The sequence below is a fragment of the Augochlora pura genome, chromosome 3 (genome assembly GCF_028453695.1).
Source record: "Augochlora pura isolate Apur16 chromosome 3, APUR_v2.2.1, whole genome shotgun sequence".
Taxonomy (NCBI): Eukaryota; Metazoa; Arthropoda; class Insecta; order Hymenoptera; family Halictidae; genus Augochlora; species Augochlora pura.
In genome coordinates, this window is record NC_135774.1 from 21,404,784 (window position 1) to 21,548,962 (window position 144,179).

General features: G+C 34.7%; 3 protein-coding genes and 1 long non-coding RNA gene across 19 annotated transcripts in view; 2 read left to right on the forward strand and 2 right to left on the reverse strand.

The window, feature by feature from the left end:
* Dtd (D-aminoacyl-tRNA deacylase) overlaps positions 1 to 5,760 on the forward strand; it is a 5,948-nt gene extending 188 nt beyond the window's left edge. The window contains exons 1-11 of one of the 7 annotated variants that reach the window (XM_078197199.1): positions 1 to 163; positions 1,914 to 1,989; positions 2,215 to 2,304; positions 2,385 to 2,458; positions 2,535 to 2,699; positions 2,762 to 2,907; positions 3,018 to 3,252; positions 3,328 to 3,640; positions 3,716 to 4,014; positions 4,100 to 4,560; positions 4,664 to 5,760. The exon at positions 1 to 163 is cut by the window's left edge and continues 165 nt beyond it. In XM_078197199.1, coding sequence (XP_078053325.1) covers positions 2,247 to 2,304; positions 2,385 to 2,458; positions 2,535 to 2,699; positions 2,762 to 2,907; positions 3,018 to 3,252; positions 3,328 to 3,640; positions 3,716 to 4,014; positions 4,100 to 4,560; positions 4,664 to 4,832 — 1,920 coding nt within the window. In that variant the 5' untranslated portion in view covers positions 1 to 163; positions 1,914 to 1,989; positions 2,215 to 2,246 and the 3' untranslated portion in view covers positions 4,833 to 5,760. Of the gene's footprint in view, positions 164 to 409; positions 501 to 592; positions 826 to 959; positions 1,200 to 1,913; positions 1,990 to 2,214; positions 2,305 to 2,384; positions 2,459 to 2,534; positions 2,700 to 2,761; positions 2,932 to 3,017; positions 3,253 to 3,327; positions 3,641 to 3,715; positions 4,015 to 4,099; positions 4,561 to 4,663 lie in introns of those variants that run through there. The other 6 variants (XM_078197198.1, XM_078197200.1, XM_078197204.1 and 3 more) reach the window with 6 other exon arrangements.
* An 8,992-nt stretch (positions 5,761 to 14,752) lies between these two features.
* On the reverse strand, positions 14,753 to 80,847 carry Cic (Putative transcription factor capicua). 8 transcript variants are annotated; one of them, XM_078197183.1, is made up of 23 exons: positions 79,792 to 80,847; positions 79,004 to 79,162; positions 30,970 to 31,259; positions 27,778 to 28,169; positions 26,504 to 27,068; positions 26,166 to 26,414; positions 25,917 to 26,028; positions 25,621 to 25,827; positions 25,425 to 25,540; positions 24,474 to 25,342; positions 24,171 to 24,387; positions 23,570 to 23,650; positions 22,478 to 22,761; positions 21,949 to 22,359; positions 21,551 to 21,860; positions 21,158 to 21,471; positions 20,395 to 20,584; positions 20,098 to 20,301; positions 19,729 to 19,995; positions 19,406 to 19,604; positions 19,108 to 19,325; positions 18,545 to 19,024; positions 14,753 to 18,470 (listed from the first exon to the last, which is right to left on the reverse strand). In XM_078197183.1, exons 4-23 carry the CDS (start codon positions 28,147 to 28,149, stop codon positions 18,400 to 18,402), a joined length of 5,736 nt encoding a protein of 1,911 aa, XP_078053309.1. In that variant the 5' UTR covers positions 28,150 to 28,169; positions 30,970 to 31,259; positions 79,004 to 79,162; positions 79,792 to 80,847; the 3' UTR covers positions 14,753 to 18,399. The 8 variants fall into 8 exon arrangements, with proteins under 8 accessions (XP_078053309.1, XP_078053314.1, XP_078053310.1 ...); XM_078197188.1 differs by having other exon boundaries at positions 19,729 to 19,809; positions 19,873 to 19,995; positions 79,004 to 80,847; XM_078197184.1 differs by lacking the exon at positions 79,004 to 79,162 and having other exon boundaries at positions 80,184 to 80,847.
* LOC144478864 (uncharacterized) lies at positions 80,005 to 86,020 on the forward strand. The gene is made up of 3 exons (XR_013495412.1): positions 80,005 to 80,112; positions 85,263 to 85,547; positions 85,638 to 86,020. It is a non-coding gene; the product is annotated as an uncharacterized LOC144478864 (long non-coding RNA).
* Positions 86,021 to 105,667: 19,647 nt separating this feature from the next.
* Trx (histone lysine N-methyltransferase trithorax) lies at positions 105,668 to 128,000 on the reverse strand. Of its 3 annotated transcripts, none has more exons than XM_078177386.1 (11): positions 127,744 to 128,000; positions 125,785 to 127,207; positions 125,133 to 125,699; positions 124,617 to 125,050; positions 124,375 to 124,536; positions 123,919 to 124,314; positions 116,953 to 123,719; positions 116,707 to 116,869; positions 116,472 to 116,618; positions 115,780 to 115,972; positions 105,668 to 105,741 (listed from the first exon to the last, which is right to left on the reverse strand). In XM_078177386.1, exons 1-10 carry the CDS (start codon positions 127,906 to 127,908, stop codon positions 115,799 to 115,801), a joined length of 10,398 nt encoding a protein of 3,465 aa, XP_078033512.1. In that variant the 5' UTR covers positions 127,909 to 128,000; the 3' UTR covers positions 105,668 to 105,741; positions 115,780 to 115,798. The 3 variants fall into 3 exon arrangements, with proteins under 3 accessions (XP_078033512.1, XP_078033511.1, XP_078033510.1); XM_078177385.1 differs by lacking the exon at positions 105,668 to 105,741 and adding an exon at positions 110,053 to 115,671; XM_078177384.1 differs by lacking the exon at positions 105,668 to 105,741 and having other exon boundaries at positions 110,053 to 115,972.
* Positions 128,001 to 144,179: the final 16,179 nt, after the last annotated feature.

Here is a 144,179-nt window from a genome sequence, read left to right on the forward strand (position 1 = left end):
AGTGTGTCAGGTAATGATTAGGTTATGCATGTTTTATTGTATTAACTAAAATTATCATCCATTAAAAAGTAAATAAAGATCCGAAGAAAGTTAAACGTTACTGTCTTCGGGAAATAGGAGAATATTTTACAATATGTAGTATTTCATATAAAATATCGTGACAGTAAGTACTTTCGCTTTTCTAATTTTTAAAGTATTTTAAACAATACTGTAGTAGGAAACACACAAACTTACGTGAAATATTTTACGACTTTATTTTTGTAGTCTGATTGTTTATGCGGTGCGAGTAAATTCAGAGTATATTTAATTGAAAACATCTGCTTACATTCATAATTTGAAAAATACCTGTTCCTACAACAACAATAACTACCTTATATAGTGTTAATATAGTTGCAGCATAATTTTTCAGTCAATGGCGAAATTGTTAATAGCATTGGAAATGGTCTCTGTGTCTTAATTGGTATAAAAAGAGATGACACTTTGGAGGACATAAAATATATGTAATATATGACATTATCCTATATCGTAGCGATCAAATGTTATAAGACTTAATTATATCTAATGGAATAAAAGAAATTCTTATTTGTCATAGAGTAAAAAAACTATTGAATATTAAAATCTTTGATGGCAATGATAAAAAATGGGGTGCCAATGTTATGGATAAACAATACGAAATATTATGCATTAGTCAATTCACGCTGTACCATAATCTAAAGGGAAACAGATTAGATTTCCACAGAGCTATGTCTGCACAAGAGTCAGAACCGTTTTACAACAATTTTCTTGCCGAACTTGGTAAAAATTATAAACCAGAATTAGTCAAAGGTAATAATCATTGAATAGAAACGACAATATTGCATCATAATGTTATATCATTATATTGCAGTATAACTGAAAAGTGTTGTTAACTAATTTGTCTTTGAATATAATATGTTTGTTCATTTAACTACTTTCTGCAGATGGTAAATTTGGAGCAATGATGGAAGTTAATATACAAAACAGCGGACCTGTAACTATAGAAATAGAATCTCCGATAAAGTCTAATGAATCAAATCAATTAAATGACGCCTAATGATTTTTAATAAAATTTGAAATACAAGAAAACTAACAAATTGTGTAATTGAGTATTATGTTATGAATCTTTAACATTTTGTCATTTATACTTAAATTTTTTAAATAAACATGTTTATATAATAGTATTGTATGAAATATTTTATTGCATGACAAACTTTTACGTTTAATTTATTATTTTGCTACATTATATATATTTTATATAAGTAAAAATCATAACTTACTAATATGCTTTCAATTATGATGTTACTTTGTTTTAACGTTTAATCAGCTGAAGGAACATAAATTTTTTGTTCAAATTAAAATTGTGCTATGAAATAAATATGGAGATTGTAAGTAACTTTTTATAACAATGTTGATGTATAATATATCCATAACAAAATATGTTTACATTATAATAAGTGTAATAAATGAATTCTCACTAAACAAGGGCTTGCATAAGAAATCTATATGAGTGATTCAACAATGTTAATATCAGTGAAAATTATTCAAATATATTTCTGCAGTTATAAAAGAAAAGTTAAATTCAGTTAAGAGAAAATTCAAAATAATATTAAGGCTATAGTTTATTTATACAATAAGTGTAATTGTCAAATTGTTATCTGGGATCTTGATGTTTCAGGCTTTGAAATAGAAGTTATTAATCACTTGCCATATACTAATAAGTTAGACTTGTGATGCAAGTTTCCAATTAAAATCTACCAAACATATATGCTATTCACTCCTTTTAAATCAAAATGAAATTTTATTTTCTTACTTATGAATATTTAATCATTAAAGTAAAAGAAGGTATACAATAGATCAGAAGGTATACAATAAATTCATTTTTTTTTGTCTTTTAGGAAATTATTAACAACAAAGGAGTTCTAATTATTGAAGTTGTGAACAAACACAATTTAAGATACTAACTATTAAAAGGTAACATTCTAATAGGTTTTACAATATCAACAAATTTTAATTTTTAAATTTATGGATTATAATTTGTCAAAACTTAAATTATTGCTTACTACAAAATTTTTAGTATGAAATTGTTTAAAAATGTTTCATTTAAAACCCGATCCTCATTTCTTATGATTTCTTTACATGATTTATCAAAACGAGTTTTAAATGTATAATTAAAGAATAAAATTACTTTTTTTGTAGAACATTTTTAATTTATAATTTATTGGGACATAATGGAAGATACTAATAAAGAGAAAGTAATTGGAGTAACATCTGTAATAAATGTAGAAGGTATGTTATCTATCAATCAGTAAAAGTCTCTAATTATTCACTTTAAAATGTAAATATGTTAAATGTCTTTCCTAAAAAAGAAAATGCTGAAAATGGAGAGCCACAGAAGTCCATAGTTCCACATATAACAGATGATAAATCATCTAATTTACAAGTAATGATATGCAATATTTTATCATTTCAATAATTTGTTTGATGTTAACATGTCTGATATTAAGAAAATGTTTCAGTCACGAGAAATTCAGACGGATACTGTAGAGACAGAAACAGTAGAGGAATTAAAAAATCAATTGGAAACTTTAATGAATTCTTTAGCTACTCTTTCATCAGAGAAATCTAAAATGGAAGCAAATTTCCAAATGGATAGAAAACAATTGAGAAGCGAGAAAGATGAAGTAAGTTTACAATGTCCTTTATTATCTACTGAACATCTGTAATGAGTAAAGCACCTTTGCAGTGTGAGAAAGTAATCAAAGATTTGAAAGAGAAATTAAGAAAAGCACAAACTTCAAATTATTCGGAAGTTGAACATATAAAATGTAAATTAATCATGGAACGTCATGAAAAGGAAAAAGAACAAGCCGATCACGCTAAAATGTTAAAGTATGTGATACATATGTAGAAAAAGTAAATATACAAAAAGAAACAACTACAAAAGATATCTTTCTTCAGAAAGAGATTTTTGCACTAGTACTACTTCCTTTTCTATTTAGGGAACTTCAAAAGTTATTGTATGACGAGCGTCGATACAAAGAACAGTTAGAAGCACAATTGAAAAGTCAGTTTGCAAATAAAACCCAATGTAAAATACTAGAGGCTGAATTGGAAATTATGAGAAATAAGCTGAAACAGGCTGAAGAAGCAGCTAAGGAAACACCACCAATTTTATTGTCACTTCAATCTGAAATGGCTCTTATGAAGAAACAGCATCTAAATGCGATACATGAAGTAATTTATAAAGATCTTAAATTTTGCGCATATTTCTTTTGTAGAAATGAATTAAGTTATTAGTTCATTGTTTAGGAGCAAAAACGAGCTACCGCTGCAGAACAACGAGCCAGAGTATTAGCAATAACTCATGAAACCAGAGTAACAGGCTTAGAAGCAAGATTGGCTGAACTTTCTGAAATCGTTGGAGGATATGATAAACTCAGGCAGCAAGATCAACAAGCTATTCAAAAGTTAAAGGACCGATTAATTAGTTTACAAGATTGTGAACGCAATGATTGTCTTTCTGTTAACAATCAGCCTGAAGACATCATATCTAAAATAAAAAGCTTATATACCAAGTTGCTAGATTTGGATAACAAAAAGAGTGAATCAGCACATGTTAAATGTGAGTTAAGCTTACAATAGAAATCTAAAAATAACATTTATTAAATTAAAAGGTCTAATATACATCTATTTTTAGCATTATTAAATAGTTTAGGTTTATATGACAAACAACAAATTCACGATTATAAAGAAAAATATGAAATTCTGCTACAAGAATTTGACGATTATAAACAGGATATATCTAAATATAATACTTCAAATATGTCTCACAATCTTCAAACACAAAATATGATAACGCACGACAAAAATAATAGAACGCAATTACATATTTGGGAAGCACACAGCAGCAATTTGGAAGAAAGAGTACGTAAATTAACGAACGAGCTTATTCAGAAAGAAACAGCATTCAAACTTAAGTTAGATCAACAACAAAAGGTAAATGTTCATTATGTTTCTGATGGTTGCGTTAAATTATTGCTTTTACGTGTATAAAATAACATTAAGAAAGTTGTTATTGTAGTATATTCAAGAAGAACGAGCAAAATTAGAACACATGTATTTGCAAAAAGACAACGAATATCGGAATAAAATATCTTCGTTGGAACAACAATTGTTACGTCAACGAGAACGTTCAATGGCATTAATAGTAGAAAAAGATAAAGAAATTTTAACTTTGAAAACATCGTTTCATGCGATCCTACCAAAAAAAGAAAATCCTTTTACAGAAAGTAAGGTAGATACGCCAAAATATGAGGTTCAAGGAGAAACTGCATCTGATTTAGTAACAGGATTATTAACAAATGATAGTCCCCCAATATTACATTATAGTCAGGAATTAGCAAGGAAAGAAGTTCAAGTCTCGGCTTCTAGAAAAAAAGTTCTAGAATTAGAAGCCAGTCTTCGAGAAAAGCAGAGGGAGATGGTTCATGCGAAAGAGAAACAAAAGGCGGAGATGAAAGCTATGCAAGCTCAGATTGCCAGGTAAATTTTAAATTATTTTGCAAAATTAATCGCATTCATTACAATGTTTTGAAAGTTACATCAAATAGTACATATAAATAATTTCTCCACTGTTTGTTTTTAGACTTGAAGCTTGTAAATCCAGAGAAGGCGCTAATCTTGAATATTTGAAGAATGTTTTCATAAATTATCTGACTACCAATGATATTTCTAGTAAACGGCATATGCTGAATGCTATTTCTACAGTATTACGCTTTACTGCAGAAGAACTAAGTAAAGTTAAACCCTCATAACATGCCAGAAAACATTTTGATTGGTGAAATCATTTGAAATTGATTAAAGATCAATTGTATTCTTGATACTATTTTAAATAGTTGGTAATGTTTGTAATTAATAACACTCTGCGAATTGAAACTATTCTTAATAATTTTTAACGAAAAGTAATATTTTAGTGGTTATAATTAATTTAAAAACGTACTATTATTTAGTTTAAAGAGAATAGTGCAATTGCAAAATATATATTTTCTATATCGTGTATGTAAATTTATTATATGCTTTGTTACATCATGTAACAAAATAATCTAAAAATTTCAACTAAGCCTTAGAATTCGATGATTTTTATTAATACACGTAAATATGTATTATATCTTATATTTTTATGTACCGTGAAAATAATGGTAATGATAGAATTCATAGGTATGAAGTATTATGTAAAAGAAATGTTTGATCTGTAACTGCAGTTAAATGTAAATTTCGTGGCCAATTTATGTAATCTACAATTTTAAGAATATACAAATTTGAAAATGTGGAACAACATAAGATGAAAGATGTTCTTTGTGATATATAGACATACAGATAATTTGCTACATTACACCCTCTTTCTCTTGTACATAAAGGAGACAGAATGAAATAAGTTGTTTCTATGTATAATATGCGATATTCATGTTAATATATTGAGTTTAGTAATAAAGATATTATATTTTAGCCCAATTTTGTATAGATAAACTTAAATGCTTCCGGTCTTTGTTGTAAATGATACTTGAATAAAACTATTAGCATTGCGTTTACTGTTGTTTGTTTATTTTTATAATAGTTGCAATTGCACATACTCTAAATTGCAATTACTGAATTTTTTTGTAATATAGTTTGTAGTAATTATGTGGATCGATCTATGTAAATGAAATCAAATCTTTTAATGGGAAAATTGGGGACACGAAATAACTTGCAGTACTGATATAATTCAATACAATTATTGAACATATTACTGAATTCATCTGAGGAGTGCAAATATTTTTTAAAAACGCAATCAGAACAGCGGGTGGGCGTATTATAAGCTTCTCTTAGTTAGATAAAAATTCTTATAATAATTCTCTATTTAAGTATTATTTCATAAAAATTCAATCTATAACTTTGCTACATGAAACTATACTGGTTCAAGCAGTATTAAAATATTCATACCAATATTAGTTTCGGAGACCCAGCATTCCCTCTTTTTGATTCAAACCAAAGTAGCCCGAAATATAGAGAAGAATCTATACACATTTTTCATGTATTTTGTTGTATTTATTTATATTTCAGATAGTATTACGTGCATTATGTATAAAAAAAGAATGCCTGAACATTTAACAAAATTTAAATATTTTGCGACAAAAAACCAAAGAACTCATTGATAACGTCCCTGACAAACGTGAGAATCGATTGTACACATTTATAATGTTTATAATAAACGTGTACGTTCTGTTTGTCTGTCTCTTTCCAACGAATGTTCGTTTTCTTATTCTCCGATGCAATTAATCGAACTACTTACAGATTCAGATTCCACACTTCCTGAAACAACATTATATTCTCAGCACCGTGATAATAAAATATAAATAATACAATCAAACAATCAAGTAGCTTGTTTCAGTTTTACAATGTATCTCGTTAAATACCATTTTCGACATTCTTCGAAGAAGCAGTCGCCCCCCTGCGTTATGCTTACAATCTGGAAGATTATAACAATAGTTAATCGTTGCCTGTCCTTCTATATTACTATTACAAATATCCACGAACTGTGTTGTTACATCAGTTCGATGGTTGTTATCTTTTTTATTTTCAGAATTCAGAACGTCGGCGATTGTCAACACAGATTACAACATTTTATTTGATAACTCTTGTTCATTATTTTATAATTAGACATCAGTATATAATATATATGCCATTCTTTAATTATACTTCATGAAGAATATTTCTTATGAATAATATTTTATATTTATCTGCTTTCTGGAAATTCGTAATTGATAATCAGCTAAGATTTTTTTCTTATCCGTTTTTTTCTTGTGCAACCTTACATACAATAGTGGTTAATGGTAATATTATTAATGTACAGAGGCCCTTAAGTAACGTTTTCCCCGAGAACAATGCATTTCCGTGTGTATGTTGGAATAACATGTCTTTGTGCACTACGCTGAAAAATAGTCAGCGTCTTCGATATTACAATTAAATTCACTTTGGAAGAGAGGACGAGAACTCTCAGAACTGTACGAATAACCGAAATTGTCATCAACTGTCACGTGTCATTCTAAAATCGCCCACTTTCGGATACATTTTTTAATTATTACAAATAATTAGATACAGTAACGTTCCCAGTGAAATTTACCAACTGGTTCTTGCTGTTTTTGCGTGTAGCATGTATAAAAAGTTATGCTCCTAATTGTTCTATTGTGAAAATCAATGTACAGTATAATAACAGAAATGGTAGCGAAGTGGTCTTTGATCGAAACAGTTAATACACTACAGCGACTATAGGGACTCTCTTGTTTTGCATTTGATATTAGCATAATCTTATATATTTATTTATTTGTTTTTATATTTAGAATTAATATCAACAATCATAAATTAGGAAGAGTTTTAATTCGTAGTGAAAGTATAAGACATCGCAGTCACCAGTATCTAGTTATAGTTCATCGAAGAATGTAATAATTCGTCAGCGGCTGTGAATGTTTTAATTACGATTACTTACTTGTTAGACCGCATCCTTATTTGAAACTCATCTCTTACGCGCACTTAAAGCGATGTTTTTGAACTAATTAATCGACGTGGCAGAGAGGATATAGGAAGAAGATCTTAATAGAAAGTCGAGTAAACCATAGAAGAATTTAATTATTATTTCCGTTAAACTTACCTCTGGTCCATTTCGTCTCAAATAGAGCCGAATCGAATTCAATTTTAATCAATGTAAATTCATAACTCTCATTCAATACTCTTAAACAATGCAAATAGTTTTTAGAGCTTCGGGGTTTTCACGAGAGTGATCATCGAGTTAACTTGAACTCGTTGTTAAGAGTACTCAGACCTTCGATTCGGAAAAGTTAATCGGAAATTTGGTGTACAAACATGCGTCACGCAAGTTAATATAGAGTGCGTAGTTTTAAACTAATTCATGTTCCGAACAATGTTTAATTAAATATGCGACTATTGCCTGCAAAATGTTTGGAAAAATCCATGTTGTTAATTCAAATGTTAATCATAATTTATCTTTCGCAATTGACATTTGCATTATTTAATCATGATGGAAACAAATAATAATTGAGATTCGCGCGAATCTGTTCCCCGTTCATCGAAAATTATTTTCACTATCTTGGAATAAATGTCAGGATATACAAGAAATCGCTAATAAAATTTCTTTAAACAACTAACTTGAATAGAAATTTCATATCGATTTGTATATACTTGTTGGTTTCGTTAGAAAACTGTTCACATTTTTTTTCGCAATTTTACGCAACTACATAAAATGAAACTGAACAATTCATAAATTCCGAGTACCGTATAATTGTTCATCCCTTAAATCGGAACTTCGTATGCTGAACTGCTTGTTTTTGACCAGTGAATGAATCTTACGCGGCAAGATATTTTCCGAATCCCAATGATCGCAACGGATGCCGTTTGACGTGTGAAATTTTCGGTTATTCTGACATTTCTGTTCGTCGAAGCACTCCCTTCCTATCGAGAAGCTTCTTGTCAACTGTGACGACGGACTACTTCTCGATTGATCAGCAAATGTTTTTTTTTTTTATTATAATCTTAATACAAACGCTAACACAATACTTTATTTATAACAGTAATATTATACCTATTATAATATTTATAATTCTATAAATATTATACCATTGGTATACATTATCATACAACTTGTATTAAAATTATAATAAATCTGAATTTGACACTGAGTTCATCACAATGAAACGGCGTCTCGTGTTAAATAGCCCTATATCTGATGGATATTCTGTGTGTCTTATCGCTTAGATTTAATTCTCTCGTGTATGCGTATACAAAGCCCCTAAAAAGCGAATAGAATCGTCTGTCAATCCACATCGTCTGTCAGACCCGAAGTTACAAAGAAATGAACGATCGTTGAAGCACGACGTCTTTACTGGACTACGATGGCGTTCAGGAGAGAACGTCGACGTTCTCCGTTTCTTTCTGAAAGAGACAAATACAACGAACAGCCATGGACTTTTGTTAGAAATATTATACGTACAATAATAACTCCTTGCGATTCTATTCGGCTATACTGTCGCACGAAATTATACAGTGAAACGTTACAAAATTATTTACTATAGAGAATATACAGTGTATGAGTAACGTGACACGTTACGTTGATTTCAACGTTATTCTTTTTTATTATAGTAGCTGCCTCTGTAGAGCACTCTAATGTGATTCTCGCTTTCTTCTATCCGACTTTACGACGCGGGAGGCAAGGGTAACGCCTCCGTCGAATTTTACAATTTACTGCAAAGGGTTGCAAGTTTATGGTTCACAACATTGGGAAACAAGATCCACCTTTTATCGCTTTATGCGATCGAAGGAAATCCGGATCATTGAAAAGCTCCAATGGACGAATGATTAACACGTCTGTCGGAAACATTAGAGTGGACGCTGTGTGACATTATACATAACCTGACATAACCTGACACACTTATACGATTCCAATGAACAAATATAGTTGTAATAAAAGAAAAGAGAATTTGCATCTTTCAGTTCGAACTTTCTGGGACAAGATGAAATCGTAAATTCGAGTTTGTAGGTTGAATCGTAATCGCAATTACTGAACGAAGATCCATGGTATTTGTTAGAATATCAAGAAATTATGAAAAAGCTATAACAATTTGGACGTTCTTTTGAGTTACAGATTAGATATGGTTATTCTAACATTTTATTCGCTTTTTTCTTTTCTATTTATTGTAAAAGATGCATGTGATTTCATAAGTAATTACGAATCGATTTAAACATTAGTTTTTCAATGAATCTCTCATTAGAGATAATATTGTAACACGCTGCATATCTAATCTGCATGCGATATCACTTTGACTGAAAGTATACCAACTTATATTAATATTCATAAACGAAGAACGGAGAAACGTAGATCACATTAACATAAAAATACTGCTAACGAAGTGTCATTTATAAAAATAAGTCTCACCTTTACTCTTTGCAGGTAAAGCTTAATAAATACGAATAACAATGCAAGGTTCGCTAAATCAACAAATAAATACGAGAAATCAGTTAAAAATTAGTAAAATTCTAAATCGCTTAGACTTTTCTTTCTTGTGTCATTAGATTTTATATGCATGCACATACCTCCTCGGAGCAGATATGTATTTTCATAGCATCGACAAAATTTTGTTTCGTTTTCGTCCATGTCGCGAAGCAAGCGTGTGCCCCCGGCGCACGTGGCCACGGTGCTATCGAGGCAACACGGCGGTTCTAACTATTTTTATTTAATGCCTTCACGTGGAACATTAAAAATGTAACGAATTTGTAAGTCAAAATGGCCGCAACGGCAATTTGGTCCAACAACTGGTTCTCGTGTAAGGGCATCGGAGTTAAAATCTGCCAATCACGACCAACCGTCTGCACACCACCGCATATTTACAATTCACGTATCGATACACGCAATATATCATGTACAAAAATCAGTGCATTCAATGGACAGATCCTTTGGAGAACCAACAAAAATCGAACAGCTTTATCTAAAACGGACAGATCGGTGTTTTGTATGAAAGAAAAACTTTAAAATTTTTTAATTTAAGATTTACTTCTAACCTACAGACCCATCTGAAAATGATTTTTATGTAACATGTAGCATCCTTATTAGTTTCCTTTGAGTCGAACTTCGAATGAAACGCTTGCCACCGTAAATGAAATCTAATTTAATGTTCACCGTCACAAGTCACGTTCTCCGTGTGTATTATTCGTTCCAGATCGCGAACGTCTCGTTATTAATGTCATTTTGTAGTCAACACACAATTTAACACTTCGAGTTTCGTGGGCGCGTATGTGGATCCATCGAAAGATCGACACACAGCAAAACTCGGCTCAACTTCGATGACGTTCACATCATTTTATTCCACAAATGGTCAGAGAGCACTTACTCGATTATCTTCTACAGCGAGTAAACAAATTTTTACATTCTAAATATATTCGGTTCTGTAATAGTTTTTGTACTCGACGGGTTAACGGATTTATTCCCAGGGGCTCAAGCGAAACTGTGCGGCGTATTAGACACTGGTGATCGATTGTAAAACTTACCATATGTATTATATGTTTAGCTCGTATCGTTTGGTTGGAGTACCTAGCTTAGAAACGTATGCGAGATTATCGGATGATCTACCCGCGGAACCGAACATCGTAAACCGTTGTTATTCTTTGTTAGTATTTGGGATCGTTTCGAGTAAAACGTCGTAGAAGACAGTGTGTGTGTGAGAAAGAAAGAGTACTTTAACGCACAAGCAACTGATTATTCGTGGAAATTTCATTTCTTGTAATGTTTAAAATTTCGGAAATGTAATGTCCATATTACGCAGAACAATATTTACATAATATGTATACATATATGTAGTATATATATAGATATATACATATATATATGTATGTATATATGTATATATATACCGCTGATAATCACATTCTATTCGGTCTCGCGTAATTGTTTTATTTACACAAGAGAGAGAGAGATCGCGCTATCAATATAGATTCCGTTCAACGATAAAGCAGAAGAACATAATGCGAATGTACTTGATCGAAGGATAATCGACTTAAAGAATAGATCTCAAATGTTCGATGCAACCTTCAGCAGACAGCGCTGCCTGGATTGGTACAGATTTTAATTACCTCAGCCTTATTTAGTTTTCCCTACAATACGTGGCATATTAATACATACATATACATATACATACATACATACGTATATATATATATTAATATATACAGGTTGTTTAATTTAATATTACGCACTTAATTATCTTCTAAACTATAGTTTGTTTAAAAGAATGTGACGAATGGAACTTACCTTGTTTAGAGAGAGACGTCTTATAATGATGTTTGGTAGGTGGACGCTAGGGCGACCTTAACTCTTTTTAACGGAACTGTACATCTCTTTCGTGTAAACGCATTCGTGTACTTCATATCAAGGTGAATTTATTGGCCTATGATACTTTGATCCCCGAAAATTGTTCAAGGTCATTTAATGCTGTTTAAGTCTTTATTAAACCTCTCAAAAGTTTATCTTCCTTCAGTATTTGGTCTTGGGCGACATGGTGAATAAATTTATCTTGAAATGCACAAAGCACTTATATAAAAAAAGGCATTTCCATTAAAAAAAAAGAATTAAGGTCAATCACCCTGAAATCTCGGAAGCGCGTAAGTTTCAGTTGACACACTTTTTAAAACGAACTATAGTTTAGGAGATAATTGAGTGCGTAACATCAATCGGAACATCCTATATAATGTGTACACGCATATATAACATACTTAATACATATCAGTATATATATATATACATGCATACAAACGTATGCGTTCTTTCTTTATACATATGCATGTGTATGCTAAAGTTGTCAAACGCACGACCGTGTTCGTAATTCATTTCTCGTTACAATTACACTTGATTACCTATACGCGTATTTTCTAGCACAGTGCAACCATGCTGTACAATAACAAAGATGCACTGTATCGTTTTTTATACACAAAAAGAGAGAGTCATTTTTACCACCTCTAAATAGTAGTTTTTCCTACGCTCGGTAAATATTTTCTTTTGTCGTTTAACATCGTTCGGTGACTGATGGTACAAATAATAATAATATTAATGATAATAAAAATAATAATAATAATAATAATGATAATGATAATAATAGCAATAATAATTATTATTATTCATAACAATTTTAAAAATATTTCAGCATTAAACAGGAAATAATAAAATGACTATAATAGACGATAGCTACTTGAGACATACTAAAAATACATTACTGTAAATAATAAAAATAATAATTAAAAAAAAAAGAAATAATGTTGAAATCTTTTGGGATATAGAAATGACGTGCATAAGGGAAATAAGGGTTGGATGATAGGGATCGGTAAATTTTATACTTATCTATATACGAAGAATGGGTTAAATGACGAGGGCCAGGAAGAGAATTACACGCGCGGTGAAGAATATGCCAGTAGTGTAGCCGCCACATTACTTTACTTCTGTTTTCCTAGATCACAGTCACATGTATGGCTGCTAAATCACGAAACATATTTCATCACCGCTTTGTTGATTTTTTTTCCTGCGACAAATAGAAGGACAAGAAAATGCGCGGAGGAAACAGAAGAAGAAGAAGAAGAAGAGAACGGTCGAGGTAGGGAGGAGCGGGAGCGGAAGAAAACATTAAAGAATCCATCGAAATCTTATGAATACTGGAAAATAGTTCACTAGTTTACAGAAGTACAAAATTTAATATACTCGGTTAAATTCTTTGAGGAGAGGCAAGTGCGAGAGACGCTCGATCCCTGGCTAGATCTTTTCCTGTACATCGGTAAACTATCAACAATATGATTAAAACGTCGGAAACTCGGCGGTGAAATTTCCAATTGTATTTATACAATTCTAATACGACGAATGCTATGACAGCTATAAAACTATATATTATGTATAAAATACTCTCCATAATAAAATGATATACTTACAAAAAAGAGGGGAGGGGGACGTGTTGAATTATATCGTTTGAATAAAATAGCTTGCATCTTGATGCAGAGCCTACCATTTGAGATCAAAATCCGATCACTGTAAAAAACCGTTCCGAATCGTGGAGTGAATATGTACGCGCGAAATTCGATCGAATAATGCCGTTCGCGATAGAACTAGAGAAAAGAAAAAGAGAGGGACCCGAATCAGCGGATAACGTTTGAAAGGTATCTGTCTAATAAGCTTGTTCGATGAGCGAGCAAATGCAACTATTAAATTATATTTTCTTGTTCTTTTCTTCTTCTCTTTTCTTTACATGATAAGTACATATTTTTTTCGGAAAGGAAAACAATGCTCTCGTAGGGAGATGAATTCGTTCCTGGAAGTGTCGCGTTTACAGGAGCAGATCTATACAAATTTCAAGCGCCTCTTTTCCTAAAGTTAGACGTTCGCTTGCCACCAATGCGTTTAACGCGTTTTCGTAAAAAAAAAAACAAAACGAAACAATAAATCGGGAAATGGTGAGAGAGAGTAATGTAATCGTATATTATATACAAATAATAATTAGCCTAACACTGCGGGAAAGGGTTAACTTTGGAGGGAGGTGGTGGGACCGTCCCGGTGCGCACAAGAGTTCATGACAATTATACACGAAGGCCTTGCAGAAGCAGACCTCTATGCGACGATCGCTTTTGCATCGGTAAAATCCTGCCTCGTTCCTCTCACTTATTCATAATTTACTCTACAGATTACAATACGCTACGCTCTAACCACTTCAGATGTACCCTATTTTACTTTTATTGTATGTACTCAGTTAGTGTGTATTCGTATATATATTTCTTGTTTCCTTCTATTTACAAAATATGTAGAATAGACATTGTTCCTATCCTAACTACAATAATGCGTGCCGTGGCGCGAGACTTTTAAACCCTTCAAGGTGCGCTTTTTATATATTTTTTTTTTCATATATGTATATACATACACACACATATATCTATGTATACGCATGAGTACAAACGTATATACATGTATATGCACCGTATATAAATGCACACACATGCATATGCATGATATATAAATATATATGTATATATACATATACACACATCCATACACAAACATATATGGACGTGTCACTAATTACATTGTCTATTTTACAGCCAAATTCAACAATCCCCGCTGAAGTTCAACGCGTTTAGCCGATTAACCGTTCGACATTTTTCTCATTTTCTCTGTAACATAAAATTGCGATCATTTTGTCGACAAAATGAGTTAAAATGAACGGAGCGGAATGGAGGATTATTTCTTTACAGCGTTGGCTAACGAACGATGCAAAGACCGCGTAAAACATCTCCGACATCACCGAGCGTGAGTGGGTGCAGACTGATAGGAAAATAATTGATAGAGAGCACGTTATTCGGGATGATTGTATTCGACAGAGAGCTGTAACGAGCAAAGTTCATAGAAACGTTAGTTGACAGAATACAGAATGTTCGAAGAGAATACGGACTATGGTTGTACATGATCTGAACGACTGTGGATGTTTATACGAGTTTACAGCATCGGTGATTGATGTACAAGAATGGAAATCAGTTTGAAATTTGTTTTCTACATTAGCAATTTTTTTATTTCATTAAAAATAACATATAAATAATATTAAACTTGATTCAAGTCTTTGATTTATTTTAGCTTTGCAGAATAGTAGATATCAGAAATATATAAACATCTGCAGTCTTCTCGTGGTACCTACTAAACGAAATTTAAAAAACAACCTTCGAGTAAGGAATTATGCTTATGCTGAATCTTTTCAGAGTAAGCAGCAGTTTACGATGGTATAATAAAAACAAAGTACGACGATAGGAATATGTACTGATATGGAAAGACCAAGCAAAAGATGGCGCCTCCAAGAGCTAAAAATAATAAAATTACAAAATAATTTATATACACGCGAATTGATAAGTTACATTACTGATATAAAAATAGTTGTTTAGGGTGAAAGAACTGTAATGGTTAAGTATTTTGTTTCCTTTGTTCCATAAGTACCACAAATCTTCACATTTGTTTAGACGTCGTTTTTTTTTAATAGTCTGCATTGTCTGAACTGTTGTCGTCCATCAATACGGAACACCTACCAGAGGAACAATAAAGAACCTCCAAGAATACTTTGTACCTTCCACATTGTTATTTATAGAAAATACGAATACATCGAATCAATAAACTGATTAGAATAAATAAAATTTAATAAGATCGAAAAATTAATGACTTTTAATGTCATCTGATAAAGAATAAATTGATTAAGATATGTAATTCTAAAAATAATTAATTTATTGATTGTTTAACAAATACGTTAGAATATTTCTTTAGAAAATATAGTTGATTTAAAATAATTAATTGTAAGAAACTTGATATAATATTTATAAAACTCTGTACTCTAGTATAGAGTATGTGAATGACGTTCACAATAACTCTTATGGTAAGCATCTAATTCATTAAGAGTTTGGTTCACGTTAGCATTTTCTTAAGTTTATATCAACTAGTATTTACAGTGATAAAATGAGTTTCCAAAAATGTTGTTCGAACTAGTTACTCAGATAAGGAAATAACATGAATGAACAGAATACAATTTGAACAACGTTACAACATTCAACAAAGTAATCTTGGGTATTCTCGACGTGTATGTTTCAGAATGAACATATGCTCTGACAATCTCAGGATGATTATAAAATGTTAGGTCACCTATAAGGAAGAAATTATCGCTAAGATATTTCATAAAACACAGAATCTTAGAGATCTGGGGATTATAGCGACCACATTAATTTTTAAATAACTTAAATACGTGAATCTAGTTAAAGTACTGTTTAGATACTGACATGAATGGATGTTGTACAATGATCACAACTGTAATTATAGACTTGATTTACCAAGATTGGGTTTATACTAGTGATCATTAACGTTCATAATTCCTTTACAATTAGACCTACTTCAGTCACTCTCCAACAGTACACGACAGTTATAAGCAATGATGGTGATAATGAGTCTAATATAAACAACAAGTTCAATTAAAAGCGTAATAACAAAATACGAATCGCAACAATGTGTTCGACAAATTTAACATTGAATTTTCCCGTTGTTCTTACCTCGAAGCTCGGTGTTCTGATGAATTGTTTAATTTGAAAACATATTTTATCTAAGTTAAATCGCATGCATCAGACGACGAAGCAACAGATAAAAACAAATAAATTTGTCACGGCCAAAAAAAATAAATAAAAAAAAAAATACGGCCTGTTTAAAACCGCTTACATCTAACTTGGCCACGAAAAAAAATAAAGAGGCATGCAGATGAATTTTAAAATATTATATAAAATGTAAACAAACGCGTTGAACTTGAGCGGGATTCTAAAAACAGTAGATAAGTACTTTCGAGAATATTGGAAACATATTAGATATTATCTATATCAAGTGGTTGTCTAACAAGTAATTCATTACTATTCAAGGGACTTGTTTACGCATGCATTGCCTTCCGTTTGTCGCCGCACAATGGCACGATTTCTTTATCTCCACTGTTTTCTTTCTTTATAATCTATAAATCACCAAAAGAATGCTTCCGCCCTTAAAATTTTTCAGACATAGCATCATAGATACTTTAAACTCTCCAGGTATTTTGCATTCCAAGCCATACCTTATATATATATGTATATACATACAAGTACATATACTACATACAAGAATGTATATATGTATATATAATTGTATCTGTCCACTGCATTACATAAATTTTGTGCAATATTTATCGCAGTTCTCATTCTATAATTTTCATCTTCTTTTTATCTATGTCATATATATATTTACATATATATATACACGTATGTATACATATATGTATATATATATTTTTTATATATGTATAAAGTATAACTAAAGTATATAAACTCTGATTTCATTTTATAATGATTCATTAATTCTAATACTCTCTAATTACGATTTTCTCGTCCTCTTTCTCTCGGTACATACTCATGCACATCCTACACACGCGCGCGTAAGTTCATTGTTTTATATCACACACACACACTTTTTCTCTCTTTCTCTCTCTTCTTTGTCTACCTGGATTTCAATAACATTTTTAACAATGTTCAACAACGGCTTAGGCCTTCCATAATCCTGCCAAGGTGTTTCGATGTACAAATATCTGTCACGTATTCCTTTTTTCCGAAATTGTACAAGTAAATATGAATTGTGACTTCATAATGTAGTAAAATAATTTCCACATTTCTATTAATTACCCTTTTATAAATCATCTTTGGATTTAGAATGCAGAACAGTATTGTCTTTTCTTCGAAGAGAAGAAAGCTCTTGTTTATCTCGAAACCGTTACATGATTATACTCATTCGTTTCGTTTTTCTTTTCACTCTGTTATCAAACAATATAATACGATTAAGCCTGCACATTTCAGTTTCTAATTCACTAATGAGCGCAATCGTTGCTAAAATACATTTAAATTCTTTACCACACAAACATTTCACAATTTATACACATCATTGACCTGATAGAACACAGATACCCGAATACACGACATGATATCAGCCGTGCTAAGATACACTCGATTATTTCTCCGATTCTTTTTCGTTTTCTATATACAATATGAAAATTCTACTGATATGTGTACATCAACTCACCTTGATATGCCTGTCTAAGTTACCTGCACCAGGTTACATCAAAGTTCGAATTGCACTAAAGCCTTGCAGCACTTTACAACTCGCGAAAACTTTTACATCAACGATTTTCCCAATAAAAACTTTCCTTTTTAATGGATAATGATGTACTCGTGCTGTGGAGTAAGGGGATGTATAGTATCACAGTTGGCACGTGGGTGCTAGCTACCACTACTGCTTACAGGCAGTGAATGTGGAGCTCCCATCGATGTAGGAGGAGCAGTCAATGGTCCTAAAGAAATGGTTTTCCTTAAATACTTATATCAGATTTAAGTATTTGTAATCGCAAAATTATTCAATAGTTACCAGCCACATTAGGTGAAGGCTCAGAAACAGGTAATGGACTAACCAAACTGTTAGCACTCATTGGTGTTGAATTCGCTTTCAATTTCTGCCTTACTTCTCTGATCTTTAATTGCAAGCTCGTTTTATTAGGGAATATATCAGAATGTTTCGCTTGAAAAGCTGTAGTAGCTTGCGTTGAAGGAAAATAACCATTTTCTTGAAACAGTTGCATAACGAGAAGTCGACGTTGCTCCAATACTTTTCTATGACCACGTTCGTTCTCGCTTCTACCCATTCCGACCGAATTGCCAGCACCTCCTCCAGGTGTCTTTGGTGTTCTAGGAGAATTGGTGTCAACATCTCCTACAAGATCGTTGTTAGCTCTGTACGCATCAACGTTGAAATCTGGACCAAAGAATGTGTTCCCGGTCAACTTAACACTGGAAGTTGATTTTGGAGTAGCGGAGATGGATGTGTCTGACTCAATGTCGTCCTCATTCACTATTTCAAAAGACAATTATATTGTTAAGAAATATTTCTATATATTGTTGGAAGCGTTCATTTAAAATCAATGAAATAATTACTTGTAGGCCTATGAGGTCCTTGTACAGATTTTTTTCGGTAACTTTGCATTTGCATAGACGATTGTAGATTTGACGAATGTAAGCCAGGCGTTACCACGGAACCATGAACAGACGAACTTGCTGTGCTTATACTGATTGCACTTGGACTTTGTATATCTTCTGGTTTGAATTCCGGTAGAGATGAAAATTTTTCTTGGAAATTAACTTGTTCAAGTACTCTGGAATTATACGTTTAATATAGACATTTCTAAAATGCTAATTGTTACAAGAAATAATTATCTGAAACAATTTATAATACCTGTCCATTCCATCTTCGACATTCTTTTTGAAAAAGGACCCTTTCTTATTAGATGGAGACGGCGAAGCATGAGATTCTGAGAAATTTTGTTGTTGTTGCATTTGTTCTGTGGTCTGGGATGTGCTTATTTGTGGACGATTGTCACAATGCTGAGACGTCAGAGGCCCATGGTCTCCTGCATTTGATGTGGGAGGCATTGCTACACAAATGTAATGATCCTTTCAGTATATCTCCCATCATTTAATGACAGATATATTTTTCTAAAGATTTTTTTATTATTCATGCTTATTCTTTTCATGAAGGCAACTATTGAAAAATCATACCCATTGATTGTCTCCTTTGCAACGGTGCTCGACCAAGTTGTGCCGGAGTTGGAGCAAGCATGAAAGGCCCCTTACTTGGACCTATATCATTATTTTGAATTTCATCCATAGAATACGATTTATTGGTTGAGATTTCTGTACTACCATGATTGTTAAGCGGTGTATGAGGAGTATGCGGGGTAGATGGCGGTTTGTGTTTGTCATTTGTAGTCGGCAAAAGAATGTTCACCGTATCTTTTCTCTCTTGATCAGGTTTGGTATTGGTTACTAAAACAAAATAAACCGATTTTTAGTTTGTGTTATCGTAATTGCATTACGAAAGAAAATGTTAAATGTTAAAGTTGCAATTTAATCATTATTACGACTCACCATAAAACTGAGCGTGATTGCTTCCTACTTGGTTTTCATTTTTTTCAGGTTCTGCAAGACGTGTTATTGGATGACCAATGCCTCGGTAAGACGACGTAGTGGAAGTTGTCGAAACCGAGTAAGGTTTACTCACAATAACACTTTGAGTCTCCATCTTATTACCAGAAACTAAACCTTGTGAAGATATGTTACGATTGCCGGCATCTATAATCAGTAAATACGATGAACTGCAAGGTCGAACTTAAAATTCAACGATAAATACGTATAGTAAAATTATTTTTTATAATCTCGACTTACCAGAAATTGGGATTTGAAAGCCACAGAACATCCTGGGGTGTTGCGGTGTTGGTCCAAGGTACTGCGATCCCTGCTGCGGTTTGGAAACAGCCACCATATCGTTATCGAGCAATGTTACAGTGAACGATTGTTGATAAGGGACAGCTGAAGTAAGGGGGCGAAGAATAGTGCCTAAGGATTGCAGCGGCTGCTGTTGTTTAAACAGAGCCATCATGGATTTTCAACCAAACTGTCACTTACGTTATATTTTTAACTTAATGTCTGAGTTTATTCGCATGTGTTTACATAAAACCCTTTAATAAAACTGCAATGCTCATTGCTCCCTCAATTCAGGTTTTAAAATGAAAAACAAAATTTGACCAATGCTGCAGTTAAATAAGTAGGCACGTGCGAATAGCACTCTTATTACACTATTCAATTCTATAGTAACTACTCATACCTTACTCTTAGATAATTATTAATTTTTAAAATAAGTTTGCATATTACTTAACGACAAAGTTTAAGAGAAGTATGACGACAATACAATAAAACGTTACAAATACGTTTTTTATTAATCACATGAAATATACTAATCTAGTAATCATCACACGATGAATGCAAAATTTGTCCATATATTCACACATGCCTGAAGAAAAAGGAGCCGTCGAAGAAGGATTTCAGGAAAACTAGACATTACTGTGCACACGATTCTATCTTATCTGGATTATTTAGGTATGTATGTTACTTTTAAACATCTTTGGTTATTTATACTTATAATACTTACAGAATGTAATACCGGAGCAGCCGTAAATTTAGGCATATTCCTTCCGTTTTCATGAATGCTTGCCACCAGATTGCTCATACTATATTGAGTACTGTATTGCTGTTCGCTTTTTACCGGCTCCGGTTTAATAACTTTGGGAGATATTGGCATCGTTATGAATGCCCCACCAGTAGGTTGAAAACCGGATACCCCAGTTGGATTGACAGGACTGTGATAAGGATACGTGCTCGACAAAACAGATACTGTTCCTCCTTTATCCATAGAAGTGTGGTGATACTTCGTTGTAGTCTCTATACCTGTTGAAGGTATTCGTGCTAAACAAACGGAGACATTTACTTTACTATAACACACCTATTACTAAACAATAATTTTCCATCAAACGATAAAACAAACCTTTTATTGGTTTAGGCCTGCATGTAATTTCTTGCTTCACCGTCATCGTCTCCCTCTTTTGACCACTCACAGGCGAAAATCGTGATTGCGTGTAACATTTCTTTTCACCATCTTCGTCTTGTATATCATTATCGCTGTCTGTTAATTTATCTTTGCATTTCAAATCTATTTCAGGTTGTGGATCCTCGCAAATTACCATTTGGTCTTCATCCGATACATTTCCGTCTTCATCCTGCTTTAAATCTGGTTCAGTGTTTTCGATCTGTACAGGCATTTCCATTATCCGATGCGCGTGCGACTGATTAATAACCTGGGTAAATAATGCTTGTAATGTAACCAAGTGTATTAAAACTTTTACAGGATTAATCAAAGAAATTAATATAAAAAATGCATTGTACCTCAATCGGAGGAGCTTCAGTATAGACTGTAGAAACGGGAACAGTAATTTCGTCATTGGCTCTTGGTGTTAATGGTACATCGTCCGTTGGTGGTCCCATATCTGTATCTTCTCCGGTACTGTTCAATTTTCCCCGAGAATCACTGCCTTTGAAACTCGTTGTAGAAGATTTTCGCCTATCTTTACTGCACCATTTCCAATCTGGATGTGCTTTAAAATGCGCTTCTTTCACTTCTGACGCAAGATCATGATACTTTTGCTTTTCTTCTGGACCCAATGCGTACCACCACTCTCCTAATATTTTGGATACAGTACGATTATCCTGATTCGGATGTCTCTGGTGCACTAGTGCACGGTGACGCTTTGAGAAAATCATAAATGCGTTCATTGGCCGCCGTATTCGATCCTTAGTCTAAAAACAAGAATGCATTGTAAGTGTTTAATTATTTGTTTCAATTAATTTTGAACCGTCATTTTTATCTTGTAACCAGAGCGTTCAATTTTAAATTATTGTAATAATTTGGGCTCACTTTAAGTGGACTTTGAGGCTCCTTGGAATGCAATGCACTAAGTGACTGACTGCGTCTCTTATTGGCATTAGCTTCCACTTCTGCAGGTGTTGTCGGCTCTGCTTCAAAAACGTCATCATCTTCCTCTTCAGCAGGCGTAATAGGATCTGGTCCAGGACCAGGTCCATCTTCACCAGGCGTACTCATACTTATTGGAATTGGAGGTGCACTCAAAGGTGGGCTTAGGGTGGATGGTGGAGGACTCACTTCTGATTGATCTAGTACTGTCGTCTGCCAGGGAAAAGCTGCAATGAAATTTGTGCGTGAGTTGCAATGATTATAGTTAGTAATGATGTAGAAATATTAGCTAAGAAAGTAATAATGATGTTGTTACATATTAATATATATTTATTGTTAAATATACATATATGCAATTGTGTTAATATTATGTCGTTATAATTGTTTTATGAATCAAATTACAGAAGCACTTTAATATGGTTATAAAATATTTTTTCATGACACTTTTCAAACAATTAAACACTATTCTTTTAAATAACTTAGAAAATAATACTCCAATATTCGCAATACAAAGGGAACATCACTCTACCCCAACATTAAAGTAACATTAAATATGATTTTCGTATTCAAGTTAGAGTAGAAAATATATGATATACATTTGAAATACGAGTAAAAACTGATTAGCTACTTTTGTTGTAAAATAGATAATGGTATATAGAGAGTTTATTTGAATTTCAGTAAAAAGGAAGAACATTATAGGCTAATGATTATAAAAAGGAAGATATTTACCATAAACAATAAAATAGAAAAATATTATTTCTAATGTACCTATTAGTACATTTTTTGTACACAAATCTTTAAATGTGAAGAAACTAATTTTATAAAAGATATATGCTAATGATAGTAAACATGTGTTGTACTTAAAATATAATGATAATGTTGTACTTCATATATTATTTGAAAAGTACTAATTAAAGACTCTTTTTATCATATAACTAGTATACGTAAATATATGTCTATATTTATCACTGTCAATGTATTTTACAACAATTATGAATGTAGTTATACAATTTATTTGGCAGTGAGAACTCAAACCTTTTTTCCAGTTGCGCACTGCATTGTTCAGTAATGATGGGGGATGGGACTGGTATGCAGGAGGAACTTCGTGGCTGCCATCTGTGAAAGCCTTATTGTTTAGTCAAGTACTCTAAGAATACGATAATATGAAATGATGAAAATGTAGTTAAATGATATATGTATTCAATCAAAATATACTTTATACACTATAAGCTGAACCTTATTAAGCAATATAATTTTTTTAAATTTTGTTATATACTTGAAAAAATTCCTTTGTGAAATCTAAAAAATTCTCGTTATATACTTGTTACCAAAATCTCATCGTCAATTTTGAAAATATTAAATGTTTTTTAAAAAGCAGATATTTTCAAAATACATTCATCCCCTGCTAAACGTGTAAGTAAAATTCGATTTGTGACCCGCACAAAATGTGCTAAGTTAGGTAATAAGGATTTCTTTACTAATATACCTGATATCAAATCGTGTGATAAGTATGTGTATATTAATGTATTAAATAAAACATAAATTCGACTTATACAAAAACAAAGAAAATATACAGTGATAAAATTGAGGCAATTATATATTTTGAACTCAAAAATCATCGATGCTCTAAACTTACATAGAACACCATTGTTTTTTGAGTTTTCTTCTCTAGATGGTTGACTTTTTGGAATCTGTATTATATTTCCTGGTTGAACTATTACATGCTGGAAGACACTCGTAGGAGTAGGTGGATTCGAAGCTTCTGTGGTAGTTGTCATTACTACACTTGTAGGTGGTGGTTGCGTTCTCTGCATATCCATATGTGTGGACGCGTGTGTCGGTACTTTACTTGCCTAATAAAAGTAATATGTAATTATTATTTAAATCATTTTTTTATGTCGGTCAAACCAAGAACGTACGTCGTTGTAGAATTACTTACTTGTAAAACCGACAATTTATCGATGTGGACAGACGAGACAGCAGGTGATTGCGGAGGTTGAGACTGCGTTTGATGTAACGATGGTGGAAGCTGACTTAACTGATTCATTAACCCAGGTCTATACTTATCTTCCTGATTAGTTATATGGCCTGCTGTAGATACGTCCACGCTATTTTTTATTACAAGATACTTTTTTTCATGTTGATGTTGCATCACATAAATTGGCTGGCTCTGGGGTTGCGGTTGTGCATAATCGACGGGTTGTTCCAAAGGTTTATGCAGAAGAGTTAGGTTCTGTGGTGTTGGCGCTGACAGTGGCATATGAGGCGAATGAGATTGTTTTAGTATTTGTGCATTTTGTTCTGGAACTTCCGAATGACTGGGAAAACCATTGTTCGTTGTGAGTGCATGCTGAAGAATTATGCCTTGTTGTTGTTGCGCTATAGTCGTCACAACCGATGGATGTCGCGGCGGTGGGCTTTGTTCCGACCATGAGAAGGTTAAGTTGGTAGGTCCAGGTATACCACGGCTTACAGGAGAGATTCTTATTACGCTTGTCCCTATACTAGCTGGGACAGGTGCTGTTGGAGCTGGTCGGTTTGACCTAACTACTCGATTGGGTTCAGGTTTTATCACCTGTTGTTGATACTGAGTAATAAACGTGGATTGAGTAGGTGAATGTTTCCACTTCGCACCAGGTGAAACTAATGGAGGCGCGTGATGAGCAGGACTTGAAATAGGCATAAACACGTTGTTTTGATTGAGTCCCAACGGTGGTACTGGAGACTGATTGATACAAGGAGATATCGACGACTGTCCAGTTGGCGATGAAAACGCCGGCGTTGCTGATCTGGAACTTCCTAAGGACACTACAATAAAACCATATAATACAATTGTTACAGAATTATTGAAAAATACATCGTGCAAAGAACTAACAATATAAATTCTTACCTAGCATGTTAGCAGCTTCGGTCTCATCTTGATCGAATCTACCAGCAATTCTTCGATCTCCATAGTTTGGAGAAGTGTCGGAATCTCTTGATGTCTCCTCGCCATCCATCTTACCACTGTTATAAAATATTATATTAATAAAGAATATGAAACTTTCACTTTGCTAATTATGAAGCTGATTTAGAAATATCATTACCCAGGAAATGTATTTGTTGGACCTCTAAGGCCAGATCCTTTCAAACTAAGATGACGAGAACAGTAACCCCTACGTTGGCTTTCTTTGGAACATCCTTCTTTGCTGCAGAGTCGACGCCACTGTTTACCATTGAACTTTTTTCTAACTCCACTTGGCGTAGCCACTACATCACCTTTTTTATATCTATGTGGCGTTGCCGCCTGAGATCTATTTAATGTTTGATAAAAAAAAATCGATGAAACTTTTGCTTTTGAAGTAGGTTTTTATGATGTTCTATAATTTTTTGACAATATTACCTGGGCGTGGCTGCTTGAGAACGAGGAGTTATACTGCGTTGTTCAACTAGACTACTGGTACTTCCCCGACTTTGCATGCTACTCCTTTTACTGCTTCCTGATAATTTTGCGTCTGCGAGTTGAATATACATTTCGATTATTACGATAGCTAACAACGGCAGTTTGTGGAGATAATTAATAAATCTCTATTATCGGATAGGCGAGGTTCTACTGTATACGTTTTAACTACCCATATTATTATTAACTAACCTGCATCTGAAGGGAATGTGATATCTTCCCTATCTAAGTCATCTTCACTTTCTAAATCATCGTATGGTCGACTTCCGTTACTTAGTGCTGTGCTAGCAGAATGTGCAGAAGTCATGAGAGGACTAGTACCAGTCGTTCTGTAATATGTGTCAGTATTATGGGCTGATATATGAGATGTATGGTTAGAAGAGTGATGAAGCATAATTGGCACTGCTGTTGGAGCTTCCGAAGAATTTCGATAGCCATGTTCTGAAAGTATATGTATTATATAAATTGGCAAAATCTGGATGTAAAAGATAAAATTATATTAATTATTGTATATTATAGTTAAGACATACCAATTCCTTCAACTCTTGAAGAATCACAGTCTTCCAATCCTTCCTCTAATTCGTCCCACCATGGAGGTTGCACTAATCGTAGGTCCGCACGTTTCACAACATAACTGGCACTCTGATCATCTTCTCTTGGTATTCTAACAACAAAACGCTTAGGCTTCGTTAAAATCTTGCACACTGTCCCCTTTACAAACACTTTAGCCGCGTCAATATGATTGTTTGACGGTGGGCATCTGATACAAACTTTTGCATCTAAAGCCACTTGCCCTACGGACGGGCTCGCATCACCTATCACATCATACCTCCCCGCACCCAAAACGTCAGTATAACGCACTAGTTTCCTCTCTCCATCGAATTCTATGTAAATCTCTCCTTGAACAACGTTACGAATAACACCTGGATAATAATATGAATCCCTTAAAGCTAACACTCTGTGGTCGCGCCACTCACTGAGATCAATAGTAACAGTAGCAGGCCGAGGACGAGAACGTAAAGGTTCTTCTCGAAGAGAATAATCCACTGCAGTACTTTGAGGTGGTAGAATTACCACCGAATGTCCCGGGGATACCTGGAAAACATTTACCGCAATTAATTAAATGAATACTTAGTAGCTAAAATAACTACAGGATAGGCCAAAGTCTAGAGTCAGATAGATCTTTTTCGCTTCTTTCATCGCAATATCTAAAACGTTTGTTTTTATGAGATAAATGTTCATTAAAAATCTCTTTAGCTGAAACACAATGAAGATTTACAATTTCATTTTTTTAAGAATCGATAAATAGTGTTAATAAATTTCTTAGCTTTAGTTTTTAAGAGGTCTTAACTAACGTCTTACTTTTCAAAGTTTAAATATGGAAAATCTTCAATAATGACAAAATATTTTCTTTAAAGGTAATATTGTTGCGTTATTACTGAGTACTGTTTACCACCGATTTAAGACGAGGTAATTTAATAAAATCAATCAATTACTCATTAGCTTATCTATGACAATTCTTGCCTGATTTATACTTCAAGGGAACACACTTTCTATTCTTCAATCCATGTAGAAGTATTATTTTATTTCCATTTTTAGAAACCTACTACGTATAAATCAGCGCACTTCTACATATCTCTGAATAGAGGAATAGATTTTTAAATTATAATAATAATAATTACTTAATAAAATGCAATTATCAAAAATAAAGGAAAGAAACTTCTACTGTTTTCAAATGTACGTAACTACCTTTTAGATGTAAAGTGTTTGGTAATCCATCATTTAAATAAATTACGTGACGTACTTGATAACAATCGGATTCTTGTTGTTGCGGAGATTGCCGGGCTAAAGTTGATTGTTGAACTAAACTTGGTTGGCCGAGTAGCATGTTCGGTGTCCGTATGTTCACCATGTTATTTATATTGCTTGTTACATTGCTGGTTTTGTCCATCTCCTCGAGCTCCGATGGGTCGAACTTTCGTTTCTTTGGAAGTTTCTTAGCGCTGATTGTTGGATCGGATGGATCCCGCTGAGGAGGCGCCAGCGGCGGGGGTGGTTGTTCCAGAATAGATTTTTCTTCAATCGAATTGCCGCCACCACCCCCGCCCACTCCATACTGTCCGCCTCCAAGGGGATCCCCCCGTTTTTCGTGCATCTCAGAATGCGCAGTCAGCATTTTTGCCACCTCACGCTGCTCTGTGAATTAAAAGGCCAATATTAGAACTTCCCCTCTTTATTACTAATAAAATTCACTCTACTCATTAATTAATGGATAGGACGTAGTTTATATAAACTTCTAAAAACGACATTTTATTTTGAAACAATTTTAAATTAAACCATGTAATCTGAGTTTAAAAATATGCTCTCGTAGAATGATTTGTAAATATTTTGTTCAATTATACCCCGCATGCAATATTTTAGATACATTTTTAAATATTTCATTTATTTTTCTATTTTTTTCTTGTCTCACAATATTCTAAAATCTTTTTACGAATGTGTTTTATTTTTTACAACAATTTTGATTCAATCAATAAATAATAGTTACTTACTTTTATTTTTGTGTAAATTAGCATTATTATACGTCATACTAAATGAACTCAAATCTGAAAATATTTAGTATAAATTGAATTATCCTTATTTTAATGTCTTTCATATCCTTTTTTTAATGTCTTCCGATCATTTTTATGGCGTGCTTGAGATGGATACATCTTATGCATACTAACGAAAATAATAACACTATCAGCTACATTACCGATTTTATATTCAACGCATCAGCTCACATATGCTACTATGTTATGAACGAACAGTTATATTTCACCCCTAAAATTAGGTTCATTATTTTGAATTATATGAAACATGAACCCCTAATTCTTGCAAGAACATATCACATGAAAGTAATGATATTTAATGTGCTTTTTATGGAAGCATATTATAGTCCAACCATTATTTCAATACTGTATTATTTAGTAATTTATTGGTAAGGTAATGCAAACGATTAAAATAATTTTCTAAATATAAGGTAGAGGCATTTTCTCAAGCTTAATAGAATATCTTACTTTTCACTAAGTAAATCTGTAATACATGTAATCTATCCACATACATCTTATTGTATGATATATGATTCATGCACAAGGCATTTAATAAGATAATTGTGTATCAAATAAGTTACATACGTTCATGAGATTTAAATATTGCAATTTACTATCATTCATCGATTATTATCCGATGACGATCATAATAATTATAAACTAACGCGTTTGCAGCCAATAAAATATAACATTCCAATATTCCAATGATTGTAATAAGGCGCAAACATTTATCAGAATTATCAAAGTAAACTTTAAACAATTCCAAAAATAGAATTACACTTTTCATCGATAAGAATGTGTAACCTGAATGAGTGAATACATTAAGGTTATTCAAACAATACAGTGAGTCACTGTTCACAAAACCAACAAATACGGTAGAGAGGGTAATCGTTAACTCTTTCTTTCGAATGTTCGCTTTGAAGAAATAAATCAATTCACAGGAGTTACGTTTTAATTAGCCCCTAGCTCCTATGTGCTAATTAAAAGGACAAGGGATCGAGTAAGTAATGCTGTTGGTACTCGGTCCGTTTAAGCTGATTTAAAATAACGCTCTTTTTATTGAATCAAAGAGAGCACTTACATTTTTCAGACTACTAGAATATTGTACATACATCGAACACACTAGATAGTATCTCCATAGACAATTTTGTGCATCAATGTATAAACTGTTAAATAAATGATATACGTTGATTATTTTATAAACATTCGAATACTTGAACGTGACTTGAACATTTTAATACCGAATAAACTTGTAATAGCTTGGAAAATTAACTTTTTAATAATAAATTAAATGTAGATATTATTCGTTTGTTTTTAAGTCTAAATAAAATTCAATTTTTCGCTTTTTGGAGATATCAATTTCTTTTTTTTCGTAGTAGTTTATTGACAACAGACAAGTAGTAACCAATATAACAATAAATCTCATAATAAAAGAAATCGTAGTGTCCTCAGGTATCTTTAATAGATTAAAGCACTTACTAATACGATATGAATACTATAGACCTGTTTTAGGAAGAAGATACCCGATATACGCTGACAACGATAATAGCTGTCCACCCCACTCCTATTACTTCAGGCCTGCAATATAGGACTGGATTGGACAGCTATTATGATTCTTAGCAAATCTCAGATCTCTCTTTTCGAGGAACACGACGATATAGTTTGGTCTTAAAACTTTTTCAAAATAATTTAATCATTTCTTTTGTAACCTGCTATGGCAGTTGTAATTTCACTCACATGATTTCACGTTTTTAGATCAATATCCAATAGAAGAAATTAAAATAGCCATTGTCTCGTCCACAGAGTTCGACACGTGTGTGATGTTTGCCTTCTTTACAACTGACATTTTCTTTCAACACCTTATAACGTCTATTGCGTTTAAAAAATTACAAAATGTAGATGTGTACAAAAATAAAGTTTCTGCAACAAAATTTGATCGATACGTATTTATTTTGCGCTTGTTTGTATTTGTTCGCACTTGTATGAATTTATTTGTAACAAACTTGAATGGATAGAAATATAATTTGTTGTAACGGCTTCATACTTAATGAACCTAGTATCTGTTGACAGAACTACACTTTGAGAGGCTACACTGAACCCCCGATCCTACCATTAATTAACCAAAAACGGAGTAGGCGTCGGACTACCTATCTTCGACTGCCCTTAAAAATAAACTCTCATTCAAAGTTTGCATTTGTTATATTTGTTTGAATTTATTTGTATTCGTTTCAAATTGTTTTTATTCGTATATACTTGTTTCAAATTGTCCGTAATTCTTCCTACTTTTCCTTCTTGTTTTAAATTGCGTTGCACTTGTTTGTATCTTTTTTGCGGTTGCCCGTGTTTGTCCGCGTGGTAGTATAGAGGATCGGAGCGTTAACATATCAAGATGTACAGTGTATACTCACAGTCCGTACAGTCGAGAGGAGGCTGTGTGCTGAAATGTGGCGAGTTGAAGCTCGGAGGGTGGTGACACCGGCTGGGTGCATACCTCAGCACCCGGCTGTCGGGGACAGGATGCGTTGAGTCTGGGCTCTCTCGTCTTTGTCTATCTTGCGACGGGGTTGCTGTTCCCTCTCCCAACTCCAATTCTTCTTCCCAGCCCCAACTGCCGAGCATCCTCCTCCGAAAATTCTCCTCTTAGGCGGACACTTTTCTCTTCTTCTTTCTTAATTGCCTTGTACCTCTAGTCAATGTTCTGTAACAACAGAAACGTGTTTCAAAAAACGGTCACCGGGCCTCTGCGTGAATTCGATTCTCACGAGCAACATGTTTCTCGTTTATTTCGCAGCGAGCTTTTAACGGGATATTCCTCTGTCCCTTTGCATTCGGCGAGTTTACTTCTATGTAACGCCGATTAAGGGTATCGATGGCAGGTCTTTCATCAGCGCAACCTTAATCCCTTCGATACGCCGACGAATGTATACCTGTGCCCCGGAGATGTTAACACGAAAGAAAAAGATCTCGGCGCAGGTCCTTTTCTTTCGGTCGCGCTCTTCGCAAGGCGGGCATACCTGATTCGGCTGGACCGCAAAATTTTGCACTTGTATCATTACTTAGAACTTTAATGTGGATATAATGAAAATTAGTTAAAATCACAGTGAGATTAAAAGAATTTTAAAATATTCATGTAATATTTCAGATTTATCAACATCGACAAAGAAACAATAATTCGTTTACGATGATACTGCTACCATTTAAAAATACTAAATACTAATATAAAAATATAGTGCAATAAAATTCTCACCAGTCAGAATAAAAGAGAATGATATAAAATATAATTGTCATATTTAAATATATGCTCCATTTTGGTTAGAGGAATATCCGTTAAGAACTTACACTTACGCAATTCAACTTCAAATATATATATATCCATTAAACATAGGATTTAATATCATATATACATATATTTATTACATTAAAATAAATGTTTCTTTAATGTGTCTTTCCCAGAATATGAAACATTTTGTAGGTATCAATTAATTGATTGAATTAAACAGACCCGTAAAAAAACGACATTGTTTACGTCTCCCCTTATTATCAATATAAATAAATTGAAAATATAAACATACAACTACAGCTTACTTTGGTATATTAAAATTCATAAAAATTCTTATTTCAATAATAATTAATAAGAAATTTTATAAACTTTAAATATACTTCTTATGGTTGTATAATAGATTTCACGATTTTAAGTAATTTATATATCCAAGTAAAAAGAGTTTGAGAAGTCGCTATTCTTAACATGTGTTAATTAAAAATTCAAAGTTAATTGCTGTTCGTAAGATATAAAAATTATAGAGATAATAAGAACACTCCGCTTTTACGTGTACTAAATAATGGTATACACATAAAGAGAGCAGCGTTGAAATGGTTTAAACGGATTAAAAATGTAGCGCCCCTCCCCCAAAAAACTGAACGCATCGATCATCGCGTATATCGTGGAGTTGTAACTCGTGTAACCTATCTACCGTATGATAAATTATGTACACGTATCTGTATGCGTATGCGTCAAAAAAGTAATGAATTATTTTGAATACAACTGGTCCACTCGTAGCACGTTGCACCAAAACGGGAATAAATTTCGATATTCGAGTTCTTGATCGCGCACGCTCAACACTTCGATCAAGGACGCGTGTCAGAAAGCGTTCAATTTGTATAATCACATTTTACGCATTCTCTTACAAAACGGATGCGAAGTTTATGAAACAACCGTAGCAGTGCATTCTTCGGAAGTGGTTCGTTTACAACTTTTCCTGCACGCATAAATATTGCGGTTAAAATTTTAAAATTGCGTTCAGCAACTTCATCGTTGAGAAAAGAAAATCGAAATCCGGAATGTCCGTGTAATACGAACGAAGTCGTTTTACACGTAATTTTATGCTTGCACGTTGGTTCCAATAAAAACTGTTGCTTAACACCGCGACGGTGTAACAGATTTAAAAGATTCAAATACATTTTTATCGAAAGCATTTGTCACAGAATCACTTTCTTATCTAATGAAATTTATCAATGAAAATCGATTATCGACGCCGGTGGAATTCAATACGATTTTTCGAATGGAAATCGATCGATTTAAACTGTTCAGCGTATCGGTGTACTTACTCTCTGCGCGACGATGATACAATAAAACAACATAGAACCAATTTGTATTATGTAACGTAAGTTGTGTTTTCTTTGTGCACGGTATTATTGTTTACACCATGAGTAGTTATTTATGTAAACAAGTTTTAATAATAAAACTAATAAAAAGAATCTATTTTAAGCCGCGACAGGTCTATAAGGCATGTAAAGCTATTTTGTAAGGACCGAATGTAAATTATTTATTTTTATTGTACACTAACGGCATATAACTACTTTTATTTTGTATAACATCTAGTATGTGTTAACATTATATGTTTAAGTTCCGGATATTAAAATTTCTTCTCTTTAGGTTATGTAGTTTCGAGTATACTGCATTAGCTAACTTTCCTGAACAGATTTTTCATAATGTTTTAATCTGGGTCTATTTTCTTATATAAAACTGCGTTACTATGTTGGAAAAGAGACTTTGGCTTGGCCATACCACGTGCACATTTTCATAATTGTTTATCAAAGATGTTTACGTTTATTCTACTATTCAATCTTTTTATGAATAAACTTCGTAATAACCGCTTATTTATCCAACTTGAACTGTAATCATTTACATCATTAAATGTGGTCTATATGCTGGCTGATTATTGGTGTTTTTTAAAATAATTTTTAAATCTTCAAATGGCTTGAATTCATAAATAATAAATTTAATTAATCGTGTCTGTTTCACTCGAATTTCATTATCTTCCTTGTAGTATTATTATAACCATTTCAATCAAAATTCTTCTACCCTAATCTTGTTATTTCTTACTACTTATACTATAGTTTTCTCATCGTTAGTAGAAACCGTTATCAGCTACTCCCATCTAGCTGCTTAATTCTAAAATATATTTATTACACCACGATATCCAAAAAAAGTCTCAAATAAATTCTAACGAAGGAAAAAATTCTCTCGAAACACGTAAGTTTGCATGGTTTCACATAGTGTCTCATAGTATCGTTGCGGAGCGTAAACCGTGAAGAACCTTTTCCGTAGTCCAACTTCCTAGAGGATTCGATTAAAGACTCCATTAACGAACGGACACGCGGAAGAATATATGTATAGTAAACTTGCATCCACAACGCGTAAGAACAAAGAAGCCAACGAACCTCGCGCGTTAACGGTTTAGGAAACTGGTGGATAATTGCGCAAACACAATCGATATATGTAGAGTCGATCGCCAGCAAATAAGCACAGTACATACTCGGATTTTTTTTGAAGGCGCGCGCGTGCGTATACACACACATACACATACAACACACACACACACGCGCAGTCACACGCGTACACTCGTGGCTACGAGTAAGAGACAAGACTAACTCCGTTCACGGAGTGGAATCACAAAGAACCGCGATGGCGAAAATCTCGCGTGTCGAATATCACCTCGACCTTCGGGCTGACAGGAGTCGTCTTTTAAAAAGAAAAAAACCGAAAGACACGGCGAGTGTACACACACTGTCCTTCTCTCTCTCTAAGAGACCGTGTCCCGATTCACGTGTGTGCTATCGCGGCGTAACGCGAAGCGGAGATCGGCACGCGCGACATAACCTATTCAAGAAATCGCTGCCGCATTTCTTTCTTTAAAGCGGAGGAGAGAAAAACGATTGCGCTCGGAGCCGGCTCTTACTTCCATGGCAGTACCGACGAAGATTCCAGGAGCGACTAACGAGTAGTCAACAGGCACTTAGTTCCCGCCGTTGCCGTTGCCGCCGCCGACTCCGCCACCGCCACCGCCACCGCCGCCGCCGACACCAACACCGCGACACACCGGAGCACACAACGAGAATTACAGTACGGAGAAATACGGGCGCGCGCACTATCATACAGAGCCCAGCATAGGAAGTTCAAGCTGGCTGGAGACGCACTCACGAAAAGAAACAAACGGACGTGAGGCGAGAGCTCGATAGGATAGTTTCGTGGCGAAGTGAGGCGAGGTGAGGCAAGGTCGATCCTCCTCAAGCATCGATTGGAAATCACGCACCGCAGCGGCCAAGCAACGGCAGAGTATCAGAGCCAGCAGCACCGGCACCAACAGCAGCAGCAGCAGCAGCACTATGAGCACCAGTTGTGTAGTAGAGTGTGTGCTTTCTCTCTCTACGCTACCCCGATCGCGTTTTGCAGCTCTGCATATTGAAAAACGACTAGAGAACGGAACTGAAGAAAAGATGAAGAGAGCGCTAGGCGTTAAATTCGAAGCGCGAGAAGGATGGGAATGCATGTGCATCACGTTCTTATCTGGCTTGTTCGAGTGAGCGAGACGGTAAACAAAGGGGAAGAACGGAGGGAAAAAGAGACAACGTAATGGGAGAAGAGGAGCGGAGACATGGAGAAGGAAGAGAAAGAAAGAACGAGACCGTGTGCGCGCGCGCGCGAAAGAGAGAGAGAGAGACGTTACCACGCTACTCCGGCGTCCTACCACCTTCAACGAGATCGCTGCACTGACACTGAGCCTCCTCGGAGAGTCCGAGTTCGCCCCGTGGCCCGGGTTTCTCGGAGGAAAACAACGCTCTCGTGATCGCCGTAGTGTGGGTAAAGGACTAAGGGGGAATGCACTAACCTCGCTACTCCCTACCACAAGGCTGACTCACGTTGCTTGGCCTGCCATTGTATCGTGTCGTGTTGGTCGGCTGGCTGGCTGGCTAGCTGGCCGGTCGGTTCGTTGGTTGGTCGTCGGTCGGTCGGTCGACACTCTCTCGATACTCTTTCTCTGACTAATCCACTCTCTTTCTAGAGCACGCCGTGGACGCGCGTTTACAGGTACTCGAGGGTGGCCGAATGTCTACATGTGTATCGGGACGAAATTCAAAACCTGTTACGTGACGCCCGGAGAAGATAGTGCCCGGTGTCTGTATCGAACTTGTCCGTTTTTCCTCCGAAGTTCTCATTTATCTCCGCATAGATCCGTTTCAAGCAACATTATATTCATAGGATCATCTCGATGTTCTGCTTTTTCTTAAACCTTTGCTGTAGCATCATTTTTGTTAGGATCGTCAGCATTCACACTTAACACGAAAACTACCGTACTGTCGTCCTTACTTAAAATGTCTTGTTTACTAATTCACCACTTTTCACGTAGCTTTTTATCTTATAAGCAAAGCTAGAATATTCTATATACTTTATAGAGTTTTCGAAGAAGAACGGCATAGTGGTCGTAGTAATCGGATTTCTATTTTGAAATTGATGAGATCATATTTTTCTATAGGAAATAAATAAACAAATTCATTAGTCTATTATTATATTACTTATTTTAGACATTCGTTAGGTTTAGCTTTAAGCTCTCATAGTGTCAATTATTCTCGGTGAAGCAAAACAGTATAATATTACCATGTCTAAGTTATTCTCAATAAATAAAGATAATTTAAATGTTTCAATATTTAAATAGAACTAAATTAGTATAGAAGTCAACATAAAAATGGCTTTAGCTTAGCAACTATCAGTAAATATTGAAAATATTGCGTATAAAATTCCCGTTTCTTTCCTTATTTTCTTGCGTCCACACCTTTTTCCTGTTCAGACACCCTAAAAATTCAATGAGCCGCAATAATAGCGTGGCCCGCGGCTGAAGGGTTAAATGACGATCAAAATGTTAATACAGGACCACGGAATCTGTGTTCTTCTTCCCTTCATCTTGTGAAACCGGTAATCGAGATAACAAAGTGCTAACACATCTCGCTAATGAGAAGGCTGGACTGTAGATCACTGTCTCAAGCGAAACGCAGCTTTTTCTTTTCACCGACACGCACTGGCATGTAAAATCGTGAAAAGTATTTCCATCGTTATCCATTACGCGCACAATAGAGTCTAATAATTGCGCGTACGCAGACAGGGAGCTCGTTAGCTACGTGTAATCGAAAGTATTATTAATACCAATACTAAACTAAGTATTATTAATGGAGTACTGAATATTTGCGGGTTAAATTTTTGTCTCGATTTATACTCATTGCGTATGCGAACGTCAAAACAATTTCAAGGGCATTAACGTTTTATTTTACTAAATGGAGTTGTATGTGTTTTTCAATACGCATGAATGTGTTCTATATTCTGACAAATTCAATGGCCACCAACCACTCAAGATTAATCAAGGTCGAAGGAAAAATAAAAACAGCCACAGATTTTTAGTAGCCAACGAAATTCGATGTTTTGACCTCGAAATTGCAAACATTCGGCAATTCTTCTTCTGTACGTTTTTATCTTTTTGCTTTCGCCTCAAGAACGATTTTATTCCAACACCGGTGTTTTACCACTAAATTTGCTGAAGAGTATAAAATTAGTATCTACAGATAATGCGATAAGAAAGTGGTCTTTAAAGTATAGAATATTTGAAATCTCTACAGAGATAAGAAGTACTTTCTATACGTATCAATATTAATTTGATGTGGACGAGTGTTTTTAACTTATATTATCGTATTCCTTTTTAATTGATAGAGATTCCAAAGCATTTGAGCTTCGTGTCATATATCTGAATAAGAGGGTATGCTATCATATAAAAATATGGGCTTATCATTTAACGGAATCATCAGTATTTTATCTTAACTGTAGTCAATCGCATCTCGTGCTACATTGTGAATGAAAGTACTCAGCTAGAATTAACTGTTTATCGCGAAAAGTTCGTAGAAAATTACCTGTCGAGGAAAATTGCATTAAACCACTAATCTTTAACAATGAAACATGTTAAATCACATAAAACATGTGAAAATTGAAATTAATTGTCAAAATCTAGATAGTGGAATAACAATATTTATTCTTTGGACCCGAATGAACACGAGCCACAACGTTCGATTGTTAAAAACACATTTGTAAAGTTTCCTGCGAACTTAATGTTCAAGATAGACCTGTGAATATTTGTAAAAATTTCATTGAAAACTTATTTGCACTATGTCTGAAATTGCAGGAACTCTAGTCACATGAAAAATTCGAAGGAAATGATTGGTATATATTAAAATTATTTTAATCCGCTTGGCAGTGCAGTTGTACGTAAACCACTCGATTCCTGGTATGGATACACCGTGCATCGTCAAGATTAACTTGCTACCATCAAGGTAGTAATGAGTCATCGCGCGTGAGTAATATGATAAAACTAGGTTTTTAATTGTTGTATACTCGTGCTACTGTAATACGGTTGCGCGCGTGTACTATGAGACGATTACTGCAAACGAACTGACAGGAAACAATAATCAGACATAATATGTGACACAACTGAATGATAAACGTAACAAATTCGCACATAGGACACTTGTCGTAAGCAATATATGAATAAAATTATTTCGCAGAATTATCGACTACACGAAGTTAGCGATCTGCGTGCTGTTGTACAAAATATATGTAAATAATATTTACATAAATAGAATGCTGTAATGATTAACAATCTGCGATATAACGTTGAACTTTGTATTTTGAGTCGCTCACCGTCGATTGTTTTATATAGATTACATATTTTCACGAGCTATTAAATAATAATAATAACGTTTATAATCATAAATGATATTATATGATAATATTCTACATCCACACGATTTTAATTCATTGTAATAGATTTATCAGCGATAACCCAGAGCACAATCGTGAAATAAGAATCTTGAGAGAGTCATCATTGCAATCAAATATTATTTAACCAGGTGTAACATTTTAATATGCTATAAACAAAACTCGAAGAAATTCAACCCTGTTAGGAATTATAGACACCACTTTCGAGGTATCGTCGCTTTAGCTTGAAATACAATTAGTACATTGCATTATTTTATTGAGCCTATAGAATTTGTTCTCACGAACAGCAAATAAATTAAAAAAGAAGTTGAAACAAAAATGTCATCGTTTTACTATGTCTACAATATCGTGTAAAAAAAATTCTTCCAGAACCCATGATTTTTTGAATATTCCACCTATTCTTTTTTTAAAGAAAAATGGTTAATGTATGCGAACGTCAATTATGAGAAGAGTGGAGGTTTTGCGCTAGAAATTTATCTTCTTGTAGATTATATTCGCTTTGCTCTGAAAGAAATTTGTCTATTTGTAAATCGAATTTATTCGTTCACAGATCGAATTAACGCTTTTGTGAATCAAGCTCTTCTATTCTGTTTTGTAGTTGCAATAAAGTGATTAATATCAACCGCGAGAAAAATGTTTCCTTTCCATAGATTTTTATTTCTGAAAAAACTTTAATTGGGTCATCATTGAAGGTGCTAAAAATAGTAGAGTAGCCTAGTCTAATCAATAAGATCACGCAATTCTTCGATCTTGCGGAGGCTTGCATAGTTCAACGCTAACTATTCTTCTTCTGATTATCTTTATTTTGTTTTCACAGTAATTCCGAAGCAATTTGCAACAAACATTTCATGACATATTTACATTACTTCGCTCTCCATGGATTAATAAAATGAACATAATTCGCAAAATGGTGCATTTGATTTGTTAGAAAGTAATATCTGTAAATGTTATATGCAAATGTTATGTGCAAAAAATATGAGTTCTCTTATCTTTCACCGTTTCAATGCATTTTAATTTTTTCTATACTTTTTTGACGATCGTTCAACAGACTAAACTTTGTAACATTTCAAAACGACTCAAATTATTCGGTTTAAGGTTTTGAAATTGTTTTCCGTACTACAATGTGCCCAAATATTTTCGCGATCGACTGTATATTGATAGAATTGATCTGGAAGTTTTCTGGTTACTGCACTTGTCTACGATACCAGTCTGTGTCGTCTTACCGGTTACTCGATACTGTCGAAAACCGGAGACTTCTTTAAGAAAGCCAAGTAAGGGTCGAATTCGTCGCCCCCCGACGATCAGAAACACCAGCCGAAAGCGACGGTTCGATTCTAATTGAATTATACCAGGAGCAAGGTTATCCGGTACGCGCGAACGAAAACATTTTCGAAGTGTTACATTTCTCGACGTAATTAAGTCGCCCCGATGGGACGGTAACCAGACCTGGGCACATTTTATTCGCGTAATTAATTTTAATCGAAAGACTCGTTCGGACTGTTCGAATAAAATTTTATTCGAATAACGCCGAACTCCGGCGAGAACACGTTAGTTTCTCCTGGTATCTTGCGCAAACACGAGCTGCGCAGGTATTAACGAGTTTCGGGGGCAACGATATAATTCATTAATACGTACACAGAGAAGAAGGAAAATAAAAAAAAAAACGCAAAGAAACCGAAGCGACGCGCGCACGACGAAAATAATTATTGTACGGCACAATGGATGGTTTTGGAAATTTCAGCCAGATATTCAGCGAGATTGTGAAAAATCGAAAAGCACGCGTCTTGTGCATGCGCTCTCGCGAGGTTACCACATAACGTACTATAACACGTGGAAATCCGAATGCAGTTGTACACGAATGCCCACGCGATACCGTATTATGCAAAAAGTTGTTTGCGCAACGTCTTTATTAGCGGTTCGCTTTCCCACTGTGCAACGCTCGTAGTCGAGTGAAGAGAGAAAGATAGAGCGATAGAGAGGCGAAGAGCGAGAAGGAGAGAGCAAGAGAGGGAGGGAGAGAGAGAGAAAGAGAAAAAAAAATCGCTTCCACTTTAATTTATCGCGATCATAACATTATACCATCCAGCGGGAATTAATCAATTTCTACTACGCGCGCTCGCTCCGTCAGCTTTCTACCGGAGTGTTTCGTGTTTCTAGTCTCTTCAATGCGTTTCCTAACGATTACCGCAACGCAAACACTGGAAAACGTGGATTCGGAAGCGGCGTAACCGCCTTAGTCATTGCGATTTTCGCTAGAATATTTTCGTTCATTCTGTCTAATAAATCCCACGAGATTATGGTGTATTTATCTTCTGGATAACGCTGTTTACCGAGATAATTTTTTTTTTCGGCGGCCTGTCTGTCGGGAAGCGTGCAATGAATCATTACTGCGTACCATTCGAATCGATAAAATGACATTGTACTGACCACGGTCACGTTATAATTACTCCGCGCTAAATGATTTGATCCGTCCAAAATCCGTTTGAAACGTTCCCGTACGAATAATAATTGTATATTTGTTTCCTTCGGGTTTAATAGCGCGTCGACTGCAAGGTCATCGGCGACAGGTACTGTGCAATTATGCGTTAAATAATTCTGTTATACATACTTTCTGTTACAATCGACTAGAGTCGAGCGAAAAGCAATCCGATCGATTGTAATCACAAATAATTTGTAACGATTTACAACTTATAATTCCTAATTATTAATCAGATTATCTCCAGGCCAATTATTATAAATTAATTACCGTAACTATAGAGTTGTAATCGTTGATCATTAATCATAAACTACTCTGCCTTCGTAGTTTAAGGTGTTTATGACATGGTCTTCAGAGGTCAGAAATGTTTCTGGGCCGATTTATGACAAAAATTCGTCAGTAAAGTACGAGATAGTGAAAACATTGAAAGAATCGACGGACACTGTTACGCTACTCTCAACTTATTAATTTTTTTTAATTATTAACATACTTATATTAAATAATAATTGTATTAACACGTATATTAAATTATAATTGTATTAACACGTATATTAAATAATAATTGTATTAATACTTATATTAAATTATAATTGTGTTAATACTCATCTTAAATTATAATTGCTAATCATTAATTGCATTATATTTTGTATAATTTTGATAATCGGTAGGTTTAACTTTTGGAAAACTCCAAATTGAAAATAATAATGACCAAAATCATTAATCTTTTATTTTTGTAGAATCCCCGAAATATTCGATTCTCCGAAAAGGTTTTTGTTTTGCCGAACAATCAGAAATCGGAGGGCTTGGACAGGGGATTACGAGGCGCGTCCTTGCGGACGGCACCTTCCGCGATCGGTAAGTAAGTAAGCGCCCGGCAATAGAAACGTCAAACGAATAAGCCAATAAACCGAGAACCCCAGAACTGCAGTTATTTGAGAAATTGTTGTGAAGCAAATCAGAAATAAGAATTTGTTCATTATTTAAGTCCAATCTACTCGTGAAATATAATCGAAGTTGTTTAAAAGACAATAAAACGACTAAAAGTTTTTCATTTTTAATTCAAATGAAAATGAAATTCGTCCTTTAACACTAATACCACTATACCAGTAAAAATGACCGGATTATGAATTTTCTCTTTTATTGTTAGTGCTGAAGTTATGCTATCATTCCTGCACGAATTTTTTTAACAAGCTTCTATATACCGAAGTGTCTATTGCAATAGAAATCATACGAGATTTGAGTGTTAATAATTCTAATAATTATAATTCAATAATAATTCTAATAAATTACAATAAATAATGTGACAACAGTCGAATGTCTTCACAGTTTTTTATTCGGATCGTTAATTCTTCTCATAAACGCTTAAAGATTTGTCAGCAGTCTATCCGTGGCGAGAAACATATTAATTCGTTGCTTTTCTATGCGATCAAATTGTGCAAACAGTCCTTTGACTTTACTTCTGACTTCACACTAAACGATAAATAAATAAATAAATAAATAGAGAGGAAGAATGAGAAAATAATAGCGACGCAACGTCTTTTGTCATATCGATTTTCAGTTATGGTCACAGCAATAAACCAATTCCTCGCAAACGACGAAGACGTTCGCTGGGATGTCGCCGCCGGTGCGTCCGAGAGGGCCGCGCCGCGTCAACCTTGTCCGGTCCGGTATCTGCAATAAGCATTATGACTGCAGGCATGACGTCACCGCGGTAGAGGAGCTATGATACGGCCGGGTGAAAATGTTGGATGCCTGCAACCGATACTTTCCCGCCTCTATCTGACCGGAAATGGCATCGGTGTACAGGTGCCATTCAAGTTCAAGTACGGTAGATGGGCGCCTCAAGGGCGTATTATAGCCCCGGTGGGTATTAGTTTCTCCTGACTTTAGAGCCGGGAGTCGACGAGGGATGGCTCTTTGAAAAGCCGGCCGAGAATCGGCTACACGAATTACGCGTGAAAAAGAAAACAGTGGATGATACCTCTCGGACCATCACCGGCGGAGTATACCACCCGCGGATTCGCCGTTCACTGGCAAGGCCCCCGAGGAGCTTTTCTTTTAACGGGCCTTAACAACTTGTAACCGATACCTGTGGCCCCTGCTCCCTCTCTCTCGCTCTTCGTTACTCTATCTTTCTCCCTTCGTCACTCCCTCTCTCTCCCTCTTTCTCTTTCTTGCCTTCTCCTCGTCCTTTTTCTTTCTTCTCTCCTTTTCTTCGACGCGCTATGGTGAATGGCCTGAATGAAAGGAGCCAAATCGTCGCACGAATATTGTATACGTGGCCTGTCGGTCGTTCCACGAGGCACCTTCGCCACAATGGATCGCGAGACTAGAGGGGTTGGGAATGCATCCTCAGCTAGTTCGAGCATAAATCAGATATACGATGCTGGTACTACTACGCTGTGGCAGGTAGAAAGCTGGGTACATCCTACTCCGTGACAATTGTTCGGTCTATTCGTTTCCTACGCTATTGTTGCACATCCCTATCTCTGTCTTCTGGAAACACCTGCTGTTTCAGCTGATATCGGGACCTGACGCTCTCTCCCTCTTTTTCGCTTCTCCTTTCTCCCTATTTCTCTCTCTCTCTTTCTTTCTCTATTTTTTCGACCTCTTCCACTTTATTTGTTCTCTATCAGTCTACCATACTTCTCCGCTGTCTCCTCTTCATTTTTCTCTGTTCGTCACCCCTTCTCTTTATGTGTCTCCGTCCCTCACCCTTTTTCTTCTCTTTTTCTTTCTCTTCATTTCTCTTTGTCCGCCTCTCTCTTCTCTTTATTTGTCTCTGCACTCTCTTCTTTATTTTCCCCTGTCTCTATTACTTCATTTTTCTCTGCCACTTTCTCCTTTTTATCTCTCTTTCCCTCTCTCTCTCTCTCTATTTCTTTCTCCTTCCTATCCTTTTATCTCTCCACCCCTCTCTTTCTTTCTCTTGCTCTCTGCATTCTTGTTCGCCCGTCTCTCCCTCTCCCCCTCCTCTTTCTTTCTCTCTTCGGACCCCCCCCTCTCCCCCCCCCCCCCCGCCCCCACTTTCCTCTGTTGCGCGTTCGTTAGATCGGCACCCACGGTTTTCACGCGTCTCTTTCGCTCGAAATCCGCGCCTCTTGTGCACGTGCTCGAGATACGGATAGATAATGCCGCCTATTTAAGGTTCGCCCCTGGGGGCGACCTTGAGTACCTGATAAAGACGACGGGATTCGTGACGCGCGTACGCGCGCGTATCAATGGAACGATAGCGATAGATGATTCGAAAGCTTGCGCGGAGCACATGCTCGCCAAAAGAAAACGAGGTACGAGATGCCGCGGGATGCAAGAACTCCCGAAAACGTTCATCCTGTTATTCCGATCGTCTGTATGTCCATGGGATACCAAAAGTTGGGTGAAATAGTATTTTGTGCTGCAAATACTAAACAGATATTTTGTTTTCGATCGCGCATATAATCTTGGGGATCAAATATTTTATTTGTTCGGAACAATGTACTTCGTGCAATAAAATATTTTGGATATGGCAGTTAAAAACCTATCTTTAATGGAGATTTTATTGATTTGAATTCAAAATTGATTCCTTCAAATTGTACGATTATTGTTGTACAATTTTTTTTTAATTGTACCAAACAATTGATTGTATCCATTATCAGATTAAACGGCTCAGGGTTTCTTATCCTTGTGTTTTACATTGTTGCTATATACTATAAAAAAATATACTATATAAAAATTTGTTTGTTACTCAAACACTAATGAAAACAAGACATAGTTGTTCGAATTGCAACGAAAACGAGGAAAACATCATTTCTAATATTAATTCCGTACTCCGGTTGCAATTGGTCGACAGTTCACTGATTGTTGGCTTTGTTGCGGGTTCGCTGCCTAATTTAAAATGTTCTCGGAGTCTGGTTCATAATCTGCGAATAAAACTTTTGTACATTTACATGTGATTTTCCGCACGAGTTGCGCGCGCGTTCACGTTCTCCGTTCGGAAATGGAAAGATTCTATAAATAAAGGCCCGTAAACGCGTAGCTAGGTAGTTACGATAACAAAAAACTTGGATGTGAAAAATAATTGATAGAATTTATAGCTTCCGTGAACAGATTAGATAAATCCCGTGGATTCACTTTTACCATATTCTCCGACGCTCGTATATCCGATTCGAACACGTTTCATCCGATGTCTCGCATTATTGTTACAACCGTGCAACGGATTTTCCACGTCCGCGGTGCATACAGTATCGTAGAATCGAGTATAATAAATAGTTTAATAACCTTTCACGGGGCTTTGACTTTATTTGAAATCTGATAATGCTATTAATCGTGTAAACAAAGTCTTGTTTGAATTCCGTTAAGAGCACGTGGGGTGGATTTATATACATAATGTTAGGTTCTTGGTTCTATCGAGAACCATGTAGCGACGTTGTATACGAAATCTTCAGCAATGACCTTCGATCAAAATATTATTATTACTGTATCAATTATCGTTTTTTGTTTTTCTCTTTTATCACCACTTAATTTATCCTCATTATGATTATTATTTTTTCCTTTCTACCATATTTCTTCTTTGTCTTCCTTTCCATTGTTTGTGAATCTTTTTAAACATTTTGTAACAAATGGGTTCTTCTAGCTCATGCACATCAGTAAATACGTGCAATTTATTTAACAATAAGTTATCGTTATAATCGAAGATTATTACACATAGAAGCCTGTTCGCATAAATGATCCACTTATTGATCGATACAAATACTGTACCTAGAAAATCACATCATCTTACAAGTGACATCAATTGCTAAGTTTAACTCTCCATTAAAAGGCTGATATAATAGAACGATTATAAAAATTTCATGACACCTCGCTAGCTGTGACATCGAAACTGCGCCGATCACGCGTTGAATTGTCAGTCACAAATCACTTGGTATCGATTTACAGAATATCGAGCGAATGGTACATGGATATGATTCTAAGACGAGATCTTAATCGCATGCAATTATAGTCTCTGTTCTATTTTTAGCTTCAATGCAGTTTTAGTGATCCATGAAATGCAAATCAAACGTTTTAAAACTTCTTAATTGACTACCAAGCTCTTTTGCAACTAATCGAAATTTAGGTCTATAAAAAAACCACGTGCGAAAGGTGTACCTTAAAATATACGTTGACAGAAATCGATAAAGAAAATTATAAATGTTGCCTAGATTGTGTCAGCGAGATCTATCGTTCGAGTGTTAAAACGATAAACAATTAGTATCTATACGAATTCGCGGGTAAAGGAAAAATATATGATCGAAAATAATAAATGATTAGTAAACTCGGATACAAATTCCGATTTTCGTCAATCGGCTCTCAACAAAAAAAAATCAAGATCAGTTTTATTAGAAGAATAAACACGTTTAGAAATGCTTCGCAAAATTAATTGAACTTTCCTCATTTTTTCCTTTTTCCTTCAACGTTTTATAAAAGTTCAGATTGTTTACCATTTTAAATAATTCTAATTCGCTGCTCTTAGATCGAATCGCACGCCTACACGAAGTCGCAGTTAACGAGATCTCTAAACTAGTTAACAGAAGAATATCAACAATACTTTGTTGTTGATACCCTGAAAGTCGACGTTGCTTAACTACGCGAAAGTATGTTCGCTTGTTTAAGATTAAGAAGATTATGTTTCTGTATAAATTTGAAGAATATCCTTTAAATTATTAATATTTAAAATATATGTGGTACATACTATAAAATTAAATTGTATTTCATATCTAATTAAATATTTGTAGTAATTTTACTACGTAAAAAATTATATTTCAAATAGTTCCTTTAGTCCCGAGATTAATACAATTCTATCTTTAATTTAACAAACCCTGACACAAGATATAAAAGAGTGATTTTATTTTCATATCTATGTGCTATTAATAAAGTACTAGCGAATAATGCGTGAACACGTTTCCAGAATTCCGTATTTGTTTAGGATTAAATTCAGGGCGTGTTATCCGAACAATATCTGACGCGTGTCTTCATCGTTCGACTCTGTATTCGCTGAATGGAAGATTGGAAAGCTGCTATGAACTTAGACCGATTCCATAAAAATCGTGTCGAGGATTACTTTATCGGTACCCCCGATAATATTCAAGTTGCAAAATTCGATCGCTTTGCTTTTGCTCGGAATTCGTGTATATCTCGCGGGTGCATAAAATTCGCGGTCTATTAATAGGTTATTCAATTATCATGAAACGGAGTCCATTTCTTACTGAGATTAATATTATTAAAAAATACACTATCGCCGGTTCATAGTTCAAGGCCGATACCGCGAAGAAATGAAACGAAACTAGAAAAACTCGCCTGTTAATCAACGAATTGCATAAAGCGGCCGCATAGTTTTATTGTCGTTCGCGTATGTTAGATTAAATGGAGGAGCTAATCTTTCCAACGAAGGCATCGGTCATTTGTCGAAGAAAGAAAATCGCCACGGATCTCTCGCCATCGGAAATAACTTATGTTACGTAAACGGCTAAACAACGAACCCCTTGCTAATGATTTCTTCTCCCGTTACTAATACCGTTTCCAATTGCAACATTGATCTGAATTTATTAACGTCTTGATTAGTGTATCTCGAATCACTTCTATCTATACTCCTACGTTGCTTCATATTAAGCTTTCGCACACACCGAATGTTTGGAAAATTTATTTTTTAAAGAATATTTTCGTCAGAGAACAAGATTATGCATACAAGATGTACGTAATTAGGACATATAAAATATTTACTGTATAATTGTATAATATCAATATAATGTAATTAGAGTTGGATAATATACATGATAATTATAATATAATATCATATAGTTATATAATATAGTATTTTATGTTTATTAAAGTAGAAACCTACTTCAGGATTTCTGTACCACATTCAACCGTAAGATTACAGTTTTAGCAATAATTTGTGACAAGCTTATAAAAGAAGTTAGTTGTAGTAAATTATTTAACGGTTCAATAGGTTAAACAGTATCGTGTTATACTTCGTCGTTGACGCCGATTTTTACGATTTCGTCTCAATATACTGTGAACTGGTGCCTCTTGCAAATATTAGGATCATTGTTCCTATGTTCGAAAAATATGTGGGTAATTTTTTCAATGAAAAATGTACGTTCGAAACGGCTATACGTTGGATCGTTGCAAAAGTTCTTTTTCGTAATGTGCATGCTTTGTATTGTTAGGCAACAAGAATACACGTATACGAATATCACGATCATCAATTTGCCAATTTTCTTAAGCTTTCACTTACTTAATCGTGCCACTTAATAGTTCGGTATTATTCGAATGAAATAAAAATGTTTCTTTGGAAACCTTCCCGTAAACATTTATTTATTCGAACATATGTTATAAATTGATTCTGGATTTTTTGCATTCACCGTAGAAATTAGTAACTAAAATATAAAATTATTAAAACATAAGAAGAAATTAATAATGCTGATATAGTATGTCGAATTTATTAAAATTATTGAAAGAAACAGCTTATTACTTAATTTGTGATTCCCGGGTAATATGAGTATATTAATATGAACCGTAAATTAATAAATATTGACTAAGATTTAAAAATAATAGATTGCCGAGGGTTTTGAAGTATTTGTATAGAAAAGTTTGCTGAAGTTTGTCGTTCTTCTCTGATCCTAAGCTTAATCGTGAATGAACAAGAAAAGAGTCTGTCAGCATTGTCTTTATCTCTTTAAATAATGTAATTGTTCCATTTCACGCTTTCTTCTACTATCGAATTTAACAGAGATATTTGGGTGGCCTGCCCCTCGTGAATCGCCCTATATACCCATGGAAAAAGACCTATACCTACGCAAGTACGACGCGACTTCCGGCATGCTTCGGAGATAGCATTATCGCTGGAATGCACGGCTAGTGGAAAAAATGCAGCCACCATTCTCCCAGCTGACGAAGAGGGGTCACGAAATGTCCGGCTCTGATTTCAATGAAATTCTATGGGCTCGTGCCACAGTTAAAAATCATAAACCTTTTTTGTTAACACCGGGGTTCCCGAGGGCAACGTTCAAATCACAGGTTCCTAATTTTTCAATCTTCGATTTTTTTGACGATACGTAAAGATATGCCTTATCCAACACGTTTGCTTTCTTCTGTCTATATATTTTTTTTGTTCATACACACACTGTAGATTTCCATGGAAAATAATTTTTAGTAGTAAACGAAAATTAACGTTTTCTTCGAATAATTTTAATAAATCGGAAAAAGTGCAACCAAATTTTTAAATTCTTCCAATATCTTCACAGTTTTTAAGTTAAATAAAAATGTATTTCTTTTTTAAACGATTCCCAAGTAGTAAAAATGTATAAAATCCATAGTCTATTGATAAGGATCGCAACAAATCTAGATCAATGTATTATTATTATCTTTCTAGAGTAATATGTAAAATTATTATTTTCAGAGGTTTGTACATGTGTTATAAATGTATTAAGCGAACATTTGCCATTCTTTTTTTAGAAGAATATCAGAGTTACAGAACAATATTTTTCACTTGAAAATTAATGGTTAACACGAAAGTGGTACTGCGACAATGTAAGTGCCGTTTGCAAATTATAAGCACCAAGTATATAATTACTCCGCGCATGTAGTTTCGATAATGCTAGTATGTACATACTCGTCAAGGAACATTTATGAAACAGTTTAACCCCGTAACTGGTGTACTACCGGGGCGATGACTGACACCAACATCGTACTTCTATTTAATTTTTGTAGCGATAGTTCAAATGTCCACATATTAATTATTTTATACACTAGCTAAAAGTAAAATATCAATGGAGTATTTATCTGCAATCAATTTAGCACAATTTTTTCCTATTTGTCACTTGTCGTGAATCAGTCATGTTGTAAATATCATCGAAGCATATTAGCAAATAAAAAAAATATGTATACATACGCAAAATAAATAAAATATATACATACTATACCCACACATTCATGTGCTCGACTCGTAGTCATGAATGACACATTGACAAAACTAACGAATGCCTTTATATATTCAACAAATTGTTTTTAAGTATTTAGTATTTTTTTCATACGGTTTTTAGGAAAACATTGTGACAATGTAAATTTAAATTCTTGCGATTGACTTAGTTTTATATTAAACATATTCGTGTCATACGAACAAATGTTGTAAATACTCAAATGAACAATATATTCTTCGAATGGTTCTTCGTCGTAATTGTTACGTTTTTGAGTATGCGATTATCACAAGTAACGTTAAATAAAAATAATGGTGTTAGCGCGGGGTTATTTAGATTAAGATGGTATAACTGAATGATGGAATGATGCGAGAGAAGCGACAGTTGATATATTGAATGATCGAATGATGAATGGGAAGCGAGAGGCGATTGAAATAATTATGTGTGAAAGTATCGTGCGTGAGACTGTTATAAATTTTTCTATTGCTGTTTTGACTTTTATTCAATGAATTGACAAAATATTAGCATTTAGCGTTATTAAAGCATACGTAGTTGCAAATTGCTTTTGCAAATTTTACAAGCTTTTTTTACAAATTCTGTAAATTCTGTAAGAAGAGTAAAACTATTCGATTGTATTATTACTGTATGTTAGTAAAAAAAAATGGAATTTTCCAGCTGACGTAACAAAATGTGGACCTTCAAATTTTAATAAAACCATCCGAGAGAATAAGAATTTGTGTAAACAGAATTTGCAGCTTAGATGCAACGGGTATCGATCGATTCATTTTGTTGTTACACAAGTCTAAAAATAAAACCGATGTAAAAATATTATGGCGAAAAAAGTAGGAAATAACAAGTACTGCGTTGTTAAGTGACATTTATAACCTTTTTAACAGGGTAGTCAATAAATTTCCGGGCTCATGACAGCATAATATTACCCTTCAATGTTTCATGGATGTGCGAGCGGCTATTTTGAAACGTAAGCACTGTTGTGTGTGTGTGTGTGTGTGTGTGTGTGTGTGTGTGTGCGCGCGTGTGCGTGCGCGCGCGCGCGTGTGTGTGTGTCTACCTCTCCCAGGTACAAGCCCACAATCGTGTACTATACATAGTACTTGAAACAAAATTAAACTTGTCGAGAAATTAGCAAGCTATAAACGATTCTCTGAATTCTTGTTTTCGTAAGTTACATTACAGATAAACGATTTTATCAATGAACAAACTATTTCATCAACTAACGGAGTTTATCAATACGAAGATAATCGTAGAGGTTTTATTAATCTCGACAAGTTTCTTTTGTTCGCTGAATCCGTGTCTTGTATAGCTTATGCGACAAACGTGCAATCTATGATCAATCGATAAACAAACATTCAGTGTAAATATGGCTTCCATGGATTACAAGATAATAAGGGCTTTGCACTCCAAAATAATCCTTTTCTTGATAATATTCACCTTTTTGCAGTTTATACTCATTTTTTTGCAAAAAGGGATTTACCTTTTGGCAAATGAAATTAACCCTTTCATAGATCATCGTCTTTCATTGAATCTTTATATTTAATATGAATTTGTATACTTGTTTATAAAATAATACACACTGCTTTACAAATGATAATCATAGTAATATAATCGTCAAAATGATAATCACAGTTAAAAAAATGTCTTTCATCTTTTAACAATTGCAATAAGTTTCAAGGTAATGTAACAATATTCCTAAATTCCCCAATCAAACTATTCGTACGGTCTTTGTGCAAAGTCTCAGCGCATTGAATGTCAGATTTTTGACAAATTGTTAATATTTAAGCTGGCTGTATTTATCACAAATTCATCATAAAAACTGCAGTCAATTGGCGGCGCGCAACGCGCGACTGTTTCATATACTATAGTAATCCGAATTGCATAAAATGAAAATTAGTCCGAGATATAATTGCAACGATACGTGGAACTTGAGAATTCAGGGTCGTCGTTTTTTTTCTCTCTTTTTTCAATTAGATCGCTTAAGCGGTATAATCGTTCCATGCGGTACACGGAAATTCATACAACGTTTATTTCTTTCGATAACGTAATACACCGCGGTATACATAACGTTCGCGTAATGCGCGGAACACGTTCACAATCGATCATCAGGTCGTTAAGTCAGTAACTTCGTACATCGCGCTTCAAAATCGATGGACAAAGGAAATACGTGGCATTCGATCGTGGAAATAAATAATCTCGGCGTGCTGGTGAAATTACATTGCTTGGTGTAGACGAAACGTTACGGTCGCGATAAAAACAACGTATTTTTCAGACGGCTCCTTCGCGACTCCTCCTATTTTTACTGCCGGAAATCAATGAAATCAAAGTTCACGGAAACTAAGTTTAAACTTCTCGAGTTATTAAAGTCGTTGAACTGCCTGCCGAAGATGGGAAAGCAACAAAAATAAATAGTTTGAAGAGTTTGGTCGAGGAACAGCGGAGATACCTGGATTGACAAAGATTTTTCCGTCATTAGAATATTCGCAATAATGGATCAAATCGCTTGAATTTTTCTGGAACTGTTAAAGGGACTAGTTCACTTCATAATCACCGAAATACGCGTTTTTAAGTTTTACTATTACTTAGAATTAAAACAATTTTTTTAAAAATGTTGCTTTTTCACTTTTTTATCTGAGCCTATAATGAAAATTTAAAGAAAAGCTCACTCTAAATTAAGAACATTCGATCCACATTCGTATCTTATGTACACTAGATATAGAATTGTCACGTTATTTGTAAATAATAAATAGATAATATTTAAAATAATAAGTAAATCAAATTTAAAATAATAAATGATGTGAAGCGGTACAGAGAATTTCCATTTAAATATGACCTAATGCATTTTCTCAAAACTTTTAAATAGAAACGAATTTTCTAATATAAACATTGTTTTGGGATCTAGTATAACAATTTTTACTGTATCACTTGAGTGCAAGATACTAAAATAATAATTAATATTAAAATAATAATCCGAAATTAAATAAGTGCATATTGAATTAAATTAAGGAAGTAATCGATAAATTTATGAAAAACTATCGCGAAATAAGCGATACGCTATCAACTAATAATCCAAGTTATCACGGAGCAAACATAATATTTTGCGAAAATTGAACTCTCTCATTTTATTAAACAAACTTTTCACTAAACTTATTAAAGTTCAATGAACCTAATATTTACTTGCGCAAGTATCAGACAGAACGTTCACTTTGCTCGCTCCTGTCTATTAAACAATTAACATTTAGCAATAAATATATTGAAATCACCATAAAGTTAATTATGCCGAGTCCAGAATTTGAGAAATTAATAGTCGTCGCTTTTATGTAGAGAGTATAAACGAGTTAACCAATTATCATACTTCTGTTTTGTATCAGCAATTTATCAAAGCCACACAGATGTATACTGCGCGCATTTATTCTTTTATGGTATCGTTGTGTTTTAGTGTCTACTGTAAGTCTCGCGAAGGTGGCGCCATAAATTGTATTTTCGTTTCTCGCTCGAATTCGGAGTTGCGAAGTAATCGAGTATATTGAAGCTACTTTTGTAATTGGTTACAACACGTAGTCATGGTAGTCTCAATAATTCGTTATTTAATCGTTGCTAGAATAAATCCGTAATCATGATTACATTTAGTAATCTTTAATCATTAATCTATGATCGTAGAAGAATAATTAATTAAAAAAAGGACCATTCATTTGTCGTTTCTCATCACTTGTCATAATATTATTAACATATAAGAATCTATTCAGAATTATTATTAACAACCATAATATACAATTTGTTAGTTAATCATAATCGAGAAAAGTAATCCTTGCATGATTAATGATTACTATTTTAACCGTGGCCAACGATTACATTTGCTTTGGTTAGAATCACGATTACTTGATTAGTTAGTAATCGTAATAATTAACTACGAACATGATTTGACAATAGTCATAATCGTTAATTATTGAACAGATTACGTTTTGCCCATCGTTGGATTCCGTGCATCTTGAAAACGTTGTTGAAACAAATATATCTAATTAGAATAAAATCAGAAAAAAATAAAAAAATTTTTAAACATGCCCTTCTTAGTTTAATCAGCAAATTTTAATATGAACAATAATAAAACAATAATTGAAATTAAACAATAATAAATCAATAATTTTCAATACTAATCGTTATTGTATATGCTTAATTATTATTCAACTTGGTTTGCCGCACGCAATGCGAACATAATGCTACGACTTAAAGAGAATATGTAATTATAGTTAATGGAAACATGACAACATATTAATTTGTGCTGCTCGATAAATATCATTAAAGGATTTTAAGAATCAGCGGGAACGTTGAGTTTTTTCTACCGCTTAAGAATCGAGTCAATTCAGAGACTGTCTGCTAATGCACCTATTCGCACACGTGCACCGTGTTATATTAGAAGCTTGAGTAAACACCCTCTTATATCTCGTCTTGGTTCGACTACGTATACCCAGCGGTAAAGAAAAGAAAACGTTCTGCATCTGCGTGTCCCACCATTAGTTAACAGCGATCTTCAACGAAAATTAAACGGGTGATTTCATCCGAACAGAAAATGAATTATTTCACCTCTTATTGTAGAACAAGAGATTAGTATAGAGAGAAACGACGAACACGAGACGATAACTCGGAGGCTTACTTTCGTTTATTCGTATCGTATTAAATTTTAGCGATTAATAAAAGTATTTCGCTTAAAAAAGAATGATCGCGTAGTATTCTTAATAAATAAACAGCGGATTTTATGGTTGTTTGACAAAAATTATTGGATTCAAATGATATATTGTCACGTTTTAAGTACACTCAATATTTATAATAATCAATGGATTAAGAATTCTGTTCTCATTTCAAAGTTTGCATAATATATCGGGGTTTATTTAATTTGATAAAAGTCAAAATGAACGCGAGCAGAAATTTGCTAATGTTTAATTCAGAAAAGTTTTAATTATGCGATTCCAGTATCTTGAAATTACGAACGACGACGTGGTTAATTATAGTTGATTATCGTTCTTCTATTATTCTAATTTCTTCAAATAGCGATTTGTACTTGTCAAATAACGTTTGAATTTTTTAATTTAATGCTAAGAAGAATTTCACACGCCTTGAATGAAACTGTTATTCTCTATTTAAGTACAGACAGACTTGTACACACAGTCCGATTGTTATGAGACAACGGATCTTTATGCAAAACACATATTGTTCGCACTAATTACAAAATACAGAAACTATATACTAAACTATACTATACTAACAAAAACTATAAAATACTATACTATACTATACTATATGCTAACAAAAAGTTCGCAAGAATGCAACAATAGTATAAAATCCTTTAAACGTTTTTATTGTTTTTATTCCATCAACTAGTTTTTGTTAGAAGTGCATAAAATCTGCTGTCCATTTATCAGTATTAAATTATTCATCTTGGCAATGCGAGTAATCGATGGCGTATAAGAGCGTTACCGATAAGTTGGGCACTACTTATCCTTCGCAGCAATTAATGAGTTACATATCAATTTTTGTTGATGTTGAAAATACAAAGGCATTTGCCTAAACTACACTATAACTACATAAACTATAATTCAACCGTATGAATTTCGGTGTTGTTACTGTAGATTATATACGTATAATCATATATATGTACATACATGAACGTACATGTTCATGTCTTGCGTGTGGTAAATACGCGGATCATTATGCAAAATGAAAATTGTCTGGATCAATTGGAAGAAGCAACAGCCACTTAGAATAATTGCGAATACTTGAGAATAATATGTTGATACACTTAAATTCCTTTAATACTTTTGCTATGCTTTTGTTGTTCGTATCTAGTGATACGTCATGTAATAAAATGTATATTATTATTATTACGGAACTTTAATAAAGAAAAACTAATAATTAAGCTGCAGTTAATCAAGCGTATAACAAGCTAACACGTTTCGAGATATATAGAACTGTTTAGGCCGCATCTGTCGAATCTCCAATTCATATCGCAATGTAATTCACTCGAAATGATGGCCTCTGTCTATAATTAAACGTTCCTAGACAATAGCCATACATGGTTAATATTCCTAATATAACCGACCTCATCAGTTTTCATGCATTACGTAAACGTATGCATGCGCGTACATTTATATCCACTCTCCGGTTGTTATCATTACGCTATATCACCGTTTTACGGGAGTCCCATATTTACTAAACTGTGAACATCAAGTTTTACACCACCGTGGTATAGTCTAAGACGCGCAATGCTATTACTTTCGACAAAATCTTCGCGCTCGCGTTATTCGACTTTCACGAATTTAAAGCAAAACATTTTACCGTCCGCTTATCTTTAAATAGCGTATCTTGATTGTAAGCGCGACATCGTTCATTGATTGTTCATTAAGCGCTGACGATTCTTTAACGAACGTCTTTGTTTTTTTTTCTTTTTTTTTTTCAAATAAAAACGAAACGTTTCCATCTTCCAGAAAGATAGACCTCTTGTTTTTTCCGGTCTCACGCGGAAGAAATTATGTTATAGTTTTATTGTTTTTTCCGGTTTTGTACCTCGTTGCTATCGCTACGACGATAGCGCAAATCGAATTTCCTTCGATTTTTCGTATTTCTGAAACAGCGTTTCGCCGACACTATACGTCCGATTATGAGGAAATGCTAAAGCAGGTTAGCAAAATGAAGTTGCGGGTCCCTTAGATATTATCATGTTGTGTATTACGAGTGGGTTGCAGATTTTATGCATTTATAAGTAGATCTAATGAAAAAAGAAAAAAAATTAAAACAACTGAAAAATTCTATTGCTATTATTATTATATATATTGCTATTGCTATTATATTATATATAATATATATATATATATATATATATATATATATATACATTAGGATAATTATAAATATAATAAATATAAAGGACGAAGAACTGTGAATTAATACAGTTGTGGAAATAATCGTGGTGGAAAGAAAAAACTATAATTCTTCCACGATTTTGCTACGTTCAGTTTGTCTCGTCTTTCCATACGTGTCTACAGTAAATGCACAAAATTTCCGCGATCTAATAATAAAGCAACCGATCGTTCCATCGGGAAGTCTTGGCGAAACAACATTCCGAACTTCCATTAATTATAATACCGAACTCCGGAGCCCGCGGTGCATTTAAATGAACCTGTCAATCGGACGGTTTAATTCTCTGCTTGAACCACGGTGCCTCGAAAATGCAGCTACCATTTTAACCGAAATCAATACCCATCTTATCGAGATAAAAATACGGTAAGCGGATAACGATTATTTCGCGTTCCTCGCGCTCGCCCGCCGACATCGATCTAATTACACACGTCCAGTTATCGTTGTGCGACGATCGGCCGCGCGGTCCGCGGGGGCTGTCGTGCACGAAAATCAAGTTGGTTGACAGGATACTACGGGTTTTTTAGAGCGATTCAGTTTTCGGACCGATTCGGACATTTCACTGAATTGGTAAATACCGGAGGAGGCCGTCCACAAGATTCCGTGATCTTTTACGAAAATTTCATTTTCACCTGTGTGTACACCTCCTTCCAAACGTAGTAGAACACTTTCAGAAAATTGGATAAATATGAAGATCCGACATGGAATTGTCATAACTCGATGAATTTATTTCGAAGTTAATTACATCAAACTGTAACAAGTATATAAATATACTTTACGTTTTAATCAAAATAATGTCAATAATATTCGTATCGTTCCGTAAAGATGATCGAGATGTCTTACTTAACCCCTTGCCATACTTTGACGAGTTTATCGCGTGATGAAAATTTATAGTAATATATAGACACCCGGTAAATATAAAGTGCCCTCATCTTAGGTAAAAATTATTAGAATCGAAAAACTTCGAATCATGGTAACTCTGAAGAAAATGGGTACTGATTAATACTTGTTTTGTCCGATAGCGTATAATATAACAGTTGATTTTAGGACATTCGACCAGCTGGAATCGCGATCGGTACCACTGTGCGACAACGAAAGGGAGACGCCATCGGTCTTGGTCGTCGTTGCTCGACCGAGCGAGCGCGTTTAATTAAAATGTTGGTGCGGATCAAACAACGCGGGTCCATTGATCGGTCAACTCGTCTCCGATATAGATAGGGTATGCACGCCGCCGTCCGGAATTATACACGCCAGGCGCCGAATGTCTAAGACGGTGCGCGCTTCTCCATTCCGCTGAGCGAGAACGACACCGGTCGGCCCGAGAGCCGAGCCGAGTCGAGCGGAGCGGAGCGGGCTGTCTGGGTTCGCCAACGAGGCCGCAATCGAGTTACGCGCGAGGGATCCTCTTCCATAAACAGATTCGCCGACGCTACGGACCCGTGCAAACGCAAACTACTCCCCGGCCCGCGACGTCACTGTTCTGCGGGACGAGTGCACGCGGAACAACCGTGTTCAGACGTTCGCGCTCCGACGCGCAGCGCTACGTTGTAACGCGGCAACTATACAGAGCAGCGCTACGATTTTTCAGATTTTTTTCAACGCTGGAAGAAGAATCCCGGGAAGCTAGGCGCGCGCGATGCTAGAGAGCAATGTAAATAACGTACTTCGCGTATAATGTCACGAACTTCAAATTCCGTCATGTTAGAACTTCCGCGATTCTTCGTTCGACGTTTCATTTCTCTCCGAAAAATATTCTATCGTATTTAACCCTCGTCCGTTCTTCGTTTCTACGGCATAATTCGTCCTTTGTCGTCATATTGACACAGCGATAAAAAGATGAAATGATAAGTAATTAATAAATTACTTAACCGTTCTTGAATACTTTTAAAAATTTTTAAATAAAGTTAGTAAACATAGATGAAACTCACTGACATTATGGCGTTCTTACGGGATAAATTTAATAAATTTAACTTTTAAATTTCGAACGTTTAAACTAGAATTAAATAGGTCGCTTAGATTTTCTGTTATCTTATCTTAATTAAAAGGTTCCCAATCGTGGCAGTTTTCACCTACAATGATTATTAAAATTTACAATAATTTCTTGGGAGAAACAGAAAAGTAGTATTTAATGTACGTCTACGTTTACACGAATATTCTTAAAAGAACATTCGCGTTTAAGGGTCGTTACTTGTCAAAGCGTGGCGAAGGGGTCAACAGACGAAAATTGATGATTGCTCCCAGACTTTGAAAACGCCATAAAACTAGAGAACGCCGGGCTAGAGTGTGCTCGTGAAAACGTGAATAGAAACTACGATTATGCAATCTTATTTTAAGCACCGGTAAAATCGTGAGAGTGTCTTTTGCATTATTATTATTTCATTACAAGACATTCAATCTTGATGATTTAGATAGGTTTCATTCATATTATATAGATTTCATTCGTGTTATATAGAATTCATTTAGTTGTACTTTATTCGAAAATCAGTATTCTACAGTTTCGAAAAGAAGATTCTTTTATAATTCGTTGAAAAACAGTGGCCGCAAAAAGATCTCTATGAAAAAATTTCCCATGCACATAGAGCAATAAAATTTCAGATTATTCACTTAAGGACAGACACGTGATACTTCATTGTTTTAATAACATCGACACTAGTGATGTTATCAAGTCGTTTGCACTTAAATTATGCTTCATTGACGGATTTGCCAATTAGAAAATTCCAACTATGTTACACCGCGTGTTATAATTTAATAAATCTATCATATATTAAATGTATTCATCAAGTTCATACATTTAGAATTTTTGTAAACAATTAACCGACTTTTTGGACGATCTTAAGTAACCTTTGTAATTTAACGAAATGTCTATATCATTATCATGACGTCCAACGAAATACTATTGTCCCTTTAAATATTTTTAACAATGTTACACATCTTATAATCTTTATAAAAACTATATTTTCCAAATTATGTTTTCAACGTTCCCTCTAATGATTCGTTTAATCAGTGTTTAATTTAATGATTTAAAAAATTTCAAAGTAATAATTCTGTTGTATATCATGATGAACGTTTTCTGTCATGAAATTTCCTTTAATGATTTTTTAATCAATGTTTAATTTAATGATTTAAAAAAAATTTCAAAGCAACAATTTTGTTGTATATCATGATGAACGTTTTCTCTCGTGAAATATAATTGAATGAAATAGCAAAATTTTGAAATTGACAAAACTGCAGAGCGTAAATGCAAAAATAAATTTCAACAGTGAGAATACCGTAGCTTGTAATCTTTCCGATGGCAAGTAATTGCTGAACGTTATCGATATTATTTCCTTTATCGCGCCGTCAATCGTATATCCTGCGGCATCAACAGGATTCATTCGTCATGATCGCATAATAGTACTGTCGCTAACACTATAAATCGAAGAGGAAACGACTTTTCGCGCAACGTCAAGATTAAATTACGAAAACTAATTTTTCTCTGCAAGACACTCGTCGACAAAAAATTGAAAGTAACAATATCAAGGAATTCTTTTCTATTTAGCGTGCTTTGGCTTACTGTGCGCGAACGTTGATGCAGTATCAACCGCCCGCATAGTCAACGAGAAACAAATTTCCTCGGAGAGTCGTCGTCGGATCTTCTTAACCTTTTCGATCCCAACACCAACACAATAGGGCATTCTAATGTGCCATACGTTTGTCGTACCTGCTTCTTTCGAATTTTGTGCAAAAAGAAATTGTGCAATTTATAATGTTAGCTTTCGAACGTAATGACATAACAGAATTATTTCTTTTCATATTAACAAATCGGAGATAAGTATACTGGTGTATTAATTTCAATTTATTTTAGCTGTTAAAGTGAGAAATTAAATTATGCTTTGCTTCTATATATCTTGGAATCGATGCGAACTATTTTCGCATGGAGATTCGCAATTTAATTGAGTTATTAACTAATTGTCATTAACAGCTAAGAAAATTTTAAGTTTATAAAATTTATTATAAAGCTGGTACAGTACGTGCTAGAGTTAGTTAAACAAATAGTAAAGATTGTGAAATAAATTGTGAATATTGTCAAATAAATTGCAAAGTTTCTAAAATGGGTTCTGTAAAGATAATAAGATACAACGTAAAATTTGTAAAGTATATTCTAAAGATTCTAAAATATATGGTGAATATTGTAAAATAAATTGCAGAGAATATCAAATACATTGTACAAATAATAAAATGAACTGCAAAGATTATGAAATAAATAGTAAGAAAATAGCATTTGAGATACGAAAACAATTGTATTCGTGTCTAGCCATTCATCTCCAAAAATATTCGATTCTGACGATCCGGTATTGTTGAGAATATTTAAGACGTTAACCGTAATTAGAGTAAGCAATGGAGGACCGAGGTCACGGGGATCGTTTGCGACAGGCAACCATTGTCAAAATTGTCAGATGTTCCACTACTTACAATGGTGTAACCAAAGTTACTCACGGTGTGATAAATACGCGATGTTAGATTTTCAACGGTAAATATATGCTCGATGATAATTGCTCCGCGATACAATGGCATACATATTCATTTCTAGAAAATGGACAATTGGTTTTGTAACTTCCTTGAAGATTAGAAAACATCCTTAATTCGTCATTTGCAAAGCATTCTAATTGACGTGCTGTTACTGATCGTAGTTGTTAACCTTGCGTGGAAAATCGTTTAGACCGGTATTGCGTTTTTTGTTTTGTTTCTTCGTGGCTTTTTAGGTTTTTGTAGACTCGTCAACCTGTTTACCGGGAAATTAACTTTCATTCAACTCGTTTCACAATGAGTACTTTTTCCTTTACAGCGAGAAGTTACATTATCACACTTAAAGTGATTGAAAAAATCGTTCTACACTTCTTGATTAATAATCGAGATTATTTCGATGAAATATTTTATTTACTATTTTTCGACGAAAATGTCCACTTTTTATAATGAAATAATATTTGTCGTACACGCATAATTCCATTTCTAATTCTACCATTTTGTTTACTAAGCGACTTATCGTGTTTGCACTGCTTGGTTGCGTAACATTAATTAACATCCTACATAGCATCAGCTACCAGGATTACTCTATAATCACCGTTGTCACGTTTTCCCGTAGGAAAGTGTTAAACTTTCGTACGAAACTGCGACACCCATACCTGGTAAGTACATACATTTAATTGCTAAATGTTCAGGCTGTCTTGATTTCATTTGTGGTTAATTCGCCATCTCGAGGACAAAGTAAAAATGTGATGTTATATACCGGTATATGTAGAATACCTAATGTATATCCAAGATTATCTCGTGGAAAACTTTAGATATCGAAGCCTCCGCGCGGCCACGGTTGCAACGACAATTATATCTTTTGAACCGTTACTGCATTAGTAACCCTGACTCGCCAAAATTTTTGAATTATAGTGCAGCTGGAGTAAATCCAGTTTGAATCGTAAAGGATGCAGGTGGATAAAGCTGCAGTTCCATTGCTGAGCTACAGTGACGGACGTATATTTAAGACCACTTGAAAAACGGTATAACTTTTTTTTTAAAACTGGACCAAACGAGTCGAATGTTTCTTAAATGATAGGGGGTCTAGTCTACTAGAAAATGACTCTAGTAACTTATAATATTCATTCGATAGAGCTGTTTCTGCTCTATAAAACTGTCTTTTCCAATCGTCTTTTTGAGTCATTTAATTTTGTTATTACTTTTGTGGCTGTAGCGACACAACACGGTCGGCGACCGTAATAACCATTCGAGCTGCCCGCTTGCAGATTCCAAGTGTTTAGCGAGAAAAATCACATTCCTTGACGTTCGCAAGGACGGAAATTACATTATTCCTTTATTTATTTATTAATTTCATGTAATAAAAAGAATAATAAATAAGAAATAGTAACTGATGGATTAATTTATTGTTATAACTATTAACACAGTTTTGTAGAGCAGAAACAGCTCTATTAAATGAATCGACACTTTGTCAAACAGCAACAAATCGTTGTAAAATAAAAGAAAATATAAAAACGCTACGAACTTATTCCCCGACCCAATACATACGCGGTAGCTACACGAAAGACGTTCAGAAGGTACAGACGAGATTTCTACGGTGTTGCAACTCACGATGTTTTAGGAAGCCATTGTATTCCGGTGAGAACACGTTGAATCCGACGCATGAAACGCAACGACGTGTGTTTATAATACGTGAGCGAATAAAGCACGCGCGTGCGTGCGCGCACGGGGTCGCCGTCATTATTGGATGATGTACACCTAAAGTACGCGTGTGCGTCAAAGGCCAACGTTTCGCACATTCTTTCCGCAATGTTTAACGTGTATAGAACGGTTTGCTTACGGTTTACAATGTAAATTTGCAGAAAGTTCAGCCACACTGGCCAGACCACCGTTCAAACTTTACGATTCATTTAAAATAGAATAACTTTTTTGAAAATTGAACTCGGTGAGGTCAGCTGTTTACGGGTATTAAACTGGTCAGTTTATTGGACAACAATTGTATCTCAATTTGTAAAATCAAATTACATTTTAATTAAATCGAATGGGATACCTGTATTGCGGGTAACATTCTAATTGCATTGATTGATAGAGCCCGACTTCGAATTAGAAAATAATTTGAATACAATGTAATTGAATGACTTTGTAATTGTAATTCAGAAAATACTAATTTAATTGTAATTTTGCACGACTCTGTTCTAGAACGAAAATTCGAGCATCACAAAAACAACTCGAGTTATTTGATTCAATTTTCAAGATGCTGTTCCATTATAAAAGGTGTCTGAATATTGTCGTCAATATTTATATATAATATATATTATTACATATATATTTATACATAACAGGTTCGATATATTTTAACATACCCTTTCATACAATATAGAAAAATACACAGCGATCCATTGAAAAAATTGACGTTCACGTTCGTTTCCAAAAAATCTACGAACACCATTATATTAACTGAAAGAAACGGTACTCTTACACTTCGCAACGCCAGCTAGTATGCTACCGTAAACATCCTGTTTAATGGATAACAGGAATAAAATATTAAATTGAAAGATTGAATGAAATTGTATGAACAGCTGCTACGGTGAATTAGATTTGCACAAAGATGAATAAAGCCCGCAAGAGGGTTAATTTATAGTACAAAAGGTAGAGCATGTTCTACAAAAAGATCAATTCTGTATGCAAAACCGGTATCCAATGGCCGAACGAGGTAATTCAAGAAACGACTGACACAATATAATGTTTGTATTTTCTTCGGTGAAGTTCTACAGAAGAACGTCGGTAGACCTATCCCGGCCGTATAATATCCGACCGTAAGTACAGGTCAGGTTTTCTCGGATACACGAGTTCCACATTACCAAGATGTCGGTAGAGGTCGTCGAGAGTTTATAGCTGGGCGAAGGCAACAGGGTCAGGCATCGAGACCGAGACCACGACGATACGACCGAGCGGCAGAGACGAGAGAGCAGAGCAGCTCTGGCCGCCGATAAAAGGAATGTGACATAAGTTGGGGTTGCTTATCGATATTGCTTGGAAATATGCAACGACGATCGACGCGAAGAAAAGTCATTAACACGACGGTCCGTCGCAAAGAAACGCGACGTTAACGTTGTATCACGGGGGTTTCATCGACGAGCGAACGCGGCGCGTCGACTGAGAGAAATCCAATATGTAGTAGTAGTCGGTCACTGCATCGAATTAAAACTAACATAGACTGAACAAAGTCGGAGGAAATAATAAATGCTATGTAACACGCAATGGAACGCTATTAATACAATATGTTAAGAGCTCTTTATGCTGTCGCGTTCATTGTTGGTGTATCGTGGCACGTATGCCCGAGATATTTTAATATAACCGCGATACGAGTTCTTGAAACCGTACTATTGGTAGCGAACGCCAATTGTCCCTTCCTTCTCGAGGCGCAAAGGGGCCTCGAAACCCGTTCTACGTGACCAAAATATAATTTTTCTAGTTCAAGCCTTAGGTATTATAGTCGACCTGCGAAACCACTGCTAAATATTTATTCCTAATTGTAAGAGAAATTGTAAAAATAGTTTTCAACGCAATTGCTCAAATTTGATCAAAGTTGGATCTCTCCCCTATCAATATGCAAGGTAAGAATAATTGATTTTTATAATAATATAATTTGAGCACCAAAACTTAATTATTCTTTAAAATCATATTCACTTTTATACATTCCGAATTAATCCTTCTGTAGGCAACATAATTATAGTTTTGTAAATCAGGTTCATTCTTTTTATTCAATTTTTAAACTGAATAGAAATTTATATACTTATAATTATAAGTAAAAGTATAATTGTAAGCTATAGTTATAAGAAAAAATAATTCTTAAGGGGAGACGATAGAATAATGTCACCCACGTGGCAGTGAACGTGTTAATAACATTCGAAATAAATCGAAATATACTGCAAGACAATGTTTAATCGTTGAAAAAATTTAACACAGATATTATAAAAACGAAATTGAAATTTTAATATAATAAAAATGAAATTGTAACTAAAATTCCATTTACGACATTTACTATACTATAAATATAGTACAAACGGTAGAACCGGTACAGATACGATACAAGATAAAAGTCTCCGTAGTATGATAACATTAAGACGATAAAATGCGCCATTCTGTTATTTGTGATATTAGGTCTTTCGACGAGCAATTAAGTGACCCGCCACTTTTCATTTAAATTTTCATTTCCGCCATTTCATGTAATCGATAGCTCCGTGCTATTTCCTGACCATCCACGTTTATTCTTTAACACCGCACGCTATTTTATATCAAGATGGAAAAGTTGCAGCGAGCTACGGTGAAACCGGGGAACCAATGGCTTGCGTTGTGACCTATGATAATCATAATTATTTATAGTAATTACTAAAATGTGCAAATATCTATGCATTTTATAGAGAAGATTGCAGTCGAAAATAACATTACACAGTCGATTGCAGCTATAATCGTAAAATTTTGATATATTAAACAATACCCAGTTATTATTATTATTATTATTACTAATCATTTAATGTAATACAGGAAAGTTCCCTATTATCTATACAGGGTGTTCAGTTTATCTTTAGCAGTGAGTCGTAAATTAGCGAGATGCAAAGCAGTCAGATCGACGCGAACCGTGAGCTGTCTGTCTACCAAGCTGAACCCTGCGTGACTATGCAATCTACTTCTGCCGGACCGACTCAATGTTTCACTTCACCGCTCGGAATGATAACAAATAAAATTCCGTCGGAATTTGTCTGAGATTATAAGTAAAATTAATTGAAACCATGTAATCCATCGTATCGAATCGAGCAACTTTTCTGGGACCATTTTTTCGCCGACTTTTTTAATTTACAAGCAAGCACAATTTCAATTAACTATCGGAGAAATAATTGATTATTTAGTAGAATGAATTTAACGGTATTCTGTTTATTTTTGTCTTTCTTCTTTAAAAAGCTTAACATCTTAAAACCAAGGCTAGAATTATTACGCTACATTTTTACACCAGACTTGCTCCATTTTAATGAAGCAAGAATCTTTTTCGAAATATTAAACGATCTCTGTTTACAACAATTCTAAAAGGTTCACTGTACACATGTGGTCAAATCTGTCTGCATAAAAAACCGAACAGTCTCAGCATGCAGTTCCGATGCGGCGACAATATCCGACAGAGCTGCCGCGTTACAAGACCGAACCGGCGAGTACAGGCTGCAACGATCTTTGATCTTATTAATAATTAATCTGGTCCGTTATGTAAATCCGGCGATAATTATTCCGTTTAATTGAATAATTGATTACAGATATTTAGGATTTACTGTCCGGAAGGAATAACATATATGATGTGTTTCGTGCGTTTATACGAAACGACTGATAAGTTCTCCCGCCGGCTGATAAGGATTTTCGTATACCGTGAACTTCGTCGTGAACTCTGATGTATGATATTCCGTTTTGTGCGCGATGGAAACAATGTTTAAAAATGTCTGACCTCGCCGGCATATAAACAATCCGTCGCAATAGAGCCGAGAAGCAGATGTTCTAGATGGAGTAACAGAAATCGGTAGATAACGCAATGAACGCGAAACGCGTCGCGGTCGTTTTTCAGAAAACCATTAAGTGGTACATCAGCGTTATCAGCGACTTGCGATACTAAAATACCGATTTTTCGAATTCCCTGTTATCAATGTGCATCGAGCCGCGCTCGCATTCTATTTCTTTCGTTGCTTTAAACAATGACCGACCGTGTTTGCTTTGCAATCGAAACGCGAAATTTTTGTTCAGCATCGATCGTATGGCAGACACATTCAGACGACCGGTGAAGATTGTAACAAGGTGATAGTTTATAACAAATATTCTCGGTAACGTAATATTCATATATCTGATTAACGGAGTTAGTCTAATAAAAACCTTGGCGAAATACATACATGATTTTACGCACAGATTTTGTACACAAAATTATGTTACTTTTGCAAATTATATTCACATTTTTTTACTACAAATAAATCCTTTTGAAGATCGTATTCACCAGAATTGTGCTAATTCAATTGCATTGTATTTCAATTTCGCAATTCCATTACATTGTATCTCAATTTTATAGTAATTCGTAATAATTCGAATCTTTCGGTCAATTCAATTGCTAATTATTTCAACCATGGGTACAATTCAAGTAGAATGCAATTGAAATTTAATGTAATACTTTCCTCTCATATTCCCATTTCTTTGTAATTTTTCTATATTGTTTTCTCTTGTTGTATTGTTTTCTCTTGAAATCGATTACATCGTAATTCGTAATTAATGTCATTGCATTTTAATTGAACAGCGATCTGAATTACGAAACACAATGCGATTGAATTATAGTGTAATTACATTCCTTTGTAATTATAATTCCTTTATTAACTGAATTGTAATTCCGCACAACTCTGATATTCACCTTGTTGAGTCCAAATTAATCCTTGTGACAGTCTTATTCTTCTTTTGCTAAATGAAATTCATCACCTTGTAATTATTTCTAATAAAAGTCATACGAAACTTAAGAATTGAATAAAAGACGACCAATTTTGATCTGTGAAAGGGTTAATTTTATTTGCATGGAGATGAATTTGATTTTCAAAACGACGAATAAAACCAGCTAAAAGGTACATTTGAATTTTAAAATGCTAAATATGATCTACTAAAGCATTAATTTGAAGTGTAAAATTTGTATAATTAAACCGTTTAACAAAGGTGCCTCTTAATCCATGGAAAAGTACTCTCTGAGAAAATACGAGTCTATAAATATGTAGTATATTTATTATAATATGTCCATTTATATTTCATCGTAAACACGTTGCATGAAAAATGTTCCAGCTCAAACAGAAGCCTGATCTCTTTTGTCTTTAACCCTTTACACCATAACTGAATATGGATATTATTCACTTCTTCTAAATCAGAGCAAAATTCGTTACCAAAATCCAGGAATAAAAATAAACAGAAGCATGCTATGAACATAAATTGAATGATTTGTTAAAGGACAATGAGGTACAATAAAAATGAAACCATTTTGAACAATTATTTACTTCACACGTTCAGGTATATTTCTCTACTGCATCTTCTACGAGACATTAAAACGATTGAAAGCATGTCTGACACTTGACATTGAAGCAACCTTGACTACCAAAAAAGTGAAGGCCTACTTTCGCGATAGCGCGAGAATTTATTGTTTATGATAGAAATACATGTGGTAAAAATGATGTTCATCAAACACGTGCGCTCGGCCAAAGAAAAAACGTCGAATATATTCTGTCTTGTTTATCAACACACAGATGTACCTACAAGGTCTGTTCCTTAGTGGATTACGAAGAGAATATTAGTATGACGATAAGCGCCTCACGATGGCTCATTATTCAAAGGAGAATACGATAGAAATGATTTTTATTTGCTTGGAAGCTAGACGGTGCACAGTGATCTGGCTAAACAGCGTTCCATAGCAAAAATTCAATTTCTTAAGTTTAATATTTTAAAAAAATTTGTTTGCTATAAACTATTCTTAAAATATTTAAATTATATTTTTTAAATTAGTGTCAGATAATTCTGTGATACGGCGTTCCAATTACAAAATCTAAAAATTCGAAGTAAAATTGAACATTCTGCACAGTAATTATAGAATATTGGAAAACAGGTTCGAATAACAGGTTTAAAAGATACTAATCACCTCGATTTTTTATGTGTTAATACATATATCTGGCTTGATAATATTCTGGCTGGTGCTCAGGTGAATTCAACGACCTACTATACTAACACTTTAAACCTTGAAACAACGCTGAAATAATTTTGGTCACCGAAAGCGAATTTCCAGGCTATTGTAAAATTTACCTTGTCTTTGAACATTCAAGCGTAAGTGAAAACTAAGTAACAAACAAAAGAAGAATTTTATATTCTTTTTCATATCTTTTTTATGACAAATCACCTGGTACCCATTGTGCATATCTTTCAGGGTCACCTTGTATACTTATATTTGTATTTAAATTTAACACTTTATCCAAAGCTTATGAACAGTACTTACAATTACCCGAGCTTTGCGTAGAAGATGCTCGATAATTTTCCTCCAAATAATAATTTTAGAAGCAGTTAACGCATAATATTAATCCCAATATTCTGTTAAATTGCGAATAAGCCAATTTTCAATAACTTTTTTGTCGATATTCAATTTTGAGGTAACTATTGCAAAACTACTGGTACATAATGTATTGAGTTTGCGAATATGAAGTATACCTAATAGTAGAGACTAACAAAAGTATCTGTAAAAGTACTTAAATTATATTTACATTATAACTAAAGCTTAATTGTAAAAGTGTTCATTGAAATAAATTTTACACAAGTGACTGATATGAACAAAAAAATAAATTCTTATGATGTAAATTTCACGGCTGGTGCGACTAGTATAAGAATAATTTCTCAGTGCAAATGTGAAATAAAAAACAAATGAAATATAAGAATACTAAAGAAATACGAAATTATAAGCCAATATAAATTAGGATTATGTTAAAAGCAAGAAATAATTGTTTCGCTGCGTATACAATGGTTTCCTGCGTTGAAACGAGACTTCCATTTAACTGCTCGAAGTATCTAATCCTCTGGGGTAGCGTCATGTTGCTTTCCTAAAATCCAGCGACAGAATGTCACCGAGTCCTTACTTACTTAGTTGCTAACCGCGATTACAGAATATATGTGTTTTAACTCGGGGAAATAATACTTGCTCGCGTATTATACCGTCTCGTGCGCCCACGGTGCGGCAGTTTCTAGCTCCACTTCACACAAAAATTATAATGTAATGTAATAGAAGACCTAAACGTGCAAACTAGGTTGTAATTTGGAAATTATCATGTTATCAAGAATTGAGAAACATTGCGCGGCCACTGCAATATCCAGTAAAATAACGCAGCGAAAGACTTTACGAATAATAACAAGAAATTTTATCTCTTCTCGCATATTTTAATTCAAAATTATTACACTAAAATATTAATTATATAGAGTAGCGAAAAATAGATTGATTATATTTATTATATCTTAAGATTGTTATTTTTTGAAATTAAAATATCTTTGAATCACTGTTATCAAAATTAGATCTTTTCAATGCTACCTTCAAAATTAGATAATTTTTGCAATACTAACTTTAGAATTCGATCAACTTAACAATGTCATCTTCAAAACAAGATCATCTTTATAATACTATTTCCAAAATTACATCGTCGTTGTAATACTATTTTAAAAATTAAAATATCTTTACAATCTTCAAAATTGGATCGCCTTTAGAACGCCATCTTTAAAATTAGATCGTTTTAGTAATACTAAGATTGGTGGGGAATTTTCATACGTCAATAAAAACGAAATATTTGAAAAGGTAATTATAATAAGAAAACTTCAATTCAAATGATTCGTGAATAATGTTAAATATCGGAGTATGAATTATGCATTGTTATTGTTACTACTGCCATTTTATTTAAATACGTAAATATTGATATCTAACTTTCGAGTTATATGTCAATAAATTAAGTAAACTATGGTTTACTTTTTATTAAGCTTCGTCCAGCCAAGCTCCATCACTTCCTATTCATGTTTCGAGCCGCATAGAAGCTATAACGTAACAGCTCCGATAAGGGTCAAAAGTGACCCGGTTTGGCGAATCAGCAATTGGAGATTATAGATTGCATGCACTTATACTAAACGAGTTCTTACGGAAATTGAATCATTATAGTTTGTATCACATTTACCAATATGCTTGCAACTTATAACGGGTATCCGCCTTGTTTCGTGCCACAATTTACACGCGACGGTAACATTGCAAATGTCACATATCTATGTGTACAACTGTGCAAATCAAAATGAAAAACAGGCACGAAACCGATAATAAAGTTTTCATTTTATTTTCTTCCATGTTCATGTGTGCGGGTTTTACTGAATACCATTATTCTCGCTGCAATTTAATTTTCATTCAACAATAACTGAGAAATCTCTGCTACAATGAACATATTTATATTGCATTTCTTAAATGCTCCGTTTTACTTTATACAATTAACACTTTATTTGCAGTAAGGCTATTTTCAATGACCGAAACTGTGGCTAAGAGAAGCTGTATAATTCGCTTTTAAACACGAACTTCAAACAAATTTGTTACGTTACATTAATGTAAACAATTTGATGTCTTAGAATAATTTTTTTTTTAAATGCTTAACATTGATAACGCTTTTAACAACGCTTTAATAACTGTAAAGTATGGGGAAATTATTCGAACTGCAAATTTATACGAACCACTTGTTCAGAAAATAACGCGCAGGCTTACTAACCGGTGCGGTTAGTAAATCCTTTAACGTGTAAAATTAACGTCTAATTTTCAATACGATTGGCATAAAACGACCTATGAAAAAGGGGGACTCGCATGAGAAAGCTCAGTTTAACAATGGCGTATTGATTTTTTGTGTACGCTCGTAGGCTCGTTCCACGTACGTGACAAATCGCGATAAATAGCGTTCTGAAAACGCAACAATCGAAACTTAAAGGAAGAAAACGAGACGTATCGTACGCGTCCACCCGAAGAAATTTTCGTTTCATGAACGAACCGCGAGGTATCGCTGGATTTCGATCGGAAATGCACCGAATCAATCGACACGTAAAAAACTGATGCTCCGCGATCGACGCGACGCCGTTATCTCGGAGCTTCGAAAGATAATAATTATTATGTTGCGAATCCTTGCGAATAATGAATGCATACGTGAACATCGAACGAGGTGAGTCATAGAGACGAGCATTAACGTCGGGAAATGAAAGTGGTAGCCTAATTAATGTAGCTGAAGAAAATATATATAGAATATTATAACTATCCTACGTGTAAAAGGATTACAATAGTCAAATAAATAATGTAATTTTCACCGGTCTACAAAATTTTGCATATTTTAATGGCATACTTTTAACAAATTCTTTTTAGATTTAATTGAAACTTTATATAGTACAAATATTTAGCTACTTATTCAGAAATAAGAAGTAACACTTTGTATTATGCATGGCGGAGATTACCAATATCACTGGACTGCGGATTTTATGCATTTCTGACAAAAGTAAGTAGATCAAATTCAAAACGGTGACAATATTTAAAGAGTTTATTTAAATTTAGTATTTAATAGTAAAATTATTATTATTATTACAACTATATATTATGTTCAATTAACTGCAATTGCTATAAAAAGAAATAGACCTCTCTTGCACTCAATACAAATAATTTTTATTTTCCATAAAAATCCGCAGTCTAGTTATTTGAATAGTGATTTTATCACTATCATCACTTTGAATAGTGATTTTAGCCGCGTAATTCTAAAGAAAATTGTATCTGCTTGCTGAAGTTGAAATTATGATATCCCTAAACAGTGTGTTCCCGAAAGTGTGCTTCGCTGAGATATTGCTCTATTCTATAAAAATTCATTCCCAGATGTGTGCAACTTTTCGAATGACTTCGTAAATATCTCTTCATCCCGGATGAATTTTGTTTGCGCGATTTAAGTATACTCGTGATAACATGAGCAATCATTCGATTGCAGATTTTGTGCATTCGTAGCGTTTGTGGATTATCAGGAATATGCCGTAACAGAATGCCGGCCTTATCAATATGTGTACTTCGTAACAATAGACGAGTGTAAATTCCTAATCCTTAAATTGACACACACGAAACTTCGATGTCTCAATAAGTTTACTGAAATGCATTTATTAAAATGACATCGCTAAAGTGACTTCGTAAATAAAATTAAACTGACTTATCTGATATGGCTATGTTATTGATGACTATAATAAATAAGAAAATGGAGTGACCCTTAAATTGTCTTACCATTCTTTTTTTATCGCACTTTAGTTCGTCTATCACCTAATTGTATGCATACATTTGTAATGGTATTTTTAAAATTACGTCGTCTTTACAATGATATCATGAAAATTACATCATCTTTAAAACACTGTCTTCAAAATCGAGATATCTGTACAATACTATCTTTAACATTAGATCATCTTTAGAACATTACCTTTAAAATCATATCACTTTAATAATGATGGTTCATTTTACCGGCATTGAATTAATGTATTGAATTTATTCTGTTAAAATAAATAGAATACATTTTTCTCTTTATTAACCTTCGTCCTGCCAACTAAAATTGCTTCCCCAAAATGACTTAATTAAACCGACTTCGCTAATTTCTTCTTACTATGCTTCATTTTGTCACATCTGTCGATTTAATGTATACATACACCTACGACAATTGAACGCGAGAAATTTTCTTAACTTAGCGAAAATAGAATTGCAACCTGTGTAGACCTCCCACTGGCCTTGCGGTCGGTGTTCTAAATAAATAATCGAAACATATACCGTTAACACACTGTTTATCGAGTATTCTCCATTGTTTATTCCGCTCGTTATCGCCGAGTGAAATTTTGTCGTATCAACGAACCCAGTAATGAATATTCGACCGTTTTCGCATTCGGTTACCAGCTACGTCACGGTAGAATGAAGTTGATGCACGTGTGCATCGTTGTAATCTTATCGGCGATTGTGTGAATCAACTTTGAACTTTCGTTCACTTTTAGAACCGATATATATACCGTCGGCCGCACGTGTTTGTTAATTTCAATAAAACGATAGAAAAATCGAAATCGTTCTCGAACGCACGTAGCATACGGTCACCGTTCGTTTTTTTTTTTTAATTCAATTACTAATAGAATATTAATGGAACGGTACAGTTAACAGTCGTTGAAACAGGTATCGGCGATAAAAACAGTCGTTGAATGTTGAAATCGGTAACTGTACATTCTGCATCTGTCACTGCATCTTATTAACAAAAAATTTGTAACTCGTCTAAGGCTATGGTACCTCGTGATTCTGTAGGAGAGCACAAAAAATCGTAAGTCTAGTGAACCACGTATGTACAAGAGGTTCTTGCTGCTTTGTAGATTGAGAATACATTGCCAAGTCGGTAATCATTGATACATTTCGTAACAGTGTATAACAGACAGAAATTTTACTGGATACAATCGTAACAGGATTTTGGATCTTTTTGCAAAATAAAAATTGTCCGAGTTAATCGTAAGATACGTAAATTATATAAAAATGCCTTTTCTCAAAATATTTTAATCCAAATTCGAAATAATTTCTGCAAAGGACAGTATTTCCCATTTTTTATGACTTAGTGCATTTTATGCATATAAAATAGCGTAGAACAATTTCTTAGATATAAACAAACTTGATAATGTATAAATTACTTTACTTTTAACGTGATGTGACAATTTTTAATGATGCCTCAGAGTCATCACTCGAGTGTAATTGGATTGATAATTGTGATAATAGAGCGATGCTATTAAATTATTCTAGTGTATTTACAATTTTTTCCAATCGGAAATAATTCCAAAATCAGAAATCGTTTGAAAATACACTGAAAGCTAATTAGCAGAAATTACATGGCAATGAAAATTAAATGTTTATGAACAATACTGAAACAATAATTATTTGTAACTCAACTCGGTATTGAAATTCTACTATCCACTACTTATAAATTGAAAACCGAATAGGAAATTATTACTTTCAATTGAATATATTAACATTCACACTTTCATTCAGTCTCCTTACCATTTAAAATTGCATGCGCTTAGTTTTATCAGGAATGTACGAAAGCAACAGTCTACTGATCAATAAATAGGTGATGTGACACTTTATGCAAATTTCTAGTTTTCTTTCCGAACTTAAGGGAATTAACATTGCGATAAAATCTTACTTGTTTTTCGTAACACATTTCCTTTTCAATTTTTTTAATTAATAAAACCGTTCATTGACATAATCATATCTTTTAACGTAATACATTTTTTAAAACCATCTATAAATCTTGTTTAGCTATAATTAATAAAATCGAACTTTAACACAATGTATCCATCTTCAATTCTGAGAACATTTGTTATTCATTTATTATACTGTAATAAATAAAGTAAGCAAGAAGCATCATATTTACATAAAAAATTTATAGAAGGAATCCTGATTGATTAAAAAATGTGCAGTTTAACCAATTCAAACACTTTGATACGTTACGCTATTTTGTTATTATAAAAATAATTGTTGTCTTTCTTATACGTCGAATCGTACAAGAATAAATAATTGTATATTAATATCGAGCAACGATGACCGACAGAGCGTGGGTAAAAGTTCTTACCGGTATAGAGATGAGTGACGTAAATTGAAGAATTTGTGTTCACCAACGGTGACCGTTGCGGTGTGAACGGAAAGCCTTGTCAGTCACCGGTGACCGTCACCAGTCCTGAATGAAAGATTTTTTCTCGACGACTGACGGTCGATACAATGACAATTTATGCGTTGGTCGCCGGTGATCGTCACGAATAGACGATACTGTGGAAATCATTGACAAGACGGTTCAAAGACGGTGCTGACGATCAATACGGGAATCTTTCGTTTGTGACTTATCAGCCGCCAGTGACCGACACGAGAATAATTTTATTAACGATAAGCTTGCCAAACGTTAAAAACGGCTGGTTCGTCTTATCTTATAAAAGCTACGAAATTGCATTTATTTAAACTTTGCGCAATTTTTATTACAGTACGTGTGAATAAATAGACTTAGTCAATCATTTTTCATGAAAGCATCCTTGCAATTTTCGTGGTGCAAAAACAGAAAATGTATGATCGGCGACGAATATATCTACTTTTTTAATAAATAAATTTCCTTTTTCTTTTTAGTTTCGGTTATTGATACGGACCTATCTTACAAATGTTGCATGAAATGCAATAAATGCAGAAAAGTGATTTTTAGCTTCGGATATCTCTAGACCCGAGCAATAGTAAGAACCCTAGCATGAAACGGCCCCTATAGCAGGATGCCAACGAATACACCCAGCACAAGCCACAAGAATCATGCCATTATAGATGTATAAAGAATCAAATCTGGCGCGCCGTTGATATTAATGTATGCAGCAAATAATGCAGATACTGTAGACGCGATCTTTATAAATACTAGTATCATAATACTCCTCTCAATGGCTAATTCCTACAACTAATCAAGATAATAAATGCAGGGCTTGAGAAGGTCTAAAAATAACTGCTTTAAACCGTAAAAATTCTTATGGAAACTGTTACCAAGGAGCTACCCTTATTCTGAATAACTTATGAATTGACTGCGAATTTTTGGGCAAAATAGAAATTGACTACAGCAATTGCAAGAAGTAGAAATTAAATAAAAAAACCATTCTCTTTTAAATAATGTTAATAGATTGGAAATAATATAATCACATTTTTAAATTGTTTTAGTAGCTTCTACTATTTTGAATTGCTGTAACTCATGTTTGCCATAAGTGCATAAAATCCGCAGTCTAATTACGAAATATTTAAAAATCGAACTATATCAGTTGAAATTAAGGTTCTTAAAACCTACAGATTTTTTTTCAGTAAATGGTCAGAGATATTAAAAATCGTGACAAAACTGCGATTTTTGCGATCTTTAATTTTTTGTAACTCGTAACAATAGTAACTGATTCGGTTAAAATTGTCAACGTATATACAAGTTACCGAGATCTACGCAAAACATTTTTTAAACTTTCGTTATACACTCCGATAAAAAGTTAAAAAATTAGTTTTTTACTTTTGTTATCATTCCAAGTAATAGTAACATTCCTTGCTAGTCTGTCATCTAAAATTCAAACCATTGTGTCCAGCTTTAAAGAAGTTCTTGCGTTTTAAAAGTTTTACGAACACTTATGTGGACCACTGTATAAACCTAAAATGTAATGGTTATACAAGAACTTATATAGGAACTAATGCAAGTACCATAACTTAAACTGATATAATCCGACTTTTAGGTACATCATAACAGTTATTCAGAATAAAAGTTCTTTATAACTGCTTGAAATACTTGAACCTACATTACAACTAGACTGCGGATTTTATGCATTTATGACTCAAATAAATGACCGAAACCAAAAATAAAGAAAAGATTAAAAGGAATTAAGAATGTTATTTAACTTATTAAAATTATTGAAAAAAGAAAGAAAATTAAACTTGGCTGATTGATCTTGTAAGTGACACAGGAGAATTTTATTTTGCACAAAGATCCACAGTCTAATTATAACAATTTCCGAGCCCTGATTGGATGTATATTTGAACTGAGAAATTTGAACTAACGACTGGCTCAACGTAACTCCGTTTGACAAGAACATCGTCGAAAAATCAGTGTATCAAAAAGGGAAGTGGTGAAATAATTTTGAAGCTCGTTATGCCTCGTTGCGGTGCAAGAGTTAGACGGTTCTAAATAACCTATAAATTTCGTTGTCAAGACGATTCTCAACGGTCTCTCTTCTCTCTCTCTTTCTCTCTCTGTATATTTCAAGCAGCTGCTGGCTAAAATCGTCAACGTGATCTTTGGTCCATTGTAGTATCGACAAACAATGTGTACTTGGAGATAAGGAGATAAATATAAAGTGAACTATATAGTACACCGTTGCGAAGAGGTTATAACATAATCGAACAGTAACTCGTATGAAACGATTCGCTTCTCGAAGCTGCGTGACTACGTCGATTATCTCATTCATATTCTGTCACTTTTCATCGATTTCGCAACACTCGAGTGATATTTTAGGGTGAATCGACAATGATCGGTTGAGAGAGTCGTTTTCCGTAAAATTTGATTTTCGACACGACTATGGCAGAAAAGATGCATTGTTGACGATTCGAAATACCGTGCAAGACCGCATTTAATTTGACGAAAGAAAAATTGTGTACAGTAACTATACCGTAGTGCATAGAGTTCGAACGTGCCCACGAAATGGAGAAGCAGATCAAATGCATAACTTACTAGGGCTTTGCACCATTACGGATTACACGGAATTGATAATTCTTGGCCGTTGGTCGCGTTCACAGCTCTTTCGTGCGCGCAGAACCATCTTGCTTTAATTATAATCCCAAGAGTCACCGAGAGAGTTACTTTCCATTCAGGTAGTTTCGCCGCAGCGTGATCAATCAAACCGCTCGAGGCCCGATATATTACGCACGAAAACTGTCGTCCGGTTTATGGAAACGCATTCGACAATGCACAGACACTTTTGATAAGAACCACTCGCACGATTCGAACAGGTACAACGGCGGTAAGCGCGAGAACGAGCCGAAAAAAAATATACACCAGAGCGAAACCATACCATTTACGCGCGTAACGGAACGCTGAAAGGTTAGGGGACACAAGAGAACCTTATAGGATTCGAAGTGAATCACGATAGAACGGAGTCGAAGAAAAAGCAAAGAGCACGAAAACGTATCACTGAAAATATGTAAACGTGACACGAACCAGGATTACAATGGATGACGAGCGATTGTGGAAGATAGAATAGATTCGTGGGTTTAAGAGCAAACCGCGAGGTGAGATGACGACAATGATATTTCTCCACGGCGCACACTGGCCGCACTATTCTTATTAAAAATCGCACCGAATTCGCGGAAATTCACATACCGCGTCTACTAGCTCCATCTTGACTTGTGAGTTAATCCGGACGCGCACGTTCTTTCTATTCGTCGTCGTCTTCGCCGTCGTCGTCGTTCTGGTCAGCGTCTTCTGGCCGTCTTTCACTCACGATATACACTATCGTCCCGCACACGTCGCTGTTACTCACTAACACAATAAATCCATTGTGAGAGAGAGAATTCCTGGCAGCACATTCCGCGTGTACGTAAGTACGGATACGAGGGTGTACGACGGACTCCGGCGCGCCGCGGCTGGCTGCGCTCTCTCTTTCTCTCTCTCTCTCTTTCTCCCTCCCTCTCTCTCTTTCTGCTTCTCCCTCTCTCTCTCTTTCTCTCTCGGTTCGACTCGCCTCGAGTCGAGTTGCTCGCCGTTCGCGGATGTCGTCACGAGGCGAGGGAAGAGACAGGAGTAGAGAAAGACGTGGGGAGAGAGGCGGGAGAAAGGGAGCCGATACGAGAGGGGAAACAAGGTGGGGAGTTAATGTAACAGAGAAAGATATGGAGAAATAGAGAGAGAGAGAAAGAGAGAGAAATAGTAAGAGGCGGATAAACTACGAGAAAGAGCAAAAGAAAGAAAGAGGTTCTGATGGAAGGGGTAAAGAGAAAGGGAGAGGATTAGGAGCGACTGAGCGAACGCGAGGGAGGAGAGGTAAGTACGAGAGACGTGTATGGTCGTCGTATAAATAGACGAGAGACGATATAGGAATCGTATAGTATAGTAAGACTCCTAGGGCAGGTAGTGGATGCTCGTGACAGCGATGAAACTACCTCACTTACTTCCACCATGAGCATGGAGAGTCACTGACACACAATGCAAGAGGTTTGCGCACGTGTATACACTTACACTGGCACGCACACGTACTACGTTTCCACAAGGAAGCACACGAGGGAGAGCGGGCGAATGTGCGAGCGAGCAAACGAATAGCACGCACACAAAAGAACATCCTTGCGTAGCGACTGCGCACGCGTACTACACACACGTATGATACGTATTCACTGGGCCTGTGAATGCCGTCACCGCTGTGGTTGTGTCGATTGTCGTTGTGTTGGTCGTCGTCGTGGTCTCGTAGACCGCCACTCCACCGTGTCACCTATACCGTGAGTATTGATGATCAACGTAAGAATCGACACAAATTCCCGGGGACCATCGGCACCGCGCCACAACCTACCCGGGGCTTGTGGTGTCCTTGCCACTGCTGTAATTTTCGTCGACTCGTTCGAGCAAATGCGCGTGCACTCCCGTTACAAAAATCCGTCACAGTAGACTGACCGACCGACCGACCGGGAGGAGATGGTAACTATAATACCACGACACGGTCATGACGTCGTCGCCGTCGATGCACACGCTTCTCAACGATTCTTATTTATCCATATTTTCGCAGGAGCCACTGTATCACCGAATTATTGACATCTTCCTTGTCGCGGCTGTACGTGCCTAGCAATCGGTTTTCTTTCTCTCTCTCTCTCGCTTTTTTCCACTAACTACGTTCCCTCCCTCTTTCTTTCCGCCTCGCTCTTTCTCGTCACATGCACGCGTATGGACTGAGTTGCTCAACTGAACAGCCTGCGACTTGTCGAGCCATATAACCGAGCAACCACACGCACACACGCCACTACTGTACCAACACCGTTGCGGGCACGACCATCACCACTGGCTTTCCTTCATATCTTGTCGGCTACGTGCAGACACCCACACACGCGCACTGCTCGCGTACACACCGCTGACCGATTCGAGCGAGCCGAACGGCGCGCGCGCACTCACTGACAGCCGCTGCGTCGTCTCACTGACACTCACTGTCTTACCCACACTATTATCACACTGTACAAAACGTTCTCCCACACAGGGCTGCAAGGAACTCGTGTAGAAGCCTCTAACCCGGAGCACACCTACGCACACCAGCAAGCGACTACATTGCCGACGGACTGTAGCCTCAGGACCGTCATCACGCTCCCCGCGGACCCGTGGGCTTGTTCGCTCGCTCGCTCGCTCACTCGCGTTCCTACCGCCTCTTTGCGTTTCAAGGAATTCGTCGATGTGTTTGTACCTTGGTCTCTCGTTTTAAGGAACGGCACCTTATGATTTCGAATTTACTTAATGCAACGCGTCGATAACGTTTCGTTTCGCTTTCTGCAATTACTATCGGCTCGTTCCACTTCTGTATAGGTGTTTTCACGTACTCGTCGAATGTCCACAATGGTAAGCGAATGTACCTTACGGCTTCAATGTGTTCTATTCTAGAAATCATTACAAAATTGTGGGGCTCGGTGAAAACAGGCACATGCTACAATTTTGTGATTTTAGAGGCGACCGCAGTGTAGTAGATTGTGTTTTTCATAGAATAAGCGTTAAGTTATTATATATAAAATGGGTAGTAAATGACGATTGCTGTTAAATTTTTATTGCAAAATACGTTTTATTATTACATTTTTTATCGAATGTTTCTAACGTCACTGAGTTTTTACATAATCCCAGTCAATGACAAGTGAATAATTCGACAATAATAGAGTATGGCATGAATTAAAGACTATATAAAAAAGCTAATAAAGCGGAGAAAAAAAATTGATACGCATGTGGCTTGTTTTCCATTGAGCCCCTTAATTCCACGTTTTTATTTTTAGGAACATTAATCATTCATCGATTTCTTTTCGTTCTAGGTCTTGAACATTTTACATGATAAATTTGTAAATAAAGATTTTATTTAAAATTGAATTTTTTTATATTTTACTTATTTATTAGAAGAAGAAAAATCGAGGTGATATCTGACCAGAAGAAATTATATTCTTGGTAACAAATAAGAAATTTAGTTGATTGAAAAATTGTTAGCACACAATTTTTTAAAGTTTTGTTTGAATCGCTTTGAGAAAATTGATTTCATCAATCGTGTGTTCTGTAAATGGACGTCAGTTTTTACGCTGACCGTGCATAAAGATATTTTTTGTAGAAGAATAAATATAATTTCAGTAAAGAATTACTGCTAAAGAAAACTGTTTGGATTGTTTCAAGTTTTTCAATAAAGCGATAACCGCATTTGTTTTTGATATTCTCTGTAAGCAGTTTTTACTCACCCCTCAAAGAACAGTCTGAGCATACTAATCGGTTGGTATTAAATGATGATCGATAGTTTGGTCAAAGTTTCGAAGCGCGATTGTTCAGTACAATGTGAAGAATGGAAAGCAAATTTTATAAAACATAGTCGTATAGCAAATAGTCATTATTAATCGAAACAGAAGAAAGTGTAAAGTTTTTTCTTCATTAATATTTGATTAAGATGTAGAAATTTTTTCTTCGAAATATAGTCAAATTTAATGTCTGATTACAAAGTTTTTTAAACATGCACTAAGCTTAATGGAATTTGCAAGATGTTTTTGACAATTATGTAAGCCTATCTCCTTTAATTCCATTCAGACATTTCGGTATTTCTTTATCCCATAAAACGTAAATAAGTATTATGCAATCATTTTTCAATGTACTTTTCGATGCAGCGAATTGTAAATTATCACGTTTCGTTAATTTGGTTTCAATACTGGCACGCTTCCAAATGCATGCCACAGCCATGCAAGTATTATGCGAACAGAGCATACAGTTTAGAGAGGTAACAACGTGATTTGGTAATGATGAAAATAAAAATCATTGTACAATACTTCTCGACATTTCTCGCTCGGTTTACCGGTATTAAAGCCACGAGATCATTTTCTCCTCGCTGCATTTGCAAACTATTCGTAACCTACAAATATTTGTTCAAGATACTCGGAGTCGCCTGTGAGAGATGATCATCTGCTTGCTTAGACGTAGTAACTTCTAAGTCAACATCATTATTCAACGTTTAAAAGCCTTCAAATAATGCGAATCAAAGCGATAAGAAAGGACGATATAGAATTTACATCTCACATCAATTGTCGTTACACGTGCGCCCGTTTTATAAGCAATTAAGTCCCGATTTCTCGCTTTGCTTCATTTTATAACAGGCGAAAAAAAAGAAATACCTTTCATGGAACTCGGAGTAAATATTTAGCTGGTGCCCATGAAGATTGGCTGTCGCGTAATGGTGATCAAGAGTTTGTGGCTCGTTTTCTTCTTGCTTTCAAGAAATCTTTAAACGAAGCACTTGCTTTTTGTCAAGTGTCATGATCAACATTAAAATCTACACATGCCTCGTAGACATAGTAGACATCTGGCGTAACAGTAGCCTCTCGTATCCCGTGCGTAAGCGTTTGTAGAAGGCGCGTGTATCACGCACACGTTGCCATGTGCATATACGTCCTGCTTACATAGGTTGCACTATGTAGGGATGACGATATATTATTATTCACTAACATCGGCAAACATATGCACTGACCTGTGTATCTTAATAAAAAAAAACATTTCTATAGATATAAATTGCGTGCACAATGCGATGAACGAAAATATGAATAATAATTATGAATTTCATTTCCTTACAACAAAATTATGACACACTCTACGTTAAACCAAAATCATTTCTCATGGAACGTTTATATTTGAAGAATTCATCTTATTAACGTTATCAACCGGTTACTGGATTTTCTTTCACAATCCTGGATATTATAAAAATGTTTCTATGCAAATTTTTTAGGAAAACTTCTTCATTTAACTATATATACATATTCAATAAACTAGAATGTCTTTCACAGGCTGTAATTATAAATGCAGATTAATGAAAAATAACTGAGAGAAGTTCTACAATTTTTCAACAATATAAAAAGTTTTTAAACGCAGCTGTGTATATTAACATAAGGGTTGAATGATGTGACGTGACTCTAAACAATTATAATCCGATGCTCGAATAATTTATCGATCAAGTTTCCAATATTTTGTACCCTTTTAAAACTGAAACTAATTTGTATATTAGCGAAGCTAGTGCAAGTTATAAGCGAATAAAAAGCAACTTTAATTTTTCGTAATATTTTCTATTGTTAATGAACACAGTTTGGTTAATTTTCAAGCGGCTTCCGTTTAGAAAATTCATTCGGCGGAATGGAAGGAGGCATCGAATACAGTGTTCTCGCTACAGCCCTGAGCACAATCCGTATACAAGCATGCTCGCACGGCGTAAGAAACGGAAAGAGAGACTCGGTGCATGCGTACACACACGTAGTTATACATATATTGCCGTGCGTGCATCCCATTGGCGTAGGAACGTTTTTCCCATGTTTTAAGCACACTTTCATATGGCCGATCCGAATTATAATTTCACTGATTTCTATTATTACGCATTCTATGAAGTAGAGCAATCGTTAGACCGCGGATATTATACATAATGTGCTGAAATTGACTAGGTGAAATAACGAACAATGAAGACGTTAGCAGAATTTAAGAACGATCCTCCATTCTCCTTAATTTATTGAAATAATTCGAAAAAGAAATACATTTTTATACAATTTCTACTCGATGTAAATTATTAACAATATTTTCTTTTTGTATAAAAATCCGCGGTCTCTTATACACACCGTAAACTTCAATGTAAAATTTATTATTAAATTGCATAAATATTAAATTAAATAAGTATCATTAAATTATAGATTAATAGGATCACAAATTACTCCAACATTGTATTTTTACTTTATTTTGTAATAAACGTTTAATTTTCCATGTTTTTATTATTTTATACACTCGGTGAAAATAAAATAACAATCTTTATCTGCTACCTATAGTTTTTGTGATTATAATCTAGCACTTTATTCTATATTCTATTTTATACATAATGTATATTGTTTTATAACATTGTCAAGATTGAATTTATTTAAACTTCGTACGATTTCTGATACAATGTATGCTTCAACAGAAAAGTTCATTTGACAATTCCCTATAGAAATATTTTTGATCAATATCAAGAAATGGAAAAGAAAAATTCTGAATTCAGCCACTCGGATTGGTTCGATAATTTTTATATTAATTAAGTTTGTAAGTTCTCTATTTGAAAATGAAATCTAAGATTATTCCTTTTGTTAATCAAATCAATGAGCTAAAAACGCAGGTTCTTTGAACGGATTTACTTGACTTTCCTACTTTATCTTTATTTCCGTTCTTGTTAGTCATGGAAGGAATTCAGTCGAAGAGATGAGGATTAAAAGAGGAAAGTTACTTGTTCGTCTTTACGCTATTATATTATGTATAGAATGAAGATTCGTCCAATTGATCGCGATATTAATCGATGGGATTTAAAAGTCTATTTTACGAAGGCCTTTTAAAACGTTTGTATGAATCGCATTTGAATTCTTTTTTGTTGAAGGTAGAACACGTTCGATGGAGACTTCATCAATGGCACTGCGGAGTACCTTGCAGTGACTCCGATTCCCCTTCTGCATTTCTCTTCATAGACTTACGTGTCGATGAATGGCGTAACCTCGTTATGGGACTTCATGTGGATGGCTCAGAATGCTCGGAAGTTCCACGCGAGACGTGAAAAAAGTTTCCTAAAACTTTAACGCGGGCTAACGAATTGGCAGCGGTGATCTCCAAGACAAATAACGCCGGAAGAAGAAAAACAAACGGAACACGTTTTGTCAACGATTCAGTAAATTCAGACTATTCTTCCACAGCTATATTCTAATGGATAGTTATTCTAATGGACATCTAGTTTAAAAGAGTTATTTATATTTCATAGGTCTAGCAATTGTTGAATTGCGCTTGTTCAAGATTTTGCATTTGAGAAACACACTGAAATGCCTACAAATTGTGGACAAATTGTTTCACGTAGAAGGATGAAGAAAGAAAATACATTTGTATAGAATCAAGTACAATTTATTTTCGGTGTAAAGAGCGTAGCTATTATTTTCACGCTTTCGGTGGAAAAGAAGGTATTGAAAAATGATGACAATAAATTGTTATTGCGACAATATGTGTATTCATTTAGTTTTTAGTGTGAATACAGAGTTGAACAAAATTTTATTCGGTGACGAATAAGAGACAAAGATTAACGAATAAAATTTTATTCGACGTTATCGAATAAATATTTATCCGAATAAGATATCCATCGAATAAAAATTCATTTGAACAAAAATGTACGTAAAATATTATGTAAGAAACACGATTAACAATTATTGACGTTATTGTTCAAATAATCTTACAGTTTCTATTTGAATAAATATTTTAAATAAATATGTTTTCGAAACAACTCGAATAATGCCGAAATCTGCATTAAACATTTTAAAGGTACTATTTATATTTTTTTCTACGTGACGCTACTTCACTGTTTTAGCCAAAGTAAATAGAAATAGAGAATTTCTCGGTATAGACGTACCCGGATGCAACAAAAGGTGAAGCAAAAAATACTGAAACGATATAGTATAAATTTCACGGAAAATATCTAACGCCACGAGATTTATCTGTACAGATACAAATCAGAGAATGCAGCCCGCGAGCAGATAGGACGTCGCATCCGAAGCAATGTTGAATTTGTCGCGGCTTATTGGCTGATCTCGGGTCACGTGTACGCTACTAAGCATTCATTCCGCCTGAACACAACCGGTCCCCCGGATACGTTTGTACGTGTCTGATAGAATTGGCAGCCGGGCAGTTTTGTCTTTTCTTGTAAATCTCCCTTTAGTGTTCATCGATCGTTTATAAATATAGTTTCGTCGCACTGTTTAAGCGCGTGGTAGGTTATAAAGTAATATAAAATTTTGTTGCGAACACGATCGTTTTCGAGGGAATCGCATAAAAACATTTATCGAGCCCGCTATAGTCCGCTTATGGGCTGCTGTTTCTACTTCGGCTGAAAACTGTGCTGCACAGTGTAACGTGTTTTTCATTGATCGTTAGTCGGAAGCTACTATGGGAAGCAAGTAAAATGTTGCCAGTATGAATACTTACAACGTCAAGTTAAAATCAATATTATAATAATAAAATAATACGGCAGCCAAGTTACGTTCAGCAGAGACCTCCTCGACGAGAAGTTGAATTGCAATTGTTCTAATAATAAATTTGCTGAAAGATAATGTAATTCCATTTGGTTCTTCTAAGAGAACCATTTCTAGATATCACTGTTTCTAAGCAGCATTTGAATATAATTTCAATATATTAAATTCTTATTCTAAATATATTATAACTCATTCTCGAACAGTAGACCTTTTTGACAAAAATATATTATGTATTACACCACTCCTGGTTCCGATCAGCACATTTCTTATTCACTTTTTGCATCTCTTGTTTTTCGACTCAACCATTAACGACGATATAACTTATACAAAACGGTTTTCACATTACGTTATTAAGTGGTAATTATGCCATTATCTTCTCTCTACAGTTTTCTTCGAATTGTGTTTTCTAATCTGTCCTAGATTTGTATCTTGCTATACAATTGGGTGCAGGATGACTCATAGAAGTAATCGAAAGCTGAAGATCTTATTTCTGGTAAATTATCGAAATTTAAGACATTATAGTTTCGTAAAATCATTTTGCAAGATCACGCAATAATAAACCTCGTTCATTTTAATATTTCATGCTCCTGCTTCCGTAATCCATCGTTAATTTTCTTTAAAGATATTTTGTATGACACGATCATTAAAAAAACTGAATAAATATCTTTTCAAAATTGCTATAAATTTGGAACGATTTTAAAGACGCTGATAACGTTTTTACGGTACTGAATGTATAATACATTTAGACTTCACAATGACCTCTTCAATCATGATACAAGATTCGTTTTACTTGCAACTCTATCGGTGTAAGATTTATTCTAGTTACAACTCGATATAAGATTTGTTCCAGTTACCGCTCGCTATAATATTTGTTTTAGTCATGATTGAATATAAGATTTGGTTCAATTCTTTGCTGTGAAGCAGTATTTGACACACGCTCGTTTTTAAAAACCAATAGGTATTTTACTTATCACCTTAGATAGTTTACAAAAATATGCACAATGAGCATGCATATTTTTTTTTTTTTGAAAATAACGGTTCGAAACGAATCGTCTCGAATAGTTATTTCTTGCACCCATTTCGAGTAAAATTTGCCCGGACTGTGTGCAGTGACACAATCGATGGTCGATCCTGACGATAACCGGCCGATTACAGAATCGTAAGTATGTACTACGTACGGACGTGTCCCGAGATGTGGAACGGATTACATAATACGCCTCTCGCTCGTTCTACAATGTCCCACGGTAGCGGACGCTTACCGTAAACTCGGTCTTTCTTTCTTTTGCGCCATCGTTGGTAGCAATAAGTCAATCGATCGCCGGGTACGTCCGTCGTCCACGAAGGCAGACGATGATGACTCGTACGTAACGTACGAAAAATTTGCGTAAAGTCGAAGCAGAAGAATCCATTAGGCCGCGGCGAGATAGTTCCGCGCGACACGCTAGCGTAAAATTATGAAAAAACGAGCGAGGCCGACCTTTGAATGCGGCATCATCGATGAGTTACAGTTACCAATGAACACAGCGCGGCTGGCTGAATGGAAGAACCGCGAATAATGTGTGAACGGCGTCGCGTAATCGTTAACCGGCGACGTAGTCGATAGTCTCGCGTGTGTTACGACTGTTTCAGAGGAACATGAAGCGGCTCTTACTGACACCGATCTCGCTGAACGAGTTACCATTAGATACATGATTTTCCGTCGTTCAGCTAATACCGCGATCTCGACTTCATTATAGAAAGCGCAAGTTTACTCGTGCTGCCGCCGCCGCTGAATCAAGTATCCCGTATTCTTTTATCGTTTCTAATCGCGTTCGGCCAAGCACGATTTATCTTTCCGCGTGCTTCCACGAAAGTTAAGAGCTGCGGCAACGCCTGCCGGCGGACCGTGGATTTTTCGGAATGCCGCGAAACGGAAACGTTTATCAAGGACTAATGGGATGTTTATTTCAGCTCGAACTCGACGAGTGTCTTTATTAGCGAAACGCTTTTTCCGATCGGTTTAGATCGCCGCGGTGATATCTACGAAAATGGAAATTCTCGCGAACAGGAATCGGTATTTTAAACATTATTCCGTTGTAATTTAAGCTGTACTCGATCGTATGGTACGCGAGCCATTTGATTATTTCTCGGGGAATATAAATTCTATAGATTACGTTGACTTTCTTAAGCTGATCAAAGTGGCCGTGGTCATGATTTTTTCTGTCGAAATTGCTCAAGTTATGAAGTCATCCTCGAAGGTAACAATTACATAAATTTCAGAATTGGAGCATCAATTTATACTAAAAATATCGAAATGTTCGTATAAATTCAATCTTGCTATAATTAAGAAGCAACACGCGTTCGTTGTTTTTACTTCTCGGTAGGTTTAGTGTCGACCAAGTGCAAAGACAATAGTCTTCCATTCTTTTATACAATATATAGAAATATTTAATAAAAATATTTAATTAAAAATATTTAATGAGAAATATTTAATTAAAAATATTTAATGAAAAATATTTTGGTAATTTATAATTTTCATAATTTTGTAATTGCACCAGAATTTAATTACAAGGCATGTTTGTGCATACAATATGTGTTGGAAGTCATGGTTGAATGAGAGGTTATTCTCTATGTAAAAGTGCACATAATTTATGAATTGACATGGAGTTCGAGATGCAATTTTAATGTTATCAGATTATTTGATGCACAATTACGTGGAAAATTTTGTTTAAAGCTTATGATTGACCGCGACGTGTACCACTCTGACCAATTAGCGACGGACCAATGTAAATATCAATTAGTGTTTATTGTTTGAATTAAAGTGGATTGTCGTAAAGAATTTTAGTATTTTAATGTTAAAACCTAAGTATGTTTTTATCTGATTCAGATTGAATAATAAAAAATGTTAAGAAAAGCGCACGACAATATACATTGAACTGTTTAAAATATTTGATTGTGCTGAATGTCAGGTGACGTAATAAGGTAAAATAAAATAATAAAGGATTCTAATAAATTAAAAAAGAAACTAAAAAACATTTAAGCTATACTCAAACTTGTATAACACAAATAATAGAGGCAATCACAAAAAGATACGTTTGTACGTAATGTGCACTTCTATAAAAAGAGGTACACATAAATAAAAACATTTAACTGGAATTGCAGCAGCTTAACTACACTATTACAATAATTAGGATAATTGTAATGGCCGGTCTCGGAATTTTATGTATGCATGGGAAAGCGTGCAGCTGCAATCTAATACAGTAGACAGATTGAAGGAATTTAACACTAGTGTATATTGTTCTGTAATAATGGCAATGTTGAAAATTATACGATAAACTCCGTATGATTATTATACTAATTGGACCACGGAATTTTATGCAAAATAGAATTATCCGCGTCAATTGTACATAACTAGAGTTAAATGAAACTATATTTCTTCTTCTAACAGTTTCAATAAATCGAAAATGGTGTACCAAGAATTTTAGATTCTTCATCGCTCTGTATTTAGATCAATCTTTTTCGCTATAAATACATAAAATCTGCCTGTTCTCTGCAACCGATGCAAACAATTCTAATTTCTCATAAAATCCTGTTGTTTACTGATGACTAAACTGCGATGAACTTTATGTGATTTTCAATTCAAAGATGAAAAACAAAATCAATGAATTAAATAAAAAATTCCTTATAACAAAAGTTGAGCAAAAATGTTCTCAATATCTGTGCCCATAATTATGAAAGTGGTCTAAGTCAAAATTAAAAAAAAAAAATGAGTTTATCAGTTATTTTACACCACATTATTTTAAACTAAATTTATTCAATGTAATTTTTACGAAATCGTTAAAAAAGAACCATTAGGTGGTGGTTGTGACTTCAACATTATATGGAATTCATTTAGTGTTGATTATGAAAGTGGTCTAAGTAAAAAAATTATGTAATATATACATAACTTAAAAACGGCGCGTGGCTCTCTTTGAAGCATTTGGATAAAACACGTAACAGATTACAGTAATGCTTGTTCAGGTCAAAATCGTAATATTAAAGTAGCATTGACATGGATGAAAATTGCTCAGTCACCAAATAATAATATTGAAACAATAGACCACAAATGTTTGGTATCGGATCATTCCTTTCTACCGAATGACCGTAATTTTGGGTTGATAGAAATGAAAATGAAAAAAAGCAAATTACTTATATAACCCTGAGCGCTATTGTGAACTCATAGAAAAGTGTAGAAGAAAAAACACATTTTCGATAAAACGAATGTCGAAGCCGGATTTTATTTCAACGAAATCACTAGAAGAGTCGACAACAAGAAGAGGAAAAAATGCCGCGGACGAAACTGTCTCTTGGCTGCAAATACAATGGATGAGATTCGTGAAAAATCAACCATATAAAATGTTCTATAAAACTTCTTTAGATGCTCCTGAGTTCCACGTTTTGGATCTTTCGCCTAAAAGAGGAAGACCCAAAATATACGGAAATATTAAGCTACTTCCTTTATATATAAATGTGCATGAATTATTTCATTAAAGTTATTGTTTCAAATGAAACTCATAGTTCTTTATTGTCATTTATAGGACATTCAGTTAATTTTGAAAATGGTCCAGGTCAATTCAAACTTTAAGAACAACATTTTCGTATAAAATTCACACAAAATTTCATATTCATAATAAATTTCCATTAATCAAGACTAATAAAATTCTAAATAGAAAGATCGTATAATGTAAAAATATATTTTAATTTATGCGAATGCAATTCATTAAATATCTCGAAACACGAAATATATGACTTAGATACCACTTTCATAATTATGGGCACAATTGTCAATACACACGTTTGCTTGTAATTCAAAAATATCCGAGTACTATAAATGCAGAAAGACTGGCAGTCCAGTAATGACGATCGCGAGTGTTTGTTCGTGCACGCGTTTTCTTACAATTGAAAAATATCTGCATACCATAAGCGCATAATGGTCCGCAGTCCGGTAATGGCGATTGAGAATTAATGCAATGTCGCAAAGACCGTTACCGTTTGAATGAGTCGCGTACACGGTTGCGGAATCAACGTGCATAGACACCCGTACGGAACTTGCGCGTGTCTCAATGACATAATGGAAAAAAAAAATTGAAGTTCAAGATAATTGGCATTGAGCATGCCACCACCGGGGTCTTGCTGGCGTATCGGTCGAGAATGTACCGTGCTCTTCCAAATACACATATCGCGAGTTATCGGAAGAAAAATCACGGGAGACTGATATGTAGATTATTTCTTATCGATCAGAGCGCTAATAATAAAGCCGGCTTCGATTGAGTCCGCCTTAGAATTGTTTGACCTTTCACATTCCTATAAGAAAAATAATGTTATGCTACTCTGCATGTACACAAGATCGATTTACATCTTTCGTTGATCCTTTAAAAAGCTGAGTGGTAATTTTGTTACCGCGCAACATCTTTTTAAATTCTTTATATATAAGAATCAAAATCCAAGGTGAAGACAGACCAGTGGTCAATCTTGGTCTTGGAATTTTGAGAAATGTGAGTGTACACGACATGTTTTCCATTGAATCACAGTTTATTTCTCCAGAACTTTTAAGTACTATTAACGACAACGAAGATACTAATTTGTAATACTTTTTTAGTGAGTCACTTTGTATAAGTTCATATTAAATTTAAAAAGTGAATAAAAATTGGTGAATTTTAATGTACGAGAGGGTTCATTCGATTTTTAAAATGATTATGTCAAGGTTATAGCTATACTGTATAAGCCGGTAAATTATAACAAAGCAACTATTTACTTCAATCAAGTATCTCAGGTTCACGCTGTAAAATATACATTTTAAACACCTGTCGCATATTCGCAAAATCGATCAAACATTTCAACTAGTGTTTCGTTTAATACCAAAATAAATCATTACTTATATTTCTTGGTTGAGATATTATAGTTTTACCCGGGTCTGCTCGCAACGTCCATGAAACGAACTCAATTGCAAACGAATCTGATTTAATTTGAAAAGAAGCGGATATACCGTCCGCGAAAGGGATGAATTCGATTCGAGTAAAGGTGGACATGACACTCGCAGCAGGATGGTCTCGAAGCGGAAAAACTTGTTATTACGAGGAACAATGCGTTTCGTTCGAAGTTTAAGGGTCGCGTTTCTGTTCACCGCGCACGGCGACCGCTAATAGAAAGACACGCGCCAAATATGCTTCTCCGAGCCGTGTATCGTACACGAATTTAATTAAAAGCAACGTGTTAGATTTAAGTGATGTCCCCTGTTAGTGGTACTGGCTCCACACCTCGTAATCAGTTGCGCACTACCAGACTGCCCGGCAGCACCACCCCGTTGTGCTATTATTACACGCAGAATCAATCGAAAGTCTCTATATATATTTGCGTCACGCGTATCTCGTTAGTATGCATGCACGTACACCAGCCCGGCCCACAAACGGTGGTTAATAGACGGGGCCTTTGAGCTTGCAATTCCACATAATGTAATTTGTTTGACCATCTACTAGAGTATACAGTGACGCACCTTAATTGAATCTCATGATCGAAGTACGTCCAGCTTGACGATTACTTCGTTTTGCGGGGGAGGAAAAAAATAAAGAAAAAAAAAAGGGAGAAGGTTTCGGACCGAGTTGATGTCGCCCGGCTTTTTCAAAAGGAAATCGTACGATGGAACAACGTGATTGTTTGTGCACTTAATGCGAACGCAAGGAATTAGGTGTTATCCAGAGACACCGTTAATTGTATTACAAGTAATCCACGGAACATTCGAAATGACGTTACTCTATATTTTATAATTATTTGCACGCTGTTTTTGAAATATTATTTGAAACATTGTTTAAATAATGTGTGTTTCTATTTGGTAATTTTTTGCATGCCTGCGAACACTCTTCGAACACTGATAATTTCAAATATCATTTCAAACAACATGTTAGCTTGATTCACAATTATTTTCATGGGCGTGATTACTTTTCAAAAAACATTGTTTGAAATAATATTTCTTCGAGTTTATAATTATTCTCACCACTGTGCACAGTGCACGAAGTCTGTAACTTATTTTCGTATACATGCGTCAACATTTCTGAGTTGAGTGCCACTGTAAGGAAATGTATAAATTATGAAGGTTTAACAGTATTCCTATTTTCTATTTGCGACGAATAATTTTTCAGTTCGTGAAGAAAATTTTATAATTTTAATGGAATTAAACTTGCTTGCGCGTAGATCGGCTCGAATTTATAATTATACAATATTGAACTTAACCCCATCGCTGGTTCTAATTGTCCGGCGATGATGGCAGATCGCGTGGTTTAACTTTGACCTATACGATTTTATATTGAAATAAAAATATCTTTGAGTCGTCAGAGATGTTTCACAATCAACTTCACAAAAATTGATCGTGCCATTGCGAACACAAATAACCGGCAAATACTGCACAGTATGTTTATATTTACGCTGTGCATGTACGTTGTAAATAAGAAGCTTCTCGGAGGCGCGTAAAAGCAAATGAGAGTATTTATAAGTGTCTGATTCTTATCATTTATTTAAGATTGCCGGGAAGTGCTACTTTAAACGAAGATCGGATAATTTCCGTATGTTTGAGGCTAGGATTGTAAGATTAGAGTTCACCAGATGGGCATGTAATTCCCATGTTTATGAATTAGTTTGGTGGACAATGAATTTACATAAATAATTGCAAATTTAGCAAGTTAAAATATGTATGTATTTTTTTAAAATTAATTCTTCAACTGATATATTCAGTGTACTAAATTTAACCTCTTGCACTATAGTAACGAGTCAGACTCGTGTCACAGATTTTATGCAAGATCTACTAAATATGATAATAAATAATAAATAGTAATATAATAAAAATAAATTCTTCTGTTATCGAAGTCTATAAACGAAAGTACATAAGACAATAAAAATAAGAAATAAAAAAAGACAATAAAATAAAGAATAAGAAATAAAATAAAATAAAAGAAATAAAAATTGTCTGGCCCTATTAAGGAAAATATTAAGGATAAATAAATTCTAATCAAGGCAGCGTGAAAGGAATCATATTGCAAGGGGTTAATAAAGATCTATTTTGTGTACTGTATATTTCATTAGCAATTGTAGCGACTTTAAAATAAAACAAACGTCAAATCGATCATTTTGACTGGTACGGTTGGTTCAGTGTGAAAGCATAAAAGAATAAGTCAATGAAGAAATGAAGTGTCCACGGGAGACGTTGTAACAATATAGCGTTGCGATAATAGAAGAACAAGAAATAAGATCTCAACGACAATTCCGATTCACGCGAAGCTGCAGGCGCAGCGTTATTCTCGCGATATCGTAGAAACGATGCGTGGCTGAAACCTGATGAGAAACGGTGCACGGTAGAAAGATTGTCGTCGGTTTGATTCAAAACGTTATCCGAAAATAGTAGAAGTTTATATAAATAGAAATCGTTGCAATCCGTTCTTCTGACAAATGCAATTAAACGAATATTTTTTCTAACGGTGTTCTACTATTATTACGCTCTTGTCGCACCTATTAATAAAATAAATAAAATAAAATAAAATAAAATAAGAATATTATAAATTCTATTTTTTAATGTTCAAAAGCGGTAACAATTTTATGATAAAAATGATGATAAAAATTATATGAACTAATATGTAATGGTTACTTCTGAAATTATCATTTCATCGAGTCCTTTTCACTCGAATAAAATTATCTATACAAAATATTAAAACAGTTGTAGAAAAAAATAGTTATTTTCGTAAACTAGGTGTTTTTTGCCGTATTAATTTCGTACTATGACATTTGTTAATGCCAAAGATTTCTGTAATTACAACAAGAGAAGTTAGAACAGTGTTTTCTATTTATTGTCTTTTTCAAACGGTCCGTACTATTCCCGCGTTTATTTGACGAAATTCAGCTATACCTAAACGAAAGAGTAATAAAAACCGAGTGTGCCAACGAAGTTGATAGAACCTTCGTTTCGGTATCATTGTCATATATTAGCATTGGCTTGCAAAAGGTCTAGAAAAAAAAGAAATAGTTGATTTGCATATAGGTATCTCCGACACGATCTCATATCTCAACCGCATGAATATTTTCCGGTACCTAGCGTTCAAAGACGTAAATAATTATGGCAAAAGTAAGAGTATTAAACGTCCTTCTATTACGGTCACCGCTCGCGAACAACGTTCCACTTTACGGGCTGCATCGAACTCATACATCGCAAGTTAAATTACTTAGGAAACTGGAGTTCAAACTAAATCTAGAAAAGGTCGTATACTTCGTACCTCTAAGAATATTGTGAGGCTCGCGTAGTCATGGCATATTTCAGAATATCGTGGAACTTGAGAACGGCAAATTGTGCGAGCAACAAATTATAATTAATATCGATCGAACTTTACGAAAGAGCGTATGTATTTGTGTACAATGAAATTTTCTGCTACTACTATGTACAATTAAATAATTTATTTTTACATTAAAATAGATTACCTTGAACAAATCCTAGCAAATTACTCCGTCATCCATACATGAGAAAAATATATTTCGTATAATTTTCAAGAAGAGTTACGGTAGAGTTTTAATCCTCTATGGGCCAAATTTTTTTATTAAGTATTTATGTGTAGACTATTTGCAAGACATTTATTTTGGTATTCCAGATTGATGGCGCTGTCAATCGTTCTAAATATTGTTATTGGTTGTCTCAGGCATCTTGTATAACGAAGACGTATACGTCACCTTGTGAAAGAAATTAAATTAAATTAAAACGTTGATTTATTAGCATGTGACCTGAAAGTTAGACCCATAGAGGGTTAAGGACTGTTTTAGACAAAGATTCGAATAAGTAAAAAGGAACATTAAATGAGTATATAATTGTACACCTTGCTCACATTGTTACAGAAAAAGGAGTTCAATGTTGAAATTATTGGAGTGACTCGTCGGCACACGTTGGTTTCCGAAGAAGACCTCAACTATTTATTGGACACTTTGAAAAACGATGAAATCACCAGCGAGATAGAACGGCGCGAAACAGTTTTGCGGGGACGGAAATTCCGGTGGAATGTTCCGAGCGCGTCGTTTCGGAGTTCAATAATCTAGCCGCGCCCGATAATGTCAAAATCGTCATTGGACCCGGTCAATTCTTGCGTTCGCACGCAACCGGATACGCTTCCGAAAATATTTCATTCAACGTTCGGACCCGGTGTCGCCATGTGCCAAGCATTGACCGTGGACGACGTCTAGCGCGTGTCTATAGGCCTATTCCGTCGTCTATTAAAAGAGTAGTAGGTTGCAGTCTCGCGATTACCTGCGACTGGCATATACAGCGGGTACGTGTGCACGAGAGAGCGCTGTCTCGCAAACGTCGGTTAACGCGATCAAGACGAGGACGAAGACGGTACCGTGCGCGGGCGTTCCGACGCCGCGCGTCGCGTCGCGACGCTCTCGCTCCGTCGTCAAGCATCAAGCGAGGGGGCTGCGATCGTCGCGGTAGACGCGGTTAGCAACAGATTTTACGAGAAATCGGACTTTCATTACGGATTCATCCTCTTCCCGTAATGAGCGCGGCTTTTGCACTGAAAATCAATCTCTGAATCCCTAAGTTCAGAAAACTCTGTTTACTAAAAACTACTATTTCGGTAAATAGAATTATATTAGATTTATTTTAGTAAGTAGATTAATAATAGAAATTATATTTTATATGCTATTTGTATAATACTTACATATTTTGTCAGAGACTACTTTTCAATTATTTACATTCCGAATGAATTCTTCTGTGGATCACATTGGTCATTTAACAAATTAAATTAATCCTTTCCTGGATCATATTTATCCTGTTATAAATGAAATTTGCAAGTTCGTTTCAATCTTTAGCAGATCAAATCCATTTTGTTGTAAATAGTTTTACCCTTCCGAAGATCGAAGCTTTTCACCTTAGCAGGTTTTTTTGCACCTTTTCCAATTAAATACAATCCTTTTGTAGATCAGATTCATCTTTCGCAGATCACGTGCATCATCTTGCACTCAACATTGATCCTCTCATAGAACATATTTACCCTCCTACAAATCAAATTGACCTTTCCACAGATCTTATCCATCCTCTAGCAAATCAAATTCACCTTTTTCAAATAAGATTAACTATTCCACGGATCAAAATTGGTCGTATTTGATTAAATTCATAAATTTAATATAAAACCCAATACTTATTTTTAAAATAATACAAATATCGTTGCGAATAATGAATTTTCAATGATTATTTATAAAATGTCACTCATTTAAAAAATTTAATATTAATTTTAGTACAAACAACTTCATTTGTGAGAAGATGAATAAGACCTAAAAAATGGTTAAATTGATTCGCAAAGAGGTGATCCATAAAAGGATTAATTTGGAATGTAAAAAGTTGAATAATCGAACCGTTCACAGGTCAAACCACTTAACTCCAGTTTTTTAAATATTTTAACATCAAAGTACTTGAACGACTCTCAGTTTTTTATAATTCTCAACTGTTATGATTTTCTCAAAATTGAGTTGCAGATATATTAAAATTCTAATAAATTACACACAAATGAAGCACGAAAATATGTTAATCTAATTCTAAGCGAGCACTTTATTGATATTTTATTCTTAGCTAGTTATAGCATATAGAGTTATACTTTTACCGCAAAATTAATTAGAAATATAGTTAGATTCATTCATGACCCCACTATACCAGTCAAAGGTTAAAATAAATTTTTTGGTGTGTTAGTAACTAAACTCCGCGAAATAACAAAGATTATGTTGGCCATGGGATAATAAACAATTGATTACTATACATATATATTAGACAATTTATTACTATACATGTATGTTAGACAATTTATTATTATACATGTGTATTATAATACATATTATTAAATTAAAGCTACGAATATAGCCCATAATAGTATAATCTAAAATGTTTATATTACTTTATATTTCAAAGATTTAAAAAAAAAATATATATAGTTACTATTTTATCACTGTTCTCTAGTTTATGTTCTGTGGAGATAATTGATTTGGCAAATGAACGGTTTAATTCTCATTAATCAGTTGAAGAACTAATTTTACATTATTCTATAAATGTTAACATCGCAAACCTACTTCCATTCAATATTATTCAATATATATTACTTTATTCAAGCAAATATTGTTATAAAAATTCCTCGGTGAGTTTAGGGTTACACAAGGAAAGGATACAAGCAAATTAGTTATGTAGAACACAATTAGATATTTTACGTTCGCACAGGTAAGGTACCATTTCAGTGACAAATCCCATTTATGATCAGAAATATCGATTTTGTATTTTTGTTAGAACATTTTAATGCTTCGTATGCCAGACGAAGCTTTCAGAATGCACAACGACTGCGCTATATAAAGAAGAAATTATTAATGACTACATTTCTGAACGTGGTTAATCATTCAGGGCGGAAATTGCTATTTCCATTGAAAAATTGATTAAGATATTCTTTAACTGTGATTCATAGATTTAAGAAATCTATTAAATCACTGACAGCAAATTTGATTCTAGAGTTCTAAGTTTACATTCAATATCCTGTATTTAATGAAAATTATTAGTATTATCAATTTTATTAATTTTATTATTATCGTTATGATTTTCCATAGCCTTATGATAATTACATATTTGTGACTTCTTTTTCTCCTTTCTGTTTTGTTAATTTTATTAGAGGGCAATAAATTCATCGTAACACAAAATATGATTTAAATAACATAAAAAGACTTGAAGTTGGTGCTTACAAATTTTATTTAAATTTTCTTTATACAAAACCAAATATTTATTTAAACCTCGTGCAATTTTTAATATAATGTATACTTGAATAAAGGCTTTTATCTAATGTTTGCTCCTAGACAAATTTTTATGATTACAAGAATTGCAAAAGAAAAAATCAGAAATCACTAATTTTGTCTGGTTTAGTAGTAGTAGTAGTAGTATTAGTAGTAGTAGTAGTAGTAGTAGTAGTAGTAGTAGTAGTAGTAGTAGTAGTAGTAGTAGTAGTAGTAGTAGTAGTGCTAAATATAGTGTTCATTATATGCTTATTATGATTCATAATGTTATAAATAATAAGTAGGCTATTATTATTTTTGTTGTCAAAATTATGAAAATATTATAGCGTTGAAATATTCGATTGAAAAGTACGAGAACGTTCCGGGTGATCTAATAGCTCAAGACCAGAAGTCGTTTCATTAGGATCGGTTTAAATGAAGGATCGAAAGGGTGCCGCTTGGCTGATCCTTCCTAAATTAGCTTTCATCGTAATAAAACGAGTGGAGGAAGCCCGCCACGAACAGACTAATAACATTCTTGTCTCGCTACTGTTACGCGCGGGCCAAATTTCGGAATTATTTCATAACACGTGGCCACTTGCCCAATGTCTCATTGATTGGCAACTGATAGCATACGTGGAAACAGAAGTAGAATTTCTGATCACATAGCGAACGCTATTACCTATTCACATCTTGTATTTCCTTTCAAATAGCCTATTAAAAGCTCCCTTTGCTAGAAACATCTAATTTTTTATATAATAACATATATTATTATACATATATAATATAATAATATGAAATTATTATTAATCATTTTCAAAAAATTTCGATTTCAAATATTAAATGTAAGAAAATATAGTAAACCAGCTGGTGATTTATTCACTAATTACAAATAGTTATTTAATATATAATATTTAATTATAAATTTGTCTGTAAAAAAACAAAGAACAAATTGTTACACTTCAACGTGAAATGTATAAAATAAAAATGGAAAAAGCATACGAAAAACAACAGTCGTATTGTCTCGACATAACTTATTTTGTATACCTATATACCTTGCAATGTATTTCGCTAACGATGAAATGTAAATTATGTTAAGCCTTTAATTGTTTTAATGAGCGTTATAATTTGCGATAGACGTTGCTGGAGATTGACTTATCAAAGGCAATTAAACATGGTAAGCCCTAATGAATCGAGAGTCGCTAGAAAAACGCGCGCTTGCGGGATGGTTAATTAGGCTATGCCAGAAGAAAGAATATCCACGCATTACTTTACTGATTTGTGGTTTCGGTACGGATTTAATAGCTACCGTTAATGTTTGTTATAGCTGAAATTAAATTATAAATTAAAATTTTGTAAGCAGCGATTAAGGTGGAATGAATTGTTCGAATTTATTTGCCCGATGAACGTACGTATGTATTTACGCTTACACTGATATCAAGCAGTATGGTAACTAATGAACTTAACTAGCACTCGGTAGCTATAAATCCGTAATGCGATTCAAGTTGTTGGACCGAAAACGAGGACCATAAGTAAATTTTACACCGCATTATAGATATATGTTTTCAAGGAATACAATCGTTCATCTATTGTTTCTGTGTTGTCGTTTAGAAAGGATTCAGTAGAAATGGCAAAGATATGCACTGCGTGACATCATTGGTTCGCCATGGAAAGGAGTTGCACCGCTTTGTTCATCGTTTGCACGCACTGCATCGGTGACCTGAACGGCGAAAGTTCTTTTGTTTACCTGAGAATTAGTATCTCATGCACTTGTATGAGGCATCTTTACGAAATCATATTTTCACAACGCGCGCAGGCTCACAATGTACGAGTGCAATCATAATAAGGGTGAGTAATAACCTGCCACGTTATCGGATAGGCAATTGAAACTTAACCTCTAATTAGCGCACATTCCGCGCATTCGCTCGGGAAGCGTACAAAAACTGATTGCTTAAAACGAAACGAGAAAAAGTCGGAAAGGAACGGAGTGCTACGAGATAGTAAAAACATAGGGCAAATCCACCGCAAGACTATGCCCACTTCACCTTCTTGCAATCGCTGCAATATTGCAAGAAGCAGTTGAATCGCATTTAACAACCAAGTGATGAGATTTCGCACGTACCAAAGTTTCACGCTTCACGGACGTTAATATTGCATCATTTGAAATCTTGTATAGTGTAATATAGTAAGAGTAAGTTCATCGTTGCTGGTTTCAATTGCAATAATAGGCAACCTGTCCAACGAACAAGTAATTAAAAATGCATATTATTTCCTGGTTATTCAACAACGTGAATTTATTATCTCATTCTGAATAAAGAAAAACCTGATTCAATAAGATGACGTCTGAATGTTGAAAAGAGTCCGAATCGTATGTATGCCACGCGAGAGATTGTACAAATCTCAGATACATGATAATACTCTAAGATGTCGTACAAACGTATCGACTAAATTTCTCGTAGCAGGCGGATTGTAACTTTCACGTGCGCTCGTTCGCTTTTCACGTTGCACATACATATTGTCGGGTCACGCCTAAGCATCGTATAGAGATAAGCATACGTATCTTTGATTCATATACAATATTGCTTGTGTCACGAATGCGTTCAATCCCGTGGAGCTCACGTGCCGTAAATTATTCGGTGAGAATAGCAGAGCAGCCGTGTCGCATCGTATGCGCATGTCCGCACTCGAGGCAGAAATTAAACTGTGGATTGCTACGATCGAAATAACTCTCCACGAAAAACAGGTTTCCACGGGTTTACACCATAGATGAATCTATATGTAGATCCCATGATACCAACCTACTGTAGTGCTTTTCTCTAATCGGTTGAATAACATGGTTATGTGTCACCAACCTCTTCCATTAAACATTGTTGCAAACATTTTTGTAAATATGTAATCTAAGGAAGCTACCCCAGATTTTACTGACCCACAAATATGTTATTAAGGTCATCATTTTCAACACTTCTCCTATACATATAATAGGTGGCCCCTTTTCGTTTTAAAAATATTGGAGATAGAGTTAGAGATACAAACGGGCTAAGAAACTCAACTTAAAAGGGATATTTAGGATTGTTTCTCGCGTTCGAGACCTAATCCAGACCTAACGTCTTAGTTTTATGTTAAGAAGTTCGAAACAAAACACTGTCATATTATTGCTTTATTCACTGGTTCTAGGTTAGGTCTGGATTCGTTCCGAAACAGAAAAACTGTCATATTGTTGCTACAGTCTTAAACTAACACTGAGATAGTTGGCAACACTGATAGTATTTGTCCGTAAAACGCAGGAATTTTCAATCGTTTGTATTCTACTTTGAACCACGATATCTGTCATCTAAACCTTTAACCATCGATCATTGTGTGATCCCATGCTGACAGACACAACGCTACGGTCATACAAATATATGCTGGGTTCATTGTAGTAGTGGCAATAGTTTTTCCCGAACATCTTAAAAATCATAAAAGAGTACGTATTATATCTATAAGAGAATGTTGTTTAAAACGATGATCTTGAGAACATATTTCAAGGTCATTAAAATCTGAATTGGTTACCTTAAATAGCATAATCATGAAAATTGAATTTGGTTATATGTTAGCAGTTGTATGAATTGTAAACGCAATGTTTTACGAGTGGGGCAAATGTACGAGATGTAACAAAAAATTTGATTGATGTGTCCCGTGGATACCACCGAAAGATTCCACGGTCATCTACCTCTTCCTGTCTCACTCTCTCTTTACTGTCTATTTTCAGGTCATGTCGTGCGTTCTTAAACTACTAATATTTCGCATTTCATTCGCATATATTACGAGTAGATCTACCCAGAAGTTTGCGCTAGCGCACGGTTTCACATCAGCCGAGTGGAACGAGACTTAATTGCATTTTCACCTACGTTGCTGGCTGTGAACAGACTCGGTGCCTAACCTCACTCGTTTATTCTTTTTGTCTGCTCTTCTCACCGAGAATGACGAAACCAGGTCTCCCTCTTTCTCTGACCGAGCTGTCTTACTCTTTCGCTCTCGTGTCTTGTGACAGCGCCGGCCCTGAATCGGTCTTTACCTGCGGCCTCCGTCGTGTCCGTGGCAACGAGCTCGCCCGAGTTCGAACAAAGGCGAAAAGGCGGCTGCGTGTTGATAGTGTGGATCGGGAAGAAGGAAGGAAGAAGGGGTCGAAGTAGTAGAAGAAGAAGAAGAAGAAGAAGAAGAAGTGGAGAAGGAGAAGTAGAAGAAGCGGGAGGCGATAGCAGCCGATATACTCTTCGTTCCGTGTATAGGCGGCGTTGCTGTCACACGGAATTCTCTTCGCTTGGAAACCACTACCGTAGCACCAACGCACCTTCTTCCATGTTGCATGCACGCGAAAATCAACGCCGAGTACCACTAGCATCGACGGGCTCACTTACGACGAGCGCAACACAACGTGCCAACGTACGGCCGGGACAGCGACAGCGCGACAAACGGGAAGAAATGAACGTCAATCGGTTGAGATTGTGCACTCGCATCAACTTTTCGCGGGCGTATCTCACGGCACAACCTCCGGTCCAGGACTGATCCACCACGAGTACGACGCACGGATATCCGCGTCCCGGCTATCACGGGAAAGAGAAAGAGAGAGTCGTGACGCGTGCGACGCTCGACCAGGCGCCATTTACAGAAACGCACGCGTCGATGCGACCTCTCTCTTCATCTTTATGCCTGTCTCCTTCCCACTAGATCCTACTGTGCTTTCCTCCCCTCCCCCGCCTTTCCGTACACACACGCCGCGTGTATCTCCCTCTCTTTCACGTTTGCGGCAGCTCGGTCTCTTTTTATCTCGATCGTTCTTTCCCCCTCTGACATATCTATCCGACCTATCCCAATTACAGTGAACGTCCTTGAGGTGACTAACACCTTGCTGTCCGCTGGCTGCGAGCACGAAGGGGGATGCTTGAAAGCGTCGTCGAGGAGGTGGAATAGATGGCAGCGGTGGTGGTGGTACTGGTAAAAGAGGAAAAGGGTTAGGTGATTGGAGCCAGCGAACCCTCGTTGCCGAGAACACGCGGTGACGAGGTAGTAGGAACCGTACTTTGATGTTACTCCAAGAACAAAGATAGAGAAGCAAAAGAGCGGCGAATGTCCGCCTGTTAAGCTATGTACACACTAGAGCACGTATCGTGCAATATTTCTCCAGGAACAGGGTCCGCGGAATTCGACCGATAAAAATTGATAGTCGATTTTACAGCATCGCGTGTTCCCCTATCTAGTATACAGAGAGTAATACTTTCAGTCGTTACGATCAGCTGAAATATCGATGTTTTGAGAATAGAGATTCAGAAGATGTTTTAAAGATTACGGAAACATTAATTCTTTGTATCCGTATGACGACTCTGAAGCAGCGTTCAGAATTACCGTATGACATATTAGAACAATTTTCATACTAGAGTAAATTTTAAAAATTCTTAGTTTCTGTTTCATTCTGAATTTCATGATTATCAGATTTTACGAAATTTTGATAACTTTCTTCTGAAACTCTAGCAAGCTACATGAATCAAGTTTGTTATTTTTCGCTCAGGTACACACAAGTCTTTCAGTCGGCACTCGTAGGGATATAATAAGCAAAGTAGTAGGTGTAAAAATTTGTAAAAGTTTGTTGTAAAAATTATGAGACAGCGACCACAGTAGTAAGCTTATTTTATAGAATAATAATTATATCGTGATTTGAAAGTAGGGTCGGAGGTTAACGCAGAGAAGTAGTAGATCGAGAGCGGGTTCATAACCTCCTCCTCCGGACTTTCTTTGAGCCCCAACTTAAAATCTCTACGTTGTACTGTCTAAAAAGTAATTAGAACTGATACAAAAGTGAAACAAGATTCAAAGGTGCAGTTTAGTACTTAACTTTGGCTGTCACGATATGCATTGTTATCCTTCAGATTAAAAATTTTTTAAACTCCACTGTGTTTGCTATCTCATCATGTCGTTGTTGCTAGATCTCCATGCGTATTAGCAACTTGTTTCGAAGCACTGTCATAGAACAAGTCACGCAACATGGATTTCTTAATATGTACACAGCTTAACGCATGGGCTTTCTCGAAGCTGTAAGTAAAAAGAGAAGGGTAGAATAACCATGATTCTTAAGTGTTCGTACGTGAGAACGAGTAGGTTATTCACTGTTCTATGGAAACGTTCGAGAGCCACGATGTAGAGAGGCGATTTTTTAAGAGTACATAACGAAACCAAATAAGATACGAACATTACACCTAGTTTAAAACCCATTAAATATCTGCAACTATAACCTTCCAAGTTGATATCAATGAATCTGACGAGGTTCCATATACGATAGAGTTTCAATGTCTCCAGTTACAAATTGAGTGTTATTATTTATTCGGATTTTTAAGAAACTTTTTGGAGAAATTTTTTATATTTTAATCCTTTTTTTGGCACGAAGAAAGCTGATCTTTACTTATTAACATTTTCGAATATATTTTTGGAAAAAATGTATACGATTGCAGGATTATCTCAAATTATCTTCTAGAAGCTTAGTAATTAGGTAAAACTTTAAAACATTGTATTAATTTTAATTTTTAACGAAATAAGGCACGATATTGAAATTGAGAACATGTTTTTGGTAGTTAATGGACAAGCTCAAAAACAATTTCTCAACCTATAAAATTGTTTGAAACGAAAAATATAAAATATCACTCACTGAAGATAAAAAGAAATTTATCATTTGTTTATGCAAAAAACCGTACGCCTCTACGACAGATTGTAGGAAAGTGTGAAATGAGTCAACAAGAAATGGGAGGCCGCAATTTGAATTTGCTTTCGACTGTAAATATTTGAAAATCTCAAAAATCTGGGAAACAGAATAATTGGTTCGAAAGTAGATAATACAGAATCACTTTGCATTAAATATTTCAAGGTTATGAAAACATAATCTTACTATAAATATTGGAATATAATGGATTCAGAAGCAATTATATGATCAGATGGGTGAAGCAAAAATAAATTTAGTTGGTTGGGTGGGAGATGAATGAAACGATTCATATACATGTATTGTGTACATGTTTAACCCTTTTAGTACCGAACGACGATATATCGTCGTTCGGTGCACTTGCCAAAAATACCAACGACGATATATCGTCGCGCCTCCGTTGGAGCCTTATTGTACTCATCACAAGAGGTCTGTGTTTCAAAATAACTTTATAAAATGTTAAAATGGTTCATATTCGATGCAACACAAGTGAAAAAATGGTTATTAGATTTAACTTTTTGTTATATTTTATGTTGATTAGTGCCGCGGGTCTGTATATGTTAGAGCGATAAGATAGAAACGGGACCCGGGATATCCCTCGGATATTCGTCGACACGGGATAGTTTCTCTGGACCGTAATCGCAATTTTTACGATGTTTATGATAGTTATCAGAGTATTCCAATTGCAATAAAGAGTTGCATGGTATATGCATTAGTAAGCATCAATGCTAATAAATTGCTTGTGTAAGTAAAAGTAAGGAAATATTACATGTCGTCGCCACAACGACAATGCGCCTAAAGCATCATTCTGATCTTGATCACCAACATTTGTTTCAATGTGGGTGACATTACATATTTTTAGTGGCCAGAAAACTAACTATAAATATCTATAATAACACTTATATTTTTTTTCGTGACGTATTACCAGCTGCACGATCCACTTGTGTAGTAGATCTGTCTGACGCTTGCCGTGCATCATAGCGTTATCCTTCCGTTTTGTTATCCGACTTCTGCTATTGTATTGCAAATGATTGCAAAATGCAATGTCTATACATTATACTAAATGATGTATATAGAGCTATGACCAAATGATGACATTTTTTATGTGCAATTACCATTTGAAAAAGAGTAATCACTTTTGTACGATTTCTGTTATATCTTATGTTTATGTTATTCATATGATTTTCAACAAATAATGAAACACAATTCGTATCGTTTTATTCTCCCTTTATTTCCGAATATGCTGCCTTTTATATTTTGTAAATATCACTTCTACTTTCGTTTTTACGAGCATTTTCGCAAACCTCTGCAAATTCGCAGATTCGGCCCGGTATTCTTCGCTTAGGCACGTTCTTTTCGCCGGTACTAAAAGGGTTAAAATGCATCAAAGTATGAAATTGCAGGTAAATATTACTTTTGTGTCAATGTGATTCATAGAAATGTATTGGACTTCTTAAACTTCTTAAACTTAGTTAGGACGAATTCTAATGGTATGGAGTGTAGATAGCATTCTGTAAATATTATTCAGAACAATTTACCTTTAACTAATTAACCAATTTAACGAGTCACTACGACAAAATTGAAAGGAATTTGCCGATACAGATTATTAAAAGAAGATTAAAAAAAGAAAGCACTAAAAAAAATTAAACATAATATTGACCGAAATCTTTCATCTCTATTTTTCCAAAAATACTATGTTTCGTTTATTTAGGATCATCTTTTAGATTCTAAATGAAGTGGTGCCATAAAACAATCTATTTTATCCACGTCTCTCTCCCTCCTGTTTTAAAAGTCTCCAACTGAGAACGCATCCACACGTCTGGGTGAGTCAGAATATAGCCTCGTTTCCATTTTAAATACGAAACAAACGAATGTATTAATAAAATTTCATTTGTTAAGCGATACAATGTTATCATATTTACAGTTTATCTACATCACCTAGTAATATTTGATAATGCTACATCCATTTTAATAATATGATCAAGATAGTTCGTGGAAGGACTGTGCATTCAGTAACACACGCGAAAATAACGATAATAAATGTATATGCCTATCGTTACAACATACTTTGCCTATACGGTTTCCGCCGTATCTTATCCCAACGTTATATTTCACCGAAGTGATACATCACCGTCTAATGCCAATTGATTATTATTATTATTATTATTATTATTATTAGTTGTCGCAGCGCATCCGTGACTACTTATTGCTCCTACAAGCAGATTTATACGTTTCCCGGTGTTTTACTAGTATCGACCGTACACCGGGTTTACCATACTTTCTCTAGAAAAATCACAGAATCAAATTTTTCATTTTTTCCGCATGTCCGTTCCACCGTTTTAAGAGAGGAAAAAAGATGGGAAAGAAAACTCTGGTAACAGATACAATTGAATTTTCACGTCCTCTCTTCGATTCCCAGCGAAACCGTCGCGCTAGCGTGTACGCGGTATGTATTCCACTTTCGACGAAAAAACAATCTCTTCTCCTTCTTCTCATCAAGTTTACGCGTAACAACATCCGAGAGCAACGCGTATGAGTCAGCGTCGCGCGTTCAACCGAATACGCACGTGAACAAAAAAATAAAGGATTCTCACACGTGGAAAAAACATGACCTACAACGCGTACGCCGCTCTGTTACAATGAACAAGTGGGCATCGTCGTTTACAATATGGTACTTGGTTCGAGCGGTCGCTTGTGGGATCGGACAAAGGCAGATAAGATTGCTGTTTTATGCTTTAAACTATTTGCACGCTGACAATATTCGAAATTAATCAATAATATAAGTAGGGGGAATCCCGTTGTCGCTCTTATTCGTTAATACGTTCCAATTCGATGCGTAAATCCGTTTTTGCGACGATCGAGGGAACTCGGACGCCCGGTTCCGTTTAGTACACAGAGTGTCCCATGTAACCGAGGTGCGCCACGTTGTAAAATGCATAGAAACAGATAAAGATTGCGAATCGAAGTTCAGTGGGCGTCTTGCGTACTTCTATGGTACTTCGCGCATTTTCTAGGTACCGATGCAGCTGAAAAATATTGCGCAGCCGTGAGAGTACCGTTTAATCCGAGCATCAAATTATTTCTATTAGTAATCAGTAATTTGATTTCATGGACGAATAATTTTTTTATGATAAACTTCTCCGACGCGTCGCTTACGTGAAATAATTCTCGTTGAAGGTTTTTATTTTGTCCCTGTTTGTCGACGATTTTGCGGAAACTTGTAATTGTAGTCGGAGATAAGTAAAACGGGAAAGTCTCATATATCGAGTTTGTGCGAGGAAAATAGCGAATGAATTTTTCTCGATGGAACACGATTCAGTGTATTCATTAGATTTTCTTACTTTCTTTCCTCATGTAATAACTTTAGAATTAATAAGAAGCGCTACTAATATATTTTGTAAAATGTAAGAAGCTGTACGGAACAGCGTATTTGAAAAGGGATGGAGTGTTATCTGAAAATGCACCTTCTAGCTGCATCGTTACGAAAAAGTATTCAACCGTAATATAGATCATAAAACATCTTCAATTTTTACTTGTAAAGTTCATTCTTTTTTTCAAGGTTGAACAACGCCTTCGAAAACACACTTTATCCTAGATACGTGGGACACCTTGTATATTGCGTATGGGATACTTTTTACACACAGCACGGGAAATATGATATTTCCATTTGTGTTTTTATTTTGTTAATTTCTCATATAATACTAACAAAACATTTAAATACAAAACATGAGCGTACGGTTGTGTATGTGTGTTTGTAGTGTGCCTACTCTTTCCGTATCATTATGTATGTATGTACGTAGACCGATACCGGTGTGTAGGTATGTTGTGGTGTGTGAAATGAAAGCGGTTATGTGTCTTCTATGCGGTACGCATATCATCTGGTTAATGTAATTATTACAATTACTTCATAAGTTTCCTACAATAAGTAGATAGATTTATAACGACACTTTACACGCTGAACGCGTACAGTATGTACGTCCCATTTGCCCGCAGCGTCTCTTCGGTTTTATTTTTTTTTTTACATTCGTCATATGATTTTCTTGAGTTTCTTTTTCCCCGTCCTGTACACCGTGCGCAACTCGGTACGAGTTCATCGTCGATTCTCTCTCACACTCTCTCCTTCTCTCTCTCTCTCTTTCGTTTTCTCATTTTAATCTATTTGGATGAATTATGCGAACGCAAAATAGATAAAAACGCTACTATACGGTATGCGATATAATAATATATAATCGTACCTCGTTAGTAGTTATTATAAATAGTTTCAATAATTATTTGTCCAAACACAGAATATTTTACAACAGCCATCGATCTCAACTATGTATAATTCTATTAAACAGTTTGCAACTTTTACAGTTTCAAATTTTTTTATCCTTTGTTTCTCATGTTTTTTTCCGTCTTTCCTCATTTTTAAATATATGCGTAGCGTGTCCGATCCAATATCATATCAATAATAGGAGTATATCATAAATTTTGTAATTTGCTAAAAAATATTCTCTAAAAAATATGTCGACCTAAAGATTATTATGACTGATAATCACAGACAATTTTTTCAATTTTCTTTTCATACCATTTTTTTTCTTCATTAAATTTATCAATAGTATTATTATTTTTTTCCCCCTCCATATTTAAATAAGTACAATATTCAAAATTCTACGTTTCCTTTAAACATTAGAATAGGAGTGTTCCTTTTTGTTTTTTTTTTATACATGTATGTGTGTACGTGTTCCATTTCTTTTGTTAAAAAGCGTTTTACATCGTTTGAAATTCTTAATTCCTTAAAACTGTTTATTACGAATAAAAACGGAGAACCGAAAGAACCTTGAAGACATGAAGCTCTTGGGATAAAAGAGGACGCAACGCTGCGATGCTCTGAAATCGTCGTACGAAGTAATAACGAGCACCGTACAGTTCCGTGGAATAACTTAACCACTCGTTTCATTTATCACACCAAAACTAGTTAGATGTCTAAACACTTCCATTATCTAAAACAAATTTATGTCGAGGTATACATATACATGATCGAAGTTTGAAGTTGTTACATTTGTATATTTTTCTAACGTCGATAATTATTATTTTTTTGCTCTTTCTCACACACGAATCACGTTTTTTCGGTTTTTTTTCTTTTCTCTCCCTCTCTCTCTCTCTGTCTAAGAAAAAAAGGATGGTGCGCTGATGGGTGTAGTAAACAAACGGTGCACAAGTATGAGTTGTGATGTATTATGCTATCTTCTCGTATAGATTATAATTAATTGTAATAAGAATAATAATGATAATAATGAAGGCTGAATGCGTAATACTAAGGAGCTCGTATAGACTCCGTGAGTTAGAGGATCGTATTCGAAAAAGATACGGAGTACGTTTTTAAAAAGCGTTCGACAGACTTACTTTTGAAATTTCTCGGGCGAAAGTGTAGATTAAAAACGTATGTACGGTTTCTATACAGCTGAAGAAACTAACATGTGTATCATTTTCAGAGCATAGAACATTTTCACGTGCTTGTTGTGTTCTTCATGTAAATAAAAAAAATAATGAAGAAACGATATACCTAATTCGCTTACGGACACATGTAAATACATTCAGTTCAGACTATTGTTACAATCACCACGGATATTAATCTGCGATGGGAGTACAAAGTATATACATCAAATACATCATATATTTCATAATCCCCATTAAACTAGTGGTGATATAACAATGATGAGAATATAATGCGTTCATCGAGCAGAAAGGGGATGCTCTCATTTTTTTTTCCTCGCTTTAAAAAAGGCAAAAGCCGACGTTCGTTAATTCGTCTCAACAATATTAGACCATCGTGTGCACCATGTTCTAAATCATTTTTTGTATTTAATTTAATTAGTATTTTTTCTCTCATCAACCCTAAAAACCGTCACTCATAAGTAATAAATATCAATAAAATATCTAACATTGCTATTATATTTTCAAGTAAATTACCTTTCTTCTTATATGTCATTATTACCTTTTGCTTTTATACAGATTAAAATTAATTATCATTATATTAACAATATTCATTTTCCAATAATAGTTACTTAATTATTGGTAATCGTAATATTAGAAAAGAAAGAAAGAAAGAAAGAAGACTCAAAGTACCTAAAGAAAATGGCAATTTCTCGTGACCAGAACAAGTTTCCATTACTTTTTTTTTTTATCCCCCCCTTCGTATTTTTTTCTTTTCACAATAACTTTTTACAAATCAGCATATGCATTTTGTACCAAACCAGGCCGATTAAAATTGTCGCACGACCGACGAACGTTGCTCGCGTGCTCAAATAATGTTCCTGCCATCATTTATTCTTTATATTACCTCTTTAAATAATCCGCGATCAATATTCTTCGTATAACGCATTTCTTATTATTATCAAACTCTTTCTCCGCTGCCGTCTACTATCTCTTACTCTAGGCCATTTTTTCATTGTAAAGTGCACTTAACGGTGTCCACGGAGCACCAAATTTTAAGGGACAACCACCTCGGCAGAAATTGATTAATCGGACTAAAATACTTTATCATAGCTTAATCGATGCATAGACGCAATTACAGTTTGTCTTCAGTTTGAATATAAGTCATCGGGGTACATCTAAAATCTATCACCGGGTTAAAGCGTAGGTACATTTAAAGGTAAGGCAAAACTGCATTTCACAGAAAGGTGTTTTCTTCTTCGTCTTTTCTATTCTTTTCTTTTTTTTACTTACGGAACACGTAATATCCGTAAAGTTTGAAATATATTCCTATAAAGAACATTTATAATTTCTCCCAGTGTGGGAAAATATCACAAACATTTTCTAGGCGCGTGCTCTAGAAAAGTTTCATCGAAACAATGATCTAATCATTTTCCATTATTTTTTTTCCATACATTTTGTCAACGTAATCGGTCACCATGATATTCGATACTTTTTGCATTTTTTTTTACAATTCATAAAATTTATTTTTGTATATTTCTTTTTGGACAGAAACCTCGTTTCAACGATCTTATTAGATTTATAGCGGTTCCATCGAGTTTCTGTAAAATAAAAACTTTTTTCCCTCTCTCTCTCTCTCTCTCTCCCTCTCAAACTTCATTTCCTTCTCTCCAGCGATTTTCTTTAAATATAAAAATAAAGTAATGAGATTAATATTGTATTATTGGCAAGGCGGAAGCACAAACGCATGGGTGCAATGTTTAAAAATCTATAAAAAAGAACATATCAAAATAATATATTGCGCGTACATAATTCTCCATTTGAAAGGAACGAAGCAATTTAAGGGTATTATATTGACTCAGTTGCAAAATACACCTATTATCATGTACAAGCAGATGCACGCGTACATCCCTATAGGATCGGGCGTGGACGTTTTACTGCCGGCTCTTAATCGCGGTAACTATACACTAAACAACGCATGGAAGAACATAGAAATAAAACGAATTTAAAATTGAATTTACAATCCGTACTCGATACACTTGGAGAAAGCTAAGCTTTAATGATCATAACTGCTGTAAACTACTCGGTGAATAGAAATACTACTCCTATCAATTACATGGATCGCGAGGATAATCATTAAAAATGTCTAATCGATGTTTAGAGTGTCTTTCGCACTAGTAAAATGAAAGTTTATAGTTGTATAAGAGAGACTATCCATCAAATACTCACTGAAGTGCGCCGCTCCATTACAATAATGCCTGAACCGGTAAAGCGTATTACAAATGCAATTGGAATATCGCAACTCGATGGTATCGTGCATCTGCCTGCTATCATGAAACTAACGAGGTGTAATGAAATGGACTGTTATCGTCCTTAGAGCAAATCTATTGCATTGAAATTTCAGAAAGACCGTTGAGGCGATTGCTTCTCCGCGTGCGCCGTCGTCAGGCGTTCTTCAAGCATAATGATAACCCCGGAATACCGCGGGATGAGAATTTTCTTTTGTTGAACGCGGATGAGATAATGCCTCCGGACTACACGTATGACATTGTGTTGTATCAGGATATTACGGCAGTCGGCCCATTCTCAAATTTATTACAGCGCTACGTCCCAAAAACTAATGAATGGAAAGGAACGAACAGACTTTAATTTTGTCAGGAAGCAAGTTCTCGTTTCCCGTTCGTTTTCTTCTGTTTTCATATTTGCTTTAAATACAATAAGACTTAAAAAATATCATCAATGTCTGCCAAAGTAGGTACACCTTCCAACAGTATCCTACACCAGGAGACTGTCTCATCTTGCCATTCTACCCCCTTCCCCCCACTCACGCGCGCGCGCATTTTTCCTTAACAACTATATCTTCTTTAACTTAAACTGGTATCTATACTTACATCAAGACAATGTCTAATCTAACAATTACATATTTTACAAGAACATTTGAAATCTGGCCCTACAACGGACATGAAATGTCACGAAGCCTATCGTCACTTTACACTAAAATTCCGCCCGCGATCTCACGATTCGTTTACGATGACCGTTTTCCTTTTACAATTAACACATATTGAAAGAGTACTGTTATAACATTTCCGCGTAGAAATAAGAAACGGTCATAGAAAACGTTAGTGCTCTCCCAAGTACGTCGACTTTCTGTTATATATTATTCATTCAATTTCATCATTCTATATCATTTGGTCCGATCGTAGGTAAAATTGACAAAGTTCGAACTCCTGTGTGCGCAGGAAGTAAACATTTACGAGAATTAATAAAACGAATCCAAGCGAATTTAAATAAAATAAATAATTAAAACATGCGTACGCTGCTTGCAAATGAAGCGAATTTTAGAAAGGAGAATAGAGGTCACCGATTTAAAACTCAATTTTTGCTACCATAAAATAATAATTGGCGAAGGACACCAATAGTCTATAAGCAATAGCATAAAACATTTTGCTTCTGAGCAAATATAAAATCTTTCCTACATATGCGGAGTATATGTTGGAATGCATTTCGGTTTAATGTAAAGTGACGATAACTTGTACATTTAAGCCTCAATAGTAGATAATAAGTAGAGTCTAGAAGACGTGCGTGAAAGCACAGGCGTGGATAAAAGTAACACTTTCATGAATCTCGGTGCGATACGGCGCCGTGACCAGTTGGATACGAAAGCAGGGCATGATCAATCATTTATTGCTATAAGTAAACCCCCTTAAATCAACTACGAATTGTAGCCGTTTAAAGTAACATTGTCATAACGCGATGTCTCGTGTACTATATCTGGCCTCTCTAACATTTTGTTTTCCTTTTCTCGTTCACATTAAATGTATATCTATTTCCTTTATAGTAATAAAAAGCTGCAATCTCTGAAAATAGTTTGATGATTAAATGAATAACGTTTAATAAAATGAATCCTATTCCGAAGCGCGAGTAATTATAGCACATGTGGTTTGCTGCGGTTATCGGCTGCTTACGGTAGCTGTATATGCAGTCTCAATTGAGGTATTTACGACATCTGCGGGAACCGCAGGTACATGGAATCTTGATATCCTCGAAGGGAAATTTGTAGTCGTACGTTAACTCTTCTCCTTGGATAATGCGACGCAGAGCGAAAATTAAAATGTGCTTCTTACCTAAGATGTCCACCACTCGCGAGTAACAATTCGGCTGTAACACAATTTCACAGTTAGAAACCCTTTCGTTCTTCTTCTTTCATTATAAGTAAAATAAATAATATTTTGAAATTGTTTTTACTATTTTTATGTTTGACATGAGAAAAACTTCAAACTATACAACGGAAAATCTCAGTAATACAATAGTTGCGTTTCCTAAGATTTAGCTTGAAATTATGCAAACAAACGTTGCACATAGAATTATTTGAAAAGCAAATTTAATAGTTAAATAAATTTCACGATAATGTGGAGTATTAAAACATGTGTGTATATTTAATCTATATTTATAATTATTAGTCAATCTATTATATGTTCCATAACTAGGTCATGAGTTTCATGTTCATACGAGGAAAGCAGTTGAGATAGATTTAACAAAGTAAAAATTTGGCATAATCTGTACTTTTTTCAATCTCAATAAAGTTATTAATTGAAGATTTTTAATGATAAAATTATATAGGAATTTCCAAGGAAATAAACAATTATTAAATACATACCTCGCACGAGTGATTTATAAATCTTGCTGCATTTCCCTTCATTGTAGCATCGACAACGAAATGATCGTCGATTTTAAACATATAACACCCAATATTTTTACTGTCATAGTATTTTTCTCGTTTGTCGGTCAAAGAGGCTCGAATCACCTAGTAACATTTACAAAACAATAAACATTATGAACATATTACAAAATTATTGTACCAATTTATGAAATTTTTTCCAGATTTTATGTACCTCGCCGGCATATTCAATAACCATCTCCCCGGCTTCAATATCTCTCAAGCAAAACAAACCTCTCCCATGTATATGAGAATGGTAAACTCCAACCGATTCCTTCGATGTTTCTTTAAGTATTCTAAACCGCATTGCCATTGGCAAGTTTGTACTTGCCACACGTCTGTAAAAAGATCAAAACGTTAGATACATGATGGACCTTATTCGATATTGTCCTTGTTCTATTGTTGACAAATTGAATTTTACCTGGACTCGGCTTCTGAAATAGCAATCATTTTTGGTTGTTGCCTGTGTCTGGACGCTAACCAACTAAACATATCATGAACTTTGCGTCCATTGAACGGCTCTGCGCGGGCAGCACCATTGTCGCATGCCTTTGGTAAATCACTTTCCGTGTCTCCTGTTTTAGGTGGTGCTAGATTATGGAACTTGGGCTTATATTTAGTACATCTGTTTACGTCCGACAGCTGTTCCACCAAATACACCGTGGCGTTGTTTTCCAGCCCTAAATTTTCAACAAGAGGATTGTGAGGCAGCGGTGGTAAATTATGAGCCTTCCTAGCATTTTGTACAGCTTGAAATACGGTCTCCCAAACTTCGGCCATTGAAGAAGCCGTATGAGAAAATCCATCCTGCGATTTTATTTCGTACATTAATGTAGGACCTTTCACGGTAGACTTTTGCGTTTGTGTGTTTTGCAAGTTTGGTGGAACAGATTTAATCGATTTGCTGATGATTCTTGGTTTTTTGACAGCAACCGGTGGAGTTTTCGTTTTTAATAGATTGAACTTGTTATCCATCGGTTTCACTTTCTCATCAATTTTGTTTGCCTTCAATGTGAACGTTTTTATAGGTAGCAATTGCAAGGAGGCTATCTGAGGAGGTACTTGTTTCGATGGTAATATTTCTACGGATGTTACTTGCGGAGATTTTTTGTTCTGTGCAACTGTCTTCATGTTGTGTGTAATTTTATAAGAACCATCTTGTAGCTGTTTCTGTAATACTATCTTTAACGAGGCATTTTGTAATTTGTCTTTATCCAGTTCTAACTTGATGTTTTCCTTTACTTTCTCAATGGTTTCAGTATTTAGCTTCAGAGCTTCATTTATGTCGTTTATAGTCGTTTCGGTGTTTTTCTCTGTTGGTAAGATGTCTTCGGTGATTTGCTTCTTCGATTCCGTCAGTTCCTGTTTTGGTTCCGGTTCTGCTGGTTTAATCACTGGTTTCGTCGGTTCCTCTATGATTTCGGTTTTTGGTGTTACTTTCATCGTATCTTGTTTCGGAGTTACGGCTTGCATAGGTAATACTCTATTCATCGGTCGACTCGTCGGTACGTTGCTTGTAGACATCGTAATTTTATTTTGTACAGTCGAACTAGTGATAACTGGATTATTACTTGTACTTATATTAATATTGTTAGAATTCGGTACAGTACTAATATAATTATTATGCACATTATTTACATCATGATTTAACTTATTTACAATTATATCCCTTTGAGTTATACAGTGATTAGGTAAGGGGAGTATTTTAGATGATATGCTAGACTTTATCATACTGGTATTTTCTGATACATGTTTTGAGTCAAAATATGGTCGGACACAATTGTTCATTATCTGTTCTGAACCAAACAGTGGTTCTGTAATTTTCCATGGTCCATTATTTAGCTGTGTCGGGTTAGAAACTGGACTTGGGCGTACAGCTACTCTTGGTATTGTTGGTACCGAGTTTTGCAACAGCTTTGGCGATGATGTGACGTTTGTTACAATTGGAGGTTCAGATGGACATGTATCTGGTAGTTGCATTGATGTCAATGGATCTGAACTCTGGCACGATACAGGCAGTATGGTACTGCATGTGGCTGATGCAAAGTTTTGTTCGGACGTTGCAGATATATTAATTTGTGGTGGAACAATGGGTTCTGCTACAGGTGTCGACTGATTTACTACCACATATCCACTGGGTACCGCAGGTATGTTTGGAACATTTCCCATAGATTGTAGATTGGACTGCAGTGTGGAAATATTGGATACATTTTGAATGGTAGGTACTGTGGGTATATTAGGCACACTAGATGTACTAGGTAAAGCAGGAGTGCTAGGTATATTGGACATGTTAGATACGCTAGGTAACGTAGATATACCAGGTATGCTGGGTGCAGTAGGTACATTGGGTACACCGAGTACACTGGGTATGTTCGGTGTACTAGGCGTGGTAGATGCACTAGGTACACTAGATACACTAGGTACATTGCGTATAGTAGGTATGTTAGATGCGTTAGGTATAGTGGGTACTTTGGGTATTGTTGGTATACTGGATACAGTGGGTATATTTGTTATGTTTGCTATATTAGATACATTGGATACAGATGGAACTGTTGGTATAGTTGGTATTGTGGGTACATTGGGAACATTTGGTACATTGGATACATTCGGTATGTTAGCTATATTGGGTACATTGGAAACATTGGGTACACTGGGCACATTAGCAACGTTAGGTACACCGGGCACCGCAGGTACTCCGGGCACATTTTGCACTGCCTGCACAGCTGTTACAGTCGGAACACCTGGAACGGTCTGAACATCCACAATAGGTTCCATAAGCTTAGAAGCTTGAAAAACTTGTGTTGTTGTTTGGTAACTGCTCGCTAACACTTGCGGTACTGTGCCAGTCATGAACTGACTGGAAGACATTACTGTGTTGCTCACAATAGTTTCTAAACCGTAATACATTGGTTGATTTGAAAGAAACATACTGCCTGTTGAGTCTGTGAACATTTCCAACGTTGGAGTTGAACTTAGTAATAGTTGTTCGGATGATATAACTCCACATTGAATTGCACTAGGTTGTTGCTGTATAATTGTTCCTAATACCGTTGGTTGCGTTTGGGCAATTTGTACACCTGGTAATATTGATATACCTCCATTCTGTAATGCTAATAAATTATCAGATGGTGCTTGTATGTATGCACCAGGAACTAAATGATTAGTTGTTATAAATTGAGGCTTAAAGGCTGCTTCATGTTGTCCACCAATTGTTGTTACATACTGAAAATTTTGTCCAGATTGTTGCTGTAATGTTTCCACATATGCAGACATAATACCAGGTGACGCTACTTGCTGTAATATTACAGTTGGCCCACTTGCTCTTTGAGCTTGTTGCAATTGTATAACTGGAGCATTATTTTGCATTGGTTGAAATCGAGGATGTCCATTGTGAGGTTGTACATTATTTTTTACAATTTGTGTTTTAACTCCTTTTGCTCGAGACTTTGGTGCTCTTGGACTTTTTGACTTTACCAACTTTGTTGCTTGCACATTCGCTTGTGATTCATTACTTGCAGTTTGTACACCAGTTGAAGAAAATGTCGGCGATACTTGTGGACTTGGAACGGTTTGGGAACTCGCGCCATCAGGAGAATTCACTGGTGTGTTAATAATATTCTGTGTAATACTAGAATCACTTGTAACAGATGGTGGATCTGTAATTTCTGTTATTTGAACAGTACTCTCCTGAGGTAATACTGTAGCATTTGGTAATGTGGTTGTTGTTCTAGTGTACTGAGTTTGTACAATCATATCGTTAGATGTTAATACTGTTTGATGCACAGTTTCCACGGTAGCATGTGTATGAATTTGTGGTGTAATAATTGCTTGTGCAATTGGTTCGATTTGAATTGCTGGATGAGGAGATGGTACAGAAGCTTCTAAAGGAGATGTAGCTTGCATGTCCGGATAGTCGGAAGAAAGAGTATGCCCTTCTGAAGGTGATAGCGTTATAAATTGTGGAGACACAGAACCAACGCTTGGAGAAAATCTAGAATCAGGCGATGCCAATTTATTATCCATAGTTTCCGAATCACTGTCACTTGTAATCATGATATCACAGTGTGTCAAGTGCCTATTATAACTATCTTGCGTTCTGTAGGTACAACGACACCGTTTGCAAGTTACAGGCCGATCTATGTGATCAAGTGGTGCATCACACTGAGAGATAACATTAGTTTTCTCACATTCTACGGACTGCGGTGATATGCATTCATCGTCGCTGGAAATATCATCGGCACCATCTAATTGTGGAATTTCTAAATTTAACTTCAAATTGCTCTCTTTGAACAAATTAATTTTATTTTTTTGCAATTTCTCATTATTCTTGGCTAAATGTGATCTAATGAACCCATATATTCGTTTTGATCGTAAAGCGTTGTTCGACGTTTTTGTGTAGGAGTTAAAATCTTTTTCAGCTGATGAACTAAATTCATTACTGTCACAAGACGATTCGTCGTTGATGCCATCTAATTGTGGGATGGATAAGGGTTCTGGCACACGAACTCTTGCAGTTTTTTCTTCAATATTATATTCCGGTGAACTGCATTCGCTAGCACTACTCGGATCTGCAGTTCCATCAACTTGTAATATTCGCGGCTGTTGTCTTGTATGCCAGAATAATCGTTTATGTTCTTTCCCTTCTTCCCGACTTGTAGAGAGTACGCGGCGATTAATGCCACTTGCATCTTCAATACAATATTTCAATTCTCTCACAGAATCAGACAAAATATTAGGTGTATTTGCTCTGCCTACAGTGACCATAATACCATCTGGAATTCTTAATTCGTGCAAGGTAGGTGGACGTTCATTTTGTGAATCCAACACCATTACGCTTGTCTCACTAGATTTTGTCATACTCGAGTTTCTTGATAATTTTCTCCGTTTTATACTAGGGCCGTATGTACTGTCTAACTTACAACTCCAAGTTAAACTACAAGATCGTTGATGATGTCTTTGTCCCCCGACAACCAACGGGCTATTTGACATTACTTCCGATTTAGATCTTTTCAACTCTCTACCTCCGCGTTTTTGATTTTTAGAATTTAATAAATCGTCCACTAAATCTTGAACTGAAGTTTTCGTTTCCAGATGTACCCAAAGATCATTATGGGCTCCTAGCTCCAACAAGGAAGGATCTATTTTTGAAATCTTGTTCTCTGGCGGTTTTATGATTTCTTCTACTTCAGGTGTTAGCATAACATCTTGAAATAAATCAGTCGCAAATGTACCATCATTCTTCAAATCCATCGCTAATGCATCGTTCTTCAAATCCACCGCAAAAAAATCTTCATATGACATTATATCTTGCATGGAAATACCAGCTAATACATCATGCGGTATATCTTCAAATATCGCTTCTTTTAATTCTGGAGGTAAAAGATCTGTATTATTTTGTTCTGCTAGATTTTCATCAACTTCCTTGTTACAGACTGTATCGATCAGGCTGTCTAGTGTTTGTTTCACGGCTAAAAGTTCATTTCTCTGCATATTCAGCAGATTCTCTTTTTCTTGTTCCTTAGAGTGATCAATTGTTACGTTATTCTCTAGATCGGGAGAAATATCTGGTACATATACTTGTACATACGTTCTGATGTAATATCTGACAATTTTAAATGGATTTACTGTAGACCAGTATAATCGAGAACATTTGTAATCGCAAGGTATAATTTTTTCAATTGTGTCAGAATACTCTGGTATAACTGTACCTAAGTAATCAATCATCAGAGAACCTATCATAACTTTTACTTTACTTGGCTCTGCATATTTTTTCTTCTTACGATCCAATTCAACATATACTGGCCTTCTTAAGCTAAAATCATTCTCATTTTGTAACGTTTTATGTGAGCAGTTGTTTAAATGTAAAGAACAAAATACTGTTTTATCATAATTTAGAGCAAGTCCAATGTTTCTTGCACAAGGATAATGATAAGTATTACTACAATTTTTCGCACAACACCCGACACTTGCACCTTTCTTTCCACATTCAGTGCAACGTATTAAGCGCCCTCTTGAGATAGCACTATGAACATTTTGTAAAGAACCGTCAATTTCTTCAAATACTTCATTTGACCAAAGTGCACAATTCGAATGTACCCATTCATTTTGTCCACAATACAACAATCGTCCTTCTTTTGTCTCCTGGCCATCACCTAAACCTTTACACAAACAACATGATCTACTATCTTCGACATTAACGTTATACAAGTTTGCAGTTTTAGCCGCGATTGCTTTTGGTGCTTTCATTACTTCTTCCTTCCATATTTCTAATATAGAATCGTCAAGTTTCGTATGACAGCTGTCATCTTGCTTATCGTCCTTAAAAGGAGTTAACGTGTTGTTAACTTTTCCGTTACTGTTTTTAATACTTTTCGGACTAAACCATGGAAATACCTCTCGTAAAATTTCATGATAAGCGTCAATTAATTCTTTAGTTCCAGTACTGTTAATTACATGTCCCATATCAATATGAAATTGCAATAACGTTTTGTATTCATTGTTATTAACTTTACGTTTCACTGACATTAGTGTAGGTGAAGGCTTAACAATGATTTGCTGGTCCAAACAACGACATTCTGTGTCATTTGAATTACTATTTGAATTTTCTTGAGCTATTGATTCCTTTTTATCACTATCTTGATTATCCTTTAGAGCACAGTTTTTAACTCTAACAGAACATTCTTTGAGGTGAAACTTTTGACGAAGTCGTCTTAAACCTCTTCTGTTAGAACAATCAGCCGGTTGATCGTTTGTTTTATTTGTTGTATCAGATTTTGAGTTATTGTTAGAACTAGGTTCTGTATCTTTAGCCTTTTCATTATTTGATTCTTCGGATTCAACAGAATTGAAAATTTCTTTATTACCGATTGCACTCCCGTCTATCTTTTCACGCGAAAACTCTAATTTTCTTATATTTGGAATAGGTCTGCACAAACACTCCTTTCTTGGGCTCCATTTTAAAGCAGCACAAGCTTTTCGATTTTTACTTAATGATTTTATAACCCCAATAAAACCGGCTTTCAGTTCAGCCTCTATAGCATTTCTCCAAACTGAATCAGGATTAGAGGAACATTGGCTGCATGTGAATTCAATAGAATCAGGTAAATAACTAAGAATTTGATACCGCTCATCTGAAAGTCCTTCGCAACGGGCATGCACCCAATAAGAACATTCGCTACATTCCATCATCTGAAAAGTAGAAAATTATTGAAACTAACAAATAGCCTTCAAAACATCAAACAGAAGCTAACATAACTTGAGAAACTACATTATAATAAGCATAATGTCACATAAAATTTGCATGACATAACGTAGTCATTAACTTGTTATATAAATGTATAAGTTATGAAAAATATATGTTTGTACATATATATGTATTTATACTCACCTTTGTATCAAAATCATTTTCGTTGTAACACCTTTGACACAGAGGACAATAGTTTCCTTGTTGACGCAGTTTAAAACACATGGAGCATAATGGTAAGTTGCCCACGTGAACATTAACTCCTTCACTACCACAACTTTTACACTTGACACAACTTTGACAAACAAACGGTCTTTCAGGATTATAGAGTCTTGCACTAACACCAGATTTCGACAAACACGAATGATGAAATGATTGACGACAACGAATGCAAGACAATTTTGGACCAGATCTTAGATGGCAGGATTGGCATATTGTACACCGAGGACAGCACCAGTTTGGTTGGGCACAAGCATTCCATTCACTGGGTTCCAAACAAAAGGCATGATATGGCTCACAACAGCATTGACAATGGATGAGCTGGAAAGATTGTTACAATGTACAATTATAAATATTAATATACATACACGTATTACTTACTGGCTCCTTTCCAGCACTTCCACAAAGGTAACAGATAGCAGGTATATGGAAGAGTTCTGAACCAATAAGGGCAAAACCTTTTGCACCAACTTCTGAGGGATCGTACTGTTCCCAGAAGTCTATAGATACTGTATGCACTGTATCATTATTTGATTTAGATACCTATAAGCATTTAAATTTAAAAAATGTAGATATTAAAAGAAATATGTTTACAAATGTTATACTCAATTTTAATGACTTACCGTTTGAAAATTAGATGTTAAAATACTTTGCTGAGATTTTCCTCTTTTTAGGTTCGATTGTTGAGTTGTATTAACAGTACTCTGACTTGTAATATTTTCATCATTATGTTTTGCTGGTTCCTTGTCTTTAGCACAATCTTTCTTCTCTGACCTATCACTTTCCTTCTGTGTTTTCGGAATGTGCTTATTGCTCTCAGTATCTTCTTTCCCTTCTACAGAAGGAAAAGTAGCTATTGGTTGACCAAGTGCAACACTTGCGCTTCGACAAACATGTTTTACTCTTGGCCCTTTCAATTCAAGTCTCTGTCTAAGGGGTTGTGGACATTGGCTTATAGGTGGTGAGGAGAACATTGGGTTTTTAATTTTCTTCCTTACTTTTATCCTATTGTTTTTTCTTCTCTTTTTACTAGGTGATATATTTAGCGATGAGTCGACTAGAAAGACATACAATGATTGAATGTATAAACAAATTCTTGGATAGGAAAATTATTCAAGAAAAACGTAATAATAACTCACATTTGTCTAATTTTGTGTATAGAAAACCACCAGTACCTTGACAGCTGGTTTTCTGACCCATTTCTATATTTCTCCAATTCATAGCTGATTTGAACAGATTCTTCTCAGAACTGTCTTCTGCAGGCCAACCTAATTTAGAAGATATCAATTTTTGTCCTTGACTATCATTATCTTGTTGACTCAATGATAAAGGTATACTCAAAGGGTCTCTCATCATCGGTGGTAGTAATGCATTTAAACTCATTCTTAATGAAGAAGGAATGTTGTAACACTTTAAACACATTTTTAACAAACATGCTGGACATCTAGCTTTGTAAACACATCTCATGAGATTCCATTGCTGACTTCTTACAACAGGTGGAACTAAGCATAAACCATCTCCCTTATGGCATTGAAGAATCGGAAGAGTACTATTTGTAGACTTTGCACAAGCCTGTCGCTTAATCATTTTGCTAATAAATTTTCGACATGATTCACAACTGTGAATGCCAAATTTTCTGGCTTGTTTCACAAATCGATAAAACCGTACAGCTCCACATACACCACACTTAATAGTACCTGTTAATCCTAAAATATTGTTATTATATAATTTATTGCAATTTATTATAACGAAAATAGTAAATTAAAGAAAAGAAAAATGTTAAACACATACCCAAATTAGTATTTCCACCAGCAACATTATTATTATTATTATTTGTTGTCGAGAAGGGTCCTTCAGTTCCACCAACACACTTGTTATCTAATTTTAATCTTGCCTTTCTTAAAATCACCTTTCCACCATTTAATTTCATTCCAGTCCATTCTGACTGTTCGTCTTCAGTATGATTACTGTGTTCACTTCCACTTTCAGACAATGTACTTTCTGTGTCAAAATTATCTGAATTTCCCTCTATAATTTTAGCCCTATTATTGGAATTATCTTGGCCTTTTCCACCAGTTTCCTTAATTTTTGCTGTATCTTCGAATTTTGCTTGAACTTCTAGACTAGCGACTTCGCTTTGAGTTCCTGACCTTGTTTGAATCCTGGAAGACTCTGAACTTGGAACATTGGAATCAGGAAGAACTTTCATAGGAACAGAAACTGATTTTTGACTTTTTGATATATTTAATTTGAAATTTTGAGTTTTCCTAATTATATTTTGCGAAGAGTCTTGAGTACTGTTAGATTCGCTTGATGCAGCTTTTATCACTTTGTTTTTATTCGATACATTAGCCTTCTTTACATCTGTATTATTAGCTTTTGATATTTGTGCGTCTTGTACAGAAGCTGCTAATTTTTCACACGTTTTTGCACATGATACTACAGTTTGGACATTGGAACTTACTTTCTTATTCTTATTCTTTACATCCTTATCTTTCAATTTTGTACATAATTTATTAAGATTTCCATCCTTTAATTTTGATTCTTGACTACAAATCTTGTTTAATGTAAATTTAGCTTTCTTCATGTGCATACCGACTTCATTTTCGCTAGGTTCTACACCAGAAATCTCTTCCAATTCTTCGATGAACCTTTTGTTCGGCTTAATAACTCTCGACGAATGGGCACTTCTTACTGGTAAAATAAATTTTCTCACCGCGTTCGGTTTATCCCCACATTGCGCTGTGATATTGCGTACATTATTACTGTTCGATTTTGCCCTCTGAAGTAACCTTTTCGCAGTACTATTACGCAACTGTCTCGTTCGCTGGTGCTGGTCCAAAATATTGTTCACTGATTTCAATACTGGTGTTTTCATGAAATTGGAGAACTTAATATTTTTGCAATTTCTACGATTTTTAGGTCTATGAAATTTAGAAGCACATTTAGAATTAAGTACAGTCACATCTTTCTTAATGTCCTCTATTGGTTCCTCGATTTTATCGCATAACGGTTCTACATTAGTTTCAGTATTCGAAGGAAAATTTTTAATATCTGTGATCGTGGCTTGTTCATTTGATTTTGATACAGAATTCTCAATAGCATCGGGTGATGATTTAACAGTTGCCTTTTCTGTGTCATGTTGTTGTGTTTTGATGTAAGACACGGAAAGATTAGCCTCTTTAGTGCTAAAACCATGGAATGGTGGATGTTCCTATGCAAAAAGAAATATCTACATTAATAATACATCAATTCGTTCTTTTGTACTAATATTTTTATATTACGGGGCATAAAATATCTTTTTAAATATTGTACATAAGAATTTGAGTACAAAAGATGAAGTCTACAATCATTTAAAAGTATACTGTAATATAATAACACATTGAAGTTTTATTCTGTGTTAAAAACATTGAAAGATAAAAGAATCGCCTAAATATTGTTTACAAAATAAAAACAAGAACACGACGGTATCTTTCACGAAGTCACTGACACTTGCAGCTATAGCGATACGTCAGTACATATTACACACATCTGCCATTCCGAGGCTGCGATTCCCTTCCAATAGGTTAACCTTCGTTATACAGCCAAATCTCCGAGTTTTTCTGGCCACCGAATCGGCGGCGTATAGGTAGATATCATGCTCATAAAATAAATACGGTTGTTTGTAGGCTGAGAAGGGTTCATTTCTTGCATGACTCTAATTAGGCGCCTTCAAGTAGATACTCATTACGAAAGTAAACTAGGAATTACCTTCTCGTTGTCACCAAATGTTTCGTTGAACAGGGAAAGTCCGTAGTAGATGTTCTCGGCGACGGTTACCGAATCGGTTTGGACTGTCTCGGGCTGGCCGAGGACCTTGATCCGTTTCCTGGTGACCGTCTTCGGCGGCTTCCCGGGAAACTTGGACCTTCCCATGTTCACTTTTTTCAACGGCCAACCTCAACCTCACAACGAAATTCTGTTTCCATTTTACGCGATTTTGCCCAGTCGAGGCGCACCAACTGAACACCAACGAACACTTAACACACACGGAACTTGCAGGCTTCGTTAAACATCGGTTAACGTCGGCCAAATTCGATGATAGCCGCGAAATACGCGCGTACTGTCAAACACGGAATCAGTAGTAGTAAGGTGGGTGAATGTATTTTTGAATACATACGTGCGCGCGTCCATCTAGTGATTTTTATTCGAACGCCACTTGAACCGAGAGAGCCTTCGGTCGTTGGTTTTTATTCTGACTAATTTCATTCGAATTTTAAACAGAGTTACTTCGTATGTATAAATTCCGTGAATAATTCAACATGAAATAATTTTCTTGGTATATAAATGATTAATGGTTTCTTATTTATAGTATATTTATTTAATAAGATCAGATACAATAATAATATTCCAAAAGGTAAAAATGTAATTCTGATTTGTAATTAAATTGTCTTAATGTTAGTATTTACAAAAATGTAAGCGATGTGGTGACTAAGAGTATAACCAGCACGCGATTGGCGCCGAGCATCGCGTATTGAGCGCTGATCACTCTGAACTTGCCATAATGCATTTAGCTCTAGGGAATATTGAATTATCTTCAGCGAACCTCATTAACATAACTTTTGTTGTTCAAACTTTTTAATTATTGAAATAGCCGTTTTGTGCATCACATTCGCTTATTATTTGTTGTACAGATTTTTAAATGAAAAATAACAAGTTTTCATTTGTAGAATATTAAATAACCTTTCTTAACTATTGATTATAACATTTGTATTATTCATTATAGAAATATACTTTGAAGGATTTATGTATATGTAATATACTTATGAGTATTCGCGTGATATTGAGAATAGTTAACAAGATTAAATAAATCATTATAATATTGTAATATGTTATTATAAATTCATGAATTGTACTTTATGGCTTTACATATTCTGTAAATTATTTTAATTATTTTAATTCATGTGCCTTTATTATTATAATATGTTGATGTAATTAATGTTAAATTAATGTACAATATATTTTTTAAAATGTTATATAATTATAATTAAAAATTAAATTTTTCCAAATTACAATTCGTCGGTGTTTCAAAATATTTTAACAATTATTAATTGTTATAGTTAACTATATAGTTAATTTTTTAATATCTTTGAAACTGTTAATATTGTCGAAAAATATATGTAGATCAAACCATTTTTTTTATGGAAGATTATACGTTTAATGTGTTAATATACACAGTTTTATATTTCCTATATAAAATAATCAAGCTGTTAATTCAGTTATACTAAAGCTGCTATATACTAATATTTTGAGGTTTCAAGGATATTGTACGAATAGTTTGAATAGTTAATGTTATGTTAAAGTTACACATTAACAACAAATCAATTTTCACGATGTATTCTTTGCGTTACGCATAAAACTATGAATGAATAAAACTATGAAGAGGACTTTGAGTGATTTTTTAATTTAAAAATAATAAACTTTGTACCCTGTTTGCTGTGAATGTAATTTATAAAAAAGAAATTTTCATTCATCATACAGACAGGAATTTGATACACGAAACATTAATATACCTGCAAAATGTTCTGATAATGTTACATCAGAAATAAACAATACAAATTTATTATATATAAAGCGAGTTCATCCATTTGTTACGTTTATGTATATCGTTTCTGTAAAATTGTATCTGGAGCAAATGACAAAATTTAAATATTTCTTATCGTATTACACAATTTATTATAATAATAGAGATCAATATTTCATTAATTAAAAGTAATTTGATTAATATATTTCGTATATATGTCGTATTTGAAAAATTTGTTAAAAAGTTTTGAAGAGTTGATCCCGAAAAATATGCATTTGATAATACTGCTCCGTTCCAGTGTTCTTTTTCTATTATCGAAAATATAAATTTTTTTTCTTATTTTGATTTCAATACCTTCAATCCGCTTTAATGGGATTTTTACTCTTTGAAAATGCTTCTATGCCAGTTCTTTGACGTTGAAATTTCAAAGGCTGCCTAACTATAATAAATACATCAATGAAATATGACTAAAGTTCACTTATCGAACAAGAACTTTTCATTTTGTGCCCCTATATATTTAGTTTGAAGTTGTTGTCTGCATCACTCGTAATATTTAACACTGACATATAATAATTGTAACTTTCATCCGTCTCTCAGCTCTCTAACTTTGCTTGTTCCTTGATTTAAAATTGATAAAGCAGTGAAACACAAAAACAGTAACTGGAAGACAAATATAAGACTAATTATATAAGAATATTTATTTCAATCTATATTTTTACGTTAAAGATTTCGGTGTTTTTAATGATACTTAGTTTTTACAATTACACTTCATGTTTCCATCCTTCTTACACTTAAATGTATCTACATGTATGTAAAAAAGAAGCTGTATTATTATTTTATTTTCGAAAGGAGATATAATTAAGTGTGTGAACTTTTTCTTTCGAAAAGCACAAATGCAATCCGCAGCTGCATTTATGAGTTATTGACGAAAAACACCGACCAATGAGAGCTAAGATCAGCTGGTGTGAGCCGGTCGAGCTAATGAGTCAGACTGTGCTCCGACCAATCGTTGGTTCGACCGCCTCGCGTCAGTCGATCTCGCCTCTCATTGGTCGGTGTATTTCGTTAATAACTCGTAAACGAAGCTGTGGATTGTATTTTCGCCAAGGAAGAAGTTACTTCAAATGACCTCAGGAACCCGTCGTATTCCGTAAGTACCATAATTTTGGGACACCCTATATATTCACCTTTTTGCACAAAATGAGACATTTGTCAAAGTTTTATCATTAATCGGTGATAATACTGTTCTTATTTTTACTCGTATAAAATTGTAATTATTTATAATCTTCTCAAGAAATGGTTTCGCTTTATCAAATTTTCAGCGACTTAATGCATCCGTCTGTTCATAATAAGCTTCGTGGCTTTTAATAAAATCAATTCATCTCATGTACACAAAAATAAATCCAGTTAACACATATCCACCTGGATGTATCCGTCGGAGCACTATTTTTAAAAACATACCAGTGAATATACAGTCGGTGTTGAAAGCTGTCGTGCATAGGATAATACATATTTCCGGTGTTCGACAAATTATTAAATTGAAATGACATTAATGTGACAGCTTATATTAAAGCTTGAAGCTTCTAGTTATGCTATTACACTGATTGTATATTATTGAATTTTTTCGTACGTTTAAATTATTAGGAAACTATTGTTCGTTTTAATGATGAAAAGAAATTGACAAATTGAGGAAAATTTTGACAATGTCAAAAACTGAAAAAAAACAAAATTAAAAATCAATCGTTCTCATGAAAAATGAATGGGAATTAATTAATTCGCTTCATAAATCGCAATATTCTTTCGTTTGTTTATTTGTATTTCTGCAAATAAATAAAGCAAGTGTTCTGTATGCGCGAGATAATTTTACAGCTGACAAAAAGGAAATAGAAAAAGTCGCATGTGCTCTATTCGTACTCGCGTTCGTAGGAAGAGAATACGGGAATAAGGCCTGTAACCGTTTCCCCTTTCATAGTTGTGCAAATCGAGCCGCATTATATCGGGCACCAATGCCGCATCCCATTTTATCGATCTTCTCATATCATAAATATTTATGTATGGTAGTATGCAATACACGCAAGCATTTACTAATAATGTAAGGCATGAATAGTGTTTCATCGCTCATTAATTAAACGCGCGTATTTCAAACCTATTAGTATTATAACAGGCTGGATCGTCCTATTTGTGACTACACATACATATAGCGAATCCTGTTATACATATAGGTCATATTTTAACGAAATTTGAATTCTGGGTTGCATGGGATTTACATAATACGTATTAGGTTTTTATAGAAAAATATAAGTTGGAAACATATTTCCTTGTTTGGAATATTAGTTATTATTAGTTATAAGGAATATTAGTTATTATCACTGGTGATATCAAAAGTCTCGTCTTCTATTTGACGAGTCTTCGTTTATTTTGATTAAATGTTCATTCACGAATAATTTCTATGCAACTGCTGTCTATTACGCTACGGATATTTAAACAAAATGAAAACTGTCTGCGCCATTTGCAAGATGCTCGAGCTACATTGATGTTTACAAAGGGATTCATTTCCCAAATACTTCTAACAGTTACTAATAATATTAATTAATCTCAAAACTACGTAATATTAAATAATTTAATAAATTATAATGCAATGCCCGCTATGATTACAACAGGACGTCTTTTGATAAGAGTGGGATAGACGCAAAGCCATATTTCCATCTATGTAGTGACATTTCTGTTTCATAAATTATTGATTGCATATGTGGGAGCAATTAATTAGTTAACAAATGGGTAATGGTAATTGTTTGAAAGTTAATTTCTTTGATGGTAGCAGTTCGTCGGTGTAGCTTCGAGCAATAATATATTATCTTTCCCGAATAAAGTACAGCAATTCAATTTACAACTATTATATCGACTCGTAATTTTGTCACGCACGTCGAGGCAATTTTTCATCAATACAATAGTTTAATAACTCCGGATTGATGGTTAGTGTCGGATAAGATATTTTCTATAATAGCTACGGAAAAAAAGCATATTCGCTTAAGAATAATCTAAGAATTCTTTATCATTGGTATCGATTAATTCTATTTACGTTTGGTTGAGATGAGAGATATTTAGAGGTGACCGAGTAAAACGTTTATTTTCGTCGTTTCATGCATTTTATTCCAGGGAGAAATGTATCCTTATAACGATGAGATCCTTATCAAACATGTCACATGCTGGAAAACAATGTACAAAATGATGAACCATGAAACGGCGAACTTAACCGTACAAAAACCAAGATGCGCGATGTTCGAGAGATTCTGATTTAAACAAATTAAATTCGTCACATTTCAGAAACTTCGAACGATAAATACTAATATTAATTAAAATGTTTCATTTCGAAGTTATGATCGTCAGACCCAGTTTCAGCTAATGTTCGATTATTTTGAACATTAGCTTTTAATGTATAGTATTAAATTGAATAATTTGTTGAATTATGATTATCGAACGATCTTTTAAGATATTTTGAATCGTTTCTCTTTAATTTTGAAGTGTTACAGTCTATGTACAAGTTATTCAAAAAATTGTCAGTTGTTTTGTAAAATTAGCAGTAGGTTTATTTTCGCGCGAACAGCCTTTCCTATACAACCTAACAGATCGCATACGAAGAAAATTGTGGTCTACTTATTTGCGCCTCATTTTTATCAGTCTATGGAAACATGGACGTGGATAGACATCTGCAATCCGTGCAGTTGTCACTATTTAAAAATAATTCTACAGGAATACGATTTGCAGCCAAGATCGTAACACGTCGACTACAATCACTCAGTAATGCGAAATTTAATTTAAATTGAAATTCTTTATTTAATAAAATAGGAGGAGGTGGGAATGATTTATGATAACAATTACTTTTTCGACTTGCTCATGTTTCATAGATGTTCGGTTTCGATAAAATCGTGCGCCATTATTATTCTGACGTAGACATTCGCAGTATTTTTCTTAATCATGAAAATGTTATATATGTGTTACATATAATCGAGTTTATAATAAATAAAAGAATTCCATCGAGTAGAAAAGTGCTTGAAATTTATTCAACAATCGATGAAGTTCTATTGTCAGATTGTGCTGAAAAAGTAGATCAGATCCAAACCATAATGCAGAATATTTCAGGAAGGGAACGATATTTATAGCAATACTAAGATTATTATAAAACCGATCGATAGCTGCGCCAGAAAAATAAATGATTTGACGACTTGATCGAGCCGGATCGCTATATTTAGTGGAGTAAAGCCCTTTACGTTTTCATCAACGACATCTGTTTTTGTAAGTGACAGTTCCGTTGGTGGAACGATACCTTACTATTTATATGCAAGCCGACCTAAGCCCTATCCTGGGATATTTTTCCTGAGAATATTGCAAAATATAATAAGAAGCGCGGCATCAGGAACTATTACTCTTGCGATGCTGGGAAAATGCGCCGTTAAGCCGCATAATAGGAAATTGGAGCGCACAAATAAAAGTATATTTATATAATATGATACCTTTATTTCAAGACTGTTTAACATAACAATATACAATGTGAACAATCGATCGTGGAAGAATCTTTGTGTTTTGCACTAAAACGCATTTCTAGGGTCAGAAACTTTACAAAAATTGTTTCACCAAAGTTTTCACGAGCTTTTAAATACAGATCCTGGCAAAAAGCATTCGAACACTTTTTAAAACAAAATGATTCTTTTTTAAATTTGATTAAATGAAATGAAATGCAGACTTAACGGCGTCGAATTATTTCGCTTTACAGTCACGGTAAATTGGCTCGTAGCATTTTGTTCGATAAATAAAAGCATGCGATAAGAAAAAGCAAACGAAATTAAAACTGTAGCTTCGTTCTCAAATCATTAGTGCACACACTAATTAAATATTTCCCACGATTATGATAATCCAGTAATAACGGTGCACATGAAGTTAAATTGATGGGGGAACGATTGGCGAAGCAGAAATACCCATAAGACTGACGCGCATGAAGAAAGTATGACCACATAAGCAGCGTATGTAAGTGCATATAATTTCGAAAAAATCACCGGTCAGAGTTATAGTGTATATAACTGTGTATAGTGTACTATAACTGACAGCTGTATACCAATCCCGTTCTATCCGCTGTAAAGTCCGCGAGATTATGTTAATGCTCGTCGAACTGAATTTTTCACCGAATAGTACGGTTGTTTATTGCGCGAGTGATGGAAAAGTTATAAAAATGCAGATAAAATGGAAGGCGCACAGAGCGAGAAATTGGACATCGTTAACCTCAGAAGATCGTAACTTCGATACTAGTGTATGAAATGTAAAAATTCGAACGCTACGAAAAACATGAATAGAAAGTAATATTTTCTAATGCATAAAATGCTGTAAAAATGATTAAAAACTGGGCCACGGTTCGTGAAAATATGCTGTTATTTTCGTTCAAATAATGTGAAAGAAACGAGAGTCGGCGTATTGAATGATCGAATGAGAACGATTTAATTTGCTACGTGTTTGTCAAATATTGTGTACAAATTGGTTTAGAAACGATGTTTCTATTTTAATAATGTATTTAATGAGTTGCTAAAACATTATCGTCGACGGAAAACATATTTGTCATTACAATTACAATTTATTTGCGAAACAAGATGTAGCATATTAAAGTTACCGGGTAGTCCAATTACCGTCAAAATTGGGGTCGAGCAAACCCGAAGAACCACGATATTATTGCAATATATGAGTGATAACGCACAATTCGTCATGTTCTGCAACCGCGTATAAATCCAATTTCAATCGCATACCAAATCAAAGATACGGTTTTACTTTTGTCATCGCGCGTGACGTAATTTTAATTGCAATCCTAATGTATCTTTGTTCCGTTCGCGAGCTTCTATTATAATTTAGTATCGTCGTTCTATAGGCTAAAATTTGCATAGAATTTAGTATTTATTTTTCCATGCGAGAAGCCGGTTTGAACATCACGATGCATGTACAGAAATATCGTTTCGTATTTATATTTTTAGACACTCTTTCCTTGTCAACTGCTTCGTCACACTCATCGATTTGCAACCTAGGACACAAGCATAGTTCTATACATATTCTAGGTATACCGTGATATCAAACGCGCATCCGTTTACCCACGACCTTTTTCCATGATTATGTTACCAAAGTGACGTTACCCGAAAGAGATAGACAAACATGGCAACGATTCTCTGTGCTCGAAACATTATATTTTATCATGCGAACAAAATGTGGCGCAAACGTCAACATCTTACTCCGAAATAATTGATTATAAATCATTTTATTCCATTTATATCGTCTCATTATGACATAGCTTGTATTAAAAGAATTTTTTATTTCATTTGAAAGAGTCGCATTAAGAACCACGTGATTTAGTTATAGCAATGGCAAGTTTAGAGACCTATAAAATGGTTTGTTTAAATTCTTATTCCAGGCTCGTAATTCGATCCGATTTTGGAAAAATCATCTCGTTTCGACTCGAAACTATTGTTCCTAAAAGGTTTTTTAATTTTTTGAACTCGCTAGTCGAGGATGCTCCCTTGTCGGTCACGCGCGTATACCTTCGTGTGTTACACCTTCATGTATAGCCCCAGTATCAATATCTATTACGAATCGTAATTATCGTGTTCGCAAGTATTCCATTGTGCGGTACACGCAGACGCACCGTGCGATCATCCTGTTGGCAATTGTGCATGTTTATCGCACCGGCCGCGTTTTTTCCCTCTCGCGAGTGTTAATTGCAAATTCCGCGAGTTAAATGCAAACGGTTCTCTTATGAAATTTTCAAGTATACGGAAATTAAAAAGTGTAATCCGGAAGCTGCGGATGAATGAGATTTACACGTCTGCGGTCGGCGATGTTGCGCGATGACACGGGAATGCAGATTCTGTTTTCTAGACTGCGGTAGTCTAGACTTTAGACTCTAGCCTAGAAGTCTAGACTCTAGTCTAGAAGTCTAGACCGAAGTTACCTGGTTTGGTAAAACGAACGCCGATGACTCTTTCATGTTTCTTTCACCTCTTAACGACCACGCGCGCGTATGCCGCGAACAGGTGAAATTAACAACGAGCAGTTACAAACTGTATAAATTGCACTAACTCGAAACTAGACCTGGCAACATTTACGATAACATTGTTTGAAATATTCTTTTAAAATACATGTTACTCTATTCTAGAATTATTTGTATATACTTCTTGGAAATTATACTGACATCCTAGAAATAGAAAATATTTTTCAGAAGAGCAACAGCCCCCTTCTATTTTTCACACCGGTGAATTATTTTCTTTCGCGATAATATTCGGTGGATCCAAACAGAAAAGTCTCTCGAGAACGAATTTTTCGAGCACAGAATTCTTTGCTCGAAGCAAATTGCTGTCAATATTTCTTAGAATAAAGCTTGTTTCATACTGTTTTAAAAATTATATCTTCGTAAACGCAGGGTTTTGCTGGCAGCAGATTGATAAAAATTTCCTAAAATGAGGTCTTTTCATCCCACGTTATTTCAAGGATTACTTCGTCTGTTGCGTTCAAAATGAAGAAAAAAAAACATTGAAACAATGTTCCATTATTTAAAATTGCTATTATTTCAGATGGATCGATGTTATCTTCGTTTTTAAGTAACAGCATCGAAAATAATGGCAGGAAATAAATTACTTGACATATTTATACCTTTATTATCATTTCCAACATTTGCCACAGGTCTGTCCGAAACTATGTTTCATTTTTCATGTGTGCAGAAGTGCTTCTACCACGAGGGAGCCGAATAACGTAAATTTTCCTTTTATAATCCTGGAATGACGTATATGTATAGAAGAAAATATTTCTGCGTTAAGGGATTAAACCGGAGATACAACATTCAATATAGTTTGGTATCATTAAATAAACGTGTGCCTACTATCGAATACCATGAAATTATTTTGATATCATTATATAATGTATTATGTTTTATAGCAAAATAAGCAAGTTACCAAAGTATACCTCCGTCGAACAGCGTTTAACACAATTAGTTTGGTGCATTTACGTTAAAATATAACAAACCCAATTTATTATAGTGGACAAATTGAAATATAATTAAAGACTCGTGACGTACAATTTTCTACGTTTTCGTTGATTCGATTTTACAATTAATATCCTCATCTTTATCATTTGTAATTTATTTTAATACTTCATCATTCCACCGTTTATTTTAACGCTTCATCATTTCACCGTTTATTTTAATACTTCATCATTATTCGATCACATTCATTTAATATAATTGCAATACTATTTTTCGTTTTTAATAGGCGCGCGAACAAATGAACCGTTGAAGATGGATACAGCGTAAGCCGAAAAAGTTAATTCGCGGATAATGAAGGGTGAATTAAAAGTTCTGTAAAATGCAATAACGTAAAAAATTGTTGCAATTGTTTTACGCAAGCCACTCCCAAGCTATAACTGAAAACGATAAAAAAGAATTGAAAAAGTTAACTCAAATATGATTTAAATGTACAGAATCAACGTAGGGAAAAAATTAGCTCGCACCGTTTTGCGATTGAAACGATTTATATGTTTGAACGATTCTATTTACGATCGTGATCGAATACTTTCGAGCAGAGTTCATAGAACTGCGGTTTATTCCTTCTGCGTTCCGTAACTACTTAATGTTATTGTAATTACAATTTCGCTTATAGTCCTCTAGTTGTTAGTTCAATGTTAGTATGCCGAGGTGTGTTGTATACGGTCTATGCGCGGTACAGAAACAATGGTATAAGAATATTCAATAATTCATTGTCATTCTCTATCGGGACATCGGCGGCGTCGCTGTGCGTAATAAGCTTTGGCACTTGGTACAGCCGAATAGACGACTAAACAGGATTAACCCCTTGCCGTGATATTTTCTTCATATTTACAAGGCTAAACACTATTTCTACTGTAATAATTGTTTAGAAGGAAACGGAAAAATATTTATTGTGTTTGTCTACATTTACTCAAATGGTTAAATACCGACGACAAGAGGACAGAATTTTGTTCCGGTTTAAAAGAACGGAGCAACATTTACACTTAATATTACTTATTTATAATACTTATATTATTTATTATTATACTATTTATATTCGAGCAAGATGAATTCGACTATGATTTTTCGAATGGGAAAGAGTTCTAATGTCATCCCCTATGATAAATGTGTACTTTTTAGTTTTATTTTAATTAATTAAATTGCTTTAATTATGTGGGGATTTTAGTGTCCAATTGTCGGCAACGAACGTGTTAATAGAAATCTCTATGACGAACCAGACTCGTCAAAATACGGTAAGGGGTTAATGTCGTCCCGATCATTTGCGCAATCTTCAACGAATTCAACGATCCCATTAAACGATCTTAATCATTCACTCATTAAACGCCAGAAACCTTCGTAATACCAGTTTCCCATTTCATTTTGTCACATGTTCTTTCGACTGATTCGAAATGTGACATCTCCAATTCATTTAGACTCTGTCGCATAATATCATAATTTAGTTAACACTTACAACCAACGTTCTTGTATATCTGATCGATCAGTTGAACTCCAATTATAATTAATTTACCAGTAATCATACGAGATTTATGGGGCGCCCAATTACAGAAAAATTGATAGAGGTTAGGGTCTCGAATAAGCACAAGTGAAATAATTATTTTTCTTTCACCGTAATTATACGCGAGTCGTCAATTTATTGGTAGTTCATATTCAACAGTTCCACACCTCCTGCCTTTTAATTGCTAGTATAATTAGGTATTCTAGAACGAACGTAATTGGTTTTAGAACATCGTTCGCCACGGCATCTGCTCGTTCTAACATACATGTAAGGGTAATCCGTTCCAAATTCACAGTCTAAAGGGAAGTTTTAAGCCATCACGCTGCAGAATAATTTCGTGGCAACTGTTTCAAACATAAATTATTACACGGAACGAATTAAATATAAAAATGTTTGTGAAACTGGTATATTTAACCTACATTGTCTATTTCGCGGTATTTTATGCACTGTTTCAGGCGTTATTTAATTGTAACTCAAGGAAATTATTTAATTAGCTGTCGGCAATTTATATTTTTGACAATAATTCTAATATTTTTGACAATGATTGAAAATGTTAAAAAATGAATAAATTCTTTGTTCAAGATTTATTAAATAACATACATGCGCTAAAATTTTGTATTTTATTGTTTTAATAAAAGAACATCAGGAAATGATTTTATTCTAGATTTCTGCCTAATTTTGTCATTTAGATTTACCCAGCTAGTTCATAATCGTTAAAGTTCTTTTGTTTATGAAATATTTTAATTTGTATATTCTTGCGCAGCAGACCATTAGGTCATATGGGACCAATTACGAAACCCTCACATCTCATAAATGTCTTACGTTATCGATCTAACATGAGTGGGTTCTTCGAATATGCTTTATGACCACTGTAAACGTTCTTCACCGCGATGTTCCAATTTCTGCTTGAATATTGATCTTAAGCATTCGCAGTGTTTAGGGCTTCATAATGACCACCATCTCTTTGAGGTAACCCAATAGGAACAAGTCTGTTCCGTCGAAGTTCCGTGCTGTGGGCAGAGACGTCGTACGCGAGTCCGGAAAACAATTACGTTATTTGATTTCCTGTAACTAATGAGTAGACTCCGAATATTTATGGAAAAATAAGAGAGAAACAGAAGTCAAGTAAAAATGTATTTCTTTCCTAAATCGTTCGTTGAGAACAAAAATAACGCGATATTCCGAAATTTCTGTAATGTCGTTCACAGTTTTTTATTTCACTCAGTCGGTTCTGCGAACGTATAAAATTTGCAATCTACTGACCACACAATTTTAGTAATTTCCATATTTCGCAATTTACATCAGCAACGATTAAAAAATAAAATGAAAAGAGGATAAAAATTTTAAACCAGACCGCTACTTGTGGATAGCCTGTGCGTACAGTCAATGTATGGCCATACAATCGAGTAGACTACCCTTGATAATGAGACCAACCATAGATCAGTGTATGTTTCAAGAACTTATTATAGTAAGCGAGGAGTGTCATAAAAGGCACATTTATTGTTTCAAACAAGATATAAGAAACTAAAAGTTTATTCTATAATTAACAGTTGGTCGAACACGCCCAAACTACTAAAACTACTAAAACTAAAGTAAGACTAATAAAACTAATTTAAAACTAATAAAACTAGTAAAACTAATTTAAAATTAATTTGAAACTATTTAAGATACTCAATAATGTCTTTTTGCTGTCTGAATTTTTTCAAACAGAAACAATGCGTAAGTTACACTTTTTATCCCATATTCCTCTGTTCGAAGGAAAAGGAGATAATTTGATTGCATAAAATGAAACGAACAAGATTGGCAACGAGCATAGTGCGAGATTGCACGAGACTGTACATATAATGCAATGCATACATTTATAAATCCAAATACGGGGTAAGCGCATATGTAATTTCAAATATTCCTGTACAAGCTTAAAACTTTATTGAAATTAGTGAGCTTAAGGCTTCGTTAAGAATGCATCGTGCTTATGTTCGTAAATGAAATTGCACGTCCGTGCAGCTTACGAAATAATATTTATATACGAATTATTTACGTTTGCAGGCAGCGACAGGTATTATTTCATCGAATCTTCGTCCATTTACCGCGATCGGTGTTCATTCGATTTTCATGAAACTCGGTGTCCTACAATGAGATACCTAAAAAATGCTCGACATCGAGTCACATCCAGAAATATTAAATAAGATAATGAAAAGTTTATTGCAAAATTTGACATGCATCCCTTGATTTCAACAGATTTCTCTTACAAGCAATGAGGGTACGAATACTTATGGGACTGACTGTATGCTTATAACGAGAGATCCATACATTAAAATATACCGATTTTTCGATATGCGATATTGAAATACGGTATCATGGATAGAATAAAGAATAAAATAAATTAAATCTAGAAATTTGTCGAGAAAGATATTGATATCATTTTTGTTTAATATTCCATATGACTTTACTCAAATTCGAAATTGCGTGGTCAAGGATTGATAAATTTCGTATAAAAGTACACACTTTTGACGTTGTACTCAAATAATTACCATATTTCGAGTGTAATGAAGACTAATAATGATATTAATATTAATATTTACAGTTAATATTACAATCTATCGACAGGCATAATTACGGCAGGATACAAAATATTCATAAATGGTTGTGAGAAAATTTATTCAGAAAATGGCTGAGAAGCGTGTTTATTAGCATGAAATGTACACAGCACTTAAATTATAATTAGGGTTAACATGTTGCATTATAGAAAACATGTTAACTGAATACTAGTTTATGCAATGGCTCATACATTATGTACGCATTACTTAAAATTAAGCAAACTCTAATTAAATAACATCATTTTTATTTAGAAGAAGATATAGATAACACGCGTCAGGAACGTACCAAAAAGTCTGTATAAATATACAATATATAAATATATAATATTCCAATAAATTATTAAAACGTATCAAATGCAATATACAACAACGATAATAATCGTAATGCTAAATTGGCAATGATAACAGACAATGTAGATGAATAACAATTTCGACGAATAATAAAACACATTGCCATCTGTCAAAAGTCTAATTTGAACTGACAAATTACATAATATAAGTTATATAATTATTATACGAATCAATTATTCACATTTCTGTTATTAACGCAACACAGCATAGTACAAATTATTAATATGTTAAACATGTTAACATCATTCCTTAAACAACACTTTGTAAATTCTGTGTCAGTAATGTTTAACCCTTATTTTTAAGGTTATTATACTACAACAGCAAATAATGTTATTTCAATTGAATTAAATTGATTCGTAGATAGATTACGGGTTTTTATTCGAAATAATAATAGCGATAAATATGAATTAGACGAAAATATCTCATTTCTTTCTATAGTTGTAATAACTCGAAAATAACGTTTTTTACAACGTTGCAGCAATGTTGTACATGAATTTCCTTATAAATACATAAAATCCGCAATCCAGCAATAATGATATGCAAGATGGTTCCCGTCGATAAAATTCATACTTGCGTTTTCCAAATTGTCGCCGGTTCTACCGCCATAAATTTCTCCGGTTTTATCAGTTGCGAAACGTGTTGCGCCCAACGCAAAAACCGAGAGTCGCGGAAATGTTACAGACTCGAATACAACGACGGTGTCTTCCGCATCGAACGCCGGTGAAATTTGGTCAGATATCCGGAACAACGACGTGTTCCGAACAGTTTTTCACCGGCCCTTTTGTATTCAATTCTAATATTTCCGGAACGCAATTTATCCGGCGCCGCGAATTTATCGCGGTAACGGTATTAACCGCGGAATGTTTGTAATTTTCATTCGATAGAGAGAGGGAGAGAGAGAGTCCCGAATAAAATATGTCGAGCGGAGAATGAGCCGCGGAAAATTTGATATACAACGCGCCGGGAACGATTCATCAATGTAATTCCTGCGATTCGAATTACCATATAATTCTTTGTTTCGTTGTCGAGCCCCGGCGAGCCGGCGCACGGCAGACACACCGGGCCGGGCCCGTTTGAGCTGCCCACGCGCGATTCAAAAAGTTATCTAGCACTGGTATCGATATTTCCAAGGAAATTAATGTATACCGCTGTGACGGAGCACGGTGTTCGGTTTACATTTTATTAATAACATGCAACAAAATTTCGAAGCATGAGGTGTAAGAAGTTTTTTTTTTATCACGAAATGTCATTCGTAAAATTCCCAGTTTTTTTATTCAGTATGCAAATTTGTTGCTGAACTTTCAACTTGAAGGTTAACGCGAGAAACGTATTTCTACGATCGCGTGGCATTGTTGGAATATGTTTTACTCTAATCTGATTTTTATACGTTGAATTCAGCAGTATAAATCGTTTGAAACGTACAAATTGTGTCATGGAGCTAACAATATGGTTTTATAATTTTTCACGTATAACGTGTTTAAAAAAAGAAGTCGTCTTACTGACTTTTTTATACGCATCATTTCTAGAAATATTGAACTTTGCATTTGAAACATTGTCTGAGTTTGTTAAACGAGAAATTTGTGTGAAAATATTCGTTCGAAACAGTCAGTGCAGAAACAATTTCTGGTCTTTGAAACAGGATTTTAATGAATAAATAAGTGGTTCGTGTTTTGTACAAATTCTGGCCACATTTCTGTATACATATAATGCACACAGTGGAGTAGAGAAACAACATCGTTATAAATGAACGTTTTTTTTAAGTAGACTGAGTATCTTTACGTGAAATAAAAACAGTTCAGTACTTTCGTTCTTTAACCCTTATAGAAGCATAAGATAGCCAAAAATTAATATTATAATTAATTATAATAAAATATAATTATTAATATATTATTAATAAAATAAATAAAAATCATAAGAAAACTATATAAGAATGTGTAGTTTTTTTGGAATTTTATAGGAAATATTTTTCCCAATGGACTATAAAGTTAACAAAAATTATAGTCAAGCTTATTATGCAATGTCTTTTATTCATTGATTCATTGTAACATAATATCATTATCCGGCATTTGTTTTCATTTGTTCAAATATACATTATTATTGTACAAAATTATATTT

What these genes read in the sequence shown, in the direction of transcription:
- Cic (XM_078197184.1), bottom strand. Translation starts at nt 28,149, where the DNA reads ATGCTGACTGCGCATTCTGAGATGCACGAAAAACGGGGGGATCCCCTT. An exon ending in AAGAATCCGATTGTTATCAA is followed by an intron (nt 27,069 to 27,777) that starts GTACGTCACGTA and finishes AATGTTTTCCAG; the next exon opens with GTATCCCCGGGACATTCGGT. An exon ending in CAGGCCTAAACCAATAAAAG is followed by an intron (nt 21,472 to 21,550) that starts GTTTGTTTTATC and finishes CCGTTTGTTTAG; the next exon opens with CACGAATACCTTCAACAGGT.
- Trx (XM_078177386.1), bottom strand. Translation starts at nt 127,908, where the DNA reads ATGGGAAGGTCCAAGTTTCCCGGGAAGCCGCCGAAGACGGTCACCAGG. An exon ending in AAAATGATTTTGATACAAAG is followed by an intron (nt 123,720 to 123,918) that starts GTGAGTATAAAT and finishes TCTACTTTTCAG; the next exon opens with ATGATGGAATGTAGCGAATG. An exon ending in TTATTGAATATGCCGGCGAG is followed by an intron (nt 116,619 to 116,706) that starts GTACATAAAATC and finishes AAATGTTACTAG; the next exon opens with GTGATTCGAGCCTCTTTGAC.